General features: G+C 45.2%; 1 protein-coding gene and 2 pseudogenes across 1 annotated transcript; 2 read left to right on the forward strand and 1 right to left on the reverse strand.

The window, feature by feature from the left end:
- Positions 1-1,069: 1,069 nt before the first annotated feature.
- Positions 1,070-82,799, reverse strand: Kmt2a (lysine methyltransferase 2A). The gene is made up of 37 exons (XM_051156320.1): positions 82,312-82,799; positions 80,016-80,114; positions 47,951-48,020; positions 42,135-44,785; positions 41,593-41,770; positions 40,311-40,545; positions 36,948-37,012; positions 36,128-36,508; positions 35,932-36,005; positions 35,218-35,349; positions 34,644-34,757; positions 31,918-32,064; positions 31,708-31,803; positions 31,407-31,527; positions 29,442-29,555; positions 28,262-28,446; positions 26,870-27,043; positions 25,898-26,008; positions 25,575-25,648; positions 24,616-24,809; positions 24,103-24,209; positions 21,843-21,980; positions 20,036-20,194; positions 19,237-19,354; positions 19,041-19,119; positions 17,913-18,073; positions 17,348-17,530; positions 12,928-17,176; positions 12,399-12,479; positions 10,189-10,253; positions 8,033-8,203; positions 6,380-6,454; positions 4,691-4,865; positions 4,423-4,530; positions 3,566-3,649; positions 2,842-2,971; positions 1,070-2,016 (listed from the first exon to the last, which is right to left on the reverse strand). Exons 1-37 carry the CDS (start codon positions 82,735-82,737, stop codon positions 1,741-1,743), a joined length of 12,000 nt encoding a protein of 3,999 aa, XP_051012277.1. The 5' UTR covers positions 82,738-82,799; the 3' UTR covers positions 1,070-1,740.
- Positions 82,800-93,472: 10,673 nt separating this feature from the next.
- Positions 93,473-93,926, forward strand: LOC127198041 (60S ribosomal protein L27-like; annotated as a pseudogene).
- A 9,558-nt stretch (positions 93,927-103,484) lies between these two features.
- LOC127198827 (uncharacterized) lies at positions 103,485-103,592 on the forward strand (annotated as a pseudogene).
- Positions 103,593-104,843: the final 1,251 nt, after the last annotated feature.

Genomic DNA, 104,843 nt, shown 5'->3' on the forward strand with positions numbered 1-104,843 from the left:
TCTGGAGCTGATCCAGAGGCGAGAGGAGGGGCAGTGCAGCAAAGAGGAAGAAAAACTGGTGTGCCAAGGTACTGAAACCTCATTCCTTGGCCAATGAGGGCAGTGGCCTAATGGAGCGGGTGACCTTCCTTCTCCATTACAGTAAAGAGCAGACACGGGGAACATTGTGTTAATGGGCACGAACGAGCTACACATGAAACAACAGAAAGTACACCTTCCAGGGGGAAGCTGGGCAGGAAAAACCAGGCTTTGTGTGGACAGATGAATAATTTCTCTAACTTCATCCTATGAAAATAAAAAAATCATTAAAAACCGATCTTTTAAATTAGGATAATACCACGGTTTAAAAAATAGCCTTGTCATAAGTGCTTCTCCCTATGAAGTGCTTCGCATAGAAAAATATACAAAATATATTTACATCTATAAAACCTTAAATAGTAAACTGTAAACAGAACAGAGTAAAATCCAATGACTTAATTTAACAGGTTCAAGACACTATCCTGGGGGAAGAGAGAAACATTTGTTGCTGTTTGTCCATATCCTAAGGAGCAATCAGGGCAGTAGTGTCATTAGATCTGCTCAGCCACAGGCTGCACACAGGCGGCAGAGGGCACTCAGCACACATGCTCTAGTCCCCCAAGTCTGGGGCCTTGAAATCTGATTAGTGTTCTTGCAGCTGGACACTGACCATTTAGAAACTCATCTTCCTATGTCGAAGAAAGGGAAAAGTAGGCATGTCCTCGGAAGGGGCTGGGGCTGTCCTGGTTATTGTACTCCGACTATTTAAGTAATCTTTAGCCTCTCTTGGTTTAAAAGAAATCTTGCTACACATATCTCTTTAAAACTCTCAATGGAGCTTTACAAGATCTCCCAATTCTGTCTGGTTATAGCCAATGGCTCCTGTCCACTTCCCCACCTGGAGTGGTTACAGGCTCAGGGACTTTCTGTAGGCACTTCCTATACCCAACAGGCAGTGTCCTTGAGTAGGGAGGCGTGCCCTGCTACCCAGAAAAAAGAATGGGAAAGCAGCAGATGAAAGATGGAGGAGGGGAGAAGGGAGTAAAGAGAAGGGATGGAGAGGGAGCCGCTCCTATCGTCAAGAAAGGTCACTGGCTGTGGTAAGGCTCACAGGGTAACACTCCCACTTACAGCCACAGGCTCAATGTTTGGTAATTAATTGGCACAGCCCCAAGACAGCCTTTTGACACCAGAGGTGCTAGGAAACCCGTCTCCCAACCAAAGTGAACTCTTAAATGGGCAGATAGTAGGGAAAACCACCAGGCCATCTGTTTGTTCAACAGATGGCCACAGGCCAGGCCTCACTGGCAAACTACTAGGTATCCTACCAGCCCTGTATCTGGGGTCTTGTCTGACCCGTCTCTTCTAGGGCGCGGGAGAGGGTTATGGTGAGGATGACAAACTGCTGAGGATACGCTCAGACCCCATCTCCACTGTAAGTTACCCTCTACATGTTCCTTCCAGACAAATCTCCCAGGAACCCATTTCCCACGTTTTACAACAACCAGAGAGACCCCAGGAGAAAGCCAACAGTTGATCTTTTCCCTGAGACCCCTCTCTCCAAGACTATGATCACATGATGTACATGTGGGGCACTAGGGTGCTTAGCAAGAAGACCCTCAACTGCCTGCTCAATCCTGGGGCTCCTGGCTGCTGGATGTCCCTCAGCATGGCTCTGGGTGCCCTGGGTCCTGGTACTCCATCATGGGAAGACGAGCAGCTTCAGTTCAGGAACTTCCGGCATTTCTTGGCGCCACAGTTGCAGGGGAGCTTGTTGCTGGCATCCTCAATAGGGAACTTGTAGTCATAGGTGAGCTCCTCCCCCCGGTAGATCTTACGCATGGCGAAGATGACAATGTGCTTCTGCCCATCAATATTGATGACCCGGGAGTAGCAGTTGGGCTCACAAGAGTGATTGATGAAGCGTGCAGCGTTTCCATGCATGGTGGCATCCACTACCTCCGAGTCATCAATTCGGAACATGTAGCAACCGATGCCCTACATGTGTAAGGGAAAAAAAGGGAATCATTTTATTTACATATTAATTTATTGAATCAGATCTAAAGTCTTACACATGCTATATAGGCAAACGCTCTACTATTGCGCCACATTCCCAGACCTGAGCTTACTCTTTCTTTTACGAGCTATGGGACATGGGTGGAGATCAGAGGATAACGTTCAGGAATCAGGTCCCTCCTCACCACTTGAGTGCTGGGGACATACTTCAGGTAATCAGGGTTGGCAGCAGGTGCCTTTACCCACTGAACCATCTTAGTTTTGAGACAGGACTTCCTTATGTAGACCAGGCTGGCCTTGAATCTGAGGCTTCCCAGGCTAGCTCAAGTACTGGGATGACAGGCATGGCATCACCGTACTTGGTTGAACTTATCAACGCTCTGGTTTAAGAACATTTTCCATGCCTCAAAGGAGCCAAACTTACAAATTTCTCTGGGTACCTATTTTTTTTAACATGCTTTGAGGGGCAGTGCCTAGATTACATGTGCTAGAGTAGAGGGAGACTGTTAATGTCACAGTAGACCCTGGGATCTACAGACCTCCGCAATCACAAAGACCACCTTATTTACTAATCCTTAGGAGCTCAGAATACTTATAGGGCCCATCACAAAGTACGGAGATGCACAATGTGTTTCATAAGGTTTTTGTGGACTGAACCCATGCCCCAAAACAACAGCAGCAGCAGCAGCCACTCACCTCTGAAGTGAAAGCATGTTATTATTTCTTTTGGATTCAAGAAGCATGCTAAGAGCTGACGGCCCCTTTCTACGGCAGGAGAGAAGCTAGGGCGTGAGCCTCGGCACTCACCTTGCTGTCGTAGTACTTCTCTCGCTTGTCAGTCTGGATGGAGCGGATGACATTGCCGGCATACTCGATCACCATCTCACCGGCATCGATGTTTCTCTTACAGAAAAGACCCCGACCGTGGATGGGAGACCTAGACCAGAACAGACACACATTTCCTTTTAAACATTTGAAACCTTTTTTAGATTTATTTATTTTCATGTGTATGAGTGTTTTGCCTGCATATACATGCACAGACATGTATGTGTGCCACATACATACATGTATGCTGCCCGTGGAGGTCAGGAGAGAGCACTGGGTTCCCTGGAACTGTGGTTACAGACGGTTGTGAGCCACCATGTGGGTGCTAGGAACCAAACCTAGGTCCTTCGCAAGAACAGCTAGTGCTCTTAACGGTGAAGCCATCTCTCCAAACTTTCCAATGAATTAATTGTGTAAACAGGTGAACAAAGTCTGCTGGTTTCCCAGTAGAGACCGACACCTCGGAGAGGGAGATCTGGCCCTACCTCATTTGTTAACTGTACTGGTAAGTCTCCATGCTGCAGCCATTCGCAGCAGTAGTTTAAACGTTAAGTTCTGTTTGGCACCAAGAGCTGCAGGGGCATGACATGTCAGAGTCAATACACCCACTAAAACCCCAGTGACTGTAGGAGAGATGTCACTCTAGTAGTTGGTCCACCTTGTAGGGAAATATCAGTCTTCTGAAATTCTGCAACCGCAGCCCTACCTGTAGACACCAACTGCCTCCTTCGATGTCTTCTTTAGGTGCCGGAAGCGCATGGGCATTGGGAGATCCATGCTTGTTGCCCTCCTAAGGAGAAGAATGCTGTTATGAACTCAGTGTTGAGCGGCAAACTGAGGTCTCCTGTAGAGTGAGTACAGTTGCTCGGATACAGCTAAGACTACCTCAGACTTTCCCGGTCCCTACCCTACAAGTCAGCACATCTGAATCATCTTGAGCTTTCTTGAGATGAGGTCTCTGTGGCCCAGGCTAGCCTCAAACTTGAAGTAACACTCCTACCTCAGCCTCCAGGGTGCTGGGACCACAGGCACGTGCCCATGCTGATTAACTCCCTATTAATTTAGGACAATGGTATCACAGGAATAGCTTACTGCTAAAGAAAACATGCATCTTAGAATTATTTAAATTTCTTCTATTTCACATTCCTTTTGCTCCCCATCACCTTTGCTGCTACAGGGCAAACTATGCCTCAGTCTTCCAAATGTCACAGAGTCGCCACTCCATCAGATAGTACCCTGAGGCACTGGGGTGAAAAAAGGAACCTTCTTTTGTTTTTTCATTTTTATTTTGAGACCGGCTCTCCTGTAGCCCAGGCTGACTTCCAACTTAAGATCAGATATAGCTGGGGATGATCTCAAACTTGAGATCCTCCTGCATCTACTCCGAGGACTGGGATTGTGGGCGAGCGGCACATGCACAGCTGAGAGAGCTCCAAGACTACTAACAAATTTCCGACTATTATCGACTGTCCCACTCCACAGCCCACTGGAAGGGCAGTCTAGCGTGCATTACACGCAGGAGCTGAAGGAGTGTGAGGTGTCCGGTGACTGGCCATGACTCACCGAGCTGACTTCAGCTGGACCTCTTCCTCTTCCTCGTCATTAGGGCTGTATTCAGGAGGCTGTCGATGTTTAGAAGCCAGGAAGTTAAACATGTCAAACGCTGACTTCCTGGAGCCAAAAGATTAAAGTTTGCTTTTAGAGAGACACTCTAATAAAGGAATAAAGGTGGTGCCATTACTGAAGATCTCAGAAGGCAAGTGGGATAAGAACTGTCATTCAATAACCAAGTCAGGACCCCAAAATTCTCACAAAGCAGAATGGAACTTGCCTCAGGTGGACCTCAGCCCTGGCTGAGCCATGAGGGTTCAACGGAGGTTCATTGGCCTCTTCCGGTTTGTGGAAACGGAATTTATAATTCCGACAGTGCTTGGCACCAGACAGCTGCTCAATCAGGAACACAACTGCGTCGTGGAGAATGCCCAGCATCCTCAAGCCACTCACACCTGCAGGAAAGGCACCTGGAGTAAGCTGCACAGCATCAGAGTAACAGCCAGAGGCTACCCACAAGGCAGGGACATCCGATATTTAGAAATTAGCATTAGAATGCTACTGCAAACACACCAGATACATCCATCAATAGGGATGAGTGCTTACTGTAAGCTGCTCACACCAAACTCTGGCCTGACTTCTGTGCGCTGCATGAATACAAGGGCCACGTGCCTTTTCATTTCCTGCTCACAATGGCCACCCAATGTAGGAATCACCAGCCTTTCTTGGTAAGACTGAACCAGAGCCAAGTACTCTGTTACTCAAACTTTATTTAAAAGAGAGCGGATTAGTGTGTGTCAGACACCCGGGTTACACAGCTAGTGTGCTGGCATTTTATAGGTAATGTGGAGTGATACGCTTCACAGTGGCTTTGTTTTCCTCAGTCTTGATGGTATAAGCATTCAAATTTTCTCTTTATTTTATGAAAACATGTTTATAAGTTTGTTGGCATGGATGGTACTGAAAAGTTTTGGGTTTGTTTTGTTGTTTTGTTTTTTTGAGAGAGGGTTTCTCTGTAGCCCTGGCTGTCCTGGATTCACTTCATTGACCAGGCTAACCTCGAACTCACAACGTTCCACCTGCCTCTGCCTACCTAGTGCTGAGATTAAAGGTGTGTGCCACCACGCCTGGCCCCTGAAAAGTATTTTTAAAGAAAAGAAACAGCTCATCTATACATTTTTATTACGTACATGACATCTCAACTACAACATTACTTCTCAGGGTCTCTGATTATGGCTGCGTAGAGTACTTGCCTAGTATTGTGACATCCTAGGTTTAATCCTTAATACTGTTTTTAAAAAAATCTGGCATTATTATTAGATACAGACAGAATAAATGTGTTTATTGTGGATAAGATTTCCATTTTAGGATTGTGTTTGTACTAGGATCATATACGATTCCAATACACACCAAGTTTATGTTGTGGCACACTTAGAAATGAAACCCTGCCACAGTAGTGCTAGAGACGGGATGCAAGCATAACCACTGGGCCACACACCCCAGTGCAGAAAGGAACCTTGGGCCGGGCGGTGGTGACGCACACCTTTACTCCCAGTGCTTGGGAGGCAGAGGCAGGCTGATTACTGTGAGTTCAAGGCCAGCCTGGTGTACAAAGTGAGTCCAGGACAGCCAAGGCTATACAGAGAAACCCTGTCTCAAAAAAACAACAAACAAACAAAAAAAACCCAGGAACCTTGAAAACACACACAGTGAAAGAAGACAGTCACAGATTAGGATTTCACATTTTCACATATATGAAATATCCAAACAAGGAAATCCGTAGGTGGCAGGGTTAGGAATGGGGATTAGTTGTATGTTAAATGGGCAAACTGGATGATGTATAAAGTATATACTAAAGCTGCAAATTATGTCTTATTTAAAGTTTTTATTTTTTTAGACGCTGTGACTTACACTAATAAGTTGCCAGACTATTTGGAGGCCGTAGCAAAATGACAGCACCAGCCATTACCTGCGAACGAGAGCTGCTTCAGGCGCGCATTTGATCGGGCTTCCTGGACTTTATCTGTCAGTGACTTCCACGCATCTGAAAAGGAAACAAGGAAACTGGAGGCGGGAGAGAACTTGTGGTGCCACGTGTCATTGCCATCAGTGTGCATGGTCACTGGTGTGGAGTCAATCCAACAAGTGAGAGGCAGCCAGACACCCTGTACAGCAGGCCGCCTCTTTACCACAGGCCACAACGGCAGGGCCACTGTGCTTTCTGAATCCCTAGAGTATTTACATGGCTTGATGCAGCACCATACCTTACCTTAAAATTACATGTTTTTAAAGGTTAAGCCGGGATGAGTGTGGGGCTGTCTGCCTTTAATCTCATCTCTCCAGAGGCAGAAGCCAATGGTTCTCTGTGAGTTTGAGCTCAGTCTGGTCTACTCAGTGAGCTCCACGCCAGTGAAGGCTATATAGTGAGACCCTGTTAATTACAGAAGAACAGGGCTCATTATGATCCCCTTTTCTTTTATTTATTTATTGTTTTTTTTTTTAAGACAGGGTTTCTCTGTGTAGCCCTGGCTGTCCTGACTCAGTTTGCAGACCAGGCTGACCTCAACTCACAGTGATCTACCTGCCTCTGCCTCCAGAGTACTGGGATTACAGGCAAGCACCACCATGCCCAGCTCTATTTAGGAAAAAAAAAAAAAAAAAAAAAAAAAAAAATTTTATTTATTTATTTTATGTATGAGTGCTCCATCTGCATATACACCTGCATATACACCCACGAGGGCATCGTATTCCAGTGGTTGTGAACCACCATGTGGTTGCTGGGGATTGAATTTAGGACCCCGGAAGAGCAGACAGTGTTCTTATCAGCTGAGCCATCTCTCTAGTGCCCTTCTTTTATTTTTAACAGAGACAAGGTTTCACACTTTAGCCCAGGCTAGTCTAGAACTCACCAGGTTGCTGAAACTGGCCCTGAGTGTGTGGATCTTGGCTGCGCATCCGGAGTGCTGGGTCACGCCGCCTTCTCTCCTATGCTCGGCTCACACCAGACTTACTGCATTTTCATACATGCTTATCATTGTACTTTTAGGACTCATGCTTTGTTTTTTTTTGTCTGTTTTGTTTTGCTGGAGACAGGGTTTCTCTGTGTAGCCCTTGTTGTCCTGCACTTGCTTTGTACACCAGGCTGGTCTCCAACTCACAGATTCACCTGCCTCTGCCTCACGAGTGCTGGATTAAAGGAGTGCACCACCACCCCCAGTTTAGCACTCATACTTTCAAATTCTTTATTTAGACAGTCTTGCTGCGTTGTCTAGGCTGGTCTTGATCAAATTCCTGGGTTCAAATAACCCTTTGCTTGAGGCAGGGAGTAAGTACAGAGAGCATGAGTGAGCTCCAGCCCACAGGGAAGAGATGGTGGCATAGGTGCGCGGGAGGTGGCAGGTGCGCGGGAGGTGGCAGGTGCGCGGGAGGTGGCAGGTGCGCGGGAGGTGGCAGGTGTGCAAACTGGAGAGGGCAGCTCTGCTAAGCGTGCCATACAACCTATAGCTCTTAGCGCTTCTCAACAATGGCAGCTGCTTCTTCAAGAAGGCAAGCTTCTCCCGAACAGAGCAGTGGCTGCGGCAGGAGGCCTGAGGGAAGCCATTAACCTAACAAGTCCACTCACCTTCAATACTTTCTGCACAGATCTGAAAGCCATCGTCACTTGAAATTTCAAAAACAAGTCCTTTCTTGGGCTTCTTCTCAGCAATGCTTTCCTTCCTCTTTTGTTCTTGCTGGAGCCAAAGCATCAGTGGAGAGCTGAAACTGCTCTCCTCTTCTTCCGCTGTTTTAGGTTCTACGATGAAAAACAAGGGCCAAAGAATTCGCTGAAGCCAATGTGCATCAAGTGCTATGCACAGAAAGCTCTAAATCAGTGTTCAAACAACCCTTTCTTAGGAGTCACCTAAGACCATCAGAAAACACAGATATTTGCATTACAAGTTACAACGGTAGCAAAATGACAGTTATAAAGTAGCAACGAAAATCATGTTATGGTAGGGGGATTGTCACAACATGAGAACTGCAGAGGCTGCAGCATTAGGAAGGTTGAGAGCCACTTGCTCTGCATGCTTCACCTCCATTTCTGAGGACACGATGAAGGCTCAGAGATCTTGTCCTGGGTCACAGCTACTGAGTACTAAAACGGTGGTGGTGGTGGTGGTGGTGGTGAGTGTAGTTTATTTACATTTTTTGTAGCAGAGTTTCTGGTGAACTAACGTGATTTTTTTCTCCCATACATAACTGCTCTCAACAGGGTCAAGACCAAGTCAAACAAAAATCCCCTTTACTCAATGGGAATCACTGATTATGTCTCAGATACTCTTCTAGGGCCGTCACCCAGATTATCATATGTGAGCCTTACAACTCCACTGAGATGGCTGTTATTACTGACGGCCCCCCTTGAGATAAGGTCTCACTGTGTAGCCCTGCCTGGCCTGGAACCCGCCATGCAGACCATGCTGCCTGTCTTCCCTTCTCCAGTGTTGCTGCTACCCCAAGCCCAGCTCGGCTCAGGTGCAAACTGAGCGAGGTTGTGCTGATTCCCGCCTGTAAGCCTACTGTGGTGCTGAGGCTGATGAAGGACGACGGTCAAAGCTCAAGTTCTAGGTCAACTACAACAGCACAGTGGGACCTCAAAGCAGGAATGCAGCAATGAATGACTACATGAACAAAGATGCGAAAACTGAAGCAGGCCAAGGAAAAGCCAAGGTCACACAGCTTACATAAACATGGGATTTAAACCTATCTGGTTCTGGAGACTCAATCAAGCTACCATGGCTGCCTGTAGTCAAGCTTCAGGATTGAGAACCTCGCCAACCAGCCCAGATCTCAAACCTAAGCCCCCTTTTCTGAGAAGTCACTTTTTATGATTATTTATTTACTCAATCTATTTGCTTTTCTAAGATAAGAGCTCACTCTGAAGTCCAGGCTTAACCTGGACTATGTAGCCCAGGTTGGCCTCAAACTCAAGACAACCTTCCTCCTTCTGCCTCCTGAGCGAAGTAGACTTTACGCTGACTGTGAAGTGGCAGATTGCACTAGGCCAGATAGAAGGAGCTGTGAGATGCATGTGGTTTTAGAATCAAATCCCACTGCCTAAGAGAGATTGCTCCAGGTTCTCCAAGGGAATTTACCTGTAAGTTGCCATTCAGATGAGAAAGAACTCAAGAGACAACTAAAGGTTATCACCAGCTACGTAACATGTCACCGTCCTTAAAGTTAGTTTAGCAGGGGCTGGAGAGATGGCTCAGAGGTTAAGAGCACTGTCTGTTCTTCCAAAGGTCCTGAGTTCAATTCCCAGCAACTACATGGTGGCTCACAACCATCTATAATGAGATCTGGTGCCCTCTTGTGGTGTGCAGGTATACATTTGGCCAGAATACTGTATACATAATAAATAAATAAATCTTAAAAAAAAAAAAAAAGTTAGTAATAGCAAAAAGAGGATCCAACCCTGACAGGTAATGACAGACAGCACAAATGAAGACAGCTGAGAAAGGGGCCAAGTTTTACGCTACAACTTTACATCGCTGCTTAACTTCTTGGGCTTCGGTTTGCTTCTCTCCCATCTACACTATCAGAAGATAACCCAGACGATTTGCTGTAGCGCAGGCTGCCCTCAAGGCCGCGATGTGGCTCAGTCTCACCTTGAGCTTATTCTTCTGTGTCAGCTTTCCACGTGCTGGGGCTGCAGTGTGCGCCACTATGGCCAAGTAGCACGCATGCTTTTCAAACAGACCTTTAGCACTCTCTACTATGACCTAGTCATCGCCCACATACCTCCATTCTCTTGCTCATCGGCTGGAGTCTGTGTTGCCTTAATCTCTGGAAGAGCGGCCACTGGGCTGAATGAAAATAAAACCAAATGTGAGAGGCAAGGCCAACTCAAAAGACAAAAACAATTGTTCACCAGCTGCCACATATCCTGTCAGCTGTTTAAATCAACAACTAAGAAAATGAACAGGGGCTAAAGAGATGGCTCAGTGGTTAAAAGTATGGCTGCTTTTCCAAAGGACCCAGGTTTACATCCCAACACCTATGTGGCAGCTCACAAGTGTCGTTAGTTCCAGTTGTAGGGACTCTGACACCCTCACACAGACATACAGAGAGGTAGAACACTAATGTAAATAAATTTAAAAAAAAAAGAAAGAAAGAAAGAAAGAAAATGAACATAAAGTGCTTTGAGATAGTTTATTACTGTGGGAGTGTATACGCCTGTTGAGCAGCCCCTTCCATAGTGAGATCCAGGAATCAAGCTTAGGTCATCCAATTTTTAAAAAAGACTTAGTTATTTATTATTTACATAATATTGTTTGCATGTACACCTGCAGGCCAGAAAAGGACACCAGATCTCATTATAGATGGTTGTGAGCCATCATATGGTTGCTGGGAATTAAAACAGCAGCCAGTGCTCTTAACCTCTGAGCCATCTCTCAAGCCCAGGTCATCCAATTTTTAAGACTTTTAGTGTGTGCGTAAGCTGTGAATGCATGGATGCCCACAAAAGCTGGATACACACTGAATGGAGGCACGGATGCTTTGTTAGAACAGAAAGCACCCGTAACTACTTTGCCATCTTTCCAGCCCAAGAACCATGCTTTATGAGATTTCTTCCCCAATATTGGCAGTAAGTATCTGATCTTGAGACTGTGGACTGCACTTCTCAAATTCTCATGATCTTATAGCAGGAAAAATACAAGCCCCGTGTCGCGACAGTGCTGCAGAGTTTAACCAAGGTAACTGGCTTAGCTAACATACAGGTAAACTGCATGAGCTAGTTTCTATTCTCACTTTTTTAAGTTTAATAACTCCTAAAACAGCCCAAGTGCAACTAATATGCATGCTGGTAACTAGTTAAGTAAATTGCTACATTCATACAACAGCAAAGAAACCTCTGGAACACAACATGGACACCTGTCTGCCCAGGAGGAGGCATATAAAACCAAGTAAGTGAAAAAACAGTAAGTATAGCAGTATCAATTTAATACAACTGTACATATTTACACCAGAGTACACACACACAGAAATACATGCAGAATAAAACCAAACTATGGGGCTGGAGAGATGGCTCAGCAGTCAATAGCACTGGCTGCTCTTCCAGAGGACCAGGGTTCAATTCCCAGCACCCACATGACAGCTCACAACTGTCTATAACTCCTGTTATAGGGGACAGATCTGATACCCTCCCACAGACATACATGCAGGCAAGATACCAAGGCACATAAAATAAAAATAAACAAATTAAAAATAAAACAAAGAATAACAAAAACCAACAAACCATTACCAAAGTCATTTCTAGGAACAAATGGGAAAATGATGAGCAGGACAAATAGGAACCAATAGAAATTATTTAAATAATTCTAGCTTAGAAAAGGGAAAGAAGGGTGGTGGGTAAGGTGGGCCAGCAAGATGGGTCAGAGAGTAAGATGACTTGCTGCGCCAGCCCAGCCACCTACATTTTATCTTTGGAGCCTACATAAGGGCAGAAGGAGAAAATGATAGAACAAAATTGCCCTCTGACTGCTACATGTATGCTACACAAGTGCATTTACATATACAAATAGCAAATAAATTTAAAAAGACAGCAGGCCATGGTGGTGCACACCTTTAATCCCAGCACTCAGGAGACAGAGGCAGGTGGATTGCTTTGAGTTCGAGGCCAGCCTGGTCTACAAAGCAAGTCCAGGACAGCCAAGGCTACACAAAAAAACCAAATGAATAAATAAATAAATAAATGAAATAAAAAGATAGAAGAAAAATTTCTACCTCATTTTTGTTTTACAAGCCTGTCTGTATTTTGGGTGGGGTCAGGGGAGGTGCAATGAATTAGTATATGGCCTTTGCTGGCCTCAAACTCATAGAGGTCAGCCTGCCTCAGCCTCCCCCAGCTCTGGAATTAAAGACAGCCATACCAGAACAAAATCCAATGCAAATCAGAGGAAGCCTGTTTTACATGTGACGGACATAGAGAGGTGCCATTTGCAGCTCACCCTGTAGGCTGCTCACATTCCTTCTGTGACGGCTGCTCCACTTGAGCTGCATCCTGCTGCTCCCTGTCAGCTCTAGGAGTCCTACAATAGAACCGGTGCATCTTTTTAAGAAACCACCATCAAATACGCATTAGGCAGATAAAGTTCACAAGCCTGCAACAGTAACTATGGTCATAAAAGCTAGTAAGAGTGCAAGGACTGTCCAGGGAAGGGGAGTGCCCTCTGTGCTTTGTATGTATGCCTCCAATGCAGGTTTTAGGCCAGAGAGGGCTCCACGAGACTCCACAGCAGCAGCCCTCACCCGTCAGACAGGAGTACCATTCCCTCGCGTCCCCCAAGCATCCAAAACAGGAACAAGTAATCAGCAGTGTCTAATCTCAAAGCAAAGGACAATCAAACCATCCAGTGATAGGCTAGCTCTTGCTCCACTGAACAGTGCCCAAAGCCGAAATGAAGAAAACCCCCGAGTGAGCACTGTTGAGCAGCGTCACCCCCAGAGCACAGAAGCTCACAGCTGCACACCACTTACCGTGGGACTGAGGGCTGGGGTGCTGGCTTGGCTTCTTGGTCTGGAATGTGTGCTTCAGAAGAGCTGGTCCGCAAATGAGAAACCTTGTGCTTCTTGCCACTCCCCTTCTCTAGGGGCAGCTGAATCCGTTTGACTTTCGGTTTTGGTTTAGTGGAACCTGGCACTGAGGAACTTGCCGACTGCTGTCCAGAGGATGGGGAGCTTCCTGGGGAGGTAGAGCTGGCTTGCTTAGCTGAGGGCAAAGCCTTGTTCTGCTCTTGCCTCACACCATTAGGAGCGTCTGCTGTCTGAGTGAAGTTGGATGGCTGGGTCCCTGGAGCAGCATCAGGATCCCGCTCCCGCTGGGAAGACAGGGTACCAGTTTTACCAGCTAGAAGCTGGTTCACTCGCTGCAGCTTATAGTGATCCTCAGCCTCCCCAGGAGGGGACGCAGCTGTTGCGCCTGTAGTCTGAGAAGAGGGGAGCACACAGATGCTGGGTGCTGCTGTCACTGCAGCGGCAGAGGGAGTCTGTGATGTCCCCAGCTGTGGGAACATTCCTGAACTCTGTGGTAAAGCCACAGGCTGGTCCTGAATGCCCAGGCTCTGCTGGCTGGCTTTGATTAAAAGATGGCTTATTGAGCCAATATCTGGGGTCCCAAGCAACCTCTGGTTGGTTAAGGTGACATGTCCTGGAACTGATGTACTACTTGTAGGGGTTGCTGTGGTTTGCATGGATACCACGTTCAGGACGGAGGAACCGGATGCCAAGGCAGACACAGGCCCAGATGTGAGGTGGCTAGTATCCTGGCTTATCGTTGACGAGCCCGCCACTGTGGCAGCAGTTCCACCCACACTCTGTGGTGGTATCAGGGGTGCCTGTTCAAAATACATGATGCCAGATTTAGATCTTTTTATGATGTTGGGGACAGTTCGGTGAGATGAAGTGTTAAGTGAGCCCAAGTCTAGGAGACTGGGATGGTTTGAAAGCTGGGAGGCTGTGAAGTTAATCAGTGTCATGTTAGAGACCACATCCGGAGGGGCAATGTTGGAAGGGGCACTAGAGGGAGCAAGCTTTTTATTCTTTCGAGTGTGCAGACGAGATATGGGTCTTTTCTTGAGTCCAGAGGATGGAGTGGCCACTGTGGTAGTGCGGTCTGTCCTCTGGTTAGCTTCTGAACCCAAAATTTGGGGATCTGGAGGAGGCTGAACCCCAATAAGTAGGCCTGAAGGAGGACTGCTGATGTTGGGTGGGAAGCTACTTTGAGCAGCTGCAGGGAAGGGATGTAAGTGCTGGTGATGAGGCATGGAAAGCAATCCTTTGCTAGCAGGAGGGAACAGAGACTGAGAAGGTGGCAAGCTTGGATTTAGTCCTGTGGTTAGGGTGAGCCCACTTCCCATGGGCCCCAATACCGAGGTGTTTGTCTCCATCACACTGGGTGTAGAACTAACAGGAGAGGTCAACTGGATTTTTTGGGTCACTCCATTTGGAAGAGTTTGGAGAACATAAAGTGGCTGCATGTTCTGATTAACGACAATGAGTTTCTCAGTGGCTGGTTTCAGGTGGGGGGGAGTGGTCTGGACAGCTGCGTTAGAGATCTGAGAAGGGCCGGGGCTATCAGTAGAATTGGGCACATACTTCTGGTTCTGGATGGGAACGGTAGGGGAAACAGGTACCTGTAGGCCAGGAGTGCTACTGTTTCTAGTTAAATCCTGATTGTTGCCATGACCTTGTTCCACTGAACCACAGGGAGGGCTGGAGATGTGGTCTGCATCCATGTGTCCTTGGATGAAGTGATCGGGAGTCATGTGGCCTTCAGGAGTGGGGTCTACGCCTGGACTCAGCAGTGCGGGGTCACCCTCAGTAGAGGCTACCGACTTCTCTGTGATGGTCACTCGCTTCTCCCCCGCATCTGAGATCACCGCCAGCCTACTTGGGTTCTGGCTAGGGACAGTGGGACTGCGGGTGGTCAGCACAGAGAGGTCAGAGGGTAGCTCAAGAGGCAGCTCAAACTGCTCCTCTGCCGAGATAGAAGAGGAGACACTACTGTCCACAGGCTCTGTTGCTGGCAGCTGCTGAGAAAACACCTCAAAAAGACCCATATCTTTTTCCCGGTTACTATCAAGACCCAGCCCTTCACCAAGAGTCAGGAGTTCAGAGGAAGACGACTCTGGGCTCTCACCCAGAGCCTGCATGGATGGAGTATTCTTTAGAACAAAGTCCATGATGTCTGAAGGCAGGATATTCCCACAGTCATCGCTGTTGTTATTGTCAGAGTCTGATTTCAGGAGCTCAGTGTTATACGTGTCCAGTAAGTTTTTGTCTGAGGGGGTACTTGTGTGGACTCTGCGGCTTGACTCCAGGGAGCTGAGCTGAGCTTCCAAGGAATCCTGGCCCTGTGCTTTCACTCTGCTGACAGAGTGGCAGTTATCCAACTTCGGCTCATTTTTGTGGCCAACAGTGCTCTTAATGACATGTTCTTTCTCACCGGCATCCTCGGGCCGATCAATCTTTAAGCTTTCTGTTCCATTTTCTTTCCCACTTCTTTTTGGAATCTGGTTGCTCTTCCTGGTTGTGGCAGTGACACTAGTATCACTCTCTGTCCCATCATCAACGCCATCCAGCTGTGAAATTTTTGGAAGGTCACATTGCTCCTCCTCCCGAAACAGGTGATGAGACGCCAGCCGCTCCTCTCCGCCTGAGGAGATGACTGTCCTAGTAAAGTTGTAGTAGTACAAGTCATCTTCGTCTGAAGTGCTCAAGTCATCGGCCCCGTCCACCTGCCCCTCTGCTGACCTCTTTCCTCGCTTTTTCCCAGTGGAACTGCTATAGAATGGGATGTCTTCTTCACCGTAAGACCTGACTCCATAGAGCGGGGTGAGCCCAAAGAACATGTTAGACCGCGCACGAGCACTGCGGCGGGGGTACCGTCTCTTAAAAGAGCCGTCCTCCTGAGGCTTGGGGCCATCAGCAATCATCAGGTTTCTGTCTTGTTCTGGAAGATTCTGATAGCTGTTACTTTGAGGATCTTGGGATGAGGTATTGTTGGGGCTCGGCTGAACCCCGGGGCCAGCTGCTGGACTTCTGGAAGCTGAGACTGGCTCTGCTGGACATACCGACTCTATGTGTGCAGGAGAGCAGGGGCCACTTTCTTTCTGGGTATTTTTGGACTGATTCTCACTTTCCATTTTCAGAGGTGTCACTTTGACAGAGCACTTCCGGGGTGCCTGTAGCTCCTTGGAAGACCCGTCTACTTGCGTGGACTGACCTTTAGGGGCTCCAGGGATAGGAAGAACTTTATCCCCAATCTTATCAGATGAAACATTATTACATGGCCGTTGCCCCAGAAACCCAGGAGTCAACACCTCATCAGCAAACTCTGGCTTTAGGTTTCCTTCCTCAACAGTTGTCACCTGACCAGGTTCCAAAAAGGATCTACTGGAATGCTTTTCTTTGCAAGTCTCTTTAGAAGATTTTTTCCCTTTCTGCCTCCTGTCTCTAGAACTAGACCCTACATGTTCATGCAAAATGGATGGCCTATGGCCTACACCAGAGAGCTTGAAGGTTTTGATTTCACCATCTTCATTTGGAGAAGGCTTTACCGACTGGGAAGAATCCATGTGCTGGTCTCGGTCACTCCTTTGCCCCTTCAAGTGGAGCTGTGGGTAGGAGACAGTATCTTTAGAAGAAAACGGCACTGAAGAGGGTTCAGCAAAAGTGCCAATTTTACTAACCGTTAACTCTCCAGGAGTTGTGTTATGACGCTGTGGTAGCAGTTTAGGAATCCCAGGGTGAGCTGTGTTATGTGCAGATCCATCTGAGCTCTTGGAGCTCAGCGCTCTGTTTTTCTCTCCCTTTAATAAGGAGCCCTTGGATATCACATCAGAAGCACTGGACCGCTTCATTTCTGAAGACGAAGAGCCATCCAAATGACTGTTTTTGGAGCATCCAGTGACCACTGTCCTTTGTGAACCTGAAGAGGTGGGGGTGCTGTGCCCTAGACTAGCACTTGGATGCAACGGCCCTCCGACTCGATCAGCTGCTTTGGCACTTGACTCAGGATCTGTAGCAGTCCCAAGGCTGGGGGCTGAGGAAACACTATTCCTGGAGTAAACACTCCCAGTTCTCATTGGAGACATTATCCGGAGCTTGGACCGCAGGGGTGACAAGGAAGAAGTACTGTGACGTCTGGAGCCAATGCTCCGAAGACCAGAGGAGAGTAAAGGGTCGCCGACTGTGACAATTTCATGAGTGGTTGGGGTAGGACTTCCTGAACAAGGGAGAGAAAAATGAGAAAGCCAATCAAGGACAGAAAAAATGTGTCAAGTCTCTAGTTTCAACCACTTGGATATACCTGTTTATAGGCAACCTTTTGATTAGCAAAAGTCACAAAGTTAAGGTTGCCTAAGAGAACAGTCAGTGATGCAGAGAAGTCCTTTACCTGCAGAAGGCAATGGCCGGCAGCCAGGGGACCTCTGCGTAGGGGAGTAGCTGGGTGTTCGAATCCTAGGGACCTTTGAGATGACATGATAATAACAGGAGCTTGAGGTCTGTGAATGAGGTCGGTCTGGTGACGGAGGACTCAGAATTGAAGTTGTACTTTGACTGTCCTTACATGAAGTTTCTGTGATAAATAAAAACTTGTAAGTGGAAGAGCTCAGTTAAGTAGCTAACAGATAAAAAAAAAAAAAAAAAAAAGAACAAATACACCATGAAGAAAAAATGTATCTAACAGATGAACCGATATAGAGCCAGCTAGCTGTCAGGGCCAGCAAACTGCAGTGGGTTCAGGTGCTCAAACATCATGATCTGAGTTCAGGCCCACAACTGTCTTATCATCTCTCCCACACCCATGCACGTCACCACACACACATGCACACATAAGGGTGCTACCAGATAAATGCCAAGCCAGAAACAAAGGAGGTCTCTCAAGTTAAATGACGTTTTTCAATCCCAGTGCACAATCACAAAACTTGAGTCCAAGTTCTCCTTGGGCTAACACTCACCTATCAATGATGACGGGCTGTGGGCGATGGTCCTATTGTCATCATGTTCAACTGTGCTATTGATATCAGGCTCTACAACAGGCGGACGGCACTCCATGATCTTGCATGTGTACACGCAGCGCTTGCGGGCATCTGTGGTGCTCCAGTATACCCTCGAACACCTGGCAAACAGGGGGGGAAACCCCACAAATGAAGGACAGATGTACAAACTATCATTTCCTGAATTTCTCCCCATTGTGAGTTCTCTTGTCTCAACTCAGAGAACACAGCTTTATGTCTTGGGTTCTTAGCAGAGACTATCTAAGTGCAGCAGTTTTAAACTTGTCAAGTTCCTGATGTTTCTTACACTCTCAGAAAGTTGCATGACTTAAAAAAATATATATATATTTTAACCTACATAAAAAGAAAAATAGTAACTATAATACCACTGCCATTCATAGGGGATTAACACTTTACAGACCATGTAACCTGAAACCCTAAAAAAGCTCAAATCTGAGGCACCCCTTTGCCAGCCAAGTCCTACAAAACAAGAAAAATACAAGTGCTTAATGTTTATACGAAGAGCTACCAGGCAAACATGAGTTCAGACCACGTTGAGAGACCTGGAATGCAGAACTGGAAAACATACTGCAAAATGAGGTTCTGAGGAGGGAGATATAAAAGGGGACTTTTTGGAGATAGGATCTCCCTGTGGTCCTTCCTGGCCTGAATCTCACCGAGATCCACCTGCCTTGGCTTGCCTTCCAAGTGCTTGTGCTAAAGGCGCCCACAACCATGAGTGGCTCTAGAAGGGTTATTTTGATCTTACACTGTCAGCTTATCAAGTTCTTAATGATTAATTCACATAGAAGATTTATAAATTGTTTGCTTTGAGATAGGGTCTCACTGTGTAGCCCAGACTACATTTATACTCTTTTAGCTGGGCATGGTAATGTGTACGTATAATCCCAGCACTCGTGAGGCTGAGGCAGGGGGGGACCGTGAGTGTTAAGGACCGCCTGAACATAACTAGGCAAGGGCTGGGGGTGGGTATAGAATCACTAAAGGCAGCTACCAAGCACATTTAATGACCCACACCGTTGGGAGCCACACTGTGGGGCTGCTGTGCCCTGCCTTTACTGGACTTACTGGTATCCAATAGGAAAGAGTTTATCTTCACAGTCAGAGAGATCATTCAGAATTCCCAAACAGTCGATCGTCATTGAGCCTAATCAAAGAAAGAACTGGTTAGAAGAAATGAGGAAGAGAACTATTTTGTAACCAAGGACCAGAAACGCACTAATGATAATACAGTATTTCCCATGAACGAAAGCCTGTGTCTTACCAATCATCATGTGGATGTTTTCTGGTTCCAAACCATTGAGGAACTTCCTTCGCAAGCTGATTCCTTCAAAGTCCACAAACACTCTTCTAAAAACTTCAAATCCATTCTCAGGAACCACCTTAAATGAAAGCCATGGTTGCTGTTAATGGAGTGTCCCTTTACACTTTACTTTCAGAGTACCAACTGCTGGAGGCAAAGCAAAGAACCTATCTCAAAAATCACCCTTCAGTTTTACTACCACCCGCTTTGTTTCCCACAAGAAGAGATGTTCTCTTTGGACATCTCAGCAAGGCAAAGTCGAGTTTACCATCTTGCTATTTTCAATATTTCCTTCCTAAGTTCCTAAAGAATTCAAAAGATGAGGAGGAATCTTTAACACTTATTGTTAAGCAGAAGTCAGAGTAGAAAGGCTACAAATTGCAAGATTCTAACCACAAGAAACCCTGCAGTGGAAACTGCTTGGATGTAAGTTAGCAAAAAGGTCAGTGGCTTCCAGGGGGAAAGACAGAAAAACCGGCAGAACGCAGAATTCTTAGGACAATGAAAATACTTATCTACACCAACTACAGTGGTGAGTACACATGTCTAGACATTTGTCCAAACCTATAGGATGTGCATCGAGAATGAACCCTAAGGTAAACACTGACTCTGATGAAACGCACATACGTTTATATACATGTCCTGGGAGATGCTATGTGAGGAGCAGGGTCAGAAAACCGTGAACTTAAGTCTGCTCTGAGATAATAAAACCTACTATGAACAGCTACAACAGAAGCTACCAAACAGCTGAGTTTCTCACCTCGCCTTTGATCAAATCCCGATGCCTCTGACAATACACTTTTTTATCATCCAAAAAGACACAGTTCTTGGCTCGGGAACACATGAAGTGGTAGTTGCTGGTGCAGGATGTAAGACAGCAACCCACGGTGGCTCCTGGCTTTTGGCAGAATTCACATCTCTACAAGGTCCAGGAAGAAGAGCCCTTTTTAGACTGGCAGGCATTTAACACATTCAACACATTAAAAGCTTGTCCCTCCTGAGCACCCCATGTTTACTTCCTTACTGCTAGCCTGCTGGTTACGGGGAAATAACACAAAACACAACTTGGTAACTAGCTAATTTAAACATTGCAACTGGATTTAGACTTTGGACTGAAACAAATTTTTCCTTAAAATGCATGGCTGATTTATTAGACACAAAACTATATCCTTGCAAGAAAGTTATTACATCCCAGAGCAACTTGGTTTTACTAAAATTTTATTAGTAAGAAACTAGCTGTCTTTCACGTGTGTGCACACACACGTGTGTTTTTTGTCTAATTATTGATTTATTTTCATTTTATGTGCATTGGTGTTTTGCTTGCATGTATGTCTATGTGAAGGTGTCAGATCTTGAAGTCACAGACAGTTGTGAGCTGCCATGTGGGTGCTGGGAGATGAACCCTGGTCCTCTGGAAGAACAGTCAGTGCTCTTAACCACTGAGCCATCTCTCCAGCCCACTAGCTGTCTTTCTTAGGGTCACTATTGCTGTGATGAAACACCATGAGCAAAAGCAATTTGGGGAGGAGTGAGTTTATTTCACTCAGTTCCATAAAACAGCTCATCAGGAAAAGCAGTGAGGGCAGGGACTCTGGAGCAGACCCTATGTTCAGGCTATGGAGGGATGCTGCTTACTTATCTCTCTTTTTTTCTTTTTTGTTGTTTTGAAACAGAGTTTTTCTTTGTAGTCCTGGCTGTCCTGGAATTCATCCTGTAGACCAGTAGACCAGGCTGTCCTCAAACTCAGAGATGCACCCGCCTCTGCCTCTTGAGTGCTGGGTAAAGCGTATATTGCTATGTACAGCCTCAGCCTGCTTTCTTATAGAACCCAGGACCACCAGCCCAGGGATGGCACCAGCCACAATGGGCTGAGCCCTTTCCCATCAATCACTAATTAAGAACATGTCCTACAGCTGGATCTTATGGAGGCCTTTCTCTCAGTCAAGGTTCCCTCCTTTCAGATGACTCTACTTTGTGGCAAGCTGACAATAATGCTAGCCAGCTCACCACTGGTTCTGCAGCATTAGGCTTCACAGCTCACCGCCTTATCCCACAAGTCAAAGGCTGCATTCAGCAGGCCCTGGCTGTCACTCTTACATTATCAGACAGTCTGTGCTCCTCTTGTCTGGTCTTCTCACAACCTACATATCCTTACTTGCTTGTGCTCCTCTGTCTATTGGCTATGTTTCTTCTGATAACCCCTGAAGCTCAAACACCAGCTGTTACATGTTACCCCTCTGACACCACTGTGATTGCTCTCAGCTGCGCAACACCTCTCCTTCCTCCTTTGTCCAGTTTGCATACAGGGTGTATCCTCTGACCTTCAGAATGTTGATTTAACTTGGCCTTTGGGCTAATTTAGTCTCCATGTTTTAAACACATCTGAATGATGCTTTGGTTTTCTGTTTGTTTCCTTCTTGAAAGGGTCAGACCTACAGCATAGACCAGGACTTACCCGTGGACTGCTCTGACAGTGCTGTTGAGAACCAGGGAGGCTGAATTAAGGCACAGAAAGAGCACTAAAGCAACTAGGGGTTTCCTCATAAATGCACCCGCTAAGTTCTTACCAGCTGCTTGCCCCTAATCACAGCCATATGCACATTCTTTAGCGATCCGTCATCATCTTCAAACACCTCTGCGGACCACAAAGCGCAGTTCACATGTGTCCACTCATTCTGGCCGATGTACAGCAAACGGCCAGCATCCTAAAGAACACACAACCAAAGGTCTTCATATTAGCTTGACCTGAGACAGGACACGGTCCCTCAAGAGAAGAACTGTAATTCTTCAGAGATTAAGTCATAATCCAGTCTTCATTGTTTCTTCTATGTCTTTTCTAGATCCCCTTATAAACTGAAAATATTTTATGATTCTATTGAAAACAAAAGAGAAACTGGTCGTGGTAGTGCACACCTTTATTCCCAGCACTCGGGAGGCAGAGGCAGGCGGATCACTGTGAGTTCAAGGCCAGCCTGGTCTATAAAGCGAGTCCAGGACAGGCAAGGCTACACAGAGAAACCCTATCTTGAACCACCCGCCCACCTACCAAGAAAACAAAAAAGCAATATACAGTATGTGTGTGTATACACATGCATTTATGTAAAATGTGCAGACTTGTTTAAAACCATATTTCAAATTCAATTCTCACTGACTGTACTAAAAACTTCTCCCACACTGCTGGTGGACTGAAATAGGGCATTGTGTGTGCAGATACTCTACCGCCGACCCACATTTCCCCAAATGTTGCATTTTAAGTCCGCAGTGAAAAGCCATTAAATAAAGACTTCACATATAGTTTTTCCACTTAATTCTAACAACCATTCTAGGTTAAAAATTATTTCCTTGTAGGACTGGAGAGATGTCCCAGTGGTTAAGATCCTTTTCCAGCCAGGTAGTGGTGGCACAGAACTTTAGTCCCAGCACTCAGGAGGGAGAGGCAGGCCAATCTTTGTCTACAGAGTGACACAGAAAAACCCTGTCTCAGAAGAACAAAAAGCAACAACAAGAAAGCATTTTCTATTTTTCCAGAAGGTCCATCCAGGTTTGATTCCTGGCACTGACATGGTAGCTCACAACATCTGTAACTTTAGTTTCAGATGATCTATGGCCTCTTTTAAGTACTGCATGACACAGACACACATCAATAAATGATACCATCCACATAAAATAAAAATAAGAATTAAAAACAAAAACAAAACAAAACAACAACAACAAAAGTGTTTCAGCTGGGTGCTGGAGGCACACACCTCCAATCCTAGCACTTAGGAGACAGAGGCAGGTTGATCTCCAAATTTGCCGCCAGTCTGGTCTACAGGATGACTTCTATGTCAGCTAGGGCTACACAGAGAAACCCTGTCTTGGAAAAACAAAAACAGGGGCTGGAGAGATGGCTCAGAGGTTAAGAGCACTGACTACACCTCCAAAGGTCCTGAGTTCTATTCCCAGCAACCACATGGTAGCTCACAACCTTCTATAATGTGATCTTATGCCCTCTTCTGGCCTGCTGGTGTACATGAAAGCAGATTATTGTATAGGTAATAAATTAATAAATCTTAAAAACAGAAACAAAAATCATGTTTCAAAAAGAGGGATCATCTTCATTTAAAGGCTGTAACTGAGGGTTGTAGTGGTCAAGTTTTTGCCAATGTTAGCAGGCAGGAAGGCACAGAATGACAATAGGTAGCCTGTCACAATTAGGGCTGTTAGCCACAGGCTATGGGATATATAACTTATGTCTGAATAAGACCTCACAAAGTATTTTTGAAAATTAGTTATGAGGAAGTTCATTTATGGCAAATCACTGTTTTTATCAGCTCATCTGTAATTAAAACTCTCTGAAGCCAGGACTGGAGCAATGGCTCAGCAGTTAAGAGCACTTGCTGCTTTGAAGGAACCTGGGTTTGGTTCCCAGGGCTGCACAGTGGCTCAAATCATCTGTAATTCCAGAGGATCCTACATCCTCTTCTAACCTCCATGTGTGGTGCACATACATACATGCAGGTAAAATGTTCACACACATAAAAAAACAACAAACAAACAAAACACCGCCCCCCCCCCAATTTTAAGAGAAGAAATCGCTGAAGTCAAACACACGCAGTGCCAGGTGCCTATAATCCTAGCTACTAACGAGACTCAGACAGGAGTGTCAAGTTCTTGGCCAGCCTGGGTAACATGGTAATACCCTGTCTCAAAACGAAAATGAAAACAAAGCAACTCTAGTTGCAAAAACTCACAAGTCAATACTCATTACAATCATCAAGTGCTGACACAAAGGACAAATGGTTCGTGGCTCTTATTAACCAGGACCTCATGTCCCTGAGTACTTACATTAGCACTGTCATCGCCGTACATCAGACACAGTGCACACTGTCTGTTGTCATCTATGCCTGGGGGTGGATTCAGCTCTGGACTGTCTTCTCGACTCCTATCAGTACCTTAGAACCACAAAGATATGCAGTTAAAATTGGTTTTATAGGAGAGAATTCAGCTTATGCAGTGTATAAAATAAACATGTTCAAAAAGTGTTTACAGTTATGTTATTTGAAATACTTTCTGGTATCCAAGTATATTAAATTTAGATTCACTAATCCAGCCATTGGCATCTGGAAAGATAATGGCCAGGCAGGTGACGCACATCTTTAATCCCAGCAGAGGCAGGCAGACTGCTGTGAGTTTGAGGCCAGCCTGGTCTACAAAGGAAAGCCAGGATAAGCCAGGACTACAAGAGAAACCCTGTCTCGAAAAACCCACAAACGAATCAACCCACCAAGCAACTAATCAGACAAGAAAAAACAAAACAAAACACCCCAAAGATAATGGCTATTCATTTTGACGACTTACTCAAGATTGGGGGTGTCGGAGGATGTAGAGGCGTGGGCGAGTCTGGTTCTCCAGGTCCTTTGGGTTTGGGAGCTGGAATGATTTTCTTCATTAAAGGAGGCTGCTCAGTGTGGCTGTTTTCCTCTCGCTCCTGCCACTGAGCATAATTATGGTCAAGTGAAGGTGGAAGCACTGCGTTTGGTAACATCCCACTGCTGGAAATAATTGATTCAACAAGTACTTATTGAGTGCCTACAATAACCCTAGAGCCATACAAAACAGTCAACTCTTGATACCAGCAGGTCTTGGACCCACTATATACAAGCCATTCACAGAATTTAAGAACAAGTCACAGAATTTGAAAACTACCTAACTACACTCAACATTTTAAAAACTAATTCTGTTTGGAACAGGGTCTCACAATGTAGCCTCGGCTGGCCTTGAATTCCTTCCAACTACAGGCATTACAGGTGAGCAGGACCACACCTGGCTGGGTAATAATCTTAACATGTGACCCTTATGGCTGGGGCTGGATCTCAGTGGCACAATACTTGACTAGTGACATGAGGTCCTGGGTTCACTCCCCAGGACTGCAGAGGGGAAGACCACATGTATAACTTTTGTTTAAATATCCAGAAACAATGGTAACTCTACCCAAAAAAAAAAAAAAAAAAAAAAAATCAAAATAGGTTAATGGAATAAAAATGAATGGTTACAGATTAAGAATCAAAAGCAATGGAAGGCAGAGTGTGAACTAAGTAATCCAGAACCCATTCATGCAGAAGCCAATGACATGGTTCTACCACATGTCCACAGGTCAAACTGCTTTCTACAAGACAACAAGTGCAAATGTTATTTTTCATTTTGAAACCAGCACAGAAAAGGCATTTCAGCTGGGTGACTTTTAATATTAAAGTATGCCAGAAAACCTCAATCACAAGCATGAGATGTCTGATTTCTCACCAGCTACTTTTACTCACTTGTTTGATACTTTATTTGGCTCCCAAAATCTGGACTTTTTGACACTGAACCATGGAAAAACCCGCTCCATTTGCTAAAAGAAAACAAACAGAATGCAAATGAGAATATTCTTCATATCAGTGTCCCAGGCAGTATCACGGAAACTGCAGGCCCAGGCGCAGATCCTCTTATGTAGGCAGCCTTACAACTTCCCAGCCTCCTCCCAAAGAGTGTGAGGACAAAACTAACCCAAGAAGCTTTGTATACACCATGAAGCAAGGCAGAGAAAAGAAGAAGGTACGCAGAGTGAGCATTAGTAACATGAACTATTAAACTCATTCACCCGAATAAAGAAAGACTTGACCATGCTGTTGGCTTTTTTTATCTCTGGCTGCCCTCCATCTGAATTAATGGCTGCTTGAATGATCTTCACAATGTCATCACTGAACTCCAACTGTATACAAAGATAAAACATCAATTATTCATAAAACAGTACTATACTCTCAAAACCACCTCTCCGCCCTCCGTCGTCACCCAGCAGAAGGGCCCAACAGGAAACCCAGTCTATACAGTGTAATTACTCTCTGAGGCCTTTAGGATCCAGGTCACAATTAACTTGAGGCAATCAAGAGAAGCCAAGAATGCAAACAAATTGGCTCTCTCGTGGTAAGTGACCAAAACAAGCTCACAGTTTTTATATTTGTATTCAAACAAAGAAGCAACTCAGTAGCAAATAAGGATGACACAGTGAACGAGCTCTCCCTAGGTACCCTCAAAGTCATATCTATCTACAAATGAGTAAGGGAAGGCAGGACATTCATACAGGGGAGACATATTAATTTTGCATTAACATCTTCCATAAGCAGTTTGGTGCTTCCTCGTCACACAAAAATAATTTAAGTAACTCAGATGAAAAACAACTAAAATAATTATTTTAGGTACCACCACATGAACACCCTTCTGAAACATATAGCTGAAATGACTCCTATTCTGGGGATCCTGAAGCTACATGACATCTCTAAATACAATATAAATCATTCTGAGATTTACTTATATACTCAGCTAAACTCTCAAAGAGGCAAGGAAGCTGAAATAAACACTTGCAACTTAGCCGGGCGTGGTGGCGCACGCCTTTAATCCCAGCACTCGGGAGGCAGAGGCAGGCGGATCACTGTGAGTTCGAGGCCAGCCAGCCTGGTCTACAAAGTGAGTCCACGATGGCCAAGGCTACACAGAGAAACCCTGTCTCGAAAAAATAAATAAATAAACAAATAAAGAAAGAAACACTTGAAACTTAGTCATGTGCTCAACATACCACAGATAGGTAGTTGCCCTGGTCCATTTTCCTTTTGACACCTTCCAGGTCTAAAGGCTGGTGCTCATCCTGCTTGCTGACCTCAGTAAGAACTGGAGGGTCTGGCCCTTCTGGGGAGCTTCGGGAAGGTATGCTTTCCTCTGTCTCGGGGTTTAAGTCTGGAGGCTTGGCAGCCTGTTGCCAGGAAAGAGGTTTCTGTTACTGCACACCAAGAAAGAGGAGCCTGTGCACATTTTATTGAAAGTAGTAAGATGGCTGGCTCTGCAAACAGCACAGACCAGAAAGACACCCAGAGATTCCTTAAACAGAATTTAAAGATGGACCTGTTTTTTAATGGCCTCTCTAGGTAAACATATGAGAGCTGTGCTCAACAATCTGCAAAAGTGGAATAAAAACAGGTCAAAACTGTGTCTAGTCCTTTCAATACAACAGATAGCTGCAAATTTTCCTATATCCAAACTGGGATTTCAGGGGCTAGAGAGATGGCTCAGTGGTGATGACGTGGGTGTGCCATCAGGCCTGACAAGAGTGTAGAAAGAGAGAAGTGAATCCTGTATTACACAGCATAGCAACATGTGCATGTGAGCACAAACACATACATACTCCCTCGCATGCACAATTGATAAGAAAGCAGATAAAGTAGCAGCTTTGCTCTTCCAGTGGAACTGCTTGTCTTGTCAACGGCCACTTTACATCCTTAGTCCTTACTCTCCAGTCAGAGGAAGTTTTTTCCTAAAGAGCAACTCTGATGAGGTTGCTGTCCTGAAGAAGCCCTCCACCGAATCTCCATCAGTGTTGGCACATGAATCCCAAGCCTCCATTTTTTTCCAAGATGGGGAATTACTAAGTAAACCTCAAACTCAAAGCAATAGTGCCACCTCTGCCTCTCAAGTGCTGGAATTACAGGCATATTCCACCATACCCAGACCAAACATCTTTTTATATAAGCGAGGTCTTTGAGGATAATCTTCAATTTCTTTTCCACCAAAGGTCCTACTCCTATATGTATTATATATTTATAATATATATCTTAGACTGACTCATTTTGAGTGATTTTTGCCTACCTGTGTGTATGTGCACATGTACATTTGGTGCCTAGCATGAGGGCACTAGGTCCCCTGGAACTGAAATTACAGCTGGGAATTGAATCTGGGTGCCTTGCAAAGAACAGTAAGTGTTCTTAACCACTGGGCCATCCCTCGAACCCCAAGGTCCTATTCTTAACTCTAAAAAATTTTCTAATATTATAACCAAGAGAAGAAAAAAAATCTTTGTAAAAAGTAAGTGAAGAACAAAGCAAAGCTAAGCAAGCAACAGACACAGCTTTACTCCATCACTAGGTAAAAACACCACCCTAGGTCACGTCCTCGGGGGGAAGAGCCTCGGGCCCACCTGGCGGTATCGCAGTAGGTGACTGGTAGTCCGAGAATTCAGCAGGGCTGTGAGAACCTGCTTCAGGGATGCCTGCAGCTCCTTCTCCAGGGCCAGTCTCCACTCTGCGGGGTGCCGCTCAGTGCAGTTCACACAAGTGTAGGCCACACTTTCTGGCAGATTAGACAGAATCTCATACATCTCATCTAGGAAAATAAAAGCCAGCATGATGAGGGCCGTGGAAGGGCGCGCGAGAGAGGAGAGCTGACTATCCCACTGCCCCACAAAGCTGCATGCTAGGATCTGAGCCAAGCTGTTACCATGGAGGCAGTGGTTGTCAACCTTCCTAACGCTGCCACCCTTTAATACCGTTCTTTGTGTTGTGGTGATCCCAAGCATAAAACTGTTTTCCTTGCTACTTCATAACACAAAGAACCTTTATGAATTGTAAATATCTGTTTTCCGATGGTCTTTGGTGACCATGGTGAAGGGGTCATTCAACCCCAAAAGAGGTTGTGACCCACAGATTGAAAATCACTGTTTTATAAGATTCCACATTTTGGCACCTAAAGGGGATATTATTAATTAATGTGAACTCATGACTAGACAGTAAGCAAAAGGTTTGGAGAACCCATAGGGTTTGGTGCCCAGAAAGCTAACTGTTAAAGAGAAATAAACATAAATGATAAATGCTGCTCTAACAGTTCTTCCTTATTTATTATCACCTTGATAGGATTTGGGCTCACACTGAGGACACTATGTCTGTGAGGGGGTTTTTAGAGAGGTGTAACTGAGGAGGGGGACCTACCCTCAACGTAGGTGGCATGTGGTCCTATGGCTTAGGGTCCTGAACTGAATGAAAAGGAAAAGGAGAGAGCCAGCTGAGCACTGGCATCACCCTTTCTTCACTTCCTGGCTGGCACCAGAGGGCAAGGCCACAATGCTTTCCCATCATGATGGACTGTAGTCCCCTAGACTGTGTGCCACAAGAAAGCCCTTCTCCCCCACATGGCTGTTCACCAGGTAACTCGTCACAAGGGCAAACAAGAAAAGGAACTAGTATAGCTGCTTATTCTGGAGACCAAAAACTAAACAACAAAGAACCCAAATGAGACCCCCACAGCCTTAGGTGCACAGTGCCCACACATGCAGCACTACAAAAAAACTAAAACCAACAACAAAAGACTCCAACCTTCTGTACCTGAGAGATTTTCACACTTGGAATGGACCCATCGATCACACTTCCCACACTGCATCATCTTGCTCTCATAGTCATCGTCATCGTAGCACTTGTCACAGAGAGGGCAGAAGTTCCCTGAAAGCCAAGGTGTTGGCAGTGTTGCAGCGCACGCCGGTACTCTCCAAGACCCTGGCGTATGTGTGTCAATCTAACTGAAAACCCACTACTGTCTTCTGGAGTCACTAATGAACACTACCAGAGCGCTACAAGGGGTGTTCACACATCCACAGTAGCGAGACACGGCTGAGCTCTAGAGCGTGATCACAGGAAAGCTTCACACACACTGCTAACTCTTTTGAGACACATCTGTAAGGGCCACGAGGTAGATTTTAATGGGAACACAAAGCACTGGCGCTGGGTGTGGCACAAACTCAAAATTGGTGTGGTAGAGGCAGGAGGAGGAGTTTAACGACAGTGTTGGCTTTATGCGTCTAGTGGGAGAACCAGAAAAGATAATGTAGCATTTAAACACAATGTTTGGATTCTTAAAGAGGCAACAATATAGGGAGTAAGAAATGGTAAATTGAATATGGAATTTTTTCCTTGTCAGGTCCCAAAGAAGTCCAGGACAAGGCTCACTCAGTACCTGCAGCTCCTCTCAGCACTTCTCCCGCAGCCGCTACCCTAACCTCTCTAACACGGGAGCTTGCTTTCACGCCTCTTCCCTCAGCTTCTTGGTCCTGTATTGCACCAATGCTCTCTGGGTCCTCCACTCTTGGCCTCTTTGCCTTCTTGGCTCTCTTGCCTCTCTCCTCCCTTCCTCTCTCCTTCCCTGCACCTAGCCCCCCAAGGTCTAGTTCAGTCTGGACTCTTCCATATGCCAATGGCTGCACTCTCTCGTATCTACAATAAAGCCCTTCTCCTCAGCCATGCCTTGGAGCAGTCATGTCCTCATTTTTCATCCACTCCTTATTCTTACAACTTTAATGTTGAACTTTCGTACAGTGCTTTCTAAGATTCATTCTTAAGAATAACCTTTAGAATTATCCCTATATTATTTACTATTTAATAAATATTCTTAAGTGGATCTGCTTATTTTACCTAAAGTACCCCAAGCTGGGTGTGGCGGCACTGAGGAGGAGAGAAGGAGGAGGGGCAGTCTGGACTACACAGTAAGGCAGTGACTCAAAACAAAGAACAGAGCGAAGGAGGGAAGAGAGGAGAGAAGGAGTCAGGGAAGAAGAAATGGCAGGAATTTCTTATAACCTTCACTGCAAGTCATTGCAGCTATGGGTTGAATTGTAGCAGTTATTTTCTACAGTGCTAAGGATTGAACCCAGGGCCTGGAAATCTCTAGGCAAGAACTAACTGAGCCACATCCCCAGCTCTTTCTTTTTCCTTTCCCTTTTAATTTGAGATAGACCCTTGCTAAGTTCCCAGGGCTGGCCTTCAACTCCTGCCTCTGCATCTGGAGTGCTGGGATTATTGGCCTGTTCTAAATCAGACTTCTACTGCAAATACTGAAATAAACTGTTTCCCTACCCCCTGTACTTATTTCTATAATCAAATGTGCACTTAGCACAATTTGGCTTTGCTGTTTTAAAACAATAGTTTCTAATTAGCAGTAATAACATCTCCCCATGTAAGTTGGAAAGACATTCCAAGTTGGATGTCTATGTAAGTAAAAAGGCCAGAAGAAGGGGTTGGTGATCCCCCTTTAATTCCTGCACTTGGGAGGCTGAGACCTGTGGATCTCTGTGAGTTAAAGGTCACTCTAGCCTACTGAGTGAGTTCTAGGACAGCCAGGATAACAACAGAGACCCTGACTGAAAACAAAACACATCAACAAGACAAACAAGAACTAAAAAGAGCAAGAGTAGACACATTGTGTGCAGCATCACACAGGACATGGCGAGTAATGCTTGGTACTTCCTTCCACATAGTCCCCCCCAAACATCAAATGGACCATTACTCATCACTAGGTACCTTTAGCAAAGAGTTTGGCACAATCATGGCACAGTGAAAAATCATGAGACCACTGTGCATCCCACCCTTTGCCTGGAGTCGTGGATCCACAGCTTTTGCAGCGAACACACTTGGTGCAGATCTGGAAAGGAGTAAAGGCATTCAGCAGGAAGTTCTTGGGCTAGTACCCTTGGTTAAAGGCAATTATTACTGAGATTACTATTAAGCACGTTATATGTTAAAGAAGAGATGTCCTGCTACGGGCCACCAGCTTCCCCCAGCCACCACAATACTGTGGAAGTAGCACGGTGTGTGTACCCACCCACACTTTCTTTTTCTTCGTGGGTTTGGTGGGGTAGTTTGGTCCCAGGCACTCAGGGTGATAGCTGTTTCGGCACTTGTTACACTCCAGGAGCTGCTGCAGGGAACGACAGAGAATACAAATTAAACCACCCTCACTAGAACCTACTACCCCCACTGCGGCACTGGAAGGAAAACAGGGAGGCTCCACTACTACCAGTACTAGGTCTACCTTTGTAGCCTGATGCTGCCTTCCACAAACGTGGCAGAATTTGCAGCGGCGGCAACACCAGTTTTCCAGCTGGTCCTCCAGAGGGCGCTCTTTCTCCTCTAAGCAAAACTTGTGGAAGGGTTCACAACACACTTGGCAATACACAAACTGTAGCAAGAAGAGAGCACAGCGGGTCAGGGGGCGCAGAGAGAAATAGTACCCACATCCTACTGATACACTGTGGGTCCTAGGCATCCACTGGTGACAACCCAAGGCACCAAAATGTGAATCTTGCGCTCACACGGGACAAACATGAAGCAAACTACACACCGCCCTGCCCACCTTGCTCAATGTATACAGATTTTTGTCTCACAGCCAAAACTACTGAAAGTAAGTATAAGGTGGCAGGAGTGGTGCACAACTTTAATCCCAGCACTCGAGAGGCAGGTGGCACTCTGTGAATTTGAGGCCAGCCTGGACTACAAAGTGAGTTTTTATCTCAAAAAAATATGAGATATGTCTAACAATACATGAAGTAAAATATATTTTATTTTTATGCCTGGGTCCTATCCCCCAAATTATCTCATTAAATATAGGTACATACAAATATTCTAAAACTTAAAAGAAAAAAAAAAACCCGAAATACCTAAAACATTTATAGTCTCACATATTTAAATAAGGATAGTTGACCTGTATTTAATTTAACATATGGAATTATGTAGTCACTTGGCAATGCGAACGAATCATAAAATGACAAACAAAACCAAAACCCAAGATTTAACAGGGCAGAGCATGTTGTATACATCTCTAATTCCAGTACCTTGGGGCTAAGGAATAAGATAGAGAGTCTGAAGCTTGAGACTAGGGGCTACACAGAAGACCTTGTCTCAAAAGATGACACAGAATGTGCTAAATGCAATATGGGAAACCCCAAGAGAGATATACAAAACTGTGCAAAGAGAAAGGAGTTGGGCAGGAGGAAACAGGGCGGCTTTAAGTGTTGTTGAGTTTTAATTCAATTATGCCCTGGGGGAAAAAATTTTGTTTAATCACAGAAGATGAAGAGCAATAGTACAAAAGGAAGCATTTCCTTGTGGGTGGGGTATGTTTGGATGCAAAAAAGGTGATTATGAAGGGATGGATGTCGCCACCAAGCACTTGCAGGCTGAACAGTCTCAGTCTGAAGCAACCCCAGCACTTAAAACAACGCTGTTCATAACGGACTCTAAGAAGTTTTCTTCTCAAAGAGTGAACACAGGAGGCGACTCACGCGTTTGCTCTGTGCCAGGGAATGAAGCCAAGACCCTGCACCTGGGAGGCAAATGCTTTACCACTGAGTTATGCAGGGGCTCACTGTGTGTCTCAAAGCTGGACTTGAATTCACTGTGTACCACACATTGGCCTCAAATCACAATCCTCTTGCCAGTATAAGCCATCATGCTCAGCCTACATACTTTAAAAACATTTACCCAATCAAAGGAAATCATGATTTATGGGTATTTGCAACCTGGTATTTCTAACCAGTGATGTTATGGATGGGTATCTGTCTAAACATCAAACTACACTATTATATTTGCCATTATATGCATGTCTTACTACTTTAACCAGGGCTCCATACTAATAGACATTTGAGCTTAAAATATTTTTATTATGGGGCTGGAGAGATGGCTCTTGTAGAAGAGCCAGGTTTGACTTCCAGCTCCCAAATGCAGGCTCACAACTATCTGTTAACTCCAGTCCCAAGGAATCCAATGTCCTCTTCTGGCCCCTGAAGAAAGGAGGCATGCATATGGTGCACAGATATTACATGTAGGCAAAACATCCATATAATACAATACAATATTATTATATATACATATCTGGTAATGCTGGGATTAAAGGCGTGCGCCACTGTGCCTTTCCCCCCTTCTATTTCTTAATAGTTGCTAAGAGCTTTTTATACTCATAAGTATTCAATATAAAAAACCAACTCCAACCCTTCTTATTCTAAAAGTAATAATTCTCATGAAAACTAAATTAAAGACAACACTTTTAAAATAAACACGTATCATGCGATTGCTGGGTTAAAGAATATATCATTCTAAAAATAAACACCATTTCCAAACAACTCTCCCAAAAGATAAGACCACTAACTAGTTATATTTATATTGGAAATCTTATTTCTCTACAATTTTTTATTTTTGTTTTTTGAGGCAGGGTCTCTCTATGCAGCCCTTGTAAAACTCACTACGTTGACCAGGCTGGCCATGAGCTCACAGAGATCCACCTGCCTCTCTCTATCTGAGTGCCGGGTTAAAGGCGACGCTGCCACACCTGGACCTGCACTGTTCTTTACTTTTTAGTTCCTGGGCACCAGAGGGGTTAGTGACCACCCCACTGTACATACAATGTTTTTGTCATTTTATGAATTATCTATCTCTACCTTTTGCCGATTTTTTACTTTGTATTTTTCTTTTCTTATGGGATAGGGTTCCTCTGTGTAACAGCCCTGGCTGTCCTGGAACTCTCTTTGTAGACCAGGGTGACCTCAAACTTAGAGAGATCTACCTGCCTTCACCTTTCAAGTATGAATTCTCATGACAACTAAAGTAAAGAGATGGAATTATTTACTGCTAGACCCCTTCCTAACATTCTTATTTTAAAAATACTCAGTAGCTGGCTTAAGCCAGAAGACAATACCTGCTAATTACTAACAAAAAGGACACAGCCTAGTGACCCACCAGAGACGAAGAAGCAAGGCACCTTACCTCTACATGCCCACTACTGGCACAGAGAAAGCAAACTACTCGGGGTGTTATGGGAACAGAAGTTAAGATTCCTAAGCCTCCCATCTCCCACACATTTTCTGCTTCACAATCTTCCTGTGGGGAAAGAGACAGAAACAGAAAAATCACTTATGAAAGCTTTACAATGGCAACAAGGACAGAAACATAAGAAGAGAGTGACACCAGAACGCCATGAGTGTTTATTTAACTTCCGCTATTTCAAAAATAAGTAAGTGCTGCCATAAAATATTATAAACTTAGATGCAAACTATTAAAGGTCCGCTACTGGTGCAATTCTACCTAAATAACTGCCGAGATGTACTGAGTGTGCATGTCCTACACATTGCTAATTCAAGCAGCCACAAGTCGGGAACAATCATCTCCCCAGGCACTGCTCGAGCGCCTGTGCTTCTCCATCAGTCCACAGACTGGCCTCACACCCTCGAGTCTTGCTGGTAACTGCATTCTTCTTACTTTCTCCTCTGGTCGGTGCTTTTTCTCTTTCCTTGAGAGGCCATACTGCTCAACACAGGCATGCTCACTAAAACACTTTTACCTTGAAGTCCACCCTGATCCTGTGGACTCCATCTGCTGGGATTTTCTGCTTAGAACTGATGCCGTTTGAGAGTGGGTTGAGGATGTTCAAAGTGCCTGCGTTCTCCTGCTTACTCACCGGGGGCGGCTTCTCCTGAGACACAAGACAAACACAGAGGGGGAAAAAATCACCTGCCCTCATATTTGCAACAGGCAAGAATACAAATGCCGATTCTTGGGTTTGGAAAACATTTTTCAGGACAAGGAACCTATAGAACAGAAAGGGAGCTAGGTGTGATGGCTCACTTTGGATGCTGAAGCAGGAGGATTGTTGGAAGTTCAAGGCCAGCTTGAGTTATAAGCAAGACCCTGTCTCAAGATAAAGGAGCCACAATAATATAGACAAGAAGCACAGGTAGGGGGTTGCTTTTATAGACAAATGTTATTAATGTATACAAAAGGCAAAAACCACACCAGCCAAATGGCTGTTAGAATAAGCTCTGCCTACACTACAGCATGCAAGGCCATAATGAACAGGAAAGCAACAAGCGAAAGACAACACCAACCAAGCAAAAGAGCGCTAAAGCCTACAATTCAATTTTGAAAGATTCCACTGCCACCTAAACAGAAGCAGGGGGACAGTTTCACTCAACCAAGAAAAGTCAAGTGAAGGCTTTTCCCTACAGAAGAGAATAAATGCACCCCTAAGGACCCGCAGACTCAGCCCTCCTCTTACCTTGTCTTTTGGTTTTTGTTTTACAGGGATACTTGGGCGGGGAGCCACTTTTTTCTGCTTGTTTTGCTCTGGACCTAAAGGATTCAAAACAGATGTTGGTCAGAGGCCAGTGACTACCCTTAGACTGACCGGCCCCTGACAGAGGGGAATGTGGACGATCTCTAGCTTTCTGGTTTGCATCTGCCTCGGCACTCACCTGCTTCTGGTGGTGGAGGAGGCTGCTTTTTCTTGGGCTCACTTGGGGTGGCCTTGGGAGCTTCTTTTCTCTGCGGTGCTGTGCTAGGTGGCTGAGGGGGGACGACTGGTGCTGGCTGTGCGGCCTGCTTGCTGGACTTCCGGGAAGCTGGAGTTGTGAGCTGCTTGGGTTCAGGTGCCGGCACAGGGGCACTCCCTTCTTCACTCTTTTCTTCCACAGGCTTGCGGGGTGGAGGCTCACTGCTGCTCTTCTTTGGGACAGGCTCCTCCCGTGCTGGTGGGGCAGCCTTCTGACCAGAGTCCATGGAGCTCTTCCCACCAGTGCTCTCTTTGTTTTCTTTCTTTTCAGTGCTCTTAGACTTTTTCTCTTTCTTTTTCACAGCTGGGAGAACAAAATAAGACCATCTATCCATAAGTGAGAAAAGTTTCAGTGGAAAAAAAAAAGTACAAGAGTTCTACAACACAGTCTTGTTCTCAGTCTCCTACAGCCAAAGCAGGTACACAAAGTCTCCACAAGGTTGAAGCCATGTTGATCAGGTGATACAGAGAGATTTTATTGGTCTAGGAAATGAGCAGAGCTATAATTTTTACATGAATTTTAAATAAGTGCCTTAACTATGGAAAATTTCAAACATACCCCAAAATAAAAAGAAGAGTCAAATGAACCCCATCTAGCATCCAGCCTCAACCACAACCAACTCCCCGGGGGAGAGCAGTACTTTAAAAGAAAAACAAAAACAGAAACAAAAACCTAGTATTCTCTTTACACTGTATGGCATTAAAGCAAGGAGCATGATGGGAAGACCCTTTCACACCACTACCTTTAGCTTGCTTCTGAAGGGAGGCTTTGGAAGGCATCCACTGCAGATTCTGACATTTCCTCATCCTAGAGCAACAAAGGATAAAGCTTTAGACAAATCGCTTAGAAAGAGAAGAAATAAAATAAATGCTCACTTGTCTTCAGGAAACAGTCACCAGTCAGGTTCATTCGACAGAACAAGGACTTACTCGGTTTAATCTAAACCTTTAAAAATCTTTGGGTGGACAAATTACCTACCTCTAGGATCTAAAAGGACTGAATGTCCTATCTTTGAAATGTTACTCAAATTTCTAATTCAATATGGACTTGACAAATTATCAGCGATTCCTCCCTTCTTCCTCTCCTGCCTGTCTTCTGTCCTTTCTGTTTTGTTCTGAGACAGCACCCTACACAGCCCAGGTTACACCTCAGCAGAGGATGATCCTAAATTGGATTCCCCTCCTCTGCCGCCCAAATACTGGTATCAAGAGTGAACAGTATTTAATAACATGATCAGTATTTATTTATTTTATTTTATTTTGGTTTTTTGAGATAGGGTTTCTCTGGTGTAGCCTTGGCTGTCCTGGACTTGCTTTGTACAGCAGGCTTGCCTCAAACTCACAGAGATTTGCCTGCCTCTGCCTCCCAAGCGCTGGGATTAAAGGTGTGTGCCACCACAGCCAGGCTTGATCAGTATTTCTTATAGCCAAATAATTACTGCTCTCTTATGAGGTTTAATATTCATGTTTACACAGCAGCAACTAAAAATCACAGTCCTTTGCTACTATAAAACTACAGTGGCATCTCATTACTGATATATTTTACCCCTTAGTTTAAATTTAATTTGAAGATTCATACTGTACTGAACCGACTCTCATATCTCTACAATTGAATATATTCCTGGCCCCAAACACAAGTTCTATTTTTGGAACTGCCGAGTGAACAACAGGTCTCACATGTGTGAGGCAAGCATCTGCCATGAGCTGCATGCCTTGCTCACATCAAATCCATCGTCACCTCAAAATGTAGTTCATGCACCTTTTTACATTATGTTAATTAAGCTATTTCTTGCCATTAAGGTACCAAACACAAGATTCTTGCTTAATTCCAGGAACCAAAACACACAACTTTTTTTCTTGATATAGTCTCACTGTACAAGTTATTCTTGAACTCATAGCAATCTTCCTGCCTCCCCCTCCCAAGTGCTGGGAATAAAGACAGGCATGAACCTCCACACCTAGCTTAGAATAACTTCTTGTCTCTTAGAAACTGTATTCCCTGAGTAAACAACAAAGCACTTTTCAACCGTATTTCACATTAATCATTTTAATGTCATTCATTTGGTAAATTATCTCTTATGCCAACCACTTTGTAGGAAGCCCAGTTGCCAGAATTTCTGTTTACACAATTCTCCTAATATATTTTAAACAAATCATCCCAGATGACAGAAAGTGTACCCACAGATTGATGGGGAAAGTGGAGTATTTTAAAAGTCTGTATCAAAACCTCCATATGCTGGGCTCACAGTCTAGTTCAGCAGTGGAGCACTGGACTAGCACATGTGGAGACCAAGGGTCAAGCTTCAACACTGAGCTTTATGAATGAAATTTTTTTCTTTTTTCCTTTTTGGTTTTATTGAGACAGGGTTTCTCTGTGTAGCCTTGGCTGTTCCTGGACTAACCACCAGGTTGGTCTCAAACTCAGAGAGATCTACCTGTCTCTGCCTCCAGAGTGTTGGGATTAAAGGCATGCAGCACCACCGTCCAGCTATAAAAATATTCTGGAAGAGTCAGAAAGTCAAGTGGAACACCACATACCTATAACCCTGGTACTGGAAGATAACAAGTTAAAGGCTGGCCTAGGCTATTTATGGAGGCCCTAATCTTAAAACTCAAACAACACTAAATCAGAGAGCCCAGAGACTTAGGCAAAAACATCCTTAAAGCTTCCTGAATGCTATAAAGCTAAAAGTGACCCCAAGAGCTGGGAATGGCTCACTAAGTTAAAAAAAAAAGGGGGGGGGGCTATGCAAACAGGAGGACCTGAGTTCAAACCCCAGCATCCATGTTAAAAGTTTGAATGTGGGGGGGCTGGAGAGATGGCTCAGTGGTTAAGAGCACTGCCTGCTCTTCCAAAGGACCCAGGTTCAATTCCCAGCACCCACATGGCAGCTCACAACTGTCTGTAACTCCAAGATCTGACACTTTCACACCAATGCACATAGATTAAACCTAAATAAAATATTAAAAAAAAAAAAAAAAAAAGTTTGAATGTGGCCACACATGCCTGTAGTCCCAGGGCTGTTGGAGCTTCCTGACCACAGGCCAGGATCCAGGCTCAGGAACAACAGAGTAAGGTAGGTAGAAGACTCATAGAGTAGGACTCCTTCCTCTGACTTCTGTATGTGCACATGGGAGGATATACACAAATACATACCACACACAGACACAAACATCGACAATGATGATAATAATGTAAAAAAAAAAAAAAGCGACTTCAGTTAAAAAAAAAAAAAAGCCTATGTCTACATTTGTCAAGTTTTAAAAATATTATTTTATTCTCAGTTTAATACTTTGAAATTTGCCAGGCATAGTGGTGCACGCCTGTAACCCAAGCGCTCAGGAGGCAGAGGCAGGTGGATCTCTGTGAATTTGAGGCCAACCTGGTCTACAAAGCAACTCCAGGACAGGAAAGGCTACAGAGAAACCCTGTCTTGAAAACCCAAAACCAACCAAACAAAACCCAAAACCAAAAGGAGGAAAAAAAAAAAAAAAAAAAAAAACCACACAACAACAACAACAAACTTAAAACCTTTAATTTTACTACTTTATGTGTCTGGGTTTTGTGGCTGCATGCATGTATACGCATCGTGTGCATGTCTCCTTCCTGTGAAGACCAGAGGAAGACATCATGTCCCCTAGACCTGGAGTTACAGAAGGTTGTGAGCTGCCATGTGGGTGCTAGGAATTGAGCCTGTGTCCTCTGTAAGAGCATCGGGTGCTTTTAATGGCTGAACCACCTCTCCAGCACTGGGCCTGTCAAGTTTTAAAAAGAAACTGTTCAAAGCTACACTGACTGACAATAGTAGTCACTGGTCTTACGCAGCTATTTAAAGTAAAAATAATAAAATTAAAAATAATTTTAAAAAATGCAGTTCTTCAGCCACACCACGTTAATGCTCACTGGCCACATGTGGCTGCTGACTGCCATGCTGAACTGAGTTCCATCAGACGGCAGTGCCAAAGAGTGCTTACTTAGCTCAGACCTCACCTCATGACATACTCAACTCTGTAACTAATGGGGAGACTCAGCAGACCAGTGCAACCACACCAGGTTGTCACATCTTTGTGACCGTGAGGTCACCGCCTCAGTGTGTCTCACTTACTTGCAACACTGCTTCTTTATATTGCGGCCACCAAACTTGGGCTTGTCCAAACAATTAGTGCAAACACCACAGTCCTCAGGCACCTGGCAGCCGGGACACTGTCCACACCTCCTTGATCGGCGCCCTTTCTTTACTGGAGGCTCCTGAGGTGCCTTGTTTCTGGTGACAGGCTTAATTGGTTTGATGGGTGGAGCAAGAGGTTCAGCATCTTCAGAGCCAGCAATTGATGACTTGTCTGTGAGAGAAATGTGCCTTTAGTTTCATCGGAACAGCTAATGCCTTCCTGAGAGGTCCTCCTTAGACACATTAAAGCACATTTGAACTGCTAGTCAAAATAGAAGAATTTATAATATATCCATACACACAACTCAGAGGGGTTCAAAATAATTACCTAAATGGTTTTAAATGCCTACACTTTATAGCTTGATGAAAGCAAAAGTCTGACTACTGCATGCTTCTGAGAATTTTCCCTACATGACTAAGAATCCGAGAAGAAAGCACGTAGCACTTCAGAGTTACACGGCGGTCATGAGAACATGCCTCCATCAGACCACCTGTAGACAAGTTGTAGGGCAGGCCCACTCCATCATGGCTGCTGTCACTCCTAGGCACCCTAGGTTCTGGGTTATATAAGAAAACAAAGCTAACAAGCCATGAGGAGCATGTCAGTAACCAACGGTCCTCCAGGGTCCCTGCTCCAGTTCCTGCCTTGAGCTCCTGGTCTGGCTTCTCTTAGTGACACAGTGTGACCTGAGAATCCTAAGACGAAATAAACCCTTTCCTCCTCGGTTGCTCTTGACCATGGTATTTTATCAGAGCAGCAGTTGAAACCCTAATTAATACAATGCCTCACAGTCCTCTAATTCCATGAAGCATAAATGGCCAAGGGATCCAAAATCTACTGGTACAAAGAGGTCAACTCAGCACAGCTGTCTCCAGGCAGGCTCTTAGTGTGGCCAAGACACCAACACTGTTTTTGAGACAGGAAGCACCTCTGACAGCCTTGACAAATCTTTCTTCTACTGCATGGCAGTCTAGAAAGGCTTGCCCATTCTTCTTCTCTTTCAGACTTGCATCACAGCCTGCCAGCTTGCCTGGCCTCCCTGGGCTCCTCACCTTTTCCTTCTGAGCACTCCCTCTAACAATCGTCACGTATGTAAATCTCCTCCAGCTGTGTTTTTGGGTTGTTTTTAATCCAGTCTAGTAAACTATGAAAAGCCTATGGGCATCTGCAGAATGAAAGCAAATAAACACAACTCCAAGGCTGACTTCCCTGGCTTACCATCATTCCCCATGGAAGACAAAATTTTTTCTCGTTCTTCCCATGGTAAGGCACTCAAGGTGGGCATGTCATCAGGAAACACAGCTCGTTTGCGGCCCAGGGCAACAGCAGCTCTTCTGCAGACATGTTTAATCCGGGGTCCTCGAACAGAGGTTTCTGACGAATCACTCTCTTGACCCTGAATATGAAATAAGCCACAAATAAAAACAACTGTGCGTGTTACAATTACAACTAGGTGAAGCCAAATAAACTTACAATGATCTGTCATCAAAGCACACAGTTCATAACTAACTATTCTAGCCAGTAAGCCAGTATGCAGAAACCAACTACTTCTGCACCTTAAAATACACAGCAACCTCTATCTACTCTGTCCCCCCTTTATCATTGGAGCGTCATCATTTTCTACTTCTCAAAATGCTCCAGGTCCTTGAAGGACCACTGCACAGGTCGCATGTCTCCTACTCCCCATAACTGAGATGGCTCAAACCTGCCCTGTGAAGGGCTCAGGAGACCTGCTTCTAACAGAAAGGCGGGAAGAGTACCTGTGCTTTGGGCTGGTCGGTCTGTTTGAGACTCTTACTCTTCTCGATCTTGCAGAGCTGGGCTTTGGCCTTTTTAAGGAGGCTGGCCACCCTCTTGTCAGTCATTGGAAGCTTGTCTGCCTGAGCCAACATGGAGCCTATGGAGGAAGTGGAATGTTTAACAGTGCTAGATGAAGGAGTGGAAAGGCAGAGGGTTTTCTCCTTCTCCAGGGATGGGGCAGTTGGGCCGAGGTCCAAGTTGTTTCTTTCCAGATTTCCTCTCCCTTTCTTTATAAGTATTTTGGCTTTGACAGCTGTTGTATCCCCAAGAGTCACAGAAGCAATATCAGTCCCAGAATCAAGTGACGAAGACTTCTTCCGCCCTGTTGCTTTTTTGGCAGAAGATGAAGTGCCAACATCTTCTCCAGCAACCTTCTCTTTGGAAACCCGACCCACAGGATACAACGCAGAGCTACTCTGAATTTCTGAGCCCTTTTTCCTTTTCTCTTTCCTCGACTCCCGCTTATTTTCCTTCTCTCTCTCCCGGTCTCTCTCTCTACTCTTGTCCTTCTCCACGCTCTTGTCAGCATCCCGATCTTTGGACAGCTCCTCCGGGGCCTTGTCTTTATTTCTCCCCTTGTCGGTCTGAGACCCTGGGGTAAACCATGGGAAGAGAGTAGGGCTGTTTGATGAAAATGGCTCTGCTGGGGCACTAGTCTGCTTCCTTGGTCTCTGATTTTTCTCTGTAGATTCCCCAGACTGAGTCAGGGAATGAGAAGGAAAAGTGAAAGTTGGATTTAAGGCACTGGCGGCAAGAGGACTAACAGGAATGCTTAATGAGGAGGAGACGGAAGACGGGGGAGTGAGAGGTGACAGCTCAGAGGTGCTAAGCCTTCCGCTTCTGGTCCTCATGGAGTGAGAAGGTGACCTTGGTTCAGACCGAATTGGACTAAACACTTTCCTTTTCCTTTTTCTATTAGACACTCCCGAAGAGGACGCTCCAACAGAAGTTCGATTACTAGGCAAGGTCACAGACTCGAATATTCTAGAGTGTGCCTCACTTGGAGTAAATCTCGGAGCTCTCAGAATGGGGCTCCTTTTGTGGATATCAAACCTTGTTCCAGAATGGAGTGGTGAAAACAACCGGGCTGAAGTGGCCGTACCAGATGCAGAAAAACCGGAAGCGAAGCCTACATCCTCGGGAGTCAGCGGAGGGGGTCGGAAATTATCAAATATTGGTTTTCGAATCAGACCTTCTTTGGCATACTTTGCTGAGGAAAAGTACTGTGGCTCTGACCTCGAATGCTTTAAAGAAGTCCACCTAAATGTTGGCTCTCGCAAAATCGATTTCCGCTTCCCTTGCATGGGAGCAGCAGAAGCAGGCAGAAATGGTGATGCTAAGGGAATGGTCGGAGGCATGAGCCACGGCGTGTGGTCAGAGATACTGGAGGCTGGCTGGAGTGGAGGGGGAGGGGAAAGGAGAGGCGGAGGTGGCGAGGAGGAGGGCTGCTGCTGGGGGGCACTCTGTAGAGTTGGTAGTTTTTTAGTTGTTCTGGGTCCAAAGCTTCTCTCTGACATCGAATACCGTCTGCTTCTCCTTCCGTTACTCTCTTTTTCTGGGGACTGGGAAATAGGCAGTGGAGCATGAACTTCGGGGGGATCACTCCGCTCTTCGGGAAGTGCCTGGATCTCCTCAGAGGCCTGAGAGTCTGAGGTGGTGTCAATACTGGGGCTACTAGATCGGGAGGAGTCTGAAGACATCTGAGAGGAGTGCTGGGAAGCCGCACTGGACTTCTCAGAAGATCCACAGGATGTGGCGCTGAATCTACTGTTCGGTGTAGATTCTAGTCGCGCAATTTTAATCGGAGGGTCATAATCCTCATCCTCGATGAACCGTCGTGGGGTTTTGATGATCCTCGAGGAGATGGCACTGACCACAGGCATGATGAACTGCCGGATATTCTTGACCTGTGTCTTCACCTTCCTTCCTTGCAGCTGAGCTGCTTCCTTCTCGATTTTCTTCTGTGCCCCCTTCTTTGCCCTCTGCAGGAGTTGCTTAGCAATTGTTGCATCGGTCCTTTTAGAAGAAGGAATAATCCTGACTGGTTTAATCCTTCGAGGGCTTTGTCTGACAACTGTCTTATCTTCCTTTGTGAGTGGGGGCGTTCCTTCCTTGTCTTTCCGGACCTTCTGGGGCTTTTCCAGTTCAGAATTAATGAGGAGACCTGAAGGGGTCTTTATCCGTTCAGCGGATGGAGGCCTCCCTCGCCGTCTTACGATCTGTACCCCCTTCCTTCCTATCTGGAGCTTCCCTGTTTTAAACTTAGACTTGAGAGGAGACAGTTTACCTGCTCTTAATTTTTTAATCTTTGTGGCCTGCTGGAACATGGCAGAAGGGGTCCGTTTAATTTTCTTCAGGCTCTCTTCTTTGCTTCCTTTTGTTAACTCTGAAATGTCCTTTCCATGTGTGATTTTGATTTTTACCCCAGGGAAGGTGGGAGGTCTTCCTCTCTTCTTTTCTATGCTTTTAGAATCTTTCTTCTTGATTTTATCTGCAGATTTGGTCTCTGATTTACTTAGAGGGGAAAACACAGATGGGTCTGAGAGGACAGCTGAATTTCTGTCAGAGCCACTTCTAGGTCTCCCACGAGGCTTTCGAGGACTAGCTTTAACTGTGTATAGAAATTAAACAATGAAGAGCATATATTTAGCTGTGTTGTTCAGGTGTTAGCTAAGGTGAATATAATTTAGCACAGGCCACTTTGTACCGAACTTGCTGGGACTATCGAGTCAACACTACATCTTAATTGTGGTTAATTTCTTTTCATCAAATATCTGCCTCAAAGAAATTAAGTCAATATTCCAATATTCCACCTGAAAAAAATTATTCAATCATCTTGCTGATACCAAAAAAAAAAAAAAAAAAAAAAAAAAAAAAAAATCAAAGTAAGGTTTTCAACTGAAGTGACCTGGGAAACAGAAATTCCTATTCCTCAGATGAGCAAGGTTTTTTTTTTCTTTTTCTAAAATCAAATAAATAAAACTTTTGTTCTAAAAAAGCCTGTATCTCATCATCCAGCTCACCAAGAGTGGCACTTAACATGTTTCCAAAGTTGAGAGTGGTATCATTCGTGAGGCTGAGACAGGCCAACCAACAAGTCTGAGGTCAGCCTGGGCTACATATGAGTTCCAGATTAGCCTTGAACTATACAGAAAGACCTTATCTCCAAAAAAAAACCAAACCAAACCAAACCCAAGACAACCTCAACTCAACCAATACAACAACAACAAACACTCCAACGTTTCAATTTATAATTATGGCTTTGAATAAAGGTAAACAACAACATCAACTTTCATGGGAAAAGTTTCCTTCCTGGGCAGCCTGCATTTTAAATCTATTCTGGCAAAGTAAACTAAAGTTTTACTTCGGAGAGAATGCCCATTCATGAGCCGTCAATGCGGTAACTGTCCTGTGGTGTGAGTTTATCAGTGCAGCAAACTGTGCTACGTTCTCGTTAATCTACTCTTTGCCAGGGCCTCTTTAACTAGTTAGTCCCAAGTTACACAAAGATTTAACCTTAATAGATGTCAAGGTCAAATCGACAACTTATTAAGACAGATCTTTGCTATTCCAAGTAAGTAGAAACAGCTAGGTGTGATGGGGCATCCCTGTAACCCCAGCACTAGGGAAGCATAGGCAGGAAACTACCCCTAAGTTCAAGGTCGTCCTGGTCTGCCTATGGGGTTCCAGACAGGAGGGCCACATATTTGAGATCTTGTTACAAACAGGAATTTCCCAAATTATAAAGATGCTGAACTTGCTATGAAAAGAGTTTAAGGAGCAAAACTGTCTCTAATGCCTAACATAACGTGTACTTAACAGCATTAGGAACTGGCTCTGGCAGCCAAGTATGACGGCTCACACTCATGATCCCAGGACTTGTGAAGCAAGGAACGACAGTTACCTCAAGTTCAAGGCTAGTGGGAGCTCCATGCCAACCTGGGCTACAAAGTAAGACACTGCTATGGAGCTACTTTCCAACACAACAGAAATCATCAAAGTCTGCTGGTTGCACTTACTAATACAAACACAAATGCACTCCTCCCCATGTAACTCGGGAGACTTCCGATATTAAGAGTTAGCCAGGTGTGATGGTGCATGTCTGTACGCCCCGTACTCCAGGAGGCAGAGGCAGGCAGGTCTCTGTGAGTTTGAGGCCAGCCTGGTCTACAAAGCAAGTCCAGGACAGCCAAGGCTACACAGAGAAACCCTATCTTAAAAAACAAAACAAAACAAAACCAAAAATATTAAAAGTTTACAAATCAATTCATCAATTCTTAATATATACTAATTATATAACCAAGGTAATGAACTGCAAGACAGCAGACAGCAATTCATTTAAGTAATACATACCCAGATGCTTTACAACGACCAGCAGAACATTCAAAGTAAACTGATGCCAAACAAACAAAAAACAAAACAAAACTCACTAGAACATCATTGTGAAAGCTGTGAGCTAACTTAGGAGTATAGACGTAACTCCATAACACGGTGGGGCACTTGATGGGGCTGCCCAGAGGACCTTAGCAATTCTGAGAATCGTTTCCATATTACTTTTTAAAAGCAGCTTTCACAGACAAGTAGAAAGAAGAGCAGAGAAGGGTCTTAACTCAGTTGCTAACTTCTTGACACTCAAGGCCACACACTGGCAAGTGTCATTTTTTGTCCTCATTCATCAACTGTAAACAAAGAGTTAAAATAGAAGGTCCCTAAAGCCCTTTTCCATATAAAGACCTAAGAATTCACCAACTCTTACAGAAACCACTGCCACCATCTAAATGCAGCTAAGACACCACTGGTTCCAGAAACAAGATCTCAACACCATCACCGGGCCACCGGATGTTGTCAGCTTGGGTGTTTAATTAAGTACTATATAATATGTGGTGACTCATAAGTGAGACCCAAATCACCATCACTGGGCCACCGGATGTTGTCAGCTTGGGTATTTAATTAAGTACTATATAATACATAGTGACTCATAAGTGAGACCCAAATCACCATCACCGGGCCACCGGATGTTGTCAGCTTGGGTGTTTAATTAAGTACTATATAATATGTGGTGACTCATAAGTGAGACCCAAATGTCAGCAACCATCACAAATTGAACAGAGTAAAAGCATCTAACAATAGAATATTTTACTAATCTGCTCATCCACATAAACAAAACCATACAGTAAGTCCAGCTGTTGAAAGGAACCTCGAGTCTTCCTCCAGCTCAATTATCCTGGCTAGTAAAGGTGAAGGCCACTGCTCATCTTAGGAAACTGCTTGTTGGTCTAGAATTTTGTTGAGAACACTGATAAACAATGCTAATAAATGGAGACATCCACATAATTTTCAGGTTTTTGTTTTTTTTTTTTTATTAGTACAGCCTTTTTAGGATTGGGTAAAATGGTGTTGTATAGTGGCAACATGTTGTTTCTGGTTCTTTGACAACAGCACACTAAATTTTTTCTTCTTCAAAAAAAAGGGGGGAAGGGGGCAAATTTCTCCCCCACAAGCATAAATACTACCATAGGATAGAAAATGATAAATTTGACCAGGTTTCCCAAAATAATTCTGTGGAAACCTACCTCCCATGCCCAAGCATTATCCAGAAAAACATAGTGAAAAATTAACTAGCAAGCAGTCAACAGAAACCATCCCAGCCACTCTAGCCCGTCAGTCAGTTCCTGGCCCCAGGATTGCACATCATCCTTTACCGGCAGCCACACCCCCCGACAGACAGACAGACAGACAGAACGCGTACCTACAACACAAGCTTCGTTGGCCATACCTGAGGGAGACCTTGTGGGGCTTCGCACTCTGACTTCCTCATCTGAGCCAAAACCTAAGAACTGCTCATCCTACAACAGAAAAGCATTATTTTAAAATCAGAAGCAAAAACACAAATGTGAATAAATCCCAAAGAAATGTCCAGATGAAACAAATGCATTGGCAAATTAACCTGTATATACCAGTTTTCATTATCCAAGTAGATTCTATAAATAACTGTTAAGTTGCAAACCACAGACCCAGCCATATAGTTTTATTACACATAATAGTTGTGTAATAACTGAACCATGCACTGGAAGTTTATCTTTGGTGAACAGTAGATAAGAGACAGTCTTAACTTTCAAACTACAGATACAGCCCCAAACCAATAAAGGATAACTTGAATATAAATACACAAATCAGTATAGTGTTAAAAATACACAGCTACAAATAAAACAAGTACTTCTATCTACAAACACATAAGGAATTATATAAACCATATGCCAATCTCTTGCCTGCTAAACATTAGAGAGACTATACGTGCCCTAACTGTCAGCTCCTTAACTCAGGAGCGGCTATCCAGATGTGATTTCTGTACATCTGACATCAGAGTCTCGATGTGCAATTTATGGTACCACCTTAACATGCCCTGTGATAAGAGATGTAATGGTGGGCAGCAGCGCTGGCAACAGGGATCACGAACTGACCACACACAGTGACTCCCTTCACCAGCAACAGGGAAACATCGTGTTTCCAATTCTGCTTGGGAAAGACAAAAGCAAAAACTTTCCTTACCTCTAACTTTTAACCTTCCCTTAAAATACTCAGAATCACATGGCCTATGTTAGACACTTTCTCAAGAAAAAGTCTATTGAAACATACTGATAGTACAAGTTAACTGATTTAGAAAAAGTTCTTTTTAGAAAGATTTGAGAGAGAGAGAGAGAGATTTCAGAGCCCAGAAACAAACCCACACAAACAACAGCACTATGGGATGAAAGTAATCTGGCAAATCCCCAACTGTGTCCCAACAGTTTAAGTCCCCAGACTTTCCTCTTTGGACAGAGCCAGCAGAAAACATGGATACACTCCCACCGAAGAGCTTTTCCTCAGTTTAAAGCTAGAGCCAGGCATTAACGAGGTCTTTAGCCATTTATCACCCAGGAAAATATTAACAAGCAAATGAAACCTTTTAGATAAACCAGCAGTTTAGCTCTTAAACTTAAAGGCTTTTAGACAGCAATTGGGTTTTTTGTTTGTTTCTTTGACTGTTTTGTTGTTGTTTTTCCTCCAAGACTGAGGTGAAAAAGTATTTAAGGGGCTAGACAGATGCCCTGGCTGTGAATAGAACGGCTGTTCTTCTAGAAGACTTGGGTTTAATTCCTAGCACCTACATGGTGACTCATAACCACCTGTAACTCTAGTTCCAGGGGATTGGATGCCCTCTTCAGCCTCTGAGAGCACCATGACAGTGCACAGCACACAAATGTAAGTGGAAGCAAAAGATCTATATACATTAAATAAAGAAGTAAGTATTTAAGAACAAGATGAAACTGAGTAATGGTGGTGCACGCCTTCAATCCCACCACTCAGTAGGCAGAGACAGATGGATCTCCTAGAGTCAAGGCCAGCCTGGTTCTACATAGCTCGGGATACACCAAGGAAACCCTGTCTCCAGGGGAAAAAAAGATGAAATTCTCTTCAGAAATGTCTTTTTTAAAAAGTTTTACAATTCCAAGAATGTATTCAGCCTAAGGAATACATATTAGAGCCCTTTTTTTTTTTAGTTTCTTTTATCACTACGTTAAAAGTAATTTTTAAATTTTCTTAGATTAAAACAAACTTTTACTTTGAACATTATTTGTAAAAACAAAAACTCTATGCATTTATCTTAAAACGAAACAAGCCAAATAGAGCTGGAGATGGATCAGGTGTTAAGAGCATTTCTTGCTCTTAAAAGAACTGGGGAGTTCTAGTTCAATTCCTATCTCCTACACGGGGATTTACACCCATGCATTTCTAGCTCCAGGGGATCCAAAAGCCTCTTCTGGCTTCCAGAGTGCTATATGCAGTGGTACACATACTTGTAGGCTAAACATCCACACACAAAATAGTAAGTTTCTTAAAAAGCCAAATAAAATTTTTGTGGATCTTCAGACTTGATACTCAGTGTCAAAATGTTATATATATATATATATACACACACACATATATATGTGTGTGTGTGTGTGTGTGTGTGTGTGTATATACATATTTTATTTATTTATTTATTTATTTATTTATTTATTTTTTAAACCCAACCAATCCAAAATCTCTGCTTTTATAGGAAAGGAACATCAGGGTCTCGATGTCATAGCCCAGGCTACTCTCAAAGGTGCTCATCTTCTGCCCTCCCCATGGCATTATAAGCATGTGCCATCAAACCTGTTTAATCCATTTTATTGTTGTTTTAAGATTTATTATTATGTATACAATGCTCTGTTCTGCATTACACCTGCAGGCCAGAAGAAGGCATCAGATCACATTATAGATGGTTGAGAGCCACCATGTGGTTGCTGGGAATTGAACTCCGTGCTCTTAACCATGAGCTATCTCTCTAGGCCCCTGTTGTTTGTTTTTTAAGACAAGGTTTCTCTGTGTAGCCCTGGATGTTCTGGAACTTACTCTGTAGACCAGGCTGGTCCTGAATACAGGAATCTGCCTGTCTCTGCCACAAAGTACTGAGATTAAAGACACATGCCACTACCCAGTTTTATCAAAAATTTGAAATGAAAAAAAAAATCCATATTCCAATTTTAATATAAGCTTTGGGCAGATTCAATTGTTTTATTTTTGTGTGTGTTGGGGACTGACTCTGGAGCCTTAGACAAGGACTCTATCCCCAAGCTACATCCCCTGCTCAGAAGTAAAGAATTAAATAGTAGGGTTTAAAATTTTTTTTTAATGATTTTTTTATTTATTATTTATACAGCACTCTGTCCCCATGTGTGCGTGAATGCCAAAAGAGGGCACCAGATCTCATTATAAATGGTTGTGAGATACCATGTGATTGCTAGGAATTGAACTGTGGACCTTTGGAAGAACACACAGTGCTCTTAACCTCTGAGCCATCTCTTTAGCCCCTAAATAGTAGTTTAGAACAAGAAAAACAAATCAAGTAAGATAGGCAGTAGCAAATTATTTCAAATGGGGTTGAGGAGGGAATGGGAGGACGACTAACTTAAAAAATATATATATCATATAATCTTGGGAGTTTTAGGTGGGGCCAGACCGCATCTGTTCAGCTAGGTACCAGAAGGGCTGGCTCTGGGCTCAGTTCTGCTATTCCCAGGCTATGTGATCTTAGGTAAGTCACTTTCTCTTTGCACTTCTTTCTTTATTGGAGCACTATGAAGAAGAAAGGAAACCATTTATATAAAACTACTCAGAAAACTAAAAAGCAACATGCATATTCTTGTTAATTTTATTAGGGTTATAGTTAAAGAAACAAATTCTGGGAGCCAAATGACCTACCCAAGACCACACACACAACAAGTAATGAACAAGGAACCTATGTTTAAAGTAGATGAAGTTATTGCTGGTTGTATTTGCTTTCACATCACAATAGTTAAACTGAACCTATAAAAAACCAAAGGCTTCAAACAAAGCAGCTGCAGCACTAAACCTTCTAGTCTACAACTGAAGCCATGAAATGCCCATTTTCAGATCCTTCAAGCTTCTGGTCAATTTGCTTTTTTCTTTCTTTCTTTGAGACAAGGTTTCTCTGTGTGGCCATGGCTGTCCTCGACTCACTTTATTATAGACCAGGCCATCCTTGAACTCACAGAGATCCACCTGCACGGGCCACCACACCCAGCTAACTTGCTCTTTTTCCACATCACTCTCACCCAACAACCCACTAATCCATGTATTTCAAGTATCTGGATACTGTCAAATACATCCCAGGAGGCTTATGCTCCAAGTACAGTGAAAAACAAACAGTGCAAGAAGCTATACGTAAAGTAATAAGTGAGATATTTATATATTTCAAAAGGGGGTAAATGTCATTGTGTTCATTATCAGCAATCTCCGTGGGTCAGATGGTCACAAAATGTAACTATACAATCCTAATTGCAAAGTCAGAGTACACTAAGCTGTCAACCAGTCATTCAACTGTCAATATTTAGTTTTCTGAGTATCTTCTAAAATTATAGAAAGCATTTGTTTTCATTCCGGTCTCAGAATAGGATTTGAACAAGAAAAGAGTATGTAGTCAAAAGGACTTTACTGCTGGCATGGTGGCACATGCCCAGGCATGGTGGCACACACTCTTATTCCCAGCACTTGGGGGGCTAAGGCAGAGGCTGAGGCCAGCCTGGTCTTTATAATGAGTTCTAGGATAGCCAGTGCTACATAGGGAGGCCCTTTTCCCTAAAGGCACACCATACAATTTCAACCCTAGAACTTTTTTTGCACTTGAAATCTAGACTGATTCTTAAAATATGCTTTAAAGTAAAAACTCACTCTTCAAAGATCCACCTGTCACTGTTATGTCAAAGAGCTCTTCCCACTATAAGCTTCAAATCTGTGCTAAGATTCATTCTCTCTCTCTCTCTCTCTCTCTCTCTCTCTCTCTCTCTCTCTCTCTCTCTCTCTCTCCCTCCCTCCCTCCCTCCCTCCCCCCACCCACGTAAGTTTTAGTAAGTTTACAACCAAACACCTAAAGGAAGTCAAGCTGAAAATGCCCTAAGAAAGATACCAGTATTACACCAGCAGAGAGTGCTGGAGAAAAAGCCTTCCGTGCATCACACTGCACTACTCTCCCCATTGCTCACTTTAAACATCTCAGGACAATGTAAGGGGTAACAGTCCTAGCTTCCAGTAGGTCCAGACTTGCTGACAAACCAAAAGATCAAGGCAATGCACACACAGACACAGACCGAGACAGACACTGGCATCCTGCCACACCCCCATGGTATAAGCCCAGCTGAAGAGACAGTGTGCAGGAGACATTGTGTTGCACATAGCCAAGGGGTCCTAGACCCACTCAATACACATAATTTTCTTCTTCTGTTTCTTTTCTTTATGCTTTGTTTTGAGACAGGGTCTTACTATGTAGACCAGGTTGGTCTCAAACTCAGAGAGATCCTCCTGCCTCTGCCTCCTGAGTGCTGAGACTAAAGGTGTGTGTCACAATGCCCAGCCCAAAACATGCACTTTCCCTTTCATAGCTTCTTGAGGAGCACAGTATTCCTGGACAAAGTATAGGCAAGAGTTGGAAGACGTGTTCAGTGATGTTCTTCAAGATTTCAACATTTTTCCTAACTGTAAGACAGAAAAACACTCTAGCCAAGTTGAGCTCTATAAATAGTTAAATCACATTTGGTATCTGGTGATTTATTGTAAATTAAGCTATCCAATGTTACCCCTAAATGAAATAGAATTATAAAAACAATTAACATAGACTTTACTACTCCTAATCAAAACTCTAGGGCTGCTGGCTAGGACCATCCAAGCACTTTCACTATTAAAGTCCATTGCTCTTACTTAGCATTTAAAATTTTTATTTCCTGAGCATGGTGGCAAATATCTTTAATCCCAGCACCCAAGATGCAGAAATGATCCAATTTCTGAGTTTGAGCCAAGGCTACTGCCCTATCTTAAAAACAAAAACAGAAACAGAAACAACAGAAAACTACATAGTGCGACCTAATTTCAAAAAGTTATCTTAATTTTGTAGTAGTATTTATGAAGTCATAAGAATATTCTTCCCACAAGAGAACTCGAGCCCATAATAATATTACAGATAATAATGTTACATATAAAATTAGTAAAGACATTAGAAAAATACATGGAAATCTGTGCTTCACAGAATTATGTAAGACTAGGAAAACTTTCCAAACCAAGTAGTATTTCATTTCCTGGTTCTTTTAAAACCATTCACACAATGTCCTAGCCAGAGCTGTGTTCCAGATGAAAAGCTGAAAAAACACACAATTCCTGCTTCCAAGCAGTACCTAAGGCACGGATGGCAGGTATAACTCAGCTTTCCTTTCAGAAATAAGTTTCATTAAAATGTTAAGTGAGAACAAAATACGACTTAATTCATGTTCCAGAATAAACCTGTGCTTACATCCGGGAATAGCCCACCCTCCCGCTTATATCGGCGCTGGGTAGCCGGGCACAGTGGCACACATTTTTAATCCCAGCACTTGGGAGGCAGAGGCAGGCGATCAGATCGCTGTGAGTTCGAGGTCAACCTGGTCTACAAAAGCGAGTCCAGGACAGCCAAGGTTACACAAAGAAACCCTGCCTCGAAAAACCAAAACCAAACCAAAACAAAACATTAGCACTGGGTAAGAAACACTCAGCAGATTTCAGAATTCTCCCAAAACACTATCGATCCCTCATACAATTCCTAGCATGGGAATGGCCTTATGAAATGTCATTGTTAAGAGACTTCAATAATTTCCTCTCCCTATATCCAACTAAAATAGTTGGCTTTCTGTGTCTCTCTTTCCTTATTTTTGTTTTTTCAAGACAGAGTTTCTCTGCGAAGCCTTGGCTGTCCTGGACTTGCTTTGTAGACCAGGCTGGCCTCGAACTCACAGTGATCCACCTACCTCTCCTTCCCCAGTACTGGGATTAAAGGTATGAGCCACTACACCTGGCTCCTTTTTTTAGGTGTTTTGAGACAGGGTTTCTCTGTGTAGCCTTAGTTGTCCTGGACTTGCTTTGTAGACCAGGCTGGCCTCGCTTTGTAGACCAGGCTGGCCTCAAACTCACAGTGATCCACCTGCCTCTGCCTCCGAGTGCCGGGATTACAGGAGCGTGCCACCACATTCTGTGTCTTTCGTAATGCTTACCAATTTACCACAGACTGGGGAAGAAAAATCACCTACTTAGAATCCTTAACCTCTCAAGCAAAGGTGTAACGGCATGAAAGCTACACTGAAAACATCTCTATGGGAGAGTGACAGAAATTCTCAGCTGTGAGAGGATCTGTCTAGCAAGCCCCACAAAAAAACTGGCGTGGTACATACTTCTGTATCCCATCCAGCACTTGGAAGTGGGCGGGAGGATCAGAAGTTCAACGTCATTCTCATCTATTCTACATAAGACTCTCAGTCTCCAACAAATGAACCTATAAGCCTGCGAAACAAACAAACAAAAAAAAAAAAAAACACCAGTAGTGCCACTCATTACACCTAAGTTATGAAATCAACATAGGTATCATTAGCATCACCAAAATACAGGCTGCATTAGCTCTGGCCTGAGACGGACAAGGTCTACCATGACTCTCTGTTCCTGTTTCTTTCTGGGAACCTCACTTTATTAAATAGGTGCTGTGCGACCTACACATGCCCTTCAGCCACCATATCTCAGCATTCTGTCTCTAAAACATCTAAAAACTCAAATTCTTCCAATTACAAAGTTAACTTCATTGAACCAATGGGGGGAGGGAATCAACGAGTATCGAAATCACTCCTCAGAGCTGGAGAAAACGGCTTGGAGGTTAAGAGCATACAACACTCTGCCAGGGGACCTGAGTTCAATTCCCAGGATCCACATTAAGACAGTTCACAACGACCTGTGACTCCAGCTTCAGCGAGATGGATGCCGCTAACCTCTGTGGGCACTCGCACTCACATGCACATAGTTAAAAGCAAAAACGTAAGCAAGAATCACTCATGCAGGGCTAGAGAGATGGCTCAGAGGTTAAGAGTGCTTACTGTTCTTCCAGAGGACCAGGGTTCTACTCCTAGCACCCACATTATATCGTTCCCACCTACTTGAAATAAAATCATTAAAAAAAAAAAAAAAAAAAAAAAAAAGCCATGCAGTGGTGGTACACTACTTAATCCCAGCACTTGGGAGGCAGAGGCAGGCAGATCGCCGTTGAGTTCAAGGCCAACTTGGTCTACCAAGAGAGTCCAGGACAGCCAGTGCTACACACAGAAACTCTTGTCTGGAAAAACAAAACAAAAATCTTAAGGAAAAAAGAAAAAAGAAAAAGAAAAGAAAGAAAATCAATCCTGATACACTCATTTTTGTAAGATACTTTTTTCCAGGCGTCTCAGCTGCCATCGTCGTACGTGGTTCAAACCGATGAGGAGGACACGAAAACTAAGAGACTAAAACACCCAGGAGACAAGCTGTATATCTTGGCAGCTATACTTTAAAGAGTAACACCTCCCCTGTGGGAATTTATTCCTGTTAGCTATCACTTCTGTTGGCACAATTCCCTTTGAGTCTCCTGCTACTTGCTATAAAATACCATGGTTTTATGTTGTACTTTAAAGACTCACACCCATAATTACTACTATTTAATTAGATGGGATTTTCCCCCTAGATGGGGCCTTTGCATTGTAACCCAGATTGGCCTCAAACTCATGATCCTTCTGCCTCAGCTTCCAGAATGCTAGGACCACAGGTATGTACCGACATGCCTGGTTAGCAGAAGGATATTTTCTTCAATGTGTTTACTGGGATGATGAGCTGGCTTAGCAGGTACAGGTGTTTAATGCCAAGCTTGATGGCCTCAGTTTGATCCCCAGGACTCACATGGGGAAACGGGAGAACTGATCTGAAAGCTGTCTTCTGATCTTCATATGTGTACACGTACACACAATAAACGATAGATACGAAATGAAGAAGAAGAAGAAGAAGAAGAAGAAGAAGAAGAAGAAGAAGAAGAAGAAAGAAGAAGCAGCAGCAGCAGCATCTGTACCAGGGACTGAGGACTATATAGCTCAGTGGTAGAATGTATATATGCTTGGCATACACCATGCTCTGTTTATTCCCCAACATAAACAAGCAATCATGAGAGATCAGTCTACAGGTGTTGGAGAAGCTAGTACAATAGTAAGTGCTGGTGAAGATGAGGGAAAAGTCAGCATCTGTGCACAGTAGGTGGGAGTGTACGCTACAACAGCTATTTTTTAAAAAATAGTATGAGAGCCTTTAGTCTTCAGTCTAACCACAAAACCTACCATCCCAGATGGACTGCACAGCAAAGGGACCAAGCAGACATGCTGAACAAGTGCGTGCACTTGAGGTCCACGTCAGCTCTAGTCACACTAGTGAATGATGATTGAGGAAAACAGGGCACATCCCACTATTCTGCCTTAAAACATAGGAAGTTTGGTCATTCTCAGTGGCATTACAGAGTCAGCCAGCCAGAAATATAAGTGCCCTGAGAGCCTGCTTACATGAGGCGTCTAAAGGGAGAGCAGACAAGCGACCAGAAGCTGAGCAAGAGGAGAAAAGGGGAGAGGTTCACCAAGAGGCACACACGACTCCAACTCTAACGGAGGGAGAAATGATCTGCAGTGCTGAAAGGTAGCCACAGGGGGTAATGGAGGATTTATTTTAAAATTGCCAAAAAAAAAAGGGGGGCCAAAAAAAGGGCTGGAGAGATGATGCAGCAGTTAAGAGCACTGGCTACACTTGAGAAGGTCCCAAGTTCAATTCTCAGCACCCATATGGCAGCTAACAACCATCTGTAACTCCAGTTTCCAGAGGATCTGACAGCCTCCTCTGGCCTACACAGGCGTCAGCCGTACATGTGGTACCCATAAATACATGTAGGCAAAACACCCACACACAGAAAAAAATTGAGTAAAATTAAAACATAAAAATTGCTTTAAAAAAAAAAAGCATAGTTTTAAACATCGAATAACAAAAGTTGAGGAGGTATAATGAATATATTTTAAAGTTTATTATTTATTTATTTTAAAGATTTATTTACTTGTTACGTACACAGTGTTCTGCTTACACGTATGCCTGCATGCCAGAAGAGGGCACTAGATCTCATGTGGTTGCTGGGAATTGAACTCAGGACCTCTGAAAGAGCAGACATTGCTCTTAACCTCAGAGGCATCTCTCCAGCCCGGTGACTACATTCTTTACCTTGATGAACTCTTTTAGACAGATGCATTTGCAATCCTAGTGCCAGGGAAGCAGAGAAAGAGGGATCCTTGGGGCTCACTGGCCAACTGGGCCAGCCCAACTGATGAGTCTGACTAATGAGAGACCTGTCTCAAAAGAGGTACGCAACATTTATGATAATGACACTGGAAGTTGGTTTTGAGAGCTGAGACAGGTTACAGCAGGGTGCTTATCAGCATGAATGAGGCACAATATCCTGGGTTCAAGGCCCAGAACTGCCAAGAAAGTAATTTTTTTTTTTTTAAATCTTTAAAAAAAAAAAGGCATTGGGATGTCTGGTGTGCAGGCTTATGTTTGTAATTCCAGTATTCAGAAGGCAGAGGCAGGAAGTCATTGCAAGTTGAAGTTCAACCTGGTCGACACAATGAGAATACAGTTCACAACATCTCAAATAAATAAATGCGGGTTGGAAGCAAACCAATTCATTCTACAAGAAACACGTGAGTGGGGCGGCTGAAGAGAGATGGCTCAGAGGATGCACTTGCTGTTACTGCAGAGGACTGAGGTTCAGTTCCCAGTACCCACATGAAGACTTACTACTGTGTGTAACTCCAGTTGTAAAGGAGCTGACGTGTTCTACTGGCCTCTGTGGACTCAGGAGCGTGTGAGCGCATGCAAGCATACAAACATGCACACACGCGCATGCGCGCACACACTCCTTTTTAAAAATCTACATGTAGGTCGAGGGATAAGCAGAGACAGAAGACATCTTCAAGCAGCTTTTAGAAGGCTGAACATGTATCTAAATTGAAGCCAGACTCTGCATCTATAGTAAGACCCTGCAGCAAGAGGGAAAAGCGGGACAGCTAAGTGCGCGGCAACAGAATGCAGTACATGGGAGACCCTGCTAGAAGACTGAATGTGGAGCCGCTGCACAAAGGCAGCTAGCCAGGCAAGACAAAGGGTCAGGAAAACCACTGCACACAGGAGGCGGCTAGCTCACCTTCGAGTGATAATAAAGCTTGAGAATGGGACCAAGGGTGATGTCAGCTGAGCAAATAAATACACAAAAGCAGAGGCACGGCATTCAGAAACAGGGGAGGTAGGAAGCAGATCCTAGAAGGTCTGGCAGGCCTTTAAGGGCTTAAAAATTACCTCCTAGCCCATGTAGACCTCATCCTAAAGGCTCTATGGGGTTGGTGATTCTCCAGACAAGGTGGCACACACCTGAAGTACCAACAGTCTGTAATCTCAGCATTTGGGCAAGAACTCAAGAGTTTGAGGCCAGCCTGAACTACCCATGGAGAGACCTTGTCTCAACAAACCAATCAAATCACTATGACTGGATGGAAAAGGAGACTGTTTTGTCCTTCCTCTATGCCTGTAACTTTATATTAAAACGCTGATGAAAGAAGCCTTATCAACATCCCAGTGTTTAAACAAACCAACAGCAAAGGACCCTATCATTTAAACTACTTTGTTCCACTAAGCCTATGAGTGACATTTGGGCTGCATGTGCATGTAAAACACATACATCCTTTGACTATGTAAACTGCACAGAAATCCTTTCTGGACGTAATTACACTTTTACAGACTGTGGTGGTTTAAATAAGACTGCCTCAGAGGTTCATATACTCGAGTGCTTAATCATCAGGAAGCAGCACCACCTGAGCACGCTGTACCTCTCAGCTACTGCTCCAGTGCTGCCATGCTCCTCGCCCAGCCGATAACGGACTAAGCCTCTCAGACTGTAAGCAAGTTACTCGCCCTCCCCTCCACCCCCAGACAGGAGACTTGCTCTGTAGACCAGACTGGCCTCAAACTCCCAGCAATCTGCTTGGCCCCTGCCTCTGCCTCTTGAGTGCTGAGATTACAGATAGGCGCCACCACACCTGGCAGCAAACTCCGTCACTGTTTTCTTTTATAAGAGTTGCCTTCACCATGGTGTCTCTTCACAGCAACAGAGCAGTGACTAAGACAGAAACAAAGTGGCAAATAAGCTGCCCACATTCTGTGAAAGGCCCTCCACCTGTCCATCCTATCTTGTGTTATTATTTTTTTTATTTTAGCCCAGGCTATGATTAGGGGTGTGTATAACATATATAGTCTCTGAGATTGCTTATAGAGCCAGAGACAGTCACTACAGTGGCACAGGAGGCTGAGCAAAAGGGACAGATCCTACAAACATTTTATAGCATGTATTTTTCTTTTTCTTTAATGCATGTGTCTGAGCAGTGCCCACAGAGGCCAGAAGAGGGCATCAGGTGCCTGAGAGCTGGAGTTGCAGGCGGCTGTGAGCCGTCGGTCAGAACTCTGCAGCAGTGTGTGTCCCTGACCAGTCTCGCTAGCCCTGACCATGTGGTTCTGATATGGAAATTGTTAGGTGAGGAGACAGGACTGAGGTGCCTGGCTTAGGCCAAATGGTTTGTGGGGACAGTCACTAAGGTTGGGAGTACAGAACAAAGACAGACTTTCAGGAATAGAAAGAGAAAGCCTCCGACATCTGAGTTAGAAATGCCTTTCTGTGCTGTCTAACGGAAAAACATGACCTGGAGAAACCACATCTGACCTGATGAATACGGAACTGCTTAACCTGTACTATATCAACCTACCAGAGAAAGAATATAAAGACAAAAAGACAGGCTGGTAAACAGAGTCCCAAGGAAATATGCACACCAAGCTTTGCCAGGAAGAAGGACACTCTGGGCAAGCAGTTATCAAGGGGTGGCATGGCCAGCTGAGACTCATGCAGAGTGGAACATCCAAACTGGGAGGCACTTGTGCTACTACCCAAGCTGGTGTGCCACTCAGTGTCACAGGCAGGAGGAACAAGCTATGTTGTAGAAGTAGGAATGGGGCTGGAGGCTGCAGCTCACTGATAGACTGCTTGCCCAGCATGCTGAAGACGTGGTTTGACTCCCAGTAAAACACAAACACACACACACACACACACACACACACACAGTGGAAAAATAGAAACAAATGCAGATTACTTTTGAAAAACTCAGTTATGTGTGGAAGGAGAGACAAGGAACAAGGAAGGGAAGGGACATCTTGGGGCACAATTTTTGAGGTTGACTCTTCACCAATGGGGAACATAACAGGGAAGAAATAACTGAAAATCCTAAAAAGCAAAGAGGTAATAAGTGGAAAAGGAATGAAGTGGGGGGGTGGGGTGGAGCAGCAGCAGGAAGCAATGAACACGCAGCACAAGGGAGGGGAATTCTCTTGAGAAAGGTAAAAAAGAGGGTAAGCATGGATTTAGTTGTAAAAAGGTTTAGAGGCAAGAGCAGGATTACAAGTCCCTGTGAGACACAGGTAAATCACACGTGTTTGTATGTGCCACTGGAAACATGTTTCTTCCAATTCTCAAGAATGCTCACAACCACTATGTTTTTAGAAGTCTGGCTCTGGCAGGACACAGTGGCACAGGCCTGGCAGAAGCATCCATGACTATCTAGTTCAATAACACCCTGAGCTAAAAGACCATGCAGCTCTGAAGGAAACAAATTACGAAAATGGTAATAGGCCACAGTTTATGCAGCATAATGGGAGAAAGAGAAAACTGATGCAGAAACTGGCTAGGCTGGACAGAGTAGCCCCAGCAGGATAGAGATGAGAGAAAACACCATACACACAAGACAAAACTGAAACCATTGGGAAAAGCCTGAAACAGTAAGGAGCAGGCACTGCCACCGGCTCACAGGAGGAGGCTGACAAAAGGAGAGCAACCAGCAGCCATAACTCAACTGTGATCCGCATTCACTCACTGAGAACAACTGCCAGGTAGTCTGACCCTCAAGATACACAAATGCTGTTCCAGTTTGCTTCTCTTTGTTCTGATAAAAAGCTTGGGGAAGAAGGCAGGCACAGGAATGGCAGCTCTCCGGAGGCAGAGGCAGGTGGATCGCTGTGAGTTCGAGGCCAGCCTGGTCTACAAAGTGAGTCCAGAACAGCCAAGGCTACACAGAGAAACCCTGTCTCAAAAAACCAAAAAAACTAAAAATTAAAAACCTTGGGGAAGAAAGTTTACCTGGCTTACAGGCTACGGCTCTCCATCAAGAGAAGCTGAGGCAGGAACTGAAGGAGAACCCAAGGTGCTTCTTCATTGGCTCACTCAGCTTATTTTCCTGTATAGTCCGGACCCACCATGCTCTAAACCCTCCCACATCATTTAGCAATTATAGATCATGCCTCCGTCAGCCTGATGAAGGCACTTCCTCAATTGATGTTTCCTTTTTCCAGGTGACTAGTTTGGGTCAAGTAGACAAACTAAATAGCACAAACGGGGAATGTCTTTAGTTTGCTTCCTCCTGCTGTGGTAAACACCCAAACCAAAAGCAACTTGGGGAGGAAAAGGCGTATTTGGCTTCCATTACCCACCTACCACAGTCCACCAATGAGGGAAGTCAGAGCAAGAGCTCAAGCAGGGGCAGAGTCAGGACTACAGGGGAAAGCTGCTCACTGCCTTGCTCTCCAGGATCACATTCAGCTGCCTTTATTACAGCTCCCAGACCACCTGCCCAGAGAGGATATTAACCATAATCTAGAGGTACCCACATCAATCATTAATCAATAAAACACTCTCACAGACTAGCCCGCAGGCCAATCTGATGAAGGCATTTTCTCAGTTCAAGTTCCCTCTTCCTAGATGACTCTAGCTTGTATCAAGTTGGCAAAAACCTATTTAGCACAGGGAAGTAACAAAACCCCTGCCCATGAGCACCTAATCTAGTGGGTAGAGACAGAAAATAAATGCTGAACGAGAAACAGACAGGACAGAGTGGTGTGTCAGCTATGGGGCAAGCCACTGGGAAACCAGGAAAAGCTTCTATGAGGTGGCAATTCACCAAGGGCTAGGCAAACTAAGAGCCATGTCTGTCTGTTCCATGACTAGAGATGCTGCCCGGTGTGGTGGCACAAGCCTATGATCCCAGCACTCGGGAGGCAGAGGCAGGTGGATCTCTGTGAGTTCGAGGCCAGCCTGGTCTACACAGTGAGTCCAGGACAGCCAAGGCTAAACGGAGAAACCCTGTCTCGAAAAACCAAATAAATAAATAAATAAAAATACAAATCTGAGTGCTACCGAGACAGCTCAGCTATGAAGATTACTTGTTGTTCTTGCAGAGGACCAGGATTGGCTCCCAGCACCCACACGGTGGCTTATGACCATCTGTAACTCAAGTTCTAGAGGGTCAAATGCCCTCTTCTGGTGTGAGGGCAGCAGGCATGCATGTGGCACACAATACAGGGAAAACACTCATACACATAAACCTTATTAAGACTACGCCACTTTTAAGTGGCTTGAAAGCCTAAGAGTATTTCCCATCCATAAAAACTACATGAGGGCTAGCTAGATGCCTTAAAGGTAAAGGTGTGCTGCCAAGCCTGATGACCTGAGTTTGACCTCTGCGACCCACATACATGAAGGAGAGAACCAATTCCAGGCAAGCTATCCTCTGACTTCCACATGTATGCACACACATAACAGATAAATGTAATTTAAAATTATAGGTTGGGCGTAGTAGTGCACACCTTTAATCCAGGCACTTGAGAAGCAGAGACAGGTATATCTCTATGAGCTTAAAGTGAATCTGGTCTACAAATGAAGTTCCGGAACAGCCAGGGTTGTTATACAGCAAAACGTTTTCTTTAAAAAAAAAAAAAAAAGAAAGAAAGAAAGAAAGGAAAGGGGCTGGAGAGATGGCTCAGCGGTTAAGGGCACTGGCTGTTCCTCTGTAGGACCTGGGTTCAATTCTCAGCTCCCACATGGTGACTCAGAACCATCTGTAACTCCCAGTTGATGTTCTCTTCTGACCTCTGTGGGCAACTGTAGCCCCGTACATTTACACATGCAGGCAAAACATTTGTGTAAATATTAAACTTTAAAAAAAGAAAGCAAAAACAAACCAACAAAAGAAGCAAACAGAAAGTAAAATATTAGGGAGACTGTCTCAAAAAATAAAAAACATATGAAATGAGATTGGGCAGAGCTCAGGAATAAAGTAGTTGTTAGACAAGCACGAGGACTTGAGTTCAAATCCTGGACACCCCCATAAAAGCCAGGCATGGCAGTATGTATCTGTAACTGCAATGCCAATGGGAATAGAGACAAGACAGACTCCAGGGGTTTGTTGTCCAGTCAATGTAAAGAAAAAGCCCCCACCTGCCGGGGGTAGTAGCGCAAGCCTTTAATCCCAACACTCGGGAGGCAGAGGCAGGAGGATTGCTGTGAGTTCAAGGCCAGCCTGGCCTACAAAGTGAGTCCAGGACAGCCAAGGCTACACAGAGAGACCCTGTCTCGAAAAACCAACCCCCCCCAATCAAACAAACAAACAAATAAATAAATAAATAAAAGTCTCCACCCTTACCAAACTATGGTGGCTAGGTGCAGTGGAAGCAAACCCTAGCACTCAGGAAGACAGAGGCAGGTGGATCTCTGTGAGCTTGAGGCCAGCCTAGTCTACACAGAGAAACCCTGTCTTGAAAAACCAAAACAAACAAACAAAATATGGTAGAGAGTGACAGAGGAAAATACTAGCCTCACATGTACATGCAAGCATATATATATATATGCACACACATCACACAAAAAATTTTTATTAAATATTTTGAGGTTTATTTGTTATTTAAGTCAAGGCCTCAATAAAAATTCCAGGCAAATTTCCTGCCTTATCTAGCTGTTTTGTTTTGTTGAGAGACAAGGTCTCACTCTGTAGCCTCATGCTGACCTAGAATTTTTGTAACCCAGGCTGGTCTCAAACTCACAATAATCTTCCTGCCTCAGCCTCCTGAGCCCTGGGATTACATCTGTGAACCACTAGTAAATACATTTTTATTGGTGCCCAGCACTTCATTCATTGAGGCAGAGCATCTGGCATTTGCAGAGACAAAGTTGCTGAATGGACCAAAATGAGGGGAATCCAAACATAAAGGCCTAGATGGCACAAGAGCCCAACAACAATCGCAAGAGTCTAGAGACATCAACAAGCATGTGTCTGTGTGTGTGTGCGCGCGCGCGCGCGCGCGCATGTAGCAGGTGGCCGAATGAATGAGAAGAGGTCCAGGAGAAAACCATGCTGGGCCACAGGCCATCTCACCTCTGGCCACAGGTGAAGAATTTCAGTTTATCCAAGCAGTGGGGGCACACACTGCCAGGGTTAGCATGAATAAATAATGTATCTGATACTGGCACTCACAGTTACTGTGTGAAAAGCAAACTCTGGAGATGAGAAAAGGCAGTCCAGGCAGGAGGCTACAGGGAGAGGTCTGGGGTGAGAGGAGACTGGGACTGAGGGTATGTTTTGGATGTAGTGCAGCGGAATTACTGAGCTTAGATTTGGGATAAGAATGAAAAGAAATCAAGCACACCTCTTATGGAGTTTTAGGCCTGAGCAACTAACTACGTGGAGTCTCAACCCAAAACAGAATAGGAACGGCAAAGGTTTGGGGGGCAAAGATTTAATTGACTTTTGGGAGATGGTTGGTGTGAAATCCCTACTGGACTCCAAATGCCTAACTACTTCCCTGCCTGTAGGCTAGGACAGAGGGACCTCATAGAGGGCAGTCATGAAGCTTAGGTGAAAAAAATATATGTGAGGTGTTGCCCACAATAAACACTCAGTAAATGTTAGCCAAGAAAGTCATTATTACTATTATCCAAATATGCAGTCAAATGTCAAATATGCAGTTGGCTACAAAGTTGGAGACTCGACAAAGTAGCCAGTAGTAAAGACTAAATTTTATGCAATAGTTCTCAGTACATAGAGGAAGCCAGAAAAGATCAGCTGGGAGAGAAGGCAGCAGAAGAGAGACTCCTGGGAGCACCACACAGGCAAACTCAGTGAAGATAAAAGCCATGGTGAGCACAGCGCGTCAGGGTCCAGGGGAAAGGCTGAAGGAAGGAGTAAAGGCCAGCTGGTTCCAACACTGCAGAAAGGTTTAACCAGACAAGGACTGAGACTCATCAGAGACCCCTGAGGACCTTGACAAAAGCTGTTTCAGCTGAGTCAACTGTAGTAGTTGAGCAGAGCCTGAGAGGTCAGAGTGGAGACAGCAATTACAACACTTTCAAGATAGCCTGTGGTAAAAAGGAGTGAAACACAGGTAATGACTGGAGGAGGACATGGGCCAACAGTTTTGAAAAAGGAGGATTGTATTCAGACAGATGGCTTTCTACTGGGGTGGGCTGAGAACTGCCTGTGCAAGCAAGGGGCTGATGGCAGGTGCAATCCTGAGTGAAGAGAAGGGCTGGACTCCAGTGCTCGCAGGGAAAGGACGGCTCTGGATAGGAGGGGCCACTTGGATTAGAGACCATGGCACAGAAGTATCACCAAGTTCCCTTAAGCTGAAAAGGAAATACTATCCAATACTCGGAAAATAGTTTTAAATTTTCTCTATTTTTATGCCCAGTATAACACAACTAAACACATAAACTGTTGTAATTCCAGTAACAGGCAGGCCTAGGCAATTCAGCAAGATTCTGCCTCAAAGTAGAATGTGGAGTACATGCTGCTAACTACAGCATTTGGGAGTTGGAGGCAAGAGGATCAAGAAGAGCTGTCCCCTGTGTGGTAGAGCGTGTCTTTAATCCTAGCACTCCAGAGGCAGACAGATCTGTGAGCTCAAGGCCAGCCTGGCCTACAAAGAGACCCTATCTTAAAAAAAAAAAAAAAAAAAAAAAAAAAAAAAAAGCAGGGCTCAGTGGTTAAGAGCACTGCTGTTCTTCCAAAGGACATGGGTTCAAATCCCAGCACACAAATGGCAGTTCACAACTGTCTGTAGCTCCAGTTCCAAGTGATCTGACACCCTCACACAGACATACATGGAGGTAAAACACATATGTAACTAAAATAATTTTTAGAAAACAAATCACCCTTCAAAATAAAAATGAAACAGTAATAGTTCAGGAGTTGTGTTCATCCAATGTGTACAAAGCCCCAGGATCCCCCAACTCCCACGATATCAGTGAGTGGCCAGGTGCTGGAGTCTCAGCATTTGACAAGCTCCTGCCCCCTTGGAGCTTATTACCTAACTTCTTTTTTTAAAGTTTAGCTTAAAATACAGCACGGGTCTAAGTACTAACGTAATTACAGCACTTTCAAAGATATTTTGGGGACTGATAAGAAACCTATAGTTACTGAGCTGACATCAGTGTCTTGTGAACTGGCCAGCAGCGGCAAGGGCCAATTCTCTCCGATGGCAGGTACGTGGAGGCGACAGCTGGCTGTCTGAGTGCATCACAGGGAGGAAGAGACCCACATACGATCTCTGACTGCTGCAGGGGTTATAGGGTGCAAAGACTGTATCAATACAGTTCTTCAGTAGCAACAGGAGGCCACACCATACAGTTCTACCCAGCAAGTGTCACCTAAGACCCACAAATGCTATATACCATAAGAGGAGGCAACAGCACCCCTCAAACTCACTCCATGTCAACAAGAACAAGAAGCAAAGATGCTTAGGAGAAGCTAAGCAAATGAGGCAGGTGAGCTCTACCCACCCTGCTTCAGAAAGAGAGGAAGTCATAAAACAGCTCATCTGTCTTTAAAAACAAAACAGAGGGATGCAAGCACCAGCTCAGACAGTAAGCTATTCAGACTCTTGGCAACGACCCAAATTACTTTACAGAATCATTAGAAACAAATAATCAAGGCTGAGCATGGTGGCACAGGTCTGTAATTGCAGCAACTGGCAGGCAGAGGCAGGAGTTCAAGGCCATCCTCAGTCACACAGCAAGTTCAAGGCCACACGAGACCCCATGTCAGGAAATCAGGTACAGTTCAGCCTGCGCAGTTCCCAGGTCTAAATCGGCTGTTTGTCAAGCCCACCTAAGCGGCAATTGTAGAGAGAACTAACCCAATCTACAGGCCAGGAGAGTCAACACCCGCTCGGTTAACTGTGAACAACGGTGAGAGGATTTGGTCCCTTATCACCTTGAAGCAGTTAAGTTCATTTTGGGCTACATCCTATTCAAGTTTAGTTGGGTTTTTCCCTCCCCCTCCCTCCCTCTCTCTCTTCTGAGATAAAGGTCCTAGGATGTAGTCCTGACTGGCCTATTACTCACTAAGTAGCAATTCTCTCAACTCACCGCCTGAGTGGGGGCACTGCAGGAATGAGCTACCATGCCTGGTTTTCAACTACCATGTTGTCACTGTGAGATTCAGTTCTCTCCTGGTGTGTTGTTCTCATCAAGATGCAGAGTCACGTTTCATCTTCCCTTTAGGATGATGGGCTACTGGCTGACCAACAGTACCTTGGCTATCACTGAGAAAGCCACAACTTCCTTCCCTCCAAAGTAAACAGGGCCATCTCTCCACAAAGGAGCACTGTGAAGAGTAACAGCACCAACAACCCTGTTTGGAAAGCAACAGGGCTACCAAGTTCTCCATCGACTAATTTTTTTCAGGATGTAATGCTCAAATACTACAGTCGGAGAAGCCATGTCTTACTGACAATTGTTCTGAGAGGGAGCCCGTTAGGCGGCATTCGCTACTTAAAAAAAAAAAAAAAAGTCCCTGCCATTTTAAAATAATTGCTCTGGGGGCTGGAGAGATGGCTCAGAGGTTAAGAGCACCGCCTGCTCTTCCAGAGGTCCTGAGTTCAATTCCCAGTAACCACATGGTGGCTCACAACCATCTGTAATGAGATCCAATGCGCATGTAGGCAGAATACTATATAAATAATAAATAAATCTTTTTTAAAAATTGCTCTGATAGAGGCTCTCAAGAAGAAAAAAGAAAACAGAGCAATGTGGTACCACACATCTTTGATCCCAGTACTTGGGAGGCAGAGGCAGGTAGATCTCTCAATTCAAGGACAGCCTGGTCTACAGAGTGAGACCCTGTCTCAAAACAAAAACAAGAACAAGAAGAGAAAGCAAAAGGGAATTAGGTGTTTCTATCTTCTCTCCCCTCTGAATAAGGCCCAGTGTGGTTATCAAGTAAAAACTACTAGTGAGTTGTGAGCCTGCTCCTCTCTCTGGTTTCTGTGACAGCAATCAGGGAGCCCAGCAGCCTTCACTCTGGCGCCACCTGCAGTGAACCAGCTTCTGTGACCTGCAGTCATTCATTGTAACCAGAGTAACTGGTTATAAGTGGACATGGCTTGATGAAACTTAAAGAGAGTCAACTTGATAGTAATTCACTTCAAAGGCACTGATATACAACTCCTAGTGCCAAATTTAAATTTTCTAACAGTTCAACAACCCCAGTCGAGGTCCTGGCAGTGGGAGAGATGGCTGCTGTGAATACGAACTCTGCCCAGAGTTTTAGTAATCTAGATGAATAATCCCAATTCACAGCTCTCAGTCTGACTGTACAGGAAATGCTTTCTGCAACCCAACATATCTAAAAAGGTTTCATTCTGAGTGATGCAAACCCTCCACGCAGACTCAAAAGCCAAGGATCAGACGTTTATGTAAGACTCATTCACATGAGGCAAGTTGATGTCAGACTGGAAGCAACTTGCAAGCACTCTGCTACAACCCTCCTCCGTAAGCAGTGGTTCTGGAGCCTTTCCCTTTAAGGCATGAAGATGGGCACTGAGCCTCCAGGCAATTACTTACTTCCCGTACGAGGACCAGTCTGCTCCTATGCCTGGTTCCCTTTCGATGTCTAACACTTGGCTCTTAGCTTCACTTCTAAAAGTCTGTATTCTCCTACAAAACCACTACAAACGCCATTATTTCATAAAGACATTTCTCTGGAAGCTTACTACAAAAATTAATTATTGTCATAAATTGACAATCTAAATCAAATAGTTCTTGAGGAGCCATTGAGGCCCTAGGATCCCTTGAGGAATAGTAAAAGATATAAAACACGATGCACGTCCTCAAGGGGCTGAGGACAGCTGTACTTATTGATTCAAGGGAAGGGAAGGTAGAGAGAGCACTTTATACATATGTAGGCAGAACTGTACTTTAAAACTTACCTCCAGAGGGGATTATTTTGGTAACCTTTTCCATCACTATGACAACCATCATTACCAACAAGCTCTTTTCCATTCCTCCCACCCCAATTCAGTTTAAACCTATTTTCTCTTATTCCAAGCTCAGTGGAGCTAGAGTTTTTGAAGAATTTGGAGTTATCTTTTAACCCTTCATCCCTCAACCTCTCCTCACTGACTTCTACTTTTATTACCAGCCTTTGTGTCCTCTCACAACCATCTCCAAGTCTCCTCATGCTTTTTAAGCTGAGGACCCTAGAAATGGAAGCAACATTCAAGTAAGGGAACGATCAGTGCTAAATGCCATCTACATGAAAAATAATGGCATCTAATCAGAATACCCCAACATCACTTCCAAGCCCACGTCTGACCTTTAAAACTAAGTCCTGTATGGGAGGCAGAGGTAGGTGCATCCCTGAGTTTAAGGTCAGCCTCGTCTACATAGGGAGTTCAAGACCAGCCATGGCTACACTGCAAGACCCTGTCTCAAACAATAATTAATAATTATTCATTTAAAAAATCCTGTGATGGCTCTTAATACTTTCCCCTGCCATACTTGTGTGTGTAGGTATATTTATGTGGGGTGTGCATGCTTGCAGACATGGAGGCCAGTGGAGGATACCATTTTCTACCTTACTGCCTTGAGACAGGGTCTCACAACATGTTTTGACAAGGCTGGCTGGCCAGTGAGCTCCAAGGGTCCACCTGCCTCCACCCATCACAGGACTGGCGCTCCAGGCACATGCAGTCAGGCCTAGTGTTTACATGGGTGCTGCACATCCACAGTGCAACCCTCAGGCTTACACTCCAACCCACTGAGCCATCTCCCCAGCCTGCTTACTGTCTTCTTAAAAAGCAAGTCAAAATTACCTAGCTGTACACATTCTCCTAGTTTAATAAATCCTTGCAAAGTGTTCCTAAACGTTCAATAAATAGTCACTGGTCCACTCTACAGAAAAATCTACCACTGTAACAAGCAACAACCAAGAAATCATGAGTCCTAAAGGTAGTCATAAACCACTGAGGTAAAGACAGACGACAACCGACCAGTATCCACAGCAAAAGGAAGCCTGGACTAAGTAAGCTCTGTGAGGTTTAGGTACAAATTTTTTTTTTTTAAGAAGAAACTGAATTTCAACTCATAGCAGTATCTGTGAATGGCCTCACGGCAGAGTTGTGATATGAAGATCTGAGCTGAGCCACAAGTTGAATAAGCCAGAGGCAGGTGAAGAAGTGAAGGCTCAGGCAAAGCGGTTTTGCAGAGAGAAGACTAATGGTACCCCTGTCCGATGCAGACAGAGCGAAGAAATGAACGGAAGGCTCAAATGCAGACACACAGACCAGGTGAACTACAGAGAGAATCCTTTCTGTTAAGGAAAGCACTGGCCACACTGTGTGCAGAGAAGGGAGGCTGGCTGGTGAGGAGAACAGCATAATGGCCCTCAGTGACAGACAGACTAGACTGTTGAGCTGGAACAGCACAGCCAGTTGGAAGAGGCCCTCTAACAGCATCCTAGATAGGACTCAGACACTCAGTGGATGGGGGGGGGGGGGAGGATATGGTGGAGAGAAAGAACTTTAACACAATGTGGAGACCAAGAGTGACCTTGGAGGTCAATACACACTAGGGTGTGAATCAGTTTTGCCACCCTGAGGCACATGACCCAAGGAAAGCTATTGCATGGACTTGTAAAAGATGGCATGTAGTGGGTTTTTGTTTTTTTGAGATACGGTTTCTCTGTAACAGAGTGCTGTTCTGGACTCACTTTGTAGACCAGGCTGGCCTCGAACTCACAGCGATCTGCCTGCCTCTGCCTAGGACTAAAAGCGTGCACCATCATCAAAAAGTGGTATGTAATGCTTTAGTAAGCATTTCTTTTTTGTAAAAAATTTGGCTATATTTATTTTGTATGTTATGTATGATCTGTGTGCATAAGTGCAGGTGTGTGTGTGTGTGTGTCTCACAGTGTACATATGGAGGTCGGAAGACAACTTGCAGAAGTTGGTTCTCTCCTTACACAATACAGATTGTAGGGATTGAATTCAGGCCATCAAGGTCAGTGTTAAGCACCTTTTTCCCACTGAGCCACCTCACCAGCCCCAAACATGTTCTCATAAAAGAGGCACTGCGGGTCTGGAAAGATTAAGGATGGCTCAGTGATTTAAGAGCACTTGCTGCTCCTGCAGAGGACCCGAGTTCTCTTCCCAGCGACCACATGGCACTGCGGTAGTCACAGCCTGCTGTGATTCCAGGTCCAGCGCATCCAACCCCTTCTTCTGCCAAGTACAAGCAAGTACTGCATGCACCCAGCGCACATACATGTGTGCCGGCAAAACACTCACACAGATAAAAACGTTTTTAGATTTATTTTATGTATGATGTTTTGTCTGTCTGTCTGTACGTGCATGCCTGGTGCCTGAGGAAGTCAGAAGAGGGCTTCAGAAGCCCTGGAATTCGAGTTATGAATGGCTGTGAAGCACCATGTGGGTGCTTGGGATGGAACCCACATGTTCTGCAGTAGTAGTGAGTACTCTTTACTGCTCAGCCTCCTCTCTAGCCCCGAAATAAAAGTTTTAAAGACAGAGGTACCACAGAACTGCATCTTTCCTTTCTTGTTTGTTTTGTTCAAGATAGGATTTCTCTGGTATTGCTACCTGTCAGCTTTTTTGTTTTTGTTTTTTGCTTTAACGAGACAGAAACACTTAAATTTTTTTTATTTTATGTGTATGAATGTTTTTTCCTGAACGTGTCTGTGCATCCTGTCAGTGCCTGGTGCCTATGGGAACCAGATGAGGGTACTGGATCCCCAGGTGGACAGAGTTGCCATCCAGGTGCTGGGAACTAAACACAGGTCTACACAAGCAGACAGTACTATTACCTCCTGAGTCCTAGCTCCAGCTCTGGGCCTTTCCCTCTTAAGGTTACAATTCTCTCTACTAATTCTTTTTAAATTTATTTATTTCTCAAGTTCTAATTCCCAGAATTTCTAACTTACAAGTCAGCATCTCTTCTATAACTGTTGACTGCACTGATTTCTCTAGATCTTCCAATATTGATTCTGTCCAAATTGAAACTTGAGGATAAACAACAAATAGTCACCAATTATAGATTGATGGATCTGAACCTGGGTGGGCGTGGGGCGCAAATCCTGAGGTTTCTAGTTAAGGGACCACAAGTGACTACATTAATAAAAAGATTAAGAATATTAGTCATAGCCAGAGTGGTGGCACACACCTTTAATTCCAGCACTTGGAAGGCAGAGGCAGGCGGATCTCTGTGAGTTCAAGGCCACCCTGGCCTACAGAGTGAGTTCCAGGACAGCCAGAACTACAGAGAGAAAAGAATTATTAGTCATAAAGACCAGCACCTCCTATGCAGCTGCCTGGTCCTGATCATTCCACAACTCCGGAGCCAAGCTTCCTTGTTCCTTCTCCCCTCTGATTCTGTTTTCCTTGGCTACAATGATGCCCTACTGTCAACAGGATGGGTAGTCATCCTTCAGTTGGGTTCCACTTAGTTTACAGGTTAACTTGAAACCCAGAGCAAAATCAGTAACATTCTGAGTCAGGACACACAGAGCACATGTCGTGTCAGGGCTGGGGTTAACCATAGCACTCAAATGGATTTGTGCACACACACGCACGCACATGCTCCCAACACACACACACACACACACACACACCCCTCTCAAAGTAATAAAACAATCCAGTTATGAGGCAACGATTATAGCTCTCGTGCTGTTTCAATTTCTCATTCTAATAATAACTAGGGCTCCCTATGTGCTAAGCAAAGCACTAAGTGCTTTGCATACATGGTCTCAACTAAGCTTCACAATAAATACTCTTAGGAAGCATGGTTACCCCTGGTTTGCAAATGAAGTCATGAAGAAGTCAAACTCTGCAATGTCATTCAGATAATACACGGCTAAATTAAGATTTGAATCCAGGTAGTCTAAATCCAGAGCCCAGTTTTAGCAGCCCCTAATCACTGTGCTGTATTATCTCACACTATCCCCTTTCTAAAAGCATTTATATATGCACAAATAAAAACTCCCAGCCAGAGAGATTACAAAAGGATTTCCTCATTAACCAAGCTTAAAGAGATGCTATCTTCAAGATTTTACTGCTTATAATTAAAGGCAATAATCTAGGGAGACGCTATTGCGCTTGATCTAGAAATTATCTGTTTTGATGAATGAACAAATGTTAAATTCAGGTACCTATCAATATCTATTGTTAAATTCAGGTACCTATCAATATCTATTGCTCTAGAATCGAGATATTTATTTTGGATGTGTGAATAACTTCCTCCTAGTTTTTAGAAGCAAGTTCAGAAGTGAGCCCAATGGAAATATTTCCTCCAAAAACCCACTCACAAATCACGTTACTCTGTTTCAAGACAGAGAGCCACAATGACTTGGATGCAGTAAAAAAGAGAATGAGACAATGCTATCTGCATGGACGATGAGGGTCAGAGCTCTCAGGCAGCACAGATGCTCAAAACAGCATTCACAGACCTACAAACATCCCAGCAAAACACAAAACCAGAAGTGCAAGAAAAAAGGTAAAATATACGGAAGAAACTCCAACTCTGAAACAAACACAAGTGAAATAGACCCCACCCACTGGAACCTCATACAGTCTTGCTGCAGCAAGAATTAGAGGTAAGACATCTGGGGAAATCCCTCCAATCTATTTGTCAAATAGAAAAACAACTACTCATTTCAAACAAGGGGAAATTTTCACGCGCTGTGCAAAAAACTGCCAACTAACTCTTAGATTTATACCACTGTTAAACTAAAATCCATTCGGGTGGTACATTCTGAATTTAAAAAGTCAAACTAAGTCTCCAGGAAGCTTTGTGCTAACTCTACAAGGGAACGTGTGTCCGCTACAAGTCTACAACTGCAAGTCAGGTCTTTAAAAGCAAACCTTAGGTAATGGCCTCAGCCTCATGGTTGGCCTCCCATGAGATGTGTAACCTGACAAGGTTTAAAAAAAAAAAAAAAAAAAACTCATTGAAATATTTAACAGTGGTGGTATGGATTTCTTTGGCTAGGTCAAGAAAAGCAACTCATTCCTTTTAAAAACATAAAGAACCGTTTTATGGGAAGTCATTCTCTCAGTTCTAGTGTCTGAGCATTTCCTCAGGGCTTTCTCAGAGACCTTATTGAAGGAGAAAATGAAAGGCTAACAAAGGGGCCCCTTTTCTCTCCCTACTACCAGTACAATCTACCTCAGCCACAGAGCCAGGAGCATCCGCACTGTCATAAATGCCAGCAATTAGAGAATTAGGCCATAAAACCACCCACTCAGGTATAAGACACAGGCCTGCAGCTTATTTAATGCATGCCATAAAAGACCCTGGACAGCCTTCTCTCAAGCCTTCACCACCAAGAAACGACACGGACAACAACAAAACGGCCCTTTGTCTGCTTACCTCGCAGTGGTGTGATCAATGAAACCATCTGAGCCCAGGTGAAGGTTTAAGATCTTTTTCTTCACGAAGACTCCCCACTTCCTCTAGCATGCTATGTGAGACCCAGGAAAGCGTGTGCTGCATTTTGAGCACTATTATAATGAAAACCAAAGCTGAGCTACCTTTTACAGAAATTAATCTAGCTTTTCCTGAAACTATTCTAGAAGCTCAGCTCAGCCAGTTCCTGACCTCAAGAAACACTGGCACCTACAATTAGCAACAATTTTAGTGGGGGGGGGGGGCAATTTTTTTTTTTTTTTTTTTAAATTTCAGGGGCCCATGAGATGGCTGAGCATGTCAAGTCACTTGCTGCCAAACCTGAAACCTAAGTTTGATTCCTGGGTCCCACGTGGTAGAAGGAGAAAACCAACTCCCACAAAGTTGACCTCTGACCTTCATATAAATGCGAAAGCACTACATACATGTACATTCATACGGGCTCTCATGTGCATGCACAATAAATGTAATTTTTAAAAAGCTAATTCCAAGCCTTTAACCCCAGCACTTGGGAGGCAGAAGAAGGCAGATTGCTATGAGTTCCAGGCCAGCTTGATCTTCCAAGTGAGTCTAGGACAGAGAAACCTTGTTTGGGGGGGGGGGGGGGAAAAAAAGCTAATTCTAATCCCAATCTCAAAGCTCTTTTATTCAGTATTTTATTTAATCTGTTCCAAAATTCTGGTACAATTTGGGGTCAACCAATAATTTCATTTTATTATTTACCCCCACAACCTAGCAGCCCACACAAAAACAAAATAAAATAATGACCAGGTCTCTGATTTAATCCATGTTCAAACTTAATCCTCACATTTGATGAGCCAAGCCTGATAAGACCAGAGCAAGAACTCTGTAACACTGAGCTCCTTAGCATCTACTGCCTACTGGTGCCTAAAGGGTTAAAAATCTGGTTGAAATATAGGTGCATCATGCCAGACTCATTAGTAATTTAACCTTTCTTAATCCCAGAAAATGACATGCAAACAGAGAAGGAGTCCATGGCAGCAATATTCCAGAAGGTTCATACTAGTACACGGAGAGTCAAAAAGTTTTCCCTTCCTCAAAACCCAGGCCACCAGGCTAGGCTCTCCACCTCAGCAGAAGACAAGATATTCACAAAAGGCCTGACTGAAGGGCTTCAGCTAAGTGCTAGAAGGGAGCTGAACTTCTGTGCCAACACCAGAGGAATGTGGGCAGGCACAAAGAGATCTTAATTAGGAGACCTACAATTAAAACACAGCGAGTCTCCAAAAGAGAGAGAGGCGTTGCAGTCTGTTCCGCCTCCAAGCAGGCAGAAGTACCACTGCCACCCCCTCCAGCCACAGAGTAAGTAAGGGAGACAACTGGCCGGCACAGCTGCTCTCTGGAAGGACGGCTCCAAGGTGAGCAGAGATGAGAAATGAAGCCCAAATGGGAGCATTTTCTCGTAACTTCAAATCAGAAGGGAACTCACTATTTTGTGAATCATTTCCTCCAGGAGCATGTGCCCTGAGAGGCTTAATTGAGAGGGAAGGGTGGAGACATGGTATATGGCTTTCAGAGAGAAAGAAAAAGATATCTTAAGATTGAATTCTTAATATTCAGCACTTCATTTCAGGATTTACTAACCCCTAACTCAAAGGAGATATTATTATTATTGCTCTGGATTTATAGATACATTGATGAACCAGATTTCTCTCTCTCTCTCTCTCTCTTTTTTTTTTTTTTGGTTTTTCGAGACAGGGTTTCTCTGTGTAGCCTTGGCCATCCTGGACTCACTTTGTAAACCAGGCTGGCCTCGAACTCACAGCGATCCACCTGCCTCTGCCTCCCGAGTGCTGGGATTAAAGGCGTGCGCCACCACGCCCAGCTCCAGATTTCTCTTTTCACTTAAAAGCTTATACACCTAAATATATCATCCACACTGAAAATAAGCTTCCTTTTAGATTTAAAAAAAAAAAATGCGACAATGGAAATAAATCTAGCTCAACAAAGAGGTAACTCTGGGGTTCTACAGGTACTCAGGATTTTATCTGAAGCTTGATCTTCAAGTCAGGCACAGTGCTATGTGTCTGTAGTCCCAGCAGTATAAGAAGCTGAGGCAGGAGGATTGCTTGAGCCTAGAAGTTCAAGGTCAGTATGAGCAACAAAGCCAGATCCCATTGCAAAAGTATTTCCCCCTTGTGCTGTCAACTCCAGCAATATCCTCATGCTTTCCCCCCATAGGATGGAAGCTTTCCCCCCAAGGTGAAACTTCTATCTAATGATGATGCTGGCTAAGCAAGCAAGGGTACAATCTACTACTAAAAGGCACCAGAGAGTCCCACTTACTCTAACTCTTGAAATAAGCTCAGAATAAGAAATTCTAGGTGTGGTGGTGCACGCCTATGATCCCAACACTTGGGGGACACCAAAGCCACATGGCAAGACCATGACTTGATGATGGTGGCGATGATGATGATGAACAAGAGGAGGAGGAGGAAAAGTAAGAGTAACAGTGCAGAAAGAGTTATAGATCAGAAATTTATAGTTAGAGGTGACTGCCCAGTTGGGCATGGTGGCACATGTCTTTATCGCAGCACTCAGAAAGTATCGAACGGCAGATCTCCCCAAACTCAAGGCCAGCCTAGTCTATATAATTAGACCCTGTCTCAAAAACAAACAAATAAAACATAAAACATAAAATTGCTCACTGTGTCCTAACGGACAGTGACAAAGGGGTGAGTAAGAGCTCACACCCAATGTGTTCTCTCAGCTTCACTCACCTTCTGCCAAGCTCAGGATTAGCTGCAAAGGCCTTGAAAGATAAACACAGCTCTTTGGGTATATACACCTGCTTAACATTTTTTGGTTTTTCAAGACAAGGTTTCTCTATGTAGCCTTGGCTGTCCTGGACTCACTTTGTAAACCAGGCTGGCCTCAAACTCACAGCAATTCACCTGCCTCTACCTCCCAACTGCTGGGATTAACGATGTGTGCCACCACTGTCCAGCCACATTAAATTTTTTAAAAAAAAAAAAAAAAAAACCAACCAGAGACACTCTCCAGCTGCCTTCCAGCTAGAGAATGATCCTTGTTTCTAAACCCAATCTAAAAGCCTCCCCTACGCCATAGGGACTTTACTGAAACTTTACATAAAAAAAAATATGCACTCATGTTGTAATTCAGTCTTCATATCACATATAATTAAAGTGTGCAATGTTGAGATCAAGAGAAAACCACTTTTCATGTGTTGAGAGGTGACAGGAAAGGCATGTGAAATCAAAAGACTGCTAGCTGCTGGAATGCTTCTGAAATGTATGTTAAACTAATGCAAAATCTAGTCAACAGAGGTTGCTGCCTGCCTGTGTATATTTAGACGGACCTCAACTGAGACAGCTGCTGATACCATGAAGATCATGGAAAAGCAGCACAAGACCAGACCTCTGTGATGTCCTACAGGGGACGATGGAACCTTGGTTCTACTCCCTAACTCACACAGAGCGCCCAAACACCTATGCATCATAACAGAAGGGAGTCCCAAGGAACTCCCATGTAGTTGTTACCAGAGAGATTTCTATCCAAGGAGAGCAAAGAACCAATGACAACGAAGAACAGGTCTCCTGTGACTAACATGAGTCCTACAGGGGGATCTGGAAGCGCTGTCACGAAGCTTTAGGACTTAGCTTTGATTACGTGCAACTTCGAGTTATTAATCCACAATTTAAAGAGGTTAGAATCCTTCTGGGTCACATAACCATTCCACGAGTCCAGGCCAAGATTTCCTAAGAAACAGGGATAGCTCTAAGAAGCAAGCTTTAGGGTCCTGTAAGTATGTCAGCCTGAAGTAAGCCCCGTGGACCTCTCCCACCAATGTGTGAGAATATGTCACAAGATGCTTGGTTTCCATGCTGAGGCTGCCACTCTAGCTTACCAGGAACAACAGGTTAACTATCAGCCCATGTTAGATGGTCTCAAACTACCAGTAAAGAGCTTACCAACATTCAAGCTAGTTTAGGAAAAAATAGTAACACTGGGTTATGCAAGGAGTCAACGCTTTCTCACAATAAAATAGGGACTACCATTCAGGCACACGCTTTTAGGAGAAAACCCCCCTGTTATGTCTGCTCTCATTTGTAGTAACTGGAATTCCTCCACAAGCTTTTTATGCCACAAATTATCATTAAGGCAAAAGAAGTAAGTAGCTCACAGCCCTCTCATAACACTCATAGGTGAGAAACTGTTGGTACCTGATTATAACTTTACTGGTACTTTGTAAAGGATCAACAGCTACAATATTCTGATGCTCAGACATTAAGGTCCCTTAATTCAGGTGTCTCTTCTCTTTCTAACCAGTCTCTTGAAACGTAATGATTTGGAAACTGTCAACATAACACTTTGGTTTTGGGGCTAGAGAGATGGCTCAGCGGTTGGGAGCACTGACTGTTCTTCCAGAGGACCCGGGTTCAATTCCCAGCACCCACGTGGCAGCTCACGACTGTCTGTAACTCCAAATCTGACACCCGTAGATATACAATGCACATAAAGTAAAAATAAATAAATAAATAAAACAACTTTGGTTTTGAGTATGTGATAAGAACATTTGGAACTTGAACACATGGTCCTTCAACACAACACACGTAAGCACAAACAACGAGATGCTGCCGCTTCAGGAATCCCCATAAAGCAAACAATTCCTAATATGCTCAAGAATTCTACCTATAACCAGTCAAGTCTCATTGTTTAAATACGCAGGTAAATGCTGTGTCAACATAAGATAGGTTTGTCTGTTTGTTTGTTTTTGCTGCTGTACCTTTTAAAAAAGCAAAAATCAACTCACATTTAAGCACCAACTCCATGCAAGTAACCTGAACGGCTCAGTCTTTTTGTCATGTATGAGGCCTTTGGTTCTCCAACTACATGGGATCTCTGTTGTTAGCTTAAAAAATACACAATTGGCCTTTCAAAAAAATTAATAATCTACAGCAACCAACAAATACAAACAACCCTGTTTACGGCGGCAGCTGCCTTCTGAAGGCTGGGAACAAGAGGTGGAGACAGAGCAGAGAGAGGCAGGCAAAGAGGACGCTGCAGCTAGCAAGCTACATAGCAAGGAGCACGCCCCCAACGTGTCCTCCTTGCTCTGTCAGAGGCGGGGTGTTGTCAATCTCCTGAGCTGGCTGCCTTAGAAACAATTTTTTTAAGGGAGGCTGGAAGGCTAACAATTAAAAAAAAAAAAAAAAAAAGGCCAGCTTCTTGAAAGGAGACACAAGAGTCCCTAGGATACCCACCCTCCCATCTTCCCAAGGCCTTTGCTAAATCTAAGGGGGTGCGGGGCATAATGGGCCACAAGGGGTTTGCCCAGGATATTTTGTGTGCCCCAACGGCAGAGCACGCAGGAAACGGCTGGTTGCTATCTTTCCCTTTCTGTTTCAATCAACGGCACTCCAGAACAGCAAACCCCTACACCCCCCCCCTTCACCTCAGCCCCTGGCAGCTGCTGTTCCTCCTCCTAGCGTCCCCCATCCCTTTCTCCCACCCCCCCCCCCAGCTGCGATTCAAATTGCCCTTTCTGCATCCAATGGAAAACAAATGCGCAACGCCACTGACTGAACCTGAACTCAACTTCCCTTCTTAGGGCAACTTTCCTTTTCTCTGGGGGTAAAAAAAAAAAGGCTAGATACCACTCATCAAAGCATCTCCATTCTCAACCGTTTACTAACTGGGAAGGGGCAAAGCACTGACCCCCTTCACCCACCTTAAACACCCCAATAGGAATCACAAATACATAACCTTACCTCCTCCTTCCAAAGACTAACTTGCTCCATAATCCTCCTCCTCTTTCTCCCAGCCCAGAGCAACCACTACCGCCAGCACACTAACTGTCCCTTACCTACTCTCACCCCAAGCCAGCTTTCCTCCTCCACCCCTTCCAAGACCCAGGATTGGCCTAGGAAAAGGTGAATCAAGAATGAATTGACGAGAGAGGAAAAAGAGAGAGAGAGAAAGAGAGAGAGAGAGAGAGAGAGAGAGAGAGAGAGAGAGAGAGAAGGGCGGGAGGGAGCCAGGCCCAGAGGCTGCAAGCTCTCAGGCGCAGTGGGTGGGGTAAGAGAGCAGCTGCTTCCCTTGGGAGGATGCAGCCCAAGTCCCCCTACAAACATCACCCCTCACCAGGGGCCCCCTTTCTCAAGATCTGGAAGGAAAGCCTGCTCCTCTGAATAAGAAAGCAGGAAAGTAGCACTGCTCCAAGCCTAGGGGGACACCAGGCCATTTTCTAACACACCTCTGGTCCTTCGTCTAAAGGAGGGAAAGAGCTAAAACCCCTGACACCAGCAGCGTAGAAAACTAACCCGGGAAGATCAGGGGGGAAAGACTAACGCGGGGGGAGCACTGTTATCTTCGCAGGAACCATGAGGACAGGCAAGGTAGAGAGGAAAGGTTTCCCGTGGGGTAGGGCGGGACGAAAAAGCCCGGTGTGCAGGAGGTGGGAGTGGGCTGAGAGTAGTAGAGGTGAGAGAAGGGGGGGAGTGACTGGCAAGGTGAAGACCTAGCTGGGGATGGAGGGAGGGTTGGTTGGTCGGTCAGGTTTTCGGAAGCAAGGTGCAGGAAGGGACACGGATTTCCCAAGGGCCAGGAGAAGAACGTGGCCCTGGATGAAGCCACCGCCGCCACCCCCCCCCCCCCCGAGAGATGTCCAAGGGGAAGACTGCCCTCGGAGTAACACATCTGCCCAGGGAGGGAGGCGGAGATGTGGCGGGATCAGGTCTCTGGCAGAGGGAGGGAGGAATCTGGCTCGGATGAGGTAATCTGCGAATGGGAGGAGGGGTTCAGTCCCGGGATGGGAAACCCCCACAAGGGGGTCTGTGCCAAGGGATTTGGGGAAGGGTCCAGGGTTAGGGGGCGGGATGGAGGTAAACGCCCTTAATCATAAGGGTCTGAACCCTCGGGTAAGGGCGCCTGCGGGGAGGGGGGGGTCTGCACCCCATAAGGGGATCCCAAGATGGGAGGGCCATTTGCCCCGGGTTAAGGACCCCGGGATGTTTCCAGAATTAGGATGCTCCTCAAACATGAATGGGGGAGGGGAGGGGCTCCGCGGAGGGTCGAGACCCCGGACCGGGGGTTCCTCTCCCCCTTACCTCTCCGCTGCCGCCTCCCCCGCCGCTCTCCCCAAACACTGCCCGGAACCGGCGCAGGTTGGTGCCGATGGCGGCCGAGACCTGCAGCGCCGCGTCGAAGCCCGGGCCCACCCGGAGCAGGGCCGGCCCTGAGGAGGCTGAGGACGATGACGAAGACGAAGACGAGGCGGACGACGAAGAAGCTGCTAAGGCGGCGGCCGCTCCCCCTGGAACCCCAGCCCCGCTGCTTCCCGCCGCCGCCGCCGCCACCGCCGGGGGGGAGGGGGGCGCCCCGGGGCCGCCACCGCCGGCCGGGGGCCCGGGGGGAAGCAGCAAGGCCGGGACGCGTTGCCGCGGGGCGCCCCCTAGGCCCCGGCGCCCCCCGCCGCCGCCACCCCCGGTGGTCCCGGGTCGGGCGGGGAAGCGCCACCGACAGCTGTGCGCCATGTTCGCCCCGTAAGTGAAGCAGCGAGAGGGAGAGGCGACAACACAGGGGGGCGGGGAGGCGGAGGGGGGGGAGCGGCAGGCCCCGGAACCTGCCTAACCCGCCTGGCGCCTCCTGGCCGCTCGCACCCCGCGGCCCGCTATGCAGAGCGCCGGAAGGCGCTCGCCTGCCCTGCAATCTGCATGTGGGCCTCTGGCCTCCGCCTCCGCCTCCCGGCGGCCACCGCTCTATGCCGAGCCCGGGGCTCGGCTCCTCCCGCCCCGCAACCTGGATAAGTGCATGCCCCGCCCTCCGGGAGCGGCAGCGCCAGGGAAGATGGGGGGGCGGGGGGGGGAGGAAGCCCTGGAGCCCGGAGCGGAGGCGGGTTCCGGGGAGAGGGGGAGGGGGCGAGGGCGGCGGAGGATGGAGGCGGAGGGAGCGAGTGGCTCGCAGCCGTGCGAGCAGAGAGGCCGATTACACACGTTCCCGGGACGCGCAGGGACTCGGGCGACCCAGGAGAGCCACTTCCAGTGCAGCGCGGCTGCTGGGTCCCGGGAGGAGCGAGCCTTCTCTGCCTTGGAGAGCGGCGGGCTTAGCCCGCATGGAACGTTTCTAGAATCCAGAAAGCTCCATTGTACTCCATGCAAAACCGAAGCGTCGCTCAATTGATTCTATGCAAAATGGCAAGGCTCCTGGTGTTGAACGCACTTTAAAAAATAAAACCCAATAAAAGAGGAGCCCCTCCCATCTTGATGCTTGGAGCCCGCTCCAAAATGCACACAACCCAGTGGCCGGCTTCCGCCACCTCGCTCCACCGTACGCTGGAGGGAGGCGCAGGGCTTCTGGCTTTCGTGCGGAGTTGGGGTGTGTTTCCCCAGGCCAGGCGTTGGAGCCACAGCCTGCACGCCGACCTGGCGTTACAACGGAGCTGAAACTGGGTGGCTAACGGACAGGGCCTGGAGGGAAGAGGCGGGCAAAAGCGCCCCGCCCCTTCTTCCTCCTCTTCCAGCCTGCCTCTGCATGCAAAGCAGACCCTAATGTATGCACGCGGAGGGAGGGGGCTCGCCAGCACATTTCTCGGGGTGGGTGGGGGGCGCGTAAGGCATTATGATAAACTGGCTGGATAGGGGCCCTCCGCTGGCGAGCTCTGCGCACAGAGTTAGCAAGCCTGGGGGGCGGAGGGGGCGTAGAAAGGGAAGAGAGATAGGGCAGCCGTGGGTGTGTGTGTGTGTGTGTGTGTGTGTGTGTGTGTGTGTGTGTGTGTGTGTGTGTGTGTGTGTGTGTGTGTGTGTGTGTGTGTGTGTGTGTGTGTGTGTGTGTATCCTCGGGGTTTACTTTATTGCGGGAAATAGGAGAGAGCGCCTCTAGCAAGGCGTTAGAAGCCTGCGGGGATGGAAATGCCAAGGAGGAAGGGAGGGATTGCTGCCCGAAGAATTTGCCTTGGCTTAGGCTTGGGGATCGATACACTGCCTACAGACCCGGAGCAGCCTCCATCTCTCCCCCCACCCCACCCCCATCCCTAGCCGAGGTGGAGTTCGCAGGAAGGTCACGAAGCCTTCCAAGTCTCCCGCACCGGTACCCAGCGCTGCTCGAACTAGGACCACCCCAGGAGGCAAATTTGGAAAGGATGGGGAGGGTCGTAGTTAGGCAGGTAGCAACTAGCTCCAGCCCACTGGAGGGTTTGTACGCCTCCAGAGGTCCACGGCCTCCTGGTGCTGAAAACCCTATGCCCTTCCAACCGAGAGACGTCTGTGCCTAGCTAGCGAATGGGGCGGGGGCTGGGGTGGGGGCAGGAAGGGAACAGAGAAAGGGAAGAGACATAATCAAGCCCCAACTCCCCAAACTCGTCCGGGATCGATCATCGTTCCAACCGCGCAGGATGGAGCCCAGATGGTTTGCAAAACGCACATTCACACAACGCACGCACAACCAGACTCCGTTGTTGCTTCTCGTGGCTTACTAGGTGCAGAAAGGGTGGGAGCTGCGAAACGATATTAAACAGCAGCCCCAAGACTCTGCATAGGGCATAGCACACCTCATTGTGGACGCTGTCTCTATTGCAATACACTTAGCTTTAGGCTCTAGGGGTTTCGCTTCAGTATAGCTGCTCTGATCAGTTACAGATTGGCGACCACGTGGATTCCCTCAAGCATCCTGATTTGTTCCCTCCCTCCCTCTTTCTCGCTTATTTTTCTTTTGTATTTGCCGCCCCCCTTCTTTAATATGCATAACGGCCTTCAGAGGTAGTAGGCAGAGGACGGGGTGATGGGCATTATATAACCGTGTCAACAGGATTTCTTCCCGCCCTCCACCTTTGAAAAAACAAACCCGGTGGATTCTGCGTAACCCCCTCCCTAGAAGCACACTTGATTTAGCACAGGTGGGAGGTCTGCAGGGTGGGTGGCAGCAACAAGAATGGAGAATGTCTTTGCAGGTTGTGAAGACTTAAGAGTCTGGGAAGTGGGGGAGAACTTGAGAAATCACCATAGTTGGTCTCTTAGGCTAGTGCAAAGAAAGCAAGCTAGGATAGATCAGGCTTGGTTTATGACTGGATGTTTTAGAGCAGGTATAGTGGTAATAACTAGCTTTCACTGAGACTTTCTAATAGCCCACATGCTTTATGAGCATCCACTTCTTACTAATCACATAAATAATCCTTATTTTACAGGTGGGAAAACTGAGTCTTATAGTAAAGTCCTAGGCCACATACATAGTGCCTGATAGGTAGGAAACTCAGTGGGATTTAACACCAATATCCAGTAACTGTTCTGCAGATTGTAGAAAGACTTTCTTGTCGGAAAGATGTTCAGTGATAGAGCACTTAAACGTAGCATTTGGAAAGCCCTGGGGTTGATCCTGAGCACCAACACACACACACACACACACACACACACACACACACACACACACGGAGGCACACATACAGAGAATCTTTTATACCTTTCTCAAGTTACCTTAAACTACATGTGCTTTATTTTTGGTTTTAAATTTTAACTCATTTCTCTTGAATACCTATATGTCATGTGGCTAATGTTTTTTTAAATATTTATTTTTAAGATATTGCCTTATCGGGCTGGAGAAATGGCTCAGAGGTTAAGAGCACCACCTGCTCTTCCAAAGGTCCTGAGTTCAATTCCCAGCAACCACATGGTGGCTCACAACCATCTATAATGTGATCTGATGCTTTCTTCCAGCCTGCAGGTGTACATGCAGGCAGAAGACTGTATACATACTAAATAAATAAATATTAAAAAAAAAAAAAAAAGATATTGTCTTATCTATTTTAGACCAGTCTCCCCTCTCCCCCTCCGAGACAGGATTTCTCTGTGTAGCCTTGGTTAGACCAGTCTTGAACTTACTATGTAGCCAAAGAAGACATTGAACTTTCTGCCTCCGGAGTGGGTGTGCTTGGAATACAAGTGGTCCCACCATACCTGTTTTTGTGTGCTGCTGAGTAGGCATCAAACCCAGGGCTTTGTAAATGCCAGGTGGTAAGCTCTCTGGCTACACCCCCTGCCCCTATTTTTTTTAAACTACAGTTCTTTTTGTCTGTTTATGTGTCTCCTTGTTTGTATGTACAGCATGGAGTGACCACAGAGGTCAAGAAAGGACGTCAGATTTTCTGGAACTGGATAGGCATTTATGAGCCATGAGATGCAGGTGGGACACATATGTTCAGTCCCTCTGTATGAGCAGCGTATACTGTTTTTTGAGACAGGGTTTCTCTGTGTAACCTTGGCTGTCCTGGACTCCCTTGTTGACCAGGCTGGCCTTGAACTCACAGAGATTCGCCTGCCTCTGTCTCCCAAGTGCTGGGATTACAACCATGCACCATCACCACCCACCTGCAGCACATGCTTTTAAGTGCTAAGCCATCTCTCCAGCCCACTAACATTTTTATTTCTAATTTTATTTAAGACAGAGTCTAACTGGCCTAGACCTTGGCTATGTAAACCAACCTAGCCTCAAACTTAGAAAGGCACTCCTGGTTCTGTCTCTGAGTACTGGAATCACAGGCAGGCACCACTAGCTCTGGCTTCTTGTAGTTAAAATGTTAATGAAATAGGAACTCCCACGGCACTGGTTCGAGCCACCACACTGGTGTCATCGGTTCCACCTTAGCACTTCGTGATAGCAAAAGTCACATCATGTGTGTATACTTCCAAAGATAACCTACACCTGAACAAGTGAACTCACAGAGAACCTCTTCCATCAATGTGAGACTGTCGAGTCTGCTTCTGGCTTCTCAATGGCTTCACTTAATAAACCTGGAAAATTGTTTTTATTCTTGGGGATGTTTGAAAAGCATGCACTTTTTAAACACGCAGTGGAACCCTTAGGTTGTTTTCAATCCACTGAATGCCCTCTCCTCCTCCTCTTACTTAACTTTCTTATTTTTATTTTATGTTTGGGTGTTTTGCCTGCATGTATGTTTGTGCACTATCTACAAGCAGTGCCTATGCAGGCCAGAAGGAGGTGTAGAGTTCCCCCTAAACTGGAGTTACAGATGGTTGTGATCCACCATGTGGGTGTTGGGAATCGAACCTGGGTCCTGGAAGAGCAGCCGGCTCTCTTAACCACTGAGCCATAACTCATTAAAAAACAAACAAACAGGGGCTGGAGGGATGGCTCAGAGGTTAAGAGCACTGGCTGCTCTTCCCAAGGAACCCAGTTCAATTCCCAGCACCCACATGGTAGCTCACAAGTGTCTATAACTCCAGTTCCAGAGGATCTGACATCCACATTTAAAAAAATAAGTTAAACAAACAAACAAACAAAACAACCCGTGTTTCACTGTGCAGCCCAGGCTCTTCTGGAACTCACTCTGTAGCCCAGACTGACCTCACACTTGAGACAATCCTCTTGCCTCAGTTAGTGCTAAGATTATAGGGATGAGCCACCATGCCCAGCTATTCTATTCAGTTTCACACAATAAAACACAGCCTTGAACAGACACAATTTGGCGATTGTGTAATAGGCCTGTAGTATAAAGCCCTAGAAGTAGAGTTACTGGACCCAAAGCATGTACATTTGTGATTTTGATAGATATTACCAAAGTGTCCCCAGTAAAGCTTGTCCCATCAGGAATGTTGAGGAGAGCCTCTTTCTCCATAACCTTTCTGAAAGTTTTTTCTTAACCTTCTTGATCTTTGCCAACCTAATAAAAAATGCACATATTCTACATTTTTTCCAAATGAGAGAAGGAAACTTTCAGGAAGGAAACTCCAAATTTTGCCCCTTTCTGCGAACTCATAAATTACTCTGGCTTTGGGGCTGGAGAGATGGCTCAGAGATTAAGAGCACTGACTGCTCTTCCAGAGGTCCTGAGTTCAATTCCCAGCAACCACATGGTGGCTCACAACCATCTATAATGTGATCTGACCATATTGTATACATAATAAATAAATCTTTTTTTTTTTTTTAATTACTCTGGCTTTAAAGGGACCTCTAGGGGCTGGAGAAGTTGGCCTGCAGGTTAAGAGCATTTGTTTTTGCAGAGGACCTGGGCTCAACTCTCAACATCCATGTGGCAGCTCACAAACATCTTAACTCCAGTTCCAGGGGATCCTGTGGCGTCTTCTGACCTCCCTCCATAGACAGCAGACATACAAGTGGTAATACATACATGCAAGTGGTAATACATACATATATGCAAGCAAACACACATAAAGTAAATGGAATAAACCTAGATGTGTTTTCAAAGGGACTCCTAGGTGTTGGCTCTCTTTTTTTTCTCCACCCTGAGGGCTCGTCACTGTAAATCAGTATCACGGTGTGACTAACATGGGTTTGGAGTCACAAACCTAGGTTGGATTTGCAAGTCCAATACTTTTAGTTATACAGTCCAGCACAGTGGTGCAAGCCTGTAATCCCAGCAGTCAAGGAGGCAAAGGCCGGTGGATCTCTGTGAGTTTGAGTCCAGCCTGGTCTACAAACGGGTTCAGGACAGCCAAGGCTACACAGAAACTGTTTCTCAAAAAAAAAAAAAAAAAAAAAAAAAAGTATATATATGGCTGTAGGAGAAATAAACATGTTTTTGTGCTGATCCCAAGTGTGGGATGGGGAACAGACTAGTGAGAGAGCAGGATGTTTATCCCCTTAGAAGTGGAACCACTTCATGGGGGAGCTTGGATGTTGCCAGCTGAAAACATCCTAGTAGAGACTCTGAGAGGATATATAAGAGCCCAAAACAAGAGGCTTGGGAGAGAGGACTTGGGATTGTTCTGGCTGGTGATTGCAACACTTCAAGAGACATCCCTAGAGAAAACTGCTCCAGGCAAAGCTTCAAGGCTTGGGACTCCAGCTGAGGCTTCAGGTTCCAGCTGCTGCTGAAGGTTCTAGCAGCAACTTTGGTGATTGCTGGTTTACTTAGGTCCTGCTGACTACGCCAGGAGAATTGTTCCTCAGAACTAATATCCTTAAGGTTTCATTATTGTGTTCTTTAATCTCCTTTGCCTATTGTTTGGGTTAGTCGGGTTGTAAGGAAGGTAGGCACATTTATATATGTGCATATATAGTTGTTAATCCAAAAAATAAAATAGAGTTGTTAAGAAAATTGAGCTTACATGTGCCTGCTTCCTCATTTGCAAAAATGAGAATATTAATAGCAACTTCACAAAGATTACTATGAGGATTAAATTACTTTTTTTTTCTTTTGGTTTTTCAAGACAAGGTTTCTCTGTTTTAGCCCTGGCTATCCTGGCCTTGCTAGACCAGGCTGGCCTTGAACTCACAGCAATCCACCTGCCTCTGCCTCTCGAGTTCTGGGATTAAAGGGCACGTGCCATCACTGACTGGCTAAATTGCATTATCTAAGTATCTTCTTTTTATTCAAGTAGAAACAAGTCATGTACACACACACACACACACACACACACACACACACACACAACTGCTTTGTTGGTTTGTTCATTCATGTTAAGGCTAGAACCTACCCAAATTTCTATTTTTCTTGATACAGGGTTTCATAACTTGTATGTGCTTTAGAATGACCTTGAACTGCTGTTCCTTCTGCTTCAGTCTTCCAAATGCTTCACCCAGATTCTCCTCACTATTGGTGAAGACAGTGCTCAATCTCCTTTTTCCACAAGAACTCCAAATGGACATAGCACATTAGCACAGTAGTCCCAAAGGTCTTTGAACTAAGACAAGAAGCTGAGTCATTTACCCTTGTCCCACAGGATCAGCACAGAAAAGAAGACAGTTTGGAATTTCTGGGTACTGCTTTCTTATACAAAAGAAAGGGCCAAATCTATAACTGCAATAAAGGCATCCTTATTCTGCAGAGGTAACAGTTCAACCTGGGCATGCGGTGCACACCTGTGATCCCAGCACTAGCGAGGTAGAGGCTGTGGATGGAGAGTGTGAAGCCAGTCTGGTCTGCATACTGAGTTCAAGGCTAGCCTCCTGAGCTTAAAAAAAAAAAAAAAAAAAAAAAAAAAGGCATAGTTGCAGTCCCTGTATCCATTGAGTTTTCATTTCTGAACTTGAAAATAATTTGGCATAGCTAGTTGTATTTATGACTGAAGGGTTGTACTGACTCTAGCAGAGAAAACAGCAGGCTTTCTGATTTGGTGTAAGTCAGCTCAAAGTCAAGGTCTAGCTAATTGGGGGATAAAACTTGCTGAAGACAGAAACCATGGATTAATCAAACTTACATCTGCTGTGTCAAACAGAGGCTACAAAAGCCCAATTAATGTTTTCTAAATAAATGGTTCTCTCTAGCTCCACTCTTTGATTTGGAGACATACTCTAAGGGGTGCTGTTAACATGTTATTTGTCTTATTTACTGGTTTTAAACATGTATGTCTACACATGTTTGTGTGGGGGTATGGGTTTGCATGCCATGCCATGTGCGTGGAGGACTTGCAGGAGTTGATTTGTTCCTTCCACCACATGGGTTCCAGGGACTGAACTCAAGTAGTCAGGCTTGGAACCAAGTGCCTTCACCTACCCAACCACTTTGTCAGTCCAAGGAGAAGGTGTTATCAGAGGACTCAGGAAATCACATGTGCTAGTCTGGCTTTATTTTTGTTGCTATTGTTGTAATTTTAATCTGAAACCAGTCAAACTATCTCCATTTGAAATTATATCAATGATCAGGGCTGGAGAGATGGCTCAGAGGTTAAGAGCACTGTCTGCTCTTCCAAAGGTCCTGAGTTCAATTCTCAGCAACCATGTGGTGGCTTACAACAGTCTGTAATGAGATCCTTCTTGTGGAGGGCAGGCACACATGTGGGCAGAATATTGTATAAATAATAAATAAATCTTTCAAGAAAAAGACAAAATTATACCAGTGATCAAAGTTCATATTTTTATTTTTATTTTTATTTTTATTTTTTTTTGGTTTTTCGAGTCAGGGTTTCTCTGCATAGCCTTGGCTGTCCTGGACTCGATTTGTAGACCAGGCTGACCTCAAACTCACAGAGATCTACCTGACTCTGCCTCCTGAGTGCTGGGATTGCAGGCCTGTGCCACCATGCTGGGCTTTTTTTCTCTCTCTAGATGTCTCTAATTTGTAGTCACAGTGACTTTTGATTGGCCCAGGTTGGGTCTGTCATACAAGCTAACATAAAGCACCCAGTCAGTCACAAGAGACAGAGAAAGAAATGGCCCAGTGACGTATGGAAAGCCTAGAGGAGACTGCAGGGAAAGACACAGGAGGGAACACTCTAGAGGTGGGCAGAGCTCAAGAGATAGGGAGGGGGATGCTCAAGTGAGATGCTCATCACATAAAACTGCTGGCTGCTAAGCCTGATTCCCTGAGTTCAATCCCCAGGACCCACTTAGTTGAAGACGAGAATCATCTCACCCAAGTTATCCTCCGACCTCCATGTCTGTTCATATACCCACACACAAATTTAAACTGTAGCCAGGTGCAGTGGCCCATGCCTGTAATCCCAGCACTCAAGGAGGCAGAGGCAGGCAGATTGCTGTGAGTTTGAAGCCAGCCTGGTCTACCAAGTAAGTTCAGGACAGCCAGAGCTACACAGAGAAATCCTGTCTCGAAAAACCAAAAACAGAAAGAAAAAAAAATTAAATTGTAATCATAAGAGGCTGGAGAGAAAGCAGGGTGTGGTGGCGCATGCCTGTAATCCCACTACTTGGGAGGCAGAGGCAGGCGGATCATTGTGAGTTCGAGGCCAGCCTAGTCTACAAAGCGAGCCCAGGACAGCCAGGCCTTCTGTATCGGAAAAAAACAGAAGAAAAAACAAAAAAAGGGTTCTCAGTTCCAAAGGACTTGATACCCTCTTCCGGGATCCTGGGCCATCAGGCATGCACACGGTATAGATATATACATTCAGAAAAAGCACTCATACATACAAAGTAAAAATAAATATTTTTGATGTAATAAGAATAAGGAAGAAACAAAGGGGCTGACAAGGGTTCCTTGTGGAGTCCCATGCACAGGCGTTGCACCATGACGCCATGCTGTATTCTCAAGCAGACACAGGTGATGTCTGTAGGAGGAGCTGGAGGGCAACTGTCAAGGCTCCACACAGACTCTTGGTTAAGAAGACCAGGAAGGAGAGAGAGGAAGCGATCTTTTTCAGGAGTCACACCTGTAAAAGGAAAGAAAGGGGCTTTAGCCAGAGCCCCCTAACACACGCTTTCTGCACTTGTTTTTGAGACAGGATCTCATATAGCCCCGCCTGGCCTCTTCCACTCCTTGTAACTGAGGTTTTCACTAAACTCCTGGACCGCCTTGTTCCTCCTTCAGTGCTGGAATTATAAGCATACACTGCCAAGTCTAGGTTTGTGTCGTTTGGGAGGTGGAACCCAGGGCCTCCTGTGTGATAGGCAAGCACTCCATGTGTGTGGGTGCTCATGAGGAGCCAGAGGCTGACTTCTGGGAATCAGGTCTTGCTTCCTTTCACCATGGAGAACTCTGGAGACCAGATTTAGGTTGTCAATCTTGTTTAACAAGTGTGTTTATGGGGTTAGAGAGATGGCTCAGTGGTTAAGAGCACCGACTGCTTTTCCAGAGGACCCTGATTCAATTCCCAGCACCCACATGGCCAGTCACAACTGTCTGTAACTCCAAGATCTGATAACCCTCACACAGACATGCATGCAGGCAAAACACCATTGCACATAAAATAAAATAAATAAATTATATTCTAAAAAACAAGTGTTTTAACCTACCAAGCCATCTTGCTGGCCCTCCAGAGTCTGTCTAAGGGGCTGGAGATGGCTCAGTGGTTAAGAGCACTGATTATTCTTCCAAGAGGATCCAGGTTCAATCCCCAGCACACCCACCTAGCAGCTCACAACTGTCTGTAACTCCAGTTCCAGAAGATCTGACACCCTCACATCAATGCATACGAAATAAAAATTTTTTAAAGTTTATCTAAAATCATATGTTTTACTTTTTAGAATGATCTTATTTAATGTGTATGACTGCATTGTCTGTATATATGTATATGCATCATGGCGGTACCTGTTGCCTGAGAAATTCAGAAGTGAGCTTTGAATCCGTGAAACTGGAATTAAGGATGCTTGTGCACTGCCATGTAGATGCTGGGACAAAAACCGTAAGTATTTGAGCCATCTCGCCAACACGGAGTTTATTTTGAAACTAATTTTTGGTTATTGCAACCGAGATATGGAGGGTAAATTTTTAAAATATTGTTAAGGGGCATAAAATTAGAAGGTCTGTATACTCCTGCTCTCCCTCTAAAATTACATGTGCACACGTAAACATGCAAGCACGGTCCTTCTTTCCTTTCTGCTGGGTGCCGGCTGCTTGCGGTCAAAATGGGCAGGTTCATGAAACCCGGGGAGGTGGTGCTGGTCCTGGCTGGATGCCACTCCGGATGCAAAACCATCATCGTGAAGAACATGGATGATGGCACCTCAGACCTGCCCTTACAGCCATGCCCTGGTGGCGGTGGGAATTGACCGCTATCCCCGAAAAGTGACAGTGATATGGGCAAGGAGAAAATTGCCAAGAGGTCAAAGATCAAGCCCTTTGTGAAAGTTTCTAACTACAGTCATCTCGTTCATGCCCACAAGGCTCTCTGTGGTCAGCTGTCTTGTCTTGTGCAAGTGCGTAGCCACAAGGATGTCTGCAGGGACCCAGCGCTGAAACGCAAGGCCAGGAGGGAGGCCAAGGTCAAGTTTGAGGACCAATACAAGACAGGGAAGAACAAAATGGTTTCCCAGAAGCTTCGCTTTCAGGTAAATCTTTGTTTTCATCATTAAGAAAATTAAAAAACAGGGGCTGGAGCGATGGCTCAGTGGTTAAGAGCACTGCCTGCTCTTCCAAAGGACCTGGGTTCAATTCCCAGCACCCACATGGCAGCTCACAACTGTCTGTAACTCTAAGATCTGACACCCTCACACCAATGCACATACATTTAAAAATTTAAATAAAATATAAAAAAAAAAAGAAAAAGAAAATTAAAAAACAAAGCCAGGGGTGGCAGGGCATGCCTTTAATCCTAGCTCTAGGAGGCAGAGGTAGGTGGATCTCTGTGAGTTTGAAGCCAGTCTGGTCTACAAAACAAGTGAGACTAGGACAGGCAGGGCTACACAGAGAAACCCTGTCTTGGAAAATTAATTACTTAATTAATTTTAAAAAGCAAGTGTATATGTACATATGTAAATATGTGTGAATATACACTTCTTTTTCATAGTTTTCTTGAGACAAGTTCTCTCAATATAGACCAGACTGTCCTCTAACTCACAGAGATCTGCCTGTTTGCTTCTAGCCGGTTGGGCATTATATGTTTGTTAAACAGATGTGAATATAATACGCAAACCTCTTCTCTTGGTCCCTTAATCTCATGCAAGTCCTGGAAGCCCTTATCTCCCTGACGTTATCTCCTGCCTCTCCGCAGCTCTATCTTCTGCTTGACTGCTTTGACCTTCTTGTAGTTCCTGGAACAGGCCAGCACACTCTTACCTTAAGGCTTTTGCACTTGCCGGTCCCTCTGCCTGCAGTGTTCTTCCTCCAGGTATCCTCGTGGCTCATTCTCACACTTCCTTCACACCTCTGCTCATGTCCCCTCCTCAGAGGCCACCATACACTGCTTCTTCCCCTACCTTTCTGTTTATAGTGTTAGTGACTGACCAGGGCCTCCGTGCTGGGCAAGCTCTGCCACTGAGCTATATGCCCTGCCCCACTGCCTCTCTCTCCCTCCACCCCCACCCCTTCTTCCCTTCCTCCCTCTCTCCCTCCTTTCCTCTCTCCCTCCCTCCTTCTCTTCCTCTCTCTCCTCTTCCCTCCCTTCCACTCTCTCACTCTCTCCCTGTCTCCCTTCCACTCTCTCCCTCCCTCTCGTCCATTCTCTCCCTCCCTCCCTTCCCCACCCCCAGACATTATTATGTATATAGGTGTTTTGCCTGCAGGTGTGTCTATGCACAAATGTTTGCCAGGGACCCACTGAGGCCAGGAGAGGGCCAGAGTTATAGAGGGCTGTGAGCCAGCATATGGGTGCTTAAAATCAAACCAAGGTCCTCTGGAAAAACAAGCAGCCAGGGTTGTTAACTGCTTGCTTATCTCTCCAGTCTCCCTACCCTTCCTCTTTCTGACTGTGACTTATGTAGCCCGGGCTAGCCTCTGACTCACTGTGTTTTGGAAGATGATCTTGAACTTCCTGATCTTCCTGCCTCCACCCCCTTCCCAGAGTGTTCTCCTCAAGCTGTCTTATTTCTAGAAGGCAGGCCTCCCAGAATTCACATTTCTCCTGTTGCAGGCCTTCTCCCTTGGCATCCTCTTCAAGGTCTCTTTCTGCTCATCACTGAGTTTGGGATATCTCTTTTTCCCAAGTGCGTCTCCCATCCCTCTCTTCTGTACAAAGGGAGCAGTTCCACCCCTGGTCTTATTCAGTGCTGGGGTCCAACTCAGGCCCTCATGCAAGCTATGCAAGCACTCTACCTTCAGAGCTATGTTCTCTAGGCCCTCCTGCTGATTTTTGAACTTTTTTTTGTTTTGTTTTTCGAGACAGGGTTTCTCTGTGTAGCCTTGGCCATCCTGGACTCACTTTGTAGACCAGGCTGGCCTCGAACTCACAGCGATCCGCCTGCCTCTGCCTCCCGAGTGCTGGGATTAAAGACGTGCGCCACCACGCCCGGCCCTGAACTTTTTTTTGAAGACAGGATTTCTCTGTGTAACAGTCCTGGTTGTCCTGGATTCACTTTGTAGACCAGGCTGGCCTTGAACTCACAGAGATCCACCTGCCTCTGCTTCCCTGAGTGCTGGGATTACAGGCATGCACCACCATGCCTGGCTATTGGGGGCACTTGTGTTGCAATCAGAGGACAACTTTGAGGAGTCAGGTTTCCCTTCTATCATGTGGGTCCCAGAGATGAAACTCAGGCTGCCAGGCTTGGCAGCAGGCACCTTTACCAGGTGAGTCACCTCCTCTGTCTGGATTTTTCTCACTTTAATGTCACTGTCCTCATAAAGATTGATGCTCCATGAGTGGGGGGAGGGTCTGTGCTTCCAGATGCTACAGCAAAGACATGACCCTCAGTAGGTGTTTAGTAAAATATGAAAAATCACAGAGAGATGGTATCATAACATAGTGGTTAAGAGCACAAACTTTTGTACTTGGAAGGCAGAGGCAGGTGGATCTCTGAGTTCCAGGACAGCCAGGGCTACACAGAGAAACCCTGTCTTGAAAAACCTAAAGTAATACATACGATAGATAAATAATCTTAAAAAACAAAGCAAAAAACAGTACAAGCTCAATTTACCTAGGTTCAAACCTGTTTGGTTTTATTTTCCTCTTTGAGACAGAGTCTCCCTATGTATCCCAGGATGGCTTAAAACTCAAGAGCCAGGATGGAGAGATGGCTCAGCGGTTGAGAGCACTGGCTGCTCTTCCAGAGGAACTGAGTTCAATTCCCAGCACCCACATGGTGGCTCACAGCCCTCTGTAATGGGATCTGGTGCCCTCTGCTGGTGTGCATGAAGACAGAGCACTCATAAAGATACAATCATGTCCATACAATACGTACATAAGTAAATCTTTGAAGAAAAAGACTCCTCAAGCTCCAAGTGCTCAGTCTCTAAGTGCTGGCACTACAGATGCCATCGTGGCCGACTAGCAAAGCTTCTTTTCTTCTTTTGTTTTGTTTTTCGAAACAGGGTTTCTCTGTGTAGCCTTGACTATCCTGGACTCACTTTGTAGACCAGGCTGGCCTCGAACGCACAGTGATCCACCAGTCTCTGCCTCCCGAGTGCTGGGATTAAAGGCCTGTGCCACCACCACCCTGCCCAAAGCTTCATTTCTTTGCGGATGTACACTTGGGACGGTGAATTGGTCTCCTTTGCACAGGTCAGCCTAGTGCCTAATGCTAGGTTAGGGTTTTGAGTTTTGTTGGGTTTTGCTTGTTTGTTTTGAAGAGCCAGGCAGGGCCTCCTGTACACTAGGAATAGCTTTAGCGCTGACCTTTCCCCAGCTTTATTAAGTAGATTTTATAAAGGCTATTTAGCTAAGCATGATGGAGTATGCCTATAATCCTAGTACTCTGAGGATGCTGAGGCCGGAGGATCCAAAGTCTGAGGATCCAAAGGATCCACAGTTGAGGAAACATCAAATTTTAGGCCAGCCTGGGTGAGCTACAAGACCGTTTCTCAAAACAAAAGACCAATTCCCAAAAGGCAATCTAAGAGCTTGATCATGGGTGGCTCTGCTCAGCCAGCTCTTCTCCGTGTTCTAGGTGGTTCTTCCCAGACCCACTTCTCTTGTCCTTTGGCTCTGAGTGTTTGTCATTTCTCACATTCTCTTCTGGTGACCTCACAGTTTTTAACTACTACCCAGGCTGTGTAGATCGGTAACTGCCACCCCAAACAGTGCCTTCCCCTACAGCCTCAGCTCCTAGCATCCAAATGCTCTAAGCATTTCCTTTCTAATTACTTGTTAGGTTGCATGACTCACCGGAGTGTGGCTTCCTCAAGGGCAGGAATAGCTGCTTGGTTATCTTTATCTCTGCTCCCCCGGGGCCAGGTGTTCTTGGTAGGTCTGCTTCCTGGCGTTCACAGTCTATTGGAGGGAAACAGACAATAAATAGCCAGGCAGGTCAGCTGTTGGGAGGGCTATGCTAATGAAACAGAGACATTGGAGAGCTAGGAGAAGCTAAGGTGCCACAGTTGTCAGGAAGGGTGGCTAGGCTTCGGGCAAAGGGAGAGTCAAAGGATGCCTCTGAGAAGATGGTTCCAAGCATAAGCCCGCACACATACATACAAGCCCCCAAGGTGTTGTGTAAGTCGTGGAGAGAGACCATGTGACTGGCTATAGTAAGATGCATGATGGGACTGGTGGTAAGAAGTGGGGTCAGAGAGGGGTGACGACAGCTTCCGGTTTTCCAGAGGCATAAAACTGAGAAGTCGGGGGCTGGAGAGATGGCTCAGTGGTTAAGAGCACTGCCTGCTCTTCCAAAGGACCTGGGTTCAATTCCCAGCAACCACATGGCAGCTCACAACTGTCTGTAACTCCAAGATCTGACACCCTTATACCAATGCACATAAATTAAAATGAAATAAGTTTTTAAAAAACTGAGAAGTCATTGGCGGGTTCAGAGGAGAAGGTTGGTTGATCAGCTAGGACTCAACATTCAAAGGATCATACTGGCTGCTGTCAAGAGTAGACAAAAGAGCCGGGCGTGGTGGCACATCCAAGCACTTGGGAGGCAGAGGCAGGCGGATCGCTGTGAGTTCGAGGCCAGCCTGGTCTACAAAGCAAGTCTAGGACAGCCAAGGCTACACAGAGAAACGGTGTCTCGAAAGACCAAAGGGGTGAAAAAAAAAATAGACAAAAGAAGAGCTAGAGAGACATTCTGTTGACTGCGTGCTTCCCCAGCACGTATGAAACCCTTGGCTCAATCCCCAACAGTGAGATAAACTGGGCTGGTGGCCCAAGCCTGTGACCTCAGAACTTGGTAAGTAGAGGTAGGAGGATGGCCTTAATTTAGAGGCCAGCCAGACTATTGTGTAACAGAACTTCGCCTGGAGAGATGCACATCTGTCTACTCACCCCAGTTCAGACCCAATGACAGATCTAAGTACAGATACCATCAAAGTCCAACTTGGTGAACCAATGAGGTTTTGTTTGTTTGTTTGTTTCCAAGACAGGGATTTTCTGCGTAGCCTTGGCTGTAGTGGACTTGTTTTGTAGAGCAGGCTGACCACGAACTCACAAACATCTGCTTGTCTCTATGCTGGGAGTAAAGGCATGCACCACCATGCCCGGCGAACCAATGAGTTTTATTGGGTTACTTACAGAAGCAGAAATTACTCAACGACTGACCAAAGCCCATTGCAGCATGGGTGGCAGCTATCAGAACTGGGAGCCTGGAGCATGCAGTGCAGCCTACAGGCAGCTCAGTAGGTGGGAGGGTGCCCTTTCCAGGTGCCTCAGTGGCCTGCACCTCATCCAGGCAGCTCAGCTGGTTGTTGCTGCTTCCAGGTCTGGTCTCAGAGTCTTCTTTGCAGCTCAGCTTATCTGAGAGACTTCTTTGAAGATCAGCTTCACATGCTCTGAGACAGACTCTCAGCTTTTATAGCTTACTGAGGCAGGAAGGGGCCTAGTGAATCTGGTCAGTTCCAGGGACTTCCTGAAGCTAGTTTGAGTTGTTTACTTTTCTATTTAAAGAGCTTCTTGGGCTGGAGTGATTGATGGCTCAGAGGTTAAGGGCACTGACTGCTCTTCCAGAGGTCCTGAGTTCAATTCCCAGCAATCACATGGTGGCTTACAACCATCTACAATGTGATCTTCTGGCATGTAGGTGTACATGCATGCAGAAAACTGTGTACATAATAATTAATAAATAAATCATTTAAAAATAGAGCTTCCCTATAGTACGGTCCCGGAGAAAGCCGTTACACAACACTGATCTACACGTTAGGTTTCAGGTGACCTAGGGTTATCTAACAAGACCCTGTATGCAAGGGAAATAGTTGGTCAAGTGCTTCTCACATAGAACAAGGACCCGAGTTCACTCTCTAGCGCTCAGGTGAAGATGCTAGGCTGCCTGCTCGTGATCCTAGCCCTGTGGGGTGGAGATGAGCCGATTCCCGGGCTTCACTGCCTTGCCAGCCTCATCTTATTGTCACGTTCCAAGTGAGTGAAAAAAAAAAAAAACCTATGGTGAAGAAAGGAGATGATACCTAAGGAAGGGTACCTGACTGTCCTCTGGATTCCACATGCGTGTGCAGACACACACATACCTGCATCCACACACAAATGAGTAAGTCGTATGCAACACACAAAATCTACAAATAAAAAGACTCAGCAAAGAGAGGATGGGGGTTTGGCTCAGTGGTAAAGTATCGGCCTCACGTGTCAGGCCCTGAGTATGACTCTCAACATCTTTTTAAAAATAGTTATGTATTTATTTATTTTTAAGATTTATTAAGTACACAGTATTTTGCCTGCATGTACATCTGGACACCAGAAGAGGACACCAGATCTCATCATAGGTAGTTGTGAGCCACCATGTGGTTGCTGGGAATTGAACTCAGGACCTTTGGAAGAGCGGGCAGTGCTCTTAACCTCTGAACCATCTCTCTAGCCCATGACTCCCAACATCTTCAGGAACATGTAAAACAACACAAAACCACAAAGCAAAAATAAAAATAGCTCTCCATCCCCATTTTAAAAAAATTTTAATTAATTTATGTATCTGTGTATGTTCGTGCCACCACGTGCAGGAGGAGGTCAGAGGACAGCTTTAGGGACACAGGTCTTTTTTCCACCACAGGGGTTCCAGGGTTTAAATTCGGGCCACAGGTCACCAGGTGAAGCAGCGAGTGCCTTTACCTGCTGAGCCACCTCACCAGCCCCAGATGCAGGGGACCGGTGAAGCTAGGGTAAGCCTTGCTGAAGTATTAAATGTACACAGAGAGAGAAAGGGTGGAAGCAGGGCTGGAGAGATGGCTCAGAGGTTAAGAGCACTGGCTGTTCTTCCAAAGGTCCTGAGTTCAATCCCCAGCAACCACACGGTGGCTCATCTATAAATGAGATCTGGTGCCCTCTTCTGACATGTAGGCATACACCCTGTAAGAATACTGTATTGCCGAGGACAATGGTGGCACACGCCTTTAATCCCAGCGAGGTCAGCCTGGTCTACAAAGCAAGTCCAGGACAGCCAAGATTACGCAGAGAAACCCTGTCTCGAAAATCCAAAAACAAACAAACAAACCTATATCCATAATAAATAAAATTTTAAAAAGTGGAAGCAAAGATGAATGGATGACAAGGGAGAGATGAACCGGTGGTTAAGGGCACTCGCTGCTCTTGGGGAGGATCTGGGTTCAGTTTCCAGCAAAGCTGCTCACAATTTTAACTCCAGCGTCGAGATCTGATTCTTCTTCTGGCTGCTTGGGCACCAGGTACCTGTATACTTCATATATATACTTGCAGGCAAAACACTCTTATACATAAAAGAAAAGAAAAGAAAAGAAAAGGCTCAAGCATCCCTTAACAAGTGACTAAAGTGTGTCCGTGTGTGTCTGTGTGTGTGTGAGATTTACCAGGCTGCCTGGATCAGAAAACAGGAAAGCAGATAAGAGGAAAATATTAACAGAACCAATAAAATAAGATTTATGATATCTTTATACACTTCCGTTTACTAAGAGGAAAGACAGGTCATTAGTATGAGAATGAAGAACATTTTTGTTTGTTTTAAGTTTTATTAAGTATACAGTGTTTTGCCAGCATGTACACCTGCACACCAGAACTCATTATAGATGGTTGTGAGCCACCATTTGGTTGCTGGGAATTGAACTCAGGACCTTTGGAAGAGCAAAGAGTGCTCTTAATCTCTGAGCTCTCCAGTCCTTTGTTTTGTTTAAGAAGAAATGTAAAGGCTGGGCGTGGTGGCCCACACCTGTAATCCCAGCACTTGGGAGGCAGAGGCTGGCAGATCACTGTGACTTTGAGGCCAGCCTGGTCTACAAAGTGAGTCCATGACAGCCAAGGCTATACAGAGAAACCCCGTCTCAAAAAACCAAACACCAAAAAGAAGAGGAAGAAGAAGAAGAAGAAGAAGAAGAAGAAGAAGAAGAAGAGGAGGAGGAGGAGGAGGAGGAGGAGGAGGAGGAGGAGGAGGAGGAAATGTGAAGACAGAGTTGGGCCTATTCTTAACTTAAGGAGAAGACTGACGATGAGGGAAAGAGCAGGTATGATAGCACATCTGTAATCCCAACAGTGGGGAGACAGAGGCAGGAGGATCAGGAGTTTGAGATCAGGATAGGTTGCACAATGAGTTCAAAGCTAGCTTGGGCTACAAAGCAAGACCCTGTCTCAGAATAAAAGAAAATAAACATCACCACTCCAAAAAAGGAAAGAAAAAAAAATGCCTCCATGAAGATATGATCAAGTTCCTGGAAACATTGAATTGTAATTCAGTGTCTGCTTTCTCAAAGCCTTCCCAAAAGTCCCCAAGCCACTGCCACCTGACTGCCACCTCCTTTTCTATTGTACTGTTGTGTTTACTTTGGTCTTTAGAGACCAAGTCTCAGTGCCTAGGCTGACCTGGTTCTTGCTCTGTAGCTCAGAATGACCTTAGATTCATCATCCTTTTGTCTTGGTTTCCCAAGTGCTGGGATTATATATATAAGCTACCATGGGCAGCTCAGACACTAGTGATTTTCTTTTCTTTATTTTTAATTACATTCGTGTGTGTGTGTGTGTGTGTGTGTGTGTGTGTGTGTGTGTGTGTGTGTGCGAGAGAGAGAGAGAGAGGGAGAGGGAGAGGGAGAGGGAGAACGGGTGAGCAGTTTGTGGAAACTGATTCTCTCTTTCAACCATATGGATCCTGGGGATCAGGTTCGGTCTTCATTTCCCTGGCCATCTGAAATCCTTGCACTAGCCTTTTTCCATCTCTAAATGGTGGTTCCTTACAGCTATGCTCTTAGACTGCCTCTATTTTTCTGTATTTTATTCATTTATCCAAATCCCAAATGGTTCCTACTGCCAGGAAGGCCTTAGGTGCTGGGGATAGAGCAATGACCAAACCCTGTGCTCACTTGGCTTGGGGTCTCTTCCCAAACAACGTATCAGCACAAACACCATTCTGGATTTCAGATACATGTACCCAACACTTTGTGGAGCACCTTCTTTAGGATGTCTTGAACTGAATGCCTCCTTGCTCTGGCTTGCTTCTTTTGTTCCCTGTCCTAAGTGCCCTGCCATGTATTACCACTGTCCTCCACAGTGTTTCTCAGCGTCATACTGTGACACTGATCGTCCTAAGATGGAAATCTGGCTGCAATTATTATTTCTTTAATTCCTTACTATCCGTAGCATCTTCAAGATCCTTCATCATTTAATCTACATCTCCCTTGTCCTTTGCCTCCCGTGGCCTGGCTTTGCTGAACTGTTAGGCAGCTACTCAGAGTCTCCTATCTCACCCTGCTTTGGTGCCCATCCCTGCTGTCTAATACTTCTGTTTCCCCCGTCTCATCCCCTTGGCTGACTTCCAGCTCATCCTCTGCACCTCAGCCTCCCCTGGGTGTTCATCCCTCAAATGCAATGCAGAGACCTGCTGTTGATCTCCTCACTACAGCTTGCGCTCGCTCGCCCTCCCTCCCTCCCTCTCTCTCTCTCTTGGTTTTTCGAGACAGGGTTTCTCTGTCTCTGTAGCCTTGGCTGTCCTGGACTCACTTTGTAGACTAGGCTGGCCTCTGCCTCCCAGAGTGCTGGAATTAAAGGTGTGTGCCACTATGCCCAGCAGCTTGCATTTTGTATGGCTTGTGATTATTTTGTTATCTCTTCAACTGGACTGTAAGCCCCTTAGAGATAGAAAACATAGAGCTGTGTCATATGAAAGGGAAGAAGTTAGCACTCTCTTGACAAAGATATGAAAGAAGCCCTTGGATTTAATAACGCATATACAGTTAAGGCACTGTCAGTTAAGGTTTGTTGCCAGGCATGGTGGCACATGCCTTTAATTCCAGCATTTGAACAGGAGAGGCAGGTGGATCTCTGTGAGTTTGAGGCCAGCCTGGTTTACAAAGCAAGTCCAGGATAGCCAGGTCTGTTGCACAGAGAAACCCTGTCTCAAAAAACCAACCAACCAACCCACCAACAAAAAAGGCATTACCACCTGATTTGTGACATCTACCTCCACTCTGTGAGGTATATGCCTGGACTCAGAGCAGCACAAGGTACAGTTTTAGCAGCTTTTGGCTACCACTGGAGGCGTAGTTCAGTAACAGAGCACTTGACAGGTAAGCATGAGGCCCCAGGTTCAGTCCCTGGCAGGGGGAGGACAATTGGGCAACCATCCAGGAAATGTGCTTTTCATTTTCTTTCTTTCTTTCTTTCTTTTTTTCTTTTTTGAGACAGGGTTTCTCTGTGTAGTCTTGGCTGTCCTGAACTCGCTTTGTAGACCAGGCTGGCCTCAAATTCACAGTGATCTGCCTGCCTCTACCTCCCAAGTGCTGGGATTAAAGGCGTGCGCCACCACCGCCCTCCTGGAAATGTGCTTTTCATTTCTTACAACTTTGTTTTGGTTCTTTGACATGGAATCTCACACTGCAGGTTTCCCTGGCTGGCTTAGAACTGGGCTCTGTAGTCCAGACTGACCTTGAACTCATAGCAATCCTCCTGCCTTAGTCTCCCAAGTACTAAGATAACAAACATGCACCTCGAGCCATGCTAAGAAGCATGTCTTGTAAAACTTCCAAGCAGAGGCTGGAAGGTGTCTCAGAGGTTTGTTTGTTTGTTTGTTTGTTTGTTTTGTTTTTTGTTTTCTTTTTTGGTTTTTCAAGACAGGGTTTCTCTGTGTAGCCTTGGCCATCCTGGACTCACTTTGTAGACCAGGCTGGCCTCGAACTCACAGCGATCTTTCTGCCTCTGCCTCCCGAGTGCTGGGATTAAAGGCGTGCGCCACCACGCCCGGCTGCAGGTGTCTCAGAGGTAAAGGCACTTGCCATGCAACTCTAAATAAATGACTGAGTCTCATCTCCAGAACGCACGGGACGAGTAGACAATTGGCTGTCCTCTGCCCTGCCCCACATCGTGGTATATGTGCACCCCACTCCCCACAACAATTAATAAAATAAAATGAAAATCCTTCAGAAGGAGCTGTGCAGTGTGCCCAGTGAGTAAGAGCGCTTACTGAACAAGCGTGGAGGTCTGAGTTAGAATCGTAGCATCTATATTAAAGTCCA

This window comes from Acomys russatus, chromosome 14 (genome assembly GCF_903995435.1).
Source record: "Acomys russatus chromosome 14, mAcoRus1.1, whole genome shotgun sequence".
NCBI classification, from domain to species: Eukaryota; Metazoa; Chordata; class Mammalia; order Rodentia; family Muridae; genus Acomys; species Acomys russatus.

What these genes read in the sequence shown, in the direction of transcription:
- Kmt2a (XM_051156320.1), bottom strand. Translation starts at nt 82,737, where the DNA reads ATGGCGCACAGCTGTCGGTGGCGCTTCCCCGCCCGACCCGGGACCACC. An exon ending in CAGCCCGTCATCATTGATAG is followed by an intron (nt 17,531 to 17,912) that starts GTGAGTGTTAGC and finishes TATTTATCACAG; the next exon opens with AAACTTCATGTAAGGACAGT. An exon ending in GAATGTGAGCAGCCTACAGG is followed by an intron (nt 10,254 to 12,398) that starts GTGAGCTGCAAA and finishes ATTTTCATTCAG; the next exon opens with CCCAGTGGCCGCTCTTCCAG.